The sequence below is a fragment of the Podarcis bocagei genome, assembly GCF_964188305.1.
Source record: "Podarcis bocagei genome assembly, chromosome: 7".
In the NCBI taxonomy this organism is placed as follows: Eukaryota; Metazoa; Chordata; class Lepidosauria; order Squamata; family Lacertidae; genus Podarcis; species Podarcis bocagei.
In genome coordinates, this window is record NC_138132.1 from 10,828,670 (window position 1) to 10,954,793 (window position 126,124).

Here is a 126,124-nt window from a genome sequence, read left to right on the forward strand (position 1 = left end):
GATTTGGAATCCTGTAAATCAGATACTATAACTCTCCTGACGATATTAGCACATAAAGGCCACAAAGTATCCCCAAAGAAGATACAATACTGCCAAAAGGAGGTAAAATATCTTGGCCACATCCTCGGACAAGGTACCCGTGCCCTCACCACCGATAGAATCGAGGCCATAACCAGACTACCCCTTCCAAAAACCAAGAGACAACTCAGGGGCTTCATTGGAATGAGTGGATTTTGCCGAGCATGGATCCCCCGTTATGGCGAGTTCACTCGGCCCCTCACTGCAATGACGCATGATAGCGCCCCAGACCAATTGCAGTGGACTGCAGAGGCACTCGAAGCCTTCGAATGCATCAAACGGGAATTAAGGTCATCGCCCGCTCTTGGACTCCCAGATTATAGACTGCCCTTCTCTCTATTTGTCCACGAAAACAAAGGGGTAGCCTCAGGCGTCCTTACACAACCGTTCCAGGGGAGGAACAGACCTGTGGCTTATTACAGCCTACAGCTCGACACTACGGTACTCGGAAATGTAGGATGTCTTAGAGCCGTAGCCGCTGCAGCCTTGCTTCTAGAAAAAGCCCAAGAAACGGTTTTGGGACATGAATTGACTGTAAACGTTCCCCATGCGGTGGCCACCCTTCTTAGCCTACAAGGCTGCCAACGCTTCACGATACAGAGACTGAATAGATATGAGGCTATCCTCCTAAGTCCATCAAACGTAACCATTAAAAGAGTAAATTCCCTCAATCCCGCAACCCTCCTACCCCTTCCAGACGACGGAACCCCACACCACGACTGCAGCCAAGTGGTACGACATGCCGAGAAACCACGGGGAGACCTTGACTATCTCCCTTTAGATAACCCCCACCTAGTACTGTACACTGACGGGAGCTCGAAAGTAGTGGGAGGAGAGCGGAAAAGCGGGTATGCGGTCGTTAGTGGCACTGATATCCTGGAAGCGCGCCCTGTCCATGCCAAGTATAGTGCACAGGCGGCCGAACTCATCGCTTTAATCCGGGCATGCGAGTTAGCAGCAGGAAAGAGGGTAACAATCTACACAGACTCCAAATATTGCTTCGGTTTAGTTCACGCTACCGGACAAATCTGGTTGCAGAGGGGCTTCCTAACGGCCGCAGGCACTAAGATCGCCCATGCGCCCCTAGTGCAGCGCCTTATGGATTCCATACACCTTCCCGAGGAAATAGCGGTAGTGCACTGCAAAGCTCACACCAAGGGAAAAGACCCAGTATCCACAGGGAATCGCTGCGCAGATCACACAGCACAAGAAGCAGCCCTTCAACCACTAACTTCAGATAATGAATTCCAGGGACCCCAAATTCCATCGGACATAGACTTTGACCTAATGTATAAAACCGCCACCCCGGAGGAAAGGCAAGGGTGGGAAGATCACGGAGCTATCCTTGAGAATGGCATCTGGTACCTTCCCGACAAGAGACTTATAATGCCTAGACTGTGGGTACCCAAGCATGTCAGAATTCTCCATCAGTGTACTCACTGGGGAAGAGACAAGCTTATAGACTCAGTTCAACGCTGCTGGTATGCCCCCGGACTGGCCCTTGCCGCTAAGACGGCAGTAAAGAACTGTCACACTTGTCAAACCTTTAATCCTAAGCATACTGCCAGAAGTCCACCTGGAGCCAGACCATGGGCTTTTGTCCCTTTTGAAAGTCTTCAAATTGATTTCATAGATTTGCCCCCTTGTCAAGGCTATAAACACGCCCTCGTCATCATTGACCAGTTGACTGGATGGGTAGAATGCCTCCCAGCCCGCCGAGCTACTGCCCAAATGGTTGCAAAAACTCTACTACACGAAATAATACCACGCTTCGGGGTACCCAGACATATAGATAGCGACAGAGGCTCCCACTTCACCTCAGAGATAGTTCAACAAGTCGCGACAGCTCTAGGGATCAAATGGAAACTGCACACCCCATACCATCCCCCATCCTCAGGCCAGGTTGAAAGAATGAATCAACAGCTAAAGTCACAACTAGGAAAGCTTTGTAAAGACTCTGGAATCAAGTGGATCAACGCTCTCCCCTTAGTTTTACATAATCTCAGAGCTTGTCCCCGAGGAAACTTAAACCTATCCCCCTATGAAATACTCTTTGGTAGACCCTCCCCGGTATATAATACCCAATTTCCAACATCCGAGTTGGAAGTAGGCGAGTCAGACTTGACACAATATGTGATACACCTACAGAAACAACTCATTCGCCTCCACAGATACGCGGCCTCAAACCAAAACATCCCCCTAGATGAAAACATCCACCCGTATCAACCAGGGGACTGGATATTAGTAAAAACATATCACAAGGTACCCCTACAGCCCACCTGGGAGGGCCCCTACCAAGTACTTTTAACCACTCCAACTTCTGTTAAGGTAGCGGAAAAGACAGCCTGGTTGCATCACACCCGCTGCAAGCCGGCTTTGCCACCTGAACCCACACCGGACGACTCGCCCTACCACGTCCCACGCCAACCAGCAGACGACGACAACTGCAACGAGCAGGACCAACAGACCGGACCAGATCGGGGCACGAATCGGGCCCAACAGACCGGACCAGATCGGGGCACGAATCGAGCCCAACAGACCGGACCAGATCGGGGCACGAATCGAGCCCAACAGACCGGACCAGATCGGGGTACGAATCGGGCCCAACAGACCGGACCTGACTCACCTCTCACATCAACACTTTGGTCTTCCGAACTCATCACTACACCTAGCCAGAAAGATAAACCCCCCATCCGCCTGAAACTCCGCAAGGTATCACCGCTCCCCATTTGACAGCTCTACAGTTTGACAGCTCCACCGCTCGCCGCTCCCCATTTGACAGCTCCGCAGTTTGACAGCTTCACCGCTCGCCGCTCCCCATTTGACAGCTCCGCAGTTTGACAGCTTCACCGCTCGCCGCTCCCCATTTGACAGCTCAGCAGTTTGACAGCTCCACCGCTCGCCGCCCCCCATTTGACAGCTCAGCAGTTTGACAGCTCCACCGCTCGCCGCTCCCCATTTGACAGCTCAGCAGTTTGACATCTTCACCGCCCGCCGCTCCTCATTTGACAGCTCTACTATGACAACCACCATACCCATCCTACTCCTCCTCCATTTCACCACCACCTTTTCCCAGAACTCCACGAACACACATACTTCTTGCCCTGGATTACAAACTGAATACAAATACCTGGACTTTGGCATCGTTGATATGGTAAAAAGAGGAACATTAGACCGCCTTGGGGATTTCGAATTCTGCTTGCCAGAGACCCGCGTTCTCCTTCGGCACTCTGTTTCACCGACCCTCTCCGCACACCAAACCTGGGAACTCTTTGTTCGCTCACCATCCTTCCGACCTCTGGGCAAATTCATACTCACCAGAGACGGACCTTGGAACCGTGCCCAATGCCTCAATGGCTCTTACGTACTTTTCTCCGATGGTACACCACAACGATCGCTCAACTGGACTGTCCTCGACAACGGTGGCGGAGAGTCAGTCTATACTGACCAGAACCACCCCACAGATCGTTTGATCCACGGATTTTACTGCCAAAGGGTAGATTCCACCCCCCGCCAAACCATTTTACAAGGCATCTGCCTCCGAAGGTACTGCTGCGTCTGGGATATTGGATTAGCCTCCAATTGGGACGGCAAAATGTACCTAGAAGGATGGCACTACCCCGTACCTCCAACAGCAGAATGGGATACCACCGGCCCCCAGAGATGTGGAGGCCTTGCCACAAACTTAACCTACTTGTTGCGCCAAGACCCCCTTCATCCGGCGGGCACTGCACCTCGACAAAGGGGGGAACTGTCAACGTCCCAAGACCCCAACAACAACGACCTCTTGTCCACCTGGCACTCCAACTCCTATCTGAAACTGATCTCCCAAATTGCAAAACAAACAACTGCCAACGAATGCTGGATCTGCGCCAACGCTCCTTCACACCTCCACAGTGGCATACCATTCCTTGGAGTACCCCTCACTTTAGAACAACACCTTTCCGCTGATGTACGCTCCTGGAACCTGACCGCCGTGAACTTAACCCACCAGTACATCTACCTGACGGGACCCACAACAGGCGACCTCTGCCGGAAATTCAGTGGCAACGACAAAGTTATCGGCGAGAGCACCTGTAAGTACACCCTTGATATTACCCTAAGCGGCAAGATTACCCTATGGCACCAAGGCAAACTTTCCACCCACCCTACCCTATTGTCCACATGGAAACGTGTAATGGCCTTGCCTGACCCCTGGGACCCTTCCCCGATCTCCCAGTGCTTTTTCCGCACCTTCCATACTGGGCGCATAGACTCGTGCTTGCAGGGGCTGTTCTGGATTTGCGGCCACCGCGGCTATACATGGGCCAGCCCCCACTCCCGTGGCACCTGCTACCTTGGACTAATTTTACCTGGGGTCCGTGTTACCCAAAAACTTCCCTCCGGAAAGAGGCGCAACAAGAGAGCGAAAGATTTGTCAGAACTCTCCGATGTAGCGGCCAACGGGGAAACTTACGGCCGGGCCCTCTTTCCCGCTTATGGGGCTGGCTCCAACCACGTCGATATCCTTAAACTGACCGACATACTGCTGAACTTTATGGAAGAATCCAATGCAGCTACCCAATCCATTTTAACTGAATTAACAGAGGTCAGGCAAAATTCGATCCAGAACCGCCTTGCTTTGGACTACGTACTCGCCTCGACTGGAGGGGTTTGTGCCCTCATAGGAACCGAATGCTGCACACACGTCACCGACCAGACCCTGAACATCACAGGACACCTTAATAACATCTACAAATTGACCGATAAACTTAGAGATATCCAACATGAGGGCCTGTCGGACACTCAACTCTGGAGCTGGCTACCGGGGTCGACTTGGATAAAACAACTTCTGGGGAACGGCCTCTTAATACTGATCACTGTTGCCATCTGCATTGCTTTCTTCTGCTGCATGATCCACTGCTTCCCGATGTGCTGTCAAACTTGTGGCTCTTGTCTTCCTATCCTTCGTCCGCGATCGACCACCATTTACAGACCACCGGCATCAGAAATCCAATCAACTCCCATCGAGATGGGAGCCTTGCACCACCTCCGGACTCTGGACTCTAGGTATGATGTGTCAAGCCTCTATTAATTATGCGGAGAAAAGGATTGCGCGGTTTCCCTACCCACGCAATCTTATCTCCGAAGGGGGGAACTGTCGCCGGAAACCCCCCCCCCCACACACACTGACACGTGTTACACAAGCACCACACACACACATGCACACGTCTTCCCCTTCCTGACCCTGGGGACGTCCCTTTAGAGGGGCATCCCTTGAAGCCTTCCGTAAATAAGGAAGCGCTAGCTTGACAGCTTTCCGCTATGGCACTCCGCGCAGTCCTATTCTTATTATAGGTAGACCGGCCGACCGAGTTCCGCTGTCAATCGGCGCCCGCCTCAGCCAATCAGCATTACCGAACAGCGCCCCTTGCGGCGGCCACGCAGGTACTGCAGGCTACTGCCGCTCTTTTCCCGACCCTTGACAGCTCTCAATACAAAGTTTCCGAGTTCAATTGACCGTGACTGATCTAATCAAAATGTAGCAAGCCGCTTCCTGAAGACGAAAGTGTTTTGAACTTCAAAGACAATATCCTTTATAAATTCACTAAAAATCAGCCGTATTTCGGATTTTCGCCGGACCACTTTTATTCTACTGTATATTGCAAGGACTATCAAAGGGGTGGCCTGATATCAAACGGCCATAATCCCTTCACCGAGCAGTCACGTACTCTGTGTTCCTTCCTGGTATACGTGACAACCTTGATAGCCATCGGTGATGGGCTCAGACAGAAGGCTATCAGGGACATAATGAACTGCATATCATAGTGTATTCCGCGCGGACTCTCACAAAGGACTGTGACCGGATTCCCCTCAGGGGGGCAGGAACTTTGCCCTTTTCTTTTGTCCTTGAATATGGCTCATGTAGGGAGGGGGAAGGAGACTCCGGCCAGGTGTCAGGACACTCAAGTTACCTGTGCAGCTCCTCCCCAACTCCTCCTATTTTTAATATAATCATGATGTAAATATGATGTAATTCTGAGGGTGTAGCTAAGGGGATTAGTAACTAATAAAAGCTAGGGTCTCCCTTTGTTCGGGGCTTCCATTTTGCTTCACCTTGTGGGCGGTGGGAGTCCTGTCGCGACAGTCTTTCTAAATAAAGACCGAGCCTACTGGCTGCTGTTTTGCTCTGACTTGCTCTGGTCGGTGTCTTCATTTGCCCAAGAGAGCCCTCAGATTTTTCCGTTAACAAAGCAAATCAGGACACAAGCTCAATGCTGAGGTTGCCCAGAGGAACCCCAGGAGGGAGAGGGGACGGGACATATTGTCCCTTTGAGGAAAAACGTTTCCTATGTTTAGCCCGGAGAAGCGACGGTTAGGAGGCACGATAGCTATCTCCAAATATCTGATGGGCTGTCAATTATATGATGGAGCAAATATTTTCCTGTTGCTTCAGAGCAATGGCTTCACATTACCAGAGTGTTTGAGGAAGGAGTGTTTGAGCAGGAACTGGTTCGAGACATTGTAGTGCCTGAGGCGAACCAAAAAATGGCGCCCCTCCCAGCCAGGGATGAAGGGGTGAGTGAAGATTTGCATCAGGAACAAGAGGGAATAGAGACTGAATTCGGAAACAAGGGTGAGAGGAGACCAGCAGCACCTCCTATTCGCCAAGAGGCTCCAAGGAGCATGAAGCAGCTATCGTTGCCATCATGGCAACATCAGCCGTGGGCCTTGCATTCCTTGGAAGCCAGTTATGCTGCCCTGTGAATGCTACCACCTGAGGCAGTCGCCTCACACTGCCCCATGTGTAGGCCGGCCCAGGACGTAGCGCAGGGGTAGGTAAACTAAGGCCCAGGGGCTGGATGCGGCCCAACTGCCTTCTCAGTCCAGGAATCAGCGTGTTTTTACATGAGTAGAATGTGCCCTTTTATTTAAAATGCATCTCTGGGTTATTTGTGGGGCATAGGAATTTATTCATCCCCCCCCCCAAAAAAAAATATAGTCTGGCCCACCACATGGTCTGAGGGACGGTGGACAATCCCACTGCTGAAAAAGGTTGCTGACCCCTGCCGTAGCGCAATGCTAGAGAATCTGCCACAGAAGATCCCTCACATCTCCTGGTAGGTAGTGTAGATAGTATTGAACTGTTGGGCCCGTTGCTGTTCAATGTCTTTGTAAATGACTCGGGTGAAGGAATTGAGGGGATGCTCATCAAATCCGCAGGTGACACCAAACTGGGAGGGGTAGCTAAGGTCGCAGAAGACAGAAGCAGAATTCAAAATGGCCTTAACGGATTGGAGAACTGGGCGCAAGCGAACAAAATGAATTTCAATAGGGACAAATGTAAGGTCTGCACTTAGGCAGGAAGAGCCAGCTGCACAAATATAGGATGGGGAACACCTGGCTTACTAGCAGTACATGCGAAAAGGATCTAGGAGTCTTGGTGGACCATAAGCTGAACACGAGTCAACAGGGTGATGCAGCAGCAAAAAAAGCTAACACTCTTCCAGGCCGGATCAACAGAAATATAGTGTCCAGAAATATAGGGAGGTCAGAGTACCACTCTATTCTGCCTTGGTCAGACCACACTTGGAATACTGTGTCTAATTCTGGGCACCACAATTTAAGAAGGATGTTGACAAGCTGGAAGGTGGGCAGAGGAGGGAAACCAAGATGGCCAAGGGTCTGGAAACCAAGCCTGATGAGGAACGGTTGAGGGAGTTGGATGCATTTAGCCTGGAGAAGAGGAGACTTGAGAAGAGATATGATAGCCATCTTCAAATATCTAAAGCGTCCTTTTGGAAGACAGAGCAAGCTTGTTTTCTCCTGCTCCGGAGGGCAGGACTCGAACCCATGGCTTCAAGTTAAAAAAAAGATTCTGACTAAACATCAGGAAGAACTTTCTGATGGTAAGAGCTGTTTGACAGTGGAACAGTCCCCCACTGGAGGTTGTGGACTCTCCTTCCTTGGAGGTTTTTAAGCAAAGGTTGGATGGCCATCTGTCATGGATGCTTTAGCTGAGATTCCTGCATTGCACAGGGTTGGACTAGATGACCCTTGGGTACCTTCCAACTATGATTCTATGGACTAGAACAGGGGTCTGCAACCTTTAAGACAAAAAGAGCCACTTGGACCCGTTTCCGAAGGAAAAAACAACTGGGAGCCGCAAAACTCGTCATTATAAAAATAATGTTTTTGTCACTTTTTTATTATTTCTTTGTTTGACCCCTCAGAATTACTCCTCCTCATAGAAATAAACGTTAAATTAACAAGTTACCTTTTTTGTGTGTGTGTTCTTCACTCCCCTTCAAAACAGTGACCAGCGTACATGCCCCCTTTCAATGCACTGACCAGCGTACATGCCCCTTACAATGTAGCGGGCGGGCGGGCGGGAAGGTGACGTCACAGCCAGTACAGCGCCCACCACAGTGGGGAGTGTCGGGGCGCACAATGCGCCTCCTCCCCTCACTAGTATCCGCCCTGGAGCCGCGGCAAAGGTATAAAAGAGCCACATGCGGCTCCGAAGCTACGGGTTGCAGACCCCTGGACTAGAAGGACCAGTGGACTGACTCAGTGGACTGACTCAGCGCCTCTCTGCAAACTTCCTGATGCTCCAGGTTGTTTAATAGTGGTAAAGTTGGCCTTGGAAGAGGGTGGACCCGCCTTCCACCTACGAGGGAGGCTGTAGCACCAGATTTTCTGCATTGAGAGTGGGTTGGATGCCTTGACCTTTGAGGTTCCTCTGAACTCTGTTCCTCCTTAAAGAGGAACAAGGCAGGAGATGTGAGGGTTGACCTGGCCTTGTGTGCGCTTTAATGCCAAGTTGTGGAAGCCGGCTTCAATGGCGAGGCCCAGACCCGGAACATCTGAAGAGAGGACCAAATCAGACATGGCGTTAAAGTGGTCTTATCCTCACATTTAAGGGATTGTTTCAGGCCCTCCAAGTGTGTCTATTTTCTAGGGACATCCTCAATTTACAGAAGCTGTCCCAGTTTCTGATTTGATCCTGGAATGTCGCCCCCTTTTTAATATAATTTTTATTATATATTTTACATTTCAAAATATTTAAAGAACCTTAAATCAATTACTTCCCTGCAAACCACTCAGTAAAACCATTCAGTAATCCATTGTTACATCCGTCAAAACTTATTTATGCTGCTGAATTCATCTTAATGCTACCAGCATTTTTAAATAAACACAATTTCTCCCCATATATTCAGTAAACATTTTCCAGTCTTCTTTAAACGTACATTCTTCTTGTTCTCTTATTCTATATGTTAAATCTGCAAGCTGCACGCATTTCATCAGTTGTCCAGCTTTTCCTTAGGATGCCCCTGTTTTTTTCGAAGAAATTCTGGAGGGTATGGACTTATCCGACCCCTGAGCCATCTGAACACAGCCCTGTATCGGGAAGGTTTTTTTTTGTTTTGTTTTACTGTTTACTGTTTTATTATGTTTTATATATGTTGGAAGCCAGTCAGATGGGTGGGGTATAAATAGTAAAGTTGTTGTTGAATAGGATGTCCCTATTTCCATCAGAGAAATGTTGGAGTGTATGTGTATTGTGCCACTTTAAACAGCCACAGCTTCACCCAAAGGATTCTGGGAGCGGAAGTTTGTTAAGGGTGCTGAACAGAGTATGCCCAGTCATTAGGTAAGGTGAAAGATCGCCTCAGGCGGTCAGTGTCATGCCTGCAGCTGCCCTGCCACCTCTTGCAGTAATGGAGAAGCACTGCTGCCGGTGGCACCAGTTTTGGGCAAGATCACATCCATTTGGAGCAAGATCTCACTGAAAACAGGAGCCATCTTGCCTGAAAAATTGGTGCCATCTCTGCTTGGGCACAGCGGCAATTCTTTCCCCGGCCCTGAGAGTTGTTAGGAGGCCTCTTATTCTCCCCCCAGAACTATAATTCCCAGAGCTTCGCAGGGAGGGAGATTGATAGCTGAACCACTCTGAATTGTAGCTGTTTGAGGGGGAATGGGGTCTCCTGACAACTCTCTGCACCCTTAGCAAACCCAAAACATCAGACGCGAGAAAGCTTGGGAAATCATATCTCGTTTGGCCCTGAGAATAAACAAGGATCTCTCTGAGCAAGTGCAAAGTTCAGTTCGGCCACCACTGCCTACGTGTATAACTTGGCATCTCTCTGCTTTGTTCTGGGTCAGGCGGCACAGGCGGCAAGGCACACAACCGCCACCCAAGGAACCCAGACTAACTAGCACAGAGACGCCTCTGCCAATGGATAACCTCTGGGTGACTCATTCACGCAAATTCCCAGCACCACAGTGCTGTTTGCAGCACTTTTTTTTTAAGTACGGGGCGGGGGAATCCCTCTTCCCAGGAAACTCTGAGAATTGTGGCTGTGGCAAGAGAATAGGGGCCTCCTGCAACTCTTAACTCCCAGAATTCTTAGCAACTCTCACCAACCACAGCTCCCAGAATTCTTTGGGGGGGGGGAGCCATGACTGTTTAAAGAAGATTCCCATCACAGAGCTAGAATTCCCAGAGTTCCCTGGGAAGAAAGATTGGTTGTTAAGCTACTCTATTATTGCAGGAATTTATGTATAGGTTGGGGGGGCGGTTGCCCCTCCAGCAGATATCATGCACATGCAGCCCACTACCAAAATCAGCACAATCGTTTTTGCGACTTTTGTGATTTGTCCCCACAAAACACTTCATCACAGTTTCTTCCCATCTATTCAAAGGGCCTTTGCTGCACGACACCAAAGGTAACAATTCACTGATAAATGTACTGGCTCACAGGGAAAACTTCAGAAATTCATATAGACAGGTGAGCTCAGCTACTCAGCAGCACCTCTGCCTGAGTGATAATCCCTGGCATCCTGATACCTGAGTGCCTGACAGGTAGCCAGTCCAGAAATAGCAAACCCAGATGAAGACAAAAGGGTGTGATTAACTTGGCTGGGAAATAGGGAAATGTAAAGATCTCTTTTGTTACACTTGATGGGTGTTTGGTGGAGGGCAAGGGGAACCATGGGGCAGGGTCCAGGATGCTCAGATTACTGCCACCAGACCTCCCCTTTCATGATGTAACCGTGATGTAGTTGGGTGTGTGTGTGTGTAACGTGGGGATTAGCAGCTAATAAAAGTTTGGGGGTTCTTTTGTTCGGGGCTTCCATTTTGTTCCACCTTGTGGCAGGTGGCAGTCCTGTCGTGACAGCCTTCAATAAAGACCAGGCCTACTGGCTGCTGTTTTGCTCTGGCATTCCTGGCTGGTGTCCTTGTCTTTTTGTCCAAGGGAGCCCTCAGATTTCTCTGTTAACACTATGAATTGTAGCTCCATGAGGGGAATTGTGGGATGTATCTCTCCCGTTTTCTCAACAAGCAAACTTTGTGCGGCAGGCAGAAATCCAACCGGTGCAGCTTGGGCTGGCGATGGAGATTCTGTGTGCAACAGATAATTACACCCTGCCTGTCTCGGAAGGCACCCCACTCCCTCCACCTCCCTGTACCCAAATGCCTGCAGCCAGCCCCACCTTTCCCATCTCTCTGTCACCCTGCCGTCTAACTAGTCAGGTCGGGTTAGGACTGGGAATGTGTGGGTGAGCAGCACAAGGGGAGAGGAAGGCAGGGAAGACGGAGGCAGAAAGATCCCTTCCACATCTTGTCTCCTCGTCCTCGGCGGAAGGTGAGAGAAAACCAGAATTCTCTTTGTTTTTCCACGTAAGTGGCCAGAAGGGGTGAATGGTTTGTGCAGCGCTGTTATAACCCGATCCCAGGCACTGCGCAACTCAGAAGGAAGCCCTGCTGAATCTGGAAGCCAGTAATTATATGTAGAGCCTGTGGCCCAATGGGTCAGTGTGTCTGGCTGTTAACCAGAAGGTTGGTGGTTCGAGTCCACCCAGGGATGGCTCTGGGCAGGATTCCTGTATCTGGGCCCTGTTTTTTTTTGGGGGGGGGGTCAAGGAAAGATGGTCGGGGGTGGGGGGGGAGCATATAAATCAATGTCAAGGCTAAAGCAAGGATTACCCAGATTTTTCAGAAGATGTCTGAAGGCAACCCTGTTTAGGGAAGTTTTTAATGTTTGATGTTTTATCGTGTTTTTAATATTCTGTTGGGTGCTGCCCAGAGTGGCTGGGGAAACCCAGCCAGATAGATGGGGTATTGATTAATAATAATAATAATAATTTCCTCAAACACCATCAGTTGGGAGTATTAATCTGCCCCATTCTACCCTTTCTTCTCCTCCTTTTGCAAAAAAATCAGACCCCCCCCCACTCTGCTTTAGAGGTTTAGAGTACTGCTGCCATTGTTGCATTTCTATCCCACCTTCCTCCCCAAGAGCTCAAACACACCTCCTTCTCCCTCGCTTTCTGTTCCATCTTCACAACAACCCTGTGAGGTATGTTTGGCTGGGAGGCAGTGAGAGGCCGAAGGTCACCCAGCGAGTTTGATGGTTCAGCTGTCGGATTTGAACCCCGGAGGCGGTACCTCCGGCCCTCGTTTGGTACCCTAACCGTTCTACTGCACTGCCACCTAACCATGGGGTGCTAGGATTCCTGGGAGGGGGGACCCTCTGAAGTCCAGTCCCAGAGAGGGGAGGCTTGTAGCTCACCCCACAACTTGCCCACGCCGGCCATGGCACAGAGCCAGCACACCTGGCCTGCTGGTTGGCTCAGTCGAAATTTTAATATCCCAGGACATTCTTGGCAGGCAGTGAGTCAGGCTTGAGCGCCTTTGACGCTGGCCTTGGGTGATGTTGTTGCTCCCGCCTCCCCACCCCCCATCCCACAGGCTCGCACCCCAAAGAGGCCAGGCGGGCACCAGGAGGAGGAGAAGGAGGAGGAGGAAGCAGTAACTGGCATAGGATTCTGCTGGGATCAGCATCCTCTTGCAAGAGCAACGCGGACAAATCACCCTGTGGAATGGAACAAGGAAGAAACCCGGGTGCCCATCTGATTGCCCAGTCTCGGTTTTAACCTCAGAAGTGTTCTTCTCGCTCGGAGGGGTCATTTGGCGAACTTCGGCCAACTTCCACCAAAGACCCGCCATGCAGGGTTTCAGCAGCCGGGTCCCCTTTCCTGGGGAATTCCTGCTAGCAGGTGAGTTGATGACCGAGGAGTAAGCAATGCGAACAAGCCTGCCAGCTGTTTGGGGGGGGCAGGGGATTGGTATGTAGGGTTGCCAACTGACCAGAAAAACACCTGGCCCAGCCTGCTCTTCTGCTTTTAAGGAATTTTTTTTGGAAACATATTAAAATGATCGGGGGGTGGTCACCTGCCAAGTGTTCCAGATCAAACTATTGTTCAAGGGAACATCTATGGCAACACTTTGAAAGGTTTCTTAAATTAATTCTATTTATTGTAACAAGCTGCTCCGGAGGGTAAGACTCGAACCAATGACTTCAAGGAGATTCTGACTAAACAGCAGGAAGAAGTTTCTGGGAGGAAGAGGCATTCAACAGTGGAACAGACTCCCTCGGGAGGTGGTGGACTCCCCTTCCTTGGAGATATTTTTAAACAGAGGTTGGACGGCCGTCTGTCATGGATGCTTTAGCTGAGATCCCTGCATTTCAGGGGGTCAGACTAGATGACCCTCGGGGTCCCTTCCAACTCTGCGGTTTTATGATTCTAACATAAAGACAATTTTTTAAGGATCCTGAAGCTGGCAGCTCTATTAACAAGTGGAACGTTGAGGGTGCTTCTGTTCCCTGGCTTGGAGGCGATACAAAAGGAGGGGACACTTTTGCCTGTTTTAAGTTCTGCATGCTAAGCTGCCATTAAAGACAGAAGAGCAGGGTCAGTTTAAAAAGTTGGCCATTCTGATTTATAGAGTTTGGGAGTGTCGCAGGGAATCGGTCAGTGCTGAACGGGGTGGAGTCCAGCAATGTACGGCTGGCCAATGAGTCCTCATCGCTGGCGCACGTGGATTCATGGGCGATAGTGCCATCTGGGCAGAATTTGGGGGCACACAGCAAAATTAGTGGGAGGGCCTCTCCAGATTCAACAAGGCTTACCACTTTTTGAAGTAAGTGAAAAATTCCATTATCCCTGGAATTACCTGTATTGCTGGGGGTTAGACTAAATGACTCTGGAGGTCCCTTCCAATTCTACGATTCTACCTAATTCAGACTTTGCCAACCTGGGGCTGATAGGAGCCACCCAAAACGCCTAAATGGTGCCCGATGGCGAAATCCTGACCTAATTTTACTGTGGTCAGTAGGCCAAACTTCTGGCTGAGAAGTTGGCAACTGCAGAATGTAGGAAGCTTTCTTATGCCACGCCAGACTAGTATTGCCTACACTGGCTGGCAGCAGCGCTCTAAGGGTTTCCACCTGAAGGCCCCTTTCATTGTCCCGGGGCCTTCTGCACTCAAAGCAGCTGCTCTGCCACTGAGCGACGCACCTCCCCCCTAGGGTCAGGGTTCTGCACATCTGCGAGTTCCTGCTGGACTGGGAACTGCTGGCAGCTGAACGGGTTCAGAGCTGGTTTGAATCTGTAGTGTGTAGACTAGGGTTGTAACTTTTTGACTCCCCCCCCCCCCAAGCCATTTCCTGTTGCAAAATGAACTTTTGCTTAGACACGCTGGAAAAGGGAAATGAAAAGTTGGAATCGCTGTAAAAGTTGGAATATTTCTCCTGTATTATAATACAGTCATACTTTGGGCTACAGATGCTTCAAGTTGTGTTTTTTTGGGTTGCGGACCACTGAAACCCGGAAGTACCGGAAGGGGTTACTTCCGGGTTTGGGCAGTTGTGCATGCGCAGAAGCACTAATTCACACTTTGCGCATGCGCAGAAGCGATGAACCGCAACCCGCGCATGTGCAGACGCACTGCTGCAGGTTGCGAACACTGTGGGTTGCAAATGTGCATCCCGCACGGATCACGTTCGCAACCCGAGCGTCCATTGTACATGCTATGCCTATTATACAGTTACTTACACAAAAACTGATTTATTGATTTTGGGGGCGGCCTTTCCTCAAAAGAAATGAACGTTCGTTCCTTTGCTTATAGGCAAAAGTTCATCTCACTAAGCCACAGGAGCATGAGGCTGTAAACAAAATTAGAACCTTAGTGTAGACCAGGCATGGCCAAACTAGGCCCTCCAGCTGTTTTGGGACTACAACTCCCATCATCCCTAGCTAGCAGGACCGGCGATCAGGGATGATGGGAATTGTAGTCCCAAAACAGCTGGAGGGCCAAGTTTGGCCATGTCTGGTGTAGACATCTGCTGAGCCAGGTGAGCGAGGGGGGGGGTCAACTTTCAGACCAGTAGGATGCAGGTGATGATGGAGGATGCTGCAAGTACCTGCGGCCACCTACCCTGACCCTCCCTCCCTCTTGTCTCACGCAGCCTGCCTCGTGGGCTTGTGGGCTCCCCTGAGCCAAGCTACCATTGGCAGCGTCTCGGTCGTGTCCATCCCAGAGACCCCCGTCGAGGGTCAGAACGTCACGTTCGCTGTGGTCAACGTGACGGGCACCATCCGCCAGATCGACTGGTACCGAGGTGTGGCGACGGACGGCTCGACCCGGCTCTTCAGTTACTTCCCTGGGAACAGCAACCCGCAGAGGAACGGGGTGCAACATACAGGGAGGGAATTCGGCTTCCCCAACGGGTCCCTCCTCATCACCAGGGTCAGGCCCAATGACAGCAAGGTCTACACCGTCATGCTTCTGATGCGGCCCAAAGGCTCTCTCAAAGGGTCCATCGAGCTTCAGCTGGCACGTGAGTGTTTGGGCTCTCTCCTGCCCCCAATCTCATCGCCTCCCCCTGTTTCCTGTCTTCGTGGCTCAGGGCTGCAGCACGGAAATGTCCATTCCGGCCGCCGTTGAGAGTTTGCCAATGCTTAGCTTCGGAGATCCTCTTTTTTTTTACCTCAACAGCTAAACAATTCTGCAACATTTCAAATTGAGCAACCAGTCTTTCCACCTACGACCCCCACCTCCCTCCGTGGTCCTCCTAAAATTTCTGTTTATACCTTCACCTTATCACAAAAGGAAAACAAAAAGTTCACCCCCCACTCAAATCCTATTTGCATTTTAATATAGCGTATTTTTCGCTCTATAAAACGCACCAGACTATAAGACGCACCTAGTTTTTGGAGGAGGAAAACAAGAAAAGAAATATTCTGAATCCCAGAAGCCAGAACAGCAAGAGGGATCGCTGTGCAGTGAAAGCAGCAATCCCTCTTGCTGTTCTGGCTTCTGGGATAGCTGCACAGCCTGCATTCACTCCATAAGACGCACACACATTTCCCCTTACTTTTTAGGAGAGAAAAAGTGAGTCTTATAAAGCAAAAAATACGGTATTTACACTTAGTTGTTGATATTTTTTCTTTTAAGTATTCTGCAAACAGAATACTCTTCTGGGGTCTTTAAAAATTGTGGACAGGAAGGAATTTTGACTTCTCTCTTCCGCAAAAAGAAGTTGTGTCATCCGGACGTTCCTTCCGAATCTCCTGTTTATTGTTTGCATGTATAACTTGGGAATGCTGGAGATGGCACGAGGAGATACTGGGCTGCTTGCTCCTGTTACATAACACAACTCAAAGCGCAATTAGCGTTATATAACCACCCACTTCTTCCTTGTACGCAACTGTCAAACAGGGGTGTCGAATGACTGTAGCTGAGTGGTAGGAACATCTTCAGTGTGCGCAGAAGGTCAATTCCCAATGGCATCTCCCGGAAGGGACGGGAGAGGTTTCCTTTCGGAAAACCCGGAAAGTTCAGTATTGCCACAATGCCAAACTGGTGCATCGATTAGATCAGGGTTTGCCAGACTTGGCTGTTTTGGGACTACAACTCCCATCATCCCAAGCTAGTAAATCGCTGTAAAAGTTGGAATCTATTTCTCCTGTATACATGCTATGCCTATTATACAGTTACTTATACAAAAACTGATTTATTGATTTTGGGGGTGGCCTTTTCTCAAAAGAAATGACCGTTCATTCCTTTGCTTCTAAGGCAAAAGTTCATCTCACTAAGCTACAGGAGCATGAGGCTGTAAAAAAAGTTAGAACCTTAGTGTAGACCAGGCATGGCCAAACTTGGCCCTCCAGCTGTTTTGGGACTACATCTCCCACCATCCTTAGCTAGCAGGACTGGTACTCAGGGATGATGGGAATTGTAGTCCAAAAAAGCAGCTGGAGGCCCACGTTTGGGAAATCCTGGGTTAGATCAATCAAAGCAAAGATATTTAATGGGCTAAAGAGGTACCCTGTATTGCCCTGTATTGGGTGTTGCCAAACTACAACTCCCATCAGTGCCAACAAGCACGGCCAATAGGCAGGAGAGATGGGAGTTGGAGTTCACACACCTGGTTTCAGTTGCCAGCAGAAGTGCACAGATTGAATAATAATTATAATTATAATAATTTATTATTTATACCCCGCCCATCTTGGCTGGGCCTCCCCAGCCTATCTGGGCGGCTTCCAAAACAATATTAAAATACAGTAATACATCAAACATTAAAAGCTTCCCTAAACAGGGCTGCCTTCAGATGTCTTCTAAAAGTCTGGTAGTTGTTGTTCTCTTTGACATCTGGTGGGAGGGCATTCCACAGGGCAGGTGCCACCACCGAAAAGGCCCTCTGCCTGGTTCCCTGTAACCTCACTTCTCACAATGAGGGAACCGCCAGAAGGCCCTCGGCGCTGGACCTCAGTGTCCGGGCAGAACGATGGGGGTGGAGACGCTCCTTCAGGTATACTGGGTCGAGGCTGTTTAGGGCTTTAAAGGTCAGCACCAACACTTTGAATTGTGCTCGGAAACGTACTGGGAGCCAAGGTAGGTCTTTCAATGTAGGTCTTGGCGGCTGCTCCCAGTCACCGGCCGCTCCCAGTCACTCATTTTATCAGTTGATGGGCTGAAATGCAGTTGAGGGTTCAACCAACAGGGAGACCCAATGCATGTCCACTCCAAGGGTAGCCCCATTGAGTTCAGTAGGATTTACTCCTAGGATAATGTGTATATGAGTGATGGGGAAATCTGGGCCTTCCAGATGGGCCATTGGCCATGTTTGCTGGGTCTGGTGGGAGTTCATGAGGCCGTCTTAATGGTGGGATTTTGCAGGCAGTTGCCTTACATCGAGTCAGACCATTGGTCCATCGAGCTCAGTATCGTCTACTAGGAATGGAGGAGAAACTGAAATCAGTCTGCATTAAAAGATGAACCTAGCAAATTATCGCTTTCTGGAAGAATACAGGCACACCGAGACACAGCCATCCTTTGCAATCCACCTTTATCTGAATTTTGCGAATGGAGGAACAAGACTAGGATAAAACGTGCGACAGAATACACACCTTGGTGAAAATAACGTACGAAAAGGCATTATTCTGTGTGAAACTGTTCTGCAAAATGCACATTAAGCAAAAATAACACACAAAAGTGTGTTTTGGGAGAAATTTGTGCTAAGAGCCTGACGAATTTTCGTGAAGGCCTTTTCCTTTTCTGAATGCAAACTGGTGAGGGCGTGTGGAGAACAGAATTTAAGACTTGCTGAGGGTGGGGAATGAGAAACTAAAACCAAAGGATTTGTCCATCCCTCTAGCCGACACTGAACAGCAGTTAGCTCTCCAGGGTTGTAGGAAGAGAATCTCTCCCAGCCATACCAGGAGATCCTGGGGTTAAAACCTGAGACCTTATGCATGGAAGCTGGATTGATTGATTGATTGATTGATTGATTGATTGACTGATTGATTGATTGATTTTATTTCCTTGCCGCTTTTTATTCAAACGAATCTCAACCAATAAATAACCATAATATAATAAAACATAATACCACATTGCAAATACAGCATATATCATAATTAACAAATTATCAACAAAACAGTTGCCATCTATTTAAAAAACCTTAACAAAACAGCCACTAAAAAATAAGCTGAACTTCACAATTATGAAAACTCATGTGATTAACAAATAATGCAGCGTTTAGAATCTATAAAACAATATTAAAAACATTAACAAAATAGCAATTAAAATATAAGCTGAGCACTAAACTCATTTTTAAATTTTTTTATTAGGAAATTTTATTTACAAACAAACACATAGACACAAAACAAAATTCATATTACACTAAGTTCGTTCGCACAATCTCTGCACCCCCATGCTTCTGCCACCGAGCTACAGCCCTTGTCTAAAGATCACCCTCTTCTATGCAGCTGTTAGATGTTCAGGAAGCCTGTTCCCTTTTGTGTCCTACCTACCTTGCAGGGTCGTTGTGGAGAGCTGTGAGGACAAAGCTATTTCCCGTCTCAAGCATTTGCTTGCTCCCTCGGTCGCTCGGTGGGACGCCTGCACCCGATTCTGGGTACTAACACCCACGTCCGTTCTCTTTCCTAGGCTCAACGACTACCACCCCACCCCCTACGACTCCCACCGCAGAGCCGCCTCCTGCGAAGGAGCTCACCAAACCTCCTTTGATGCTGGGCTGGATTGTTGCTGGAGTGGTGGTTGGCATCCTGCTTTCGGGGGCTGTCGGGGCTGTCCTGGTCTACCGCTTCGTCTTACAGAAGGCAGACCCAGGCACAGGGTAAGGGGGAATGAGGGTCATGAAGGCAGACCACTGAGTTGTAGAGTTTGGATGGGACCATGGAAGTCATGTAGTCCAAACTCCTGCAATGCAGAAATCTATCTATCTATATCTATCTATCTATCATCTATCTATCTATCATCTATCTATCTATCATCTATCTATCTATCTATCTATCTATCTATCTATCTATCTATCTATCTATCTATCTATCTATCTATATCATCTATCATCTATCATCTATCATCTATCATATCTATCTATCTATCTATCTATCTATCTATCTATCATCTATCATCTATCTATCTATCTATCTATCTATCATAATCTATCATCCCTCAATCAATCAATCAATCAATCATCATCTATCATCCATCTATCTATCTATCTATCTATCTATCTATCTATCTATCTATCTCTCTCTCTATCTATCTATCTATATCTATCTATCATCTATCTATCTATCTATCTATCTATCTATCTATCTATCTATCTATCATCTATCTATCTATCTATCATCTATCTCTATCTATCATCTATCATCTATCATCTATCATCTATCTCTATCTATCATCTATCATCTATTATCTATCTATCATCTATCTATCTATCTATCTATCTAAACTATCATCTATATCTATCTATCTATCTATCTATCTATCTATCTATCTATCTATCTATCTAACATCTATCTATCTATCCATCTCCATCTAACTAACTATATCTATCTATCTATCTATCTATCTATCATCATCATCATCATCATCATCATCATCATCTATCATCTATCATCTATCATCTATCTATCATCCATCTATCTCTATCTATCATATATCATCCATCTATCTCTATCATCTATCTATCATCTATCATCTATCATCTATCATCTATCATCTATCATCTATCATCTATCATCTATCATCTATCATCTATCATCTATCTGTCTGTCTGTCTGTCTGTCTGTCTGTCTGTCTGTCTATCTATCTGTCTGTCTATCTATCTATCATCTATCATATATCATCTCTCTCTCTCTTTCTCATCTATCTCTCTATCTAATTTAATTTTCTAAATTACATTTCAAAATATTCATTTAAACAACCTTAAATCAATGACTTCCCTTCTCTTTCGGTGGTTCATTTTGAATACCATACATCCGTGCATATTTTACATGAACTAAACCATTCAGTAATCTATTGCTACATCCATCAAAACTTATTTACGCTGTTGAAATTATCTTAATGCTACCAGCGTTTTTAAATAAACAAATCCCCCCCATATATTCAGTAAACATTTCCCAGTCTTCTTTAAACGTACATTCTTCTTGTTCTCTTATTCTATGTGTTAAGTCTGCAAGCTGCGCGTATTCCATCAGTCTAAGTTGCCATTCTTCTTCGGTTGGCACCTCGCTCGCTTTCCATTTTTGGGCTAACAAGACACGGGCTGCGGTTGTGGCGTACATAAATAGTCTTTTTTGACACCTGGGAATTTCCCTCTGAATTATCCCCAACGACAAAGACTCTGTTTTTGTTTGTTTTTTGAAAATGTACTTTTAATCATTTTTTTCCAATTCATTATCTATCATTTCCCAGTATTCTTTTACCTTTGTTAAAGGAGACATTGCTGGAATCTCAAGCATTTGTAACAGAGGGCCATCCAACCTCTGTTTTAAAAACTTCAAGGAAGGAGAGTCCACCAGCTTCTGAGGGAGACCATTCCACTGTCAAGCAGCTCTTACTGCCAGAAAGTTCTGCCTCAAATTTAGTCGAAATTTCCTTTCTTGTAACTTGAAGCCATGGGTTCGAGTCCTGCCCTCTTCCATGTGGCAGCCCTTGAGATATTTGAAGATGGCTTTTCTATCTCCTCTCAGTTCCCTCTTTCCCAGGATAAACAAACCTTGCTCCCTCAACCGTTCTTCATAAGCGAAATGTAGATACGCCAATGGGCAACCTCTCACCCATTCAAATTTGTTTCTAGGATGCCCGCAAGACTGGATCCAAGAGGGAAAAAGCCACCAGCACCCAAACATGGTGAGTGACTTCCTCTAGAATATTTGAGAGTCCGGGGATTCACTTTCCCCCCTGCAAACAGTGGCGCGTGCGCGTGCTTTGGAGTGGGATATCGCTTTGTTCTAGCAAAAGGCGTGTTAGCCCTGTGTACCTGAAGAAGCGTCTCCACCCCCACCGTTCCGCCAGGACACTGAGATCCAGTTCTGAGGGCCTTCTGGCGGTTCCCTCAATTCAAGAAGTGAGGTTACAGGGAATCAGGCAGAGGGCCTTCTTGGTAGTGGTGCCCGCCCTGTGGAACACCCTCCCATCAGATGTCAAAGAGATAAACAACTATCTGACTTTTAGAAAACATCTGAAGGCAGCCCTGTTTAGGGAAGTTTTTAATGTGTGACATTTTGATGTATTTTTAATCCTTGTTGGAAGCTGCCCAGAGTGGCTGGGGAAACCCCGTCAGATGGGCTGCATATAAATAATAGGATTATTATTATTAGCCTACTAGAATCTTGATAAGGGACGCAGGTGGCGTTGTGGGTTAAACCACAGAGCCTAGGACTTGCCAATCAGAAGGTCGGCGGTTCGAATCCCTGTGACGGGGTGAGCTCCCGTTGCTCGGTCCCTGCTCCTGCCAACCTGGCAGTTTGAAAGCACGTCAAAATGCAAGTAGATAAATAGGTACCGCTTCAGCGGGAAGGTAAACGGCGTTTCCGTGCGCTGCTCTGGTTCGCCAGAAGCGGCTTAGTCATGCTGGCCACATGACCCAGAAGCTGTACGCCGGCTCCCTCGGCCAATAAAGTGAGATGAGCGCCGCAACCCCAGAGTTGGTCACGACTGGACCTAATGGTTAGGGGTCCCTTTACCTTTACTTAGAATCTTGATAATAACGCAGCTCAGCAGCTGTTACGATATAGAAGCAATGCGGCCGCGAGCTGTTAGCTGGAAAGCAAAACATCAATGGGAATGTTGGGACTGTTCCGTGGGAAACAGAGGGACAGTCTATTCACAGTGCGAAGCACCGGAATTAGCTCAGAGTGTAATATGAGCTGTACAGGAAGTACAGGAGGAGTTTTGTCTCTCGGCTGTTGGAGTTTGGAGAGAGCAGACGTGTTTTCTGTAACGCTGCAAAGACAGAAATAAAGGCATGTAAATACGTTTCTGTCTATCTCTTTCCTCTGCCCGGGGGGGGGGGCAGGAAAGAGTGGTGTGCTCTTCTCACGCTGAGAAGGATCGCCTATCGCGACCTCTGCCTGGATCCTGCCGGGGAATGCAGACAGGGAGGTCAACCGGAGATCAAGCCGGGTGCCTGGAGAGTGGCCAGTTTCTCCTGATAAAGGCTTGATTCCCAACAGCAGCAGCCTAAGAACATAACAATAGCTCTATTGGATCAGACAGTGGCCTCTCAAGTCCAGCATCCCTTGCTCACAGGGACTAACCAGACACCCATGCATGGGTGTAGCCATGATTTTTGTTGTTGTGGGGGGGTAGGATCTCATATTTGTATATTGGTTTGATGGGCCACTGCTGCTCCCATTAGCTACGCTGGGGAGAGGCTGGGGAAATCCAGCCAGATGGGTGGGGTATGAATAATAAATTGTTATTATTAAATTACTATTTTGCCTTTGCAGTCCAGGCAGCTGGGGGGGGGGCAATGGCTCTCTCTCTTCGCCTGTAGTTTCCAGCAACAAGGTTGTTGTGAGAACGACATGCTATGCAGTTCTGAGGCATGTGCAGAATCGACAAACGTTACTGGTGATTTGTTCTAATCTCCGCATTCCAGGTGACAAGGAGCCCATTTATGAAACGATGGATTCGCCTGTGGAATCGCCCAGAGTAGAAGGGAAGGAGCCTCCGCCAATGTCTGGACCTCTCCCTGTAAGTCAAGGCATGGATGACCAGCCAAACGCCCTGGACTCAACCGCTCCTTGGTTAGGTTCTGCAAATGGGGTGTGATGGGACTGAGAAGATTAGGAGTGGCTGGGAGCGGGATTTCTAAGTCAATGAACTCCACCGTGCAACTCCCTTGGTCCTGATCCGGACTCTTGGAATTCCAAAGGTTCTGTATGAATTTGTTGGAACGGCCCTTTCTTCTGCACATTTGAGAGTCTGTGTGCCTAAGGGTGAATTTGTCAGGGACCGTGCTGAGGAGGGTGGGATCCTCCCCCTCCCCCTGCTCCTGATCCGGATCCTGAATCTTCCCAGGAGCAAGAGGACAGTATAGATTTGGAACAGCGGTTTGCAGAGGGACATAGTTCAGAAGACAGAAGCTGGGAAATACTGGATAGAGAACAGCTAGGAGAAGAAACTCTGGAAGAGAGAGGGTTAACAGATTCACAGTCCCTGGACAACATTCACCCCCCCCCTTCTCCAAAGTCACGGAGAGCTCAGAAAGTGGCAGAACAGAAAGCACAGAGGGCACAAGCTCAGATTACAAAACGTAGGAGTGACGTAGATTAATAGGGACAGAAGGGGGTGAAATCCTTAATTGGGAGCACCACCATTCTAGGAGATTGTTTCTTTGTTCTCTCGCTGTATAAAAGTTTCTAACTGGTAAGAAGACTCCTTTCCCTTTGCTCTGCTTATCTACTGCCACGGGGGAGGAAGCCTGACAGAATTTAAAGGACCCCCCCCCCGGCCAGTGGCATAGCTAGAGGGGCAAATGTTGTGGATTGCCCTGGGCGGCACTTACCTTTGGGGGTGGCATGCCGAAGCCCAAGGTGGTTTTCCAGCCCAGACGCCCTGAGGGCCCAGCATGCCACTCGCAAAAGCTGCTTGGGGCTGGGTTCATAGTGTGTGCCAGCTGTTGTGTGTCCCCCGGTGCCGCTCTGGTGGCCGAGAAGGATGCAACAGGCGCGCACCAGCCCCATGAGTGGTGCTGAGCTTGCAGGTTCCCCAAAACACCACGCCCCTCCCCGCCACCAAGGAGCAAAATCCCAGCAAAGGGAGGATCAAAATGAAGCCCACCCTTTCACGGTGATCCAATCTTTTTCACTGCCCACCATATTCTTTCTCTTCACAGCCTCTGCCGGGTCCTTGCCCCGGACTGGACACAAACTACATGGTAAGTTCTTAACCCTGTGGGAAGCTTAATCGGACTTTTCATTTCTTCCTATATCCATAGAAATGTAAGCCTGTCATCACGCTTTGCAGTTTGCAAGCCGGCCCGACCACTGGGACGACAAAGGGAAGCATCGCCTGACATCGCTATGAAGTCAGGTGATTGACAGGTGGGCATCTGTCACCTTTGGCTTGCCAGGAGCTTGGGAAATCAAGATCTGCCCTGCCAGCCAGGAAAGATCCCAGACCTTTCTGCCGCAAGGGATAGGGCAGGTGGGGTTGTTGTGATCTATAAGGGGAGGGAAGCAGGTGGCGGTGAGGTCTAAGGCTGGGTAGGCTGGGTTGGTGAGCAGGGGATCACCATCTGTGGGCAACCTTTGGAAGGTCATAGAGTAGAATCTTAGAGTTGGAAGGGATCTAAGGGTCATCTATCCCAACCCCCTGCAATGCAGGGATATGCAGCTGTCCTGTACGGGGACTGAACCTGCGACTTTGGCATTATCAGTACCAAGCTTTAATCAACAGCTTGGGACCAGATTACCTGTGAGATTGCCTTACCCAATTTATGCTCGCACGACATTTATCCCTGCATTGCGGGGGGCTGGACTAGATGACCTCAGGGTACCTTCCAACTCTACAATTCAATTCTATGGTGGCTCTAATCTGTGGAGCTGGTGCCAGATAATACTCATTCCACATGAGAACTCCTTGTCTATTGAGGCCAGGCAGGCACCTTCCTTGTACTCTTCTGCACACCTATTAGAAAGATTTTTGTTTAGGCAAGCCTATTTAAGTCACGTAGAACGCTGGCATGGACTTTCATCCGGTTTTTAGCTTAGCGTTGACTCTTAATTATTTTGTGCAGGTGTTAAACTGCTGCTTCTAGCTGGCTTTTACTGTTAATCTTATAGTTTTATTTGTTTGGTGAACCGATTTGAGGTTGTTGTTGTTTTGCAGTCGAGAGATAGATCAGCATTTGTGAAATTAATAAACAGGGTTCCTTTCCTCTTTAATTTTTAGGAGTTGCTTCGCAGAGCAGAATCCATTTACGCCGAGATCAAGAGGTGATTCCTTGCCTTGAAAGATGCTTCTCTGACTGCCCCCCTCCTGCCAGCCCCCCCCCCGCTCCCTGAGAAGTGACCCATTACAGTATTTTGGGATGCGAATTCTCCATCTCCCTTCATTTTGCTCTTTCTTGTCTGCTGCTGGCGGGATCTAGAATCCTTTCGCCTTATGACTGTGCATACAGCCAAGAATTTCAACCTACTGCCAAGTTCAAAGGCGATCGAGCCCAGGACTTTTCTCCTGATGGGACGGAGGAGCTTGCTGTTGCCTGGGCAATTTGATCTCATCTCTTCCTAAAAATGGACCACCACGCGTGGCTAAAGTCTTGCTCCTTTTCAAGGAATTCTGGCGGCGGGAGGAAATATTTCTGCTCGTGCTTGTGATTATTTTGATCTTCTGGGCTTTTTCGCTAATCCCGGGTTTTTTTGGTTTTTTTTAAACAAAAAGCAGCAATCTGCTTTGGTGCTCAGAACGTCTTTCTGTTTCCTGGAGGGCTGCTCTGCAAAGTGTTGGAGGGGTGCTCTGACTCCCACCACCCCCAAGAACCACTTTCTTTGCAAGGTGTAGATCAGGAAATGGGAGGCCACACACACACACACACACACACACACACACACACACACACACCCTTTGAGGTCATATTTGGCTGAGGAAACCCCCCTAAGATGCTCTTAGACAGCATCTTAAAAAGCAGAGACATCACCTTGCCGACAAAAATCCGTATAGTTCAAGCTATGGTTTTCCCAGTAGTGATCTATGGAAGTGAGAGCTGGACCATAAAGCAGGCTGATCGCCGAAGAATTGATGCTTTTGAATTATGGTGCTGGAGGAGACTCTTGAGAGTCCCATGGACGGCAAGAAGATCAAACGTATCCATTCTTAAGGAAATCAGCCCTGGGTGCTCACTGGAAGGACAGATCCTGAAGCTGAGGCTCCAAGACTTTGGCCACCTCATGAGAAGAGAAGACTTCCTGGAAAAGACCCTGATGTTGGGAAAGATGGAGGGCACAAGGAGAAGGGGACGACAGAGGACGAGATGGTTGGATAGTGTTCTCGAAGCTACCAGCATGAGTTTGGCCAAATTGTGGGAGGCAGTGGAAGACAGGAGTGCCTGGCGTGCTCTGGTCCATGGGGTCACGAAGAGTTGGACACGACTAAATGACTCAACAACAACAACAGGGCTTTTCCAGGACACCTCTAGTTTAAGCCTGAATTCAGTCCTGCCCTGGAAAATTCATAGAATCATAGAATCATAGAATCATAGAGTTGGAAGAGACCACAAGGGCCATCGAGTCCAACCCCCTGCCAAGCAGGAAATTCAGGTTGAGCAGTGATCGTTGATGGGGAGGTCTTGCTTAAAACCCTGCCTCCCCCAAAGATCTGACTTTTTGCAAGAAGGGAGCTGTGGGGGGTGATTCTTGCTATGACGCCACATCCTCTGACCTCCCTGCAAAACAGATCAGAACAGATGCTCTCTAAATCGCTAGTGTCTCTAATCTGTTTGGAAGTCCCCTAATTTAGGATCTTTCCTTCCTTCCTTTCCCACACATGTGAGGTTTGAAAAGTCTCTTCTCCTGCGTAGTCAGCACTTTAGACTAAAGCAAAGATACGTATTAGGTCGGAGGGGTGCGTGGATGTCAGCCTTGTCAGATTTTCGTTTTCCTTTTTTACATGAATCCCCAGAGCTACAAACCACTGCTGGTTATAAAAGATAGGCTGTAAAGGGTTTTTATTTTTAGTCAGATGCTGTCAGCCTGGGTAGCTCAGTTGGTTAGAGCATGGTGCTGATGATGCCAAGGTTGCAGGTTTGATTCCCGACAGCTGCATATTCCTTCATTGTAGTGGGTTGGATTAGATGATCCTTGGAGTATCTTTATGCTTCTGAATACTCCTTGCTAGGAATCGCAAGCAGGCTTTGGGTTGGCCATCAATGGGACAGGATCCTGGAATAGGCTATCCACTGGCCTGATTCAGCAGCTTATTCTTATTGCTACGCTCTTAATTTAAGAGCAGGATGCCCCCATTCTGAGCCTTGGGATGAGTTTTCAGTGCCACAGCTGAACTGAGTTTACAGTCCTTTTGCAAAAAACAAAACAAAAACCCACCTCCGCTCCCGGTGAGTTTTCTTCATTTCAAACAGTCTATCTGATATAGGGAATGTCGTGTTGTTATCACTGTCAAACAAACAGAGAGCCAGGGGACCCGGCTGCAAGTCGACCAGATGTCTATGCTTAGATATTGTTGTAGCAAAGAGGTATATGAATCGTTGAAATAAATAAACGAAGTAAGGTATCAGTCGACCCTGATGTACTAGGACTATGGGAAATGATGGCTCAATCGGGCAGACACACCCTATGAATTGAGCAACGTTGTGCCTCTGAGTATAGCCCTTGAATTGGGGATCCAGACCAGAACTAGGCCCCTAAGTCCACACACACACAAATCCACTCCTGGTTTTCCCACTTATCGAAGTGTTCTTTTTTCTTTTTTCTTTAGCGTGCTAATTTGGGCTTGTCTACACTTCTGGTTAGGGATGCGGGTGGCGCTGCATGTTAAACCACAGAGCCTAGGACTTGCTGATCAGAAGGATGGCGGTTTGAATCCCCGCGACGGGGTGAGCTCCCATTGCTCAGTCCCTGCTCCTGCCAACCTAGCAGTTCAAAAGCACGTCAAAGTGCAAGTAGATAAATAGTTACCGCTCCAGCGGGAAGGTAAACTGTGTTTCCGTGCGCCGCTCTGGTTCGCCAGAAGCGGCTTAGTCATGCTGGCCACATGACCCAGAAGCTGTACGCCGGCTCCCTCGGCCAGTAAAGCGAGATGAGCGCCGCAACCCCATAGTCAGCCACGACTAGACCTAATGGTCAGGGGTCCCTTTATCTTAACCTTTACACTTCTGGTTGGTCCCTGCCTAGCAAGCATGGGTCCGAGAGGTTTCCCCACACTTTCTAGGCACAGGTCTCAGCGGTTTCCTCATTCCTGGAAAACCTGGAAATCTGAACAAATGACAACCCTCAGAAGATGCAATTGCTGTTCCGACTCAGCTCTAAACCACAGGTTTTCCTGGGGGAAGGCGGCGAGGCAAATGGAGGTGTAAAAAAGCCCTTGGAAGGGCTGGGTGCACTTTTAGTTTAAATACCTGGGCATCAAAAACCCTGGCAAGTCACCCAGAGATCTATGTGCAGATCTTCCTGCCCACACCCGGCCTAACCCCTTTCATGCAGAGTGGGCAGGAGGAAGGACCAATAAGCTCTTTAGAAATCTGCCATGTGGCTACAGCCACCTCTTGTTTATCAGACATCTAAGGCTGTTGCCACATGTTCTGCTTGAACAGGATGGTCTGATCTGTAAAAGTTTCATTCTGATGTATTTATTATTTTCAACTAGCAACTTCATACCTGACAGTGCTTGGGAATTCTAAGGCTTATCCTCACTTCTGGGAAAATCTGTGATTCATTGCTGAATCTGAACAACCAGGAATCAGGTTTTCATTCCCCTTAACTGAGTTCTTCTTGCCCCTATCCCCGAGACATGAGAAATCCTCTTTCTGCTTAGAGTAACATCCAGCCTTTGCTGTGGATGCAACTCTGGCGACAGTCATTTTGTTTGGATTCCAACCCCTACACTGACCATGTTTCGAAAGGCTCAGCCTACCAGCTTGGTTCAAAATACCGTCCAATTTTGTGCCGTAATAAATGGAAATCTGCCCTTATTCCCTTATGGGGGACACAAGAGCCCTTATAGAGTCCTTTGCAGGTTCTCCATCGGTCGGAGAAAATAACAGAGGCCAACCAGAGAATATTGAGAAGCAAAGCAGCCAGTAAGCCTGATCTTTATTGAACTGTTGCAACAGGGTGCCCCCTTCACACGCAGAAGAAGGAGGAAGACCCAGAACGTAGGTGTGTCCGCCCTTATATAGGCATTTTAAATTGCCCGCTCTGGAGTCCAAGACCACCCCCAGACACATCATACCTACATTACAGAAAGGGCGGTCTACAGCAGAAATCTGAGTGCATTGTTTATCTAATGTCGTTGTTTATCTCCTGTCTGGCAGGTTACCTGTTAATACTTACTTGATTGGATACCCTGGGGAGCCTGGCCAGTGTTTTGTAATGATAAATACTTAGTTCCTGAGCCAGGTCACAGACTCACCCTATTCATACACAGATATACCCTTAAGACAGGTTTTGTGAATGAAAAGACAATGGGGAGGCTTTTCCTTTTTCCTCTGACCTTGCAGAGAAAACATTTGGTCAGTTTGGGAGCCAAAATGGCTCCAGGGCTGCCCTCCTGTGCTGCCTCAGACATGTGGCCCATACATTTATGTACGTGTTTGCTTGGTACCTTTATGAACATTTATTATATATATAAGACCTTAATATTTCTATTTCAATGTGAACACAGACAAAAAACTATTCCCTGATCTCGTGAACCGTCATGCAAAATTCGGCCAAGACATCCAAAGAGGTCCAAATTCACAGCGAACATACAGCTTTCCAAAGCAGGTATTAGACCCACCAATTTAATCTTTCCTAAGCGGACGCTGCTTATCTTGACTGCTGAAAGCATCCCTTGAGAGAAGACGCAAAGACGTTTCGGTGATAAGGGAGGCCTGTTATTATTTGTAATATGGGAGGCCTGTTATTATTTGTGACCTGCTACCCGAGAGTGTTTTGCTAGGAAATTCGCCCCAGTTGGTTTCAAGATGGGAAATGTTTAACAGAGTCACAAGATGTAACAAAGCAGGTTTCTGTTACGGGAGAAAGTTGCGTTTAGCCATTTAAGGAATGCAAATAGAGAGGAAATGTCCCCTGACACTGGGGAGAGGGGGGAGGAAAAGGGGCAGGTGTTTCTGTGGAAGATCCAAGTGAGGCGTCATCGCTCACTACCTTAATGCTTAAAGCCCACAGTTCACTAAGGCTGAGGGCCTGGGAAGAGGATGGCCCCAGCCTTAGCGGCCCCATAGAAACTGGGCTGCTTTAGTGTGTGAATGTTATTATTTATTTAGTTAATTTGTATACAGTGGTACCTTGGTTCTCGAACTTAATCCATTCCGGGAGTCCGTTCGATTCACGAAACAGTTCAAAAACCAAGGCACGGCTTCTGATTGGCTGCAGGAGCTTGTTGGACGTTCGGCTTCTGAAAAACATTCGCAAACCGGAACACTTTAACTTCCGGGTTTGTGGCGTTTGGGAGCCGATTTGTTCGGCAACTAAGCTGTTTGAGAACCAAGGTATGACTGTACAGTGGTACCTCTGGTTACGTACTTAATTCGTTCCAGAGGTCCGTTCTTAACCTGAAACTGTTCTTAACCTGAAGACCACTTTAGCTAATGGGGGCTCCTGCTGCTGCCGCTGCGCCGCCACCGCGTGATTTCTGTTCTCATCCTGAAGCAAAGTTCTTAACCCGAGGTACTATTTCTGGGTTAGCGGAGTCTGTAACCTGAAGTGTATGTAACCCGAGGTACCACTGTACTGGCCGTCATCTGCAGATTTCCGGGTGGTTCGCAGCATAAAAATACAATATAAAAACACCAAATACATGATAAAAACAAGAACAAAAATAATGATAACCAAATCAACAAGCCCCTCCCCAAATATACTCGATGCTGTTCAAGCTGCTCAGGAAGCAAAGGGGTTGGAATAAGAGGGAGCTCTGAACCCCAACAGCGATGTTTATGAGGAACTGCATGCTAAGATTTGTGTGAGTGCAGAATTACAAAAACATTGAGGAAGGAACACCCTAAAGAGCCAGGAGTGAACATGCTCGGAGCCAACAAAAGTGTTGTGGGGGCGTACCCTCCAACATTTCTCCGATGAAAATAGGGACGTCACATTCCATAATGATAATTTTACTGTTTATACCCCACACATCTTACTGAGTTGCCCCAGCCACTCTGGGCAGCGTCCAACATATATAAGAAACATAATAAAATGTTTAAAAAACCTTCCGTATACAGGATTGCCTTCAGACGGCTTGGGAGGGGGGGGGGTCGTATAACTCCATACCCTCCAGCATTTTTCCAATGAAAATAGGGACATCCTGAGGAAAAATGGGAAAAATCAGAAACCGGGATGGCTTCTCTAAATCAGGGATGTCCCTGGAAAATTGGGACAGTTGGAGGGTTTTGGGGGGGGGACAGAGATGGAAAACTGAGGGGGAAGCAAGAATGGAGTTGCATGTCCTGGGATAAGGGCATGGCTAGTTGAGTCGCTGGAACCCTGAGCAGGATATTCCACGCTGCAACATTTTGTTGCTGGCCCTGTTAGTTAATCTTTATCCCAGTTGGAACTTTTCCCTGGGATTCAACTTGCTTTGGTTAGTCAGCTGCACCCTGGAGAGGGTTTTTAATTCCCGTATTTGTTAACCGGTTAGCTAATGATCAATGCCAGGCTGCAATTAAGAAACCTCCAGAGATTCTTGAGCAAGGAGACGCCACCCCATTGCTCTTCCCGCCCGCTGCATAGGGCAGACACCCTGCCCCACTTCTCTAGGTGTCAGGAATTTGGAATGTGGGGCAGCCGCTTCCCAAGGTGCTCCTGCGCCTTCCAGGGCAGCCTGCCTTGCAGAAAAATTATGGGTGCTTCCAGACTGCCGAGGTTTTGCGGGAGGGATTCAGTCGCATACCGGAAGTTTAGGTTTGTGCAATTAACGTGATTTAAAGGGCTCCGTCGCCCTGTCACAACAAATCTGGTTTGGAAAGTGGCGGAGGGGAATGATTAATGGGAAGGCTTTTAATCAACACCCTGCAAGCAAATCGGGAGGAATGCTCACTAAAGGCCGGATATAATCTCATCTCCGCGTAAGGTTTGTGCAGGCAAACTAGGACAAAGGTGCCCAGGAATTAGGTCACCTGGAGGGGTTTGAATACAGGCAGAGTGTTTCTCTCGGGCAAGGAGATGGGGGGCGGCAGAAGCTTCACCCCATAGCGACTGAACGTGACTGTGTCAGCCAGCAATTAACGGTGCAGCAGAGAGTCCGTGAAACTAACAATGGCAACTCTGTCAAGGAAGTGGAACAAGGTCCTCTAGTTCCTGGCTCTCTCTGGAGAGGGCATTCCATATCCAGGGGGCCACCACTGAAAAGGCCACTCACTCCTATTGGACCTAGCTTGGTAGTGTTGCAGGAATTTATGTATAGGTTGGGGGGGGGGTTGCCCCTCCAGCAGATATCATGCACGTGCAGCCCACTACCAAAACCAGCACAATCGCTTTTGGGACTTTTGTGATTTGTCCCCACAAAACACTTCATCGCAGTTTCTTCCTATCTATTCAAAGGGCCTCTGCTGCACGATACCAAATGTAAGAATTCACTGATAAATGTTCCTATGTACTGGCTCACTGGGAAAACTTCAGAAATTCATATAGACATGTGAGCTCAGCTACTCAGCAGCCCCTCTGCCTGAGTGATAATTCCTGGCATCCTGATACCTGAGTCTCAGACAGGTAGCCATTCCAGAAATAAGAAACGCAGATGAAGACAAAAGGGTGTGATTAACTTGCCTGGGAAACAGGGAAAGATCTCTTTTGTTACACTTGATGGGTGTTTGGTGGAGGGCAAGGGGAACCATGGGGCAGGGTCCAGGATGCTCAGATTACTGCCACCAGACCTCCGCTTTCATGATGTAACCATGATGTAGTTTGGGGGGTGTAACATGGGGATTAGCAGCTAATAAAAGTTTGGGGGCTCTTTTGTTCAGGGCTTCCATCTTGTTCCACCTTGTGGCAGGTGGGAGTCCTGTCGCGACAGTCTTCAATAAAGACGAAGCCTACTGTAGGCTGCTGTTTTGCTCTGGTATTCCTGCCTGGTGTCCTTGTTTTTTGTCCAAGGGAGCCCTCAGATTTCTCCGGAGAAGATGTCTTGGACTGGCTGGATGCAGAGGAATGGTGGGAGAAGCCAGGTGGGGAACTCCCAAAGGAAGAAGGCTCAGAGCCCGGGGTGTGGTGGTGGGATGATGGTGAGCCATCAGCGGGAGAAGACTGGGAAGAGGTAGTCAGGAAGCTGGAGGGGTAACAGGGCTTAGTGAGCAGGGAGAGTCTGTGGCAGAAAGCAGTCCAGAATCAGAGGCAGAAGCTGAATCAGGAGAGGAAGGAGGCCAAAAGGCAGAGAGGAGTCAGGCTGGTGAAGAGTCAGGGGTGTCTTCCCCTCCTGCTGCGACAAGCTCCCCTCCCTCCTTGACTCACAGAACCCGCAGAGGTATGAAGAGGACGGAGCAAAGAGAGGCATGGCAACGAAGTCTCAGATTGCTGGGGAAGGATCCCAGGGAGAAGGATCCTGGAACAGCTGTGGTAAGGCTGGTTTCGTCTCCATAATAGACCTGCTGTGCTCATGAGGCCTGGCTCCCCTGAGCAGACCTTGTTCCTTCTAATAAAGAGTTGACTTCACCTACTCCGTGTGATTTATTGCTGGCTGGCTTCTGTTCCACTTTCTCTCTGCCATGCACAATTTTATAAACTTCCACCATGTCAATTCTTTTACCCCACTAATCCTTTTATTCACCACCACCCCTTGACCCCTTCCTGTGCTGCAGAGTCCATGCTGGGTGCAGAAGGCCCGGGAAAGTGTTATAAGAACAGCAGAGATTTGTTCCAGATGGGTAGCAAAGGGCCAAATCATGCAGCCTAAATGAAAATTTGCAGCTTTAAGGCAGAAAAAAGCAACACTTTATTTGAAAAAAGTATCAGGAAAAGCACCAACAGGCTTACAATAAGTTTGTTCAAAACTGGGTAACATCTGATAATTATGGGAAAACAAGCTACATAGGTTTGATATACTTTTCTGAGTTTCTATAAGTTGCACATCTTGTGCACTGTCTACATCAGAAGAGACCCAGTGAAATTAATGGGCCTAAGTTCATCATGTCTATTAATTCCAATGAGTGTACGCTGAGTTGATCGAATGCTGGATAGAAGTTTTAGAAACCTTTACATTATTATTTTTTTGTATTAACAGAAATGAAATAAAGTTTTTATATGTAATACTGCACAGGATCCAGGATATTTCTTCATCCATGGCTTGGCACTGCATAGAAAGAGGTAGAGAGACCTTCCTGGTTATCGGGAATCTGTTGCCCAGAGGGCGAGGCTGTGGAAAGATTTGGAGATTAGAATATTCATAGGGTATTAGTGATGTGGAGCTTGTACAGTATAAGCCGACAGAGAGAGAGTTCTTTGCCCCAAACAGCTTACAAAATAAAGTTTGCAAGAGGAGAAGGAAAATAGAGGCAAGATGAACACGTGACGAAATGATTTTGAGCTGAGTACTGTATTTTTCGCTCTATAAGACACACTTTCCCCCTCCTAAAATGTAAGTGGAAATGTGTGTGTGTCTTATGGAGCGAATGCAGGCTGCGCGGCTATCCCAGAAGCCAGAACAGGGAGAGGGATCGCTGCGCAGCGCTCCCTCTTGCTGTTCTAGCTTCTGGCTTAGCCGCGCGAAGCCTCTTCAGAGCACAGGGAGCCTTCATCCCGCTGCCCTGAGGAGGCTTCATGTGGCTATCCCAGAAGCCAGGACAAATAATTGTTCCCCCTTGCATTCCCTCTCTAAAAACTAGGTGCGTCTTATGATCAGGTGCGTCTTATGGAGCGAAAAATACGGTAGCTTGTTGTCGAGCATGAACAAAAAACTGGATGCAGCAGCAATAACTCACTATCAGTAGAAGTCACATTCAGAGATGCCAACTTTTCCTAGCAACCCCTGCTCCTGTGCCTTTTAAAGCAACTAGAGCTGTAGGCATTTGTAGGTAACAATGATCATGCCTGTGCGGGGTGAAACTTTCCCTGCTGGTTTCTGCAAATCACCAAGGCGTTGGGGGCTTTCGTGTGCGTGTTTGTTTGGCAATTTGTCTCGCAGGAAATGTTCAGCACCACTGAGAAAATCATTCCCTTTTTGTAAGCGGGAGGCTGCCGTTGTGGTTGGTGTCAAGCCTGGTGCCACCTGGTGGCTACTTCAAGCTTTGCCACCTGCTCCAGGGGGGAAATCCACCCAGCTTTTTCCAACGCCTCAATGGATTGCAGTGGCTCGTGCCTCTTACCAAGACCCTCCAAGTGCCCCTGTTTTCCAGGGACAGTCCCGGATTTACAGAAACCAACCCAGGTTCTGATTTGATCCCAGAATGTCTTGATTTCCCTTAGAACCAAATGCTTTGGAAAGGCAGGATGGACTTAGCCTGCTGCCTCTCATCCCAGGAGAGGGTGTTCCAAAGACGGAAGGTTCCAATGCCAGGACGGAAGAAGGACCACTTTAACAGAAGGTAAGACATAGGAACACAGGAGGCTGCCCTGAGTCCAGGGGTGATGCCAGGCCCAGGAGGCTCAGACGGACAAGGAGGGGGATGGGAGAGGAGGTCCAGAGGAAGCAGGAATTTGTCCCTCCCAAGATATGGTTGAAAGGGTGGCCATATGTCAATACTTTCCCAGATATAGCCGGAATATGACAGTCATAAGCAGTGTCCGGCTGGGAAAGCCACGCCGAAAGTTTAGATAAGGAGCTATTCTTTAAAATAGGTCAAAAACTTCAGTGGTTTTGTTTTTTGTGGTTTTTTGTGGTTTTTGCAAACAAACAAAAAAGCTCAGCAACTTTGGTCAAACAGCAACAGAAGAGTTTGGACTTGATATTCTGCCTTATCACTACCCAAAGGAGTCTCAAAGCAGCTAAGATCTTCCTTTCCCTTCCTCCCCCACAACAAACACACTGTGAGGTGAGTGGGGCTGAGCGACTTCAAAGAAGTGTGACTGGCCCAAGGTCACTCAGCAGCTGCATGTGGAGGAGCAGGGAAGCGAACCCGGTTCCCCAGATTACAAGTCTATCGCTCTTAACCACTACACCACACTGGCTCTCAGCAACTTTTGTGTCCGGATTTTCACTTTTTGAAATATGGCAACCCTAGCTCTGGATGGAAAGCAGGACTCTACCCTAGCCAACAGCCAGTGTTGCAGGAAGCGGCGCCAGGAGTGGGGCACGGCTTGGTCACCCAGGCCCTGATGGTGCCCCCATTTCTGGGAACAGACCCTCTTCCAACACAGTGACCGCCTTCACTCAGGAGTCTTGTGAGGCAGGAGAGTCCTGTGAGTAAGCAAGCCTTGCCCGTTGGGACAGCCCTATTGCTTCCGCCCAGTTCTGAACTGCTTGTCCAGATCTTGGACTCTCTGTAAACTGGAACCACTGCTTGCAGCCCAACTGGACTTGCCTTTCCTGTCGCTCAGGTGTGAGTCGCTGCCTGTTGCCAAGGCTTTTCATCTACTCTGCCTCAATGAAGGCCTCTTCCTCACTCTCAAGTCATCAGGGTCTGAGTGGGAATCAGGACAGAAGCTGCCTTGTAGCAAATCAGAACACCGGTCCATCTAGCTGTCAGGTGTGGGATCTCAACCAGCCCTACTTGGCGATGCCGGGATTTGAACCAGGGACCATCAGTGTGCAAGACGATTCTCCCCCATTGAGCTACAGTCATACCTCGGGTTACAGACGCTTCAGGTTGCGTTTTTTTGGGTTATGGACCCGTCGAAACCCGGAAGTACTGGAACAGGTTACTTCCAGGTTTCAGCGGTCATGCATGCGCAGAAGTGTCAAATCGCAACCCGCGCATGCACAGACGTGTCGCTGCGGGTTGCGAACGCTGCGGGTTGCGAACGTGCATCCCACACGGATCACGTTTGCAACCTGAGGGTCCACTGTATTTGGCTAAGCCCCAAACCTAGGATACCTGGAAAGCCTTTATTGATAGACAGGTCCACATGGGTTTTTGATGTCTTCATTGCTGTGCTTGAAAGAGCAGCTTGACTAGTTAATGTTTCATGCAGATCAAACTGCTGTTAAAGGCAAAGGAGCAGGCTAAGCAAGGTTCTTCTGATCAGTTTGGCTTTGGATTTCTGGATTTTCTTGGCGTCCTCGTTTTGGGCATGGGAGGAGAAGCACTGCACGACACTGGTTTCCTACGAGCTGAATTTGAGCCCAAACTGGGGAAGGAGCAAAAGCCCCAGAAGTTGTGGGTCCTGCGAGATCGAGCCCCCGCTGGCACTACCAACCCAACAAGCTGTCAACATACCTTGCAAAAGTTAGGGACTTTCCGCCAAACTCATCATTCATTCACGGGATGACTTTGCGCCTCAGTGAAGTGAGGGAGCCTAAAAGGGCGGAGGAAATGGGTTCATTAAGTATGTCCACATCCTGCCCTTCCTCCAGTGATAAAGAAACACAGAGATTGTCCTATTTTAGCCTCACAACAATTCTGCTAGGTAGGATAGGGCGAGTGGCTCAAGGCGGCCAAGGGAGCTTAGTGCTCCAGCGGAAATTCAAACCCTGGAACATTTATAGAACATTTCCCCTCCCACCCGATAAATCTTGGGAACTGTGGTTTGTTGTGCTGGGGGGTCCTGGTTCTGTAAATGGTACTGTTTTAAATGTGCATTTTACATTTGACTTCACTTAGCAATGATTTCTTTCGGAATGTTTAAGATTTTTTTTTTGTTAACTTTCTTTGTGTTAAATACGTATTCTGTAGTTGACCTCCTTTGTAATGTTTCATTTTGAAATCTTTAAGATAATATTTTAGTTTCCTGTTAATTACGTCGCTTTGACTGTATACTTTATATTTGACTTTCTTTGGAAATGTTTGATTCTGGATTGTTTAAATGTGCTGTAAAGCGCTTTGAGATTTTTCTTAAAAATATAAAGCGGTATTGAAATGAAATGAATAATAATAATAATACAGTTTCCCAGGCTTCTTTGGGGTGTACATGTTTGCTTTAAAGGTATGGTGCATTCCTGTCAACTGCTTTGGAAAAAACTGGGACGTCCCGTTTCTTCCTGAGAGAGAACAGTGGCCACTTTGGGAGCCTCGTGGTTGTGCAATTTCAGGCTGAAAACTCACCCCGAAAAAGTGCTTTACCCATCTCACACAGGCCATGTGACTTGTGCAGGATTTCAGACCCGAAAGATGGTGTCCCGGATTTGTGCCATGTCGGAAGGTATGATGGTGTGTGAGCCTGTCTGTGTGAGAGTGTGGGATGGCCAATGATGATTGTGGCATATGGGCCAAAACAAAACGCTTTGCCACTGGTCCTTATTCCCATCTCTAGGGACTTAAGAAGAACCCCACTGGGTCAGAGCAAAGGTCTGTTTGGTCCAGCACCCTTTCCTCACAGCAGCCCACCAGATGCCTCTGAGAAGCCTACAAGCTGGACTTTCATTCCCCAGTGGCTGGTTTTCAGAGACCTGATGCCACCATGACCGGCAGCCCTCGAGAAAGAGCCTTATCCTCATTTCTGAAGCTGCGTATCCTAGCGGTTTGTGTGCCACTCACAGAATAGCCCGGAGAAGACGGGCATCAGGGCGTCTGCCCAGGCGAGCGATCCAAGCAAGGTCCCAGCGACGACGGCTGCGCTGTAGGTCAAAGAGGCAGAGGCACGACCTTTTTGGGAGCCATGATCTTTTTGGGGGTCATGACCTGAAAGAGGGGAAAAAGGATTGGGAATGAAAGCATTGATCCAGAATCCGGCTCCAGACAGCTGCCCTGTTGCGATCCGGAGGTGCGTTCCAACACCCACGCAACGAGGTCTTTCCAACTGTTAAATAAACCTTAAATAAACAGCTTAGGTAGTGATTCAATCTGCGTAAATTAAATGTATCCAAAACTCCCCACCGCCTGGCCGTACAGGGTAAGCTGGCAACTTTATTTTGAAGAGGTCAAAGCATCCCTGAACAGGTGCGCATAGGATGGCACTGATTTGCACATGGCTGAAACAATAGTTTAAAGTCCCAAGATGGTGGAATGTTTTTTAGACCAGGCGTTCTCTCCAGTGTGAAAGAATGAGGCAGGGATCCCTCTCCCAACCTAGGGTTTGCAGTCCTCCCTAATAATAATAATAATAATAATAATAATAATAATAATAATAATAATTTATACCTCACCCATCTGGCAGGGTACTTTATAGTACTTAATCTAAGTACTTCTTAGATCAAGGCCCTGTCTGTACTATGCAGTGGTACCTTGGTTCTCGAACTTAATCCGTTTAAAGTGGGTGTCCGGTTTAAAGTGGGTGTCCGTTCGACTCCCAAAACCGTTCGAAAACCGAGGCGCGGCTTCCGATTGGCTGTAAGAGCTTCCTGCACTCAAGCACAAGCTGCGTTGGACATTCGGCTTCTGAAAGACGTTTGTGGACCGGAACACTTACTTCTCGGTTTGTGGCGTTTGGGAGCCGATTTGTTCGGCATCTAAGCCGTTCGGGAGCCAAGGTTTCACTGTATGTTGAAAGGAGTGCCATACCACTTTAAACAGCCATGACTTCCCTGCAAAGAATCCTGGGAAATGTAGTCTGCTGAAAAAGTTGCTGGGGGCTGTTAGGAAGCTCCAATTCCCCTCACAGAGCTAACAGTTCTCCACCCCCTTGCAATATTGTATATTTTTATGTGGTTGCCGCCTAGTGGCCAAAAGGCAAACTGCTCTTTTGAGAAACAGTTGGAGCTGAGTTCTTGGGAGCTGGTCCAAAATGGATGCTGGACTACAAACTGTGTAACAGAAACCAATAAATAAGACCACATATTGGGCACCCGCTGGTATAGTATACATATATTATACCTCTTCCCAGGGAATTCTGGGAATTGTGGTTCTGTGAGGGGAAGGGGGCAGGTGTCTCCTAACAACTCTTAGCCACCATAGCAAATTACACTTCCCAGAATCCTTTGGGGGGAAGCCATGACGGTTTAAAGTGGCATCAAAGTGCTTTAAATACGTGGTGTGGACAGGACCTAAAAGAGAGGAGGACTAGTTGACCAGTTTATGGTCAGGACCTGCCTTCTGCTACTCTTGCATGGCCTTCTCCAGAGACCAGACTCTCTGCATCTCCAGAGCACAGCAGCTCAGCACCTGCTCAAGATGCTCAGGACAGCAGCATGGTGTGAGCAACCCGCCAAGTTTGCGTTTCTTTCATTGGGATGCTGGATAGAAATTAAGACCTGCAACCAATCTCATTGCTTTCCACCACTCTTTGGAAAAGTGCAACAGTGGTGTCAGAAGTTAAACCGCAGCAGGAGAGAAAGCGCTAGAAGGGACTCCGCTTGGCCAAGGAAATGTTTTGCCCCTGGAATGCAAATGTTAAGTTTGGCGCCCCCCCCCCCCAGTGCTAGCAGTGGGGTTCCAATGTCTAATCGATGGAGTGGTTTGATGATACTAAAAACGCTTTTAAGGGGCCCCAAAGGGAAGAAGTCATTGTTTATTTAAGCAGGTGGCTGCCGTACGGTGTAGAGCTTTGGAGAGGAAGGATACTTGCCAGATTGTCGGAGGACGTCAAGATAGACCTGTCCCTTGTGCACCTGAACGTCTCCTATTTCAGGTTCCTGGTGCCCTGGTTGTTGTTGCTGGTCCCAAAGAGATTCGATCTTCACCGTGTAGTTGCCGGTGTCAGAAACATCAAGCTGCCTGATGTGCAAGGTGCAATCCTGCCTCAAAGTCGTTCTGTCTTGGGACAAGCTTTCCTGGTCTGTGTCCTCTGGGTCGTATTCGAGAACTTTTTCTTTCCCGCCCCTGGGGTGTATGACCCACTTGCAAAAGCTTAATTGCTTTGGGGCATTTTGTGGGGTCAGGGTGAGGTCCTGACCTTGAACAGGACGTTGTGGGTTGAGGTTTATGGACATGAGGCCTGTAAAAATAGAATTTGTGAGGATTTCAGATGGCTCAGGATGAGAGTTGAATATACCGTATTGGCCTGAATATACGCCTCACATTTCTCCCCAAATTCCAACTGTGAAAAGTTAAAGCATGGCTTAAATTTGAGACCTTACAAAAATGGGCTTTTACGATATCACTGTAGGATTTTCTTGTACATTTGCCATTTACCGGTGTGAGTGCCTGTGGAATTTTAAGGGAGCGGCTTATATTCGGGTATTGTCTCCCCCCCCCCTTTGAATTTTAAAGGTGCGGCTTATATTCCGGCCAATACGGTATATATATATTTGGAAAGCAGGTTGCCAACTTATTTCACAGCTTGCACTCCTGTGCACCAATCAGCGGCCGGACCCACAGACTTTGCCAAATGTTTATCACTGTGCTTCTGCAAACCAAGATTGTGCAGCCTATCTCCTTTCCTTTCCTTTCCGGTCAACTAGCAACTTTATGTGGAAGGGGCCAAACTACCCTTAAATAACTTTGCTCCTCCCCCCTGCTGGATTGCCACTTTTTTCATAGTCCCTGCTCCTACGCCTTTTGGACAGTAGCTTTGAAATGAGCGGCTGAAGCTTTTATCAGCATGGGCAAAAATCCAGACAGAGGTGTGTTTTTTCCTGACATTCAAATCTCAGATAGGTCTGGGAAACCCTGGACATATGGCAGCCCTAGGCAAGTACTGGGGAAAATCTTCCAACAACATTCTACCCCCCCCCCCGAAGGATACAGGAGTTGGTTTAAAAGGCAGAAAATTCCCACTTTCTTTTCTGACCCTACAATTTTAAATTTATTTAGAACCAAAACTTCCAGAAAAGGATGGTGAATTGATAGGAGTGTGCTGAGATCAAATTAGGGCTTGCCAGCTGACCAGAAAATCTGCCTGATGTTGTGCCATGGGCACACACACTTATTTATTGATACTCATCCATAGATATACAAAAATACATACACATTGTAAAGTAGCTTTTTTTAATAATATGCTAAGATAAAACAGCTACTTAGTCTAAAAAAGAACAAAGCCTGAAAGGAGAAAACACAAGACAAGGAGAGACCTACAGAAAGAGAAAGCGAGAGAGAAGAGAAAGAAAGAACAGAAAATAAAATAGAAGATAGTAAAATGACTTTTGGCTCTCTGTCCTGCAGCTACACATGACATTCGTTCCTTAAACCACAACCATTCTGTCTTCTATAAAGTAGTGTTTTTAAAATATCCAAATCCCGATAGTACACGTTCATTTCCTCTATCCTGCAAAAAGTCCATAAGAAATTTCCAATCCTTAACCAGTGCCAGCAATGTTTTTTCTCCAATTAAACATGTTGGCTTTGCCATCTCAGCCAGCTCCAGTAATTTTATCAGCCGTTCTTCTAGAGTGGGTCTCTTGTGCCCTTGATATATAGGAGGCCTGTCTGCAGAGACTGCCAAAGCCAAGCCTTTCATGGTGTGGAAATAATAATAATAATAATAATAATAATAATAATAATAATAATAATAATAATAATAATAATAATAATAATAATAATTATATCCCACCCATCTGGCTGGGTTTCCTCAGCCACTCTGGGCGGCTTCCAACAGAACACTAAAATACAATAACCTATTAAACATTAAAAGCTTCCCTAAACAAAGGGCCGTTGCAGTCGGCGGCAGCAAGAACATTTGCAGCAGCAAGCAGCAATCCAAGGAGTTGGGGGGAACCTCCGGCCCTCCACAACTCTCTCGATGGCCCCTGGAATCCTCCCCAGGCCAAGCCTTTCATGGCCACTTGTGCTCCAGACCCTCCCTGAGGGCATTTGCCTGGCGGGACTGGGCCCCCCCGAACTTCAACAATGCCTCTTGCTTGCCTGGCGCCAGGATAGGGAGTTGTTTGTGTGTGGAGACTAACCTCCTGTGCAAAGGAAATCTGAGCATTCTATATTAATGGCTAGAAATTGGAAGGGGGGGCAGGACACCAGCAAAGGAAGAATGGCAAGATAAATTGCATTTGGAATTAGCAAGAATGACAGTTAGGAACCAGCCAAACCAAAATGTCAAAAAAGAAAAAAAGTAAAAGTAAAAAGGAGTGGGAACGTGTAAAAGATTATCTAGGGAAACATTGTTCTCAGATAAAACCCTTGATATGTTCCGACTAAATTTTGCAACGTGAAGGTCAGATAGATGAGATATATTACCTATTAGAAAGGCAGTAAGGAAAAACAAGGGACGCGGGTGGCGCTGTGGGTTAAACCACAGAGCCTAGGGCTTGCCGATCAGAAGGTTGGCGGTTCGAATCTCCGCGACGGGGTGAGCTCCCGTTGCTCGGTCCCTGCTCCTGCCAACCTAGCAGTTCGAAAGCACGTCAAAGTGCAAGTAGATAAATAGGTACGGCTCCGGCGGGAAGGTAAACGGCGTTTCCGTGCGCCGCTCTGGTTTGCCAGAAGCGGCTTAGTCATGCTGGCCACATGACCTGGAAGCTGTACGCCAGCTCCGTCGGCCAATAAAGCGAGATGAGCGCCACAACCCCAGAGTCGGTCACAACTGGACCTAATGGTCAGGGGTCCCTTTACCCTTCACCTTAAGGAAAAACAGCACAGCTGAAAAGAGAACGAAGACAGAAAAAGCCGCACTGAGGTGGTGGGAAGAAATATTGTGTAGAAATGTTGTTATTGTTTGGTTTTTATATGTGTGCAATATATGTTAAAAAGTGAATGGAATATGTAGATGAATTACCAATTTAAAACTCAATAAAAAGCAATTTAAAAAGAAGAAGAAGGAAAAACTTAACGTTCTCCACCCTGCTCACTTTTGCCTCTGGTGCAACGCTAAGAAAAAAGGATGGCCCTTTCCCCATTACATTGTAGTTAAAGAAACAGGAGCCTTTCTTTGAAAAAGGTGGCGACCGAGCGGCTTGGTACTTACTTGAGATTTGCAAATAATAAGAGTCTGAGAGGTTTCTCCCTACAAATTGTTGCCCTTGGCCTGTTTGCTGGTCTGGGCCGAGCTGAATCACCACGGTGTAGTTCGCCGCATCGGACTGCGTCAACCTCGCGATATACAAGGAGCACCCGTCTCTCAACGTCTCCCGTCCGGTGTGTCCGGGGCCTTTTTCTGGCTGCCTCTGCCCAAATTGCGTGAAGATGTTCTCCGCTCTCCCTGAGTGGCTTTGCCGGAACCACTGGCACTGCGCAAACTGCCGGGGGGCGTTCCTCAGAGACAGCTTGACATCCTTGCCCAGAAAAGGCTCAATTGGCTCAGGGGTCAAAGACAACTGGGTTTGAAATTGTGCTGGCACCAGCTGCAACACGCAGCTTAGGAGGAAGCCTAAGAAAAGGGGATGAAAAATGGACTAAGACGACTTCTACAGAGCAGTGGTCTAACACACATAATAACATACCCTCCAACATTTCTCCGATGAAAATAGGGGCATCTTATTCCTTAACACTCCTGCCCACCTAGCAGTTCAAAAGCACATCAAAGTGCAAGTAGATAAATAGGTACCGCTCTGGCGGGAAGGTAGACGGCGTTTCCGTGCGCTGCTCTGGTTTCGCCAGAAGCGGCTTAGTCATGCTGGCCACATGACCTGGGAAAACCGTTTGTGGACAAACGCCAGCTCCCTCGGCCTGTAAAGCGAGACGAGTGCCGCAACCTCAGAGTCGGTCACGACTGGACCTAATGGTCAGGGGTCCCTTTACTTTTACCTTTATTCCTTAACAACAACAACAGTTTTATTATTCTTGCCCCTGCCCATCTGACCGGGTTGCCCCAGCCACTCTGGGTGGCTTCCAACGTATATAAAAACAACATGAAACATTTTTTTAAAAAACTTCCCTATACTGGTCTGCCTCCAGATGTTTTCTAAAGTTTGCATAGTTACTTATCTCCTTGGCTCGGGGGGGGGGGTCGGATAACTCCATACCCTCCAACATTTCTCTGATGGAAATAGGGATGCCCTACTGTACACTCCGATATTTATCAGGTGGAAATAGGGACATCCTAAGACTCTTGAGAGTCCCATGGACTGCAAGAAGATCAAACCTCTCCGTTCTTAAAGAAATCAGTCCTGAGTGTTCACTGGAAGGACAGATCCTGAAGCTGAGGCTCCAAGACTTTGGCCACCTCATGAGAAGAGAAGACTCCCTTAAAATGACCCTGATGCTGGGAAAGATGGAGGGCACAAGGAGAAGGGGACGACAGAGGACGAGATGGTTGGATAGTGTTCTCGAAGCTACCAGCATGAGTTTGACCAAACTGCAGGAGGCAGTGGAAGACAGGAGTGCCTGGAGTGCTCTGGTCCATGGTTTCACAAAGAGTCGGACATGATGAAACAACAGCAAAGGAAAAATGGGGCATTCCAGGATCAATTCAGAAACTGGGACAGCTTTGGTAAATCTGGGGCCGTCGCTGGAAAAGAGAGGCACTTGGAGAGTCTGCCATAAAGGACAAAGGAAGCTGGGTGTTTCTGTGCTTCAGGGTGTGGCAGAAAATGGTACCTTGAAGGGGAAAAGAGGAAGTTTGCTCTTCTGAACTGAAGATATTGGGCCAGCCTGCCCATGAGAAGGAGAAAGGCGGTCAGCTCAGGAGGCAGATTTGGGTCCAAGGAGCACACTGCCTACTGCCATGGCATGCCTCTGCCACACTAGGAGTGTGCCCTGCTGCTGAGGGCACCCCCTGCCACCTCCCCCATCATGGTGCAATCCCACCACTTGCCTCCCCCCGCCACCACAACCTCAGTGGGCGCACCCTAAAATCATAGATTTGGAAGGGATTCTGAGGGTCTCTATTTCAAGCCCCCGCAATGCAGTTTTCTCAGTAAAAACAAGCTGTTCTGCTGCGGCGGCTGCTTTGCTGCCACCTCCTCAGCTGCAGGTGTGCCTGCTCCAAGGAGGAGGCAGGTTGTGATCTGGGGGCAGCAGGTTCCCCTCCCCCAGTCTCAAGTGGCAAAATGTCCCCTCCTGGCCCCGCGCCTTGTGCAACCAGGCTGTCGATCCACCTAACTGGGGCGCCACAATTTAAGAAGGATATTGGCAAGCTGGAACATGTGCAGAGGAGAGTGACCGAGAAGATCAAGGGTCTGGAAACCAAAGCCTTATGAGGAACAGTCGAAGGAGCTGGGTTAAGAGGAGATATGAGAACCGTCTTCAAATATCTCAAGGGCTGCTGCCACGTTGGAAGATGGAGCGAGCTTGTTTTCTCCGGCTCTGGAGGGTAGGACTCGAACCCAGGGCTTCAAGTTACAAGAAAGGAGATTGCGACTAAACATCAGGAAGAACTTTCTGGCCGTAAGGGAGTTCCACCAACAGTGGAACAGACTCCCATTAGAGGTGGTGGACTCTCCTTCCTTGGAGGTTTTTAAACAGAGGTTGGGTGGCCATCTGCCAGGGAAACTTTTGCTGGGATTCCTGCATCGCAGGTGGTTGGACTAGATGACCACAGGGGTCCCTTCCAACTCTACAATTCTGTGATTCTGTGACTCTTTTGCCTGCACTGAACGGCAGCGGCTCTCCAGGGTTTCAAAGAATGGACAATCCTAGCCTGACCTGGAGAGCCAGGAATTGAACCTGCAGCCTTTTGAGTGCAAGAAAGACGCTCTGCTGCTGCCCTTTCCTCAGCTTACCTGCCAGAAACATGACCTTCCGTGCTCCCTGTCGGCTGTTGGGGAGACCCATCACCCTTTTCGCCTGCAAAACTTCAAACACTTCCAGGAATCAGGACGGACGGACGGACGGACAGGCAGAGCCTCTTCTCTGGACAAAGTCTGGGTCCCTCTGTTCCACGTCCCTCTGCCTGCGACACTCGCTTCCTCCCCTCTGCCTGTTTCTCCTTTTGTCCTGCAGAAAAAAAGGAAGGAAACGGGTACCGTAACACAAGGTCGACACATCCCTGCCTTCTTTGGTGCGTTTATTTTGCCGTTTCTGAGTTACACCATCTCAAGGTGACTAAGGCTGAGTCCTGGCAGTTTAGCCCTGTAGTGCAACTCCAGAGGTGTGGGGGAAAGAGGGTCACTGGGTTCTTGTGGGGCTGGCGGGGGAGATCAGCTGCTGCCCCTTCCATGCACAGAAGGGATTATTTATCAGTAGAGTGTCCTCAATGTACATTGTTAGCCAGGCAACACAGACAGGTCTCTGCTCTCAAAGCGCTTACAGTCTGCTATAGTGACGCAACAACACAGGGAGGGAAGGAGGGAGGGAGGGAGGGAGGGAGGGAAGGAGAACAGGCAACTACCATGCTTTAGTCTTGGCTGCAATCCTAACCGCACTTACCCAGGAGTAAGGCCCACTGAATTCAGTAGGACTTACTTCTGAGTAGGCACAGTTAGGAAACATGGCACAGTTCATAAGGATGGAAAGGCCTGTCAGTTTTAGGCCTCTCAGTGTCTCATGTTTCCACTCTTAAATTCAGTTCTTACATTCAGAGGGGGAGATTTTCAGCCCCGAGGGCCACATTATTTGCTTCGAAACCTTCTGGGGGCCACATGCCAGGGCAGGCAGGGCCAGAGGCAAACAATTCATACAAATATTACCTTTGCGCAGTAGGCTGCTTTGCGCCTCATCTTCAGGAGAAAAGGCTCAGGAGTGAAAGCTACGCAAATGTGGAGTGGAGTCTCTAAGACGGTTGGATGGCACCTTGTACGCCTCCTTCCGGCAGCTCCTGCTGCCAAGCTGGTGTCAAATGTATTGTTCTGTCTTCCTTTGGACCACATCAGTGAGGCTGAGAGGGGGGTCTTGTCCTCTGGACAGCTCAGGACCTCCCAACACACGGCTCACGCTCGCCCCCCAGGGAGTTCAGTCTAGTGCTGCAAATGCAGCCAAAATGACGCTGTATGCAGCAGTTATGAGTCTCCACAGCCACAGCAGGTGCTGTGATTCTCCAGCACTTTGATTTCACCTCCAGAAGTGCACTCCATTGTCTCTCGAGGCAGACGGATGCCCAAAGCCGCAAAACAGCAGGCTAATTCGATGCACGCCTTTCTTCAGCACCCAAACATTCAAGAGGCATTATCGGATTTCAAGGACGCATTCCCACTCAAGGGGTGTAAGGAGGGGTCTTGCGCGTGGAGCATCCCAGGGGCCAGGAATAAAGCCCCAAAGGGCTGCATTTGTCCCCGAGGCTGAAGTTCCTCAGTCTACCAGATGCCATGGCGGAATCTGGCTGGTGGAAGAGGCGCCTGGTAAGAAGACGGGGAGCAGGAATGGGCAGCTACCTTGAGGGCCAGCTTAAGTGTAGGACTAGGACCTGGCGGACCACAGTTCAAATCCCCACTCGGCCATCAATGAACTGTGACCTCGGGCCAGTCACTGTCCCTCTCAGCCTAATCTACCTCACGGGGTTGTTTGGGGGGATTTGTTGAGGAGCAGGAGAACCACGTGTGTCACCTTGGTAGGAAAGTGAGTATAAAAGCAAGAAGTTTGACATGATGCAAAATCGTCCAGGGCTTTGGCAACAGGGGTAAAGGGAAGGTAAACAGATGGAGGCCTCCTCCTTCAGCAGCCAAGCATCCTCAAAAGGGGTGGCAGATTGGCCAGATCGATTTGTATGCTGTTGGGAGGTTGTCGTCGTCTTGTTGAGCTGTATATGAAACAAAGGGGAGCCACAGTGGGGTGAAGGTGTCCTCTTTTGTTTGTTCCTGTGTTCATTTCAATTTTTATTTTATTTTTTGGTTAGCTTTTCTTGTAGGGTTGTTTCCCACACAGTTTGGTACCAGCGGTCCATGTTCACTCCTGACAGCTCCCTCCAGAGTCCAGCTGAAAAATACTCGGAGTCGAGAGTGGATTCAATGCTCTTTATTCAGCTCATAGTGGTGAGGAGGAATGAAAGTTCACCCAAAGTATATGCTTTAGATACATTATTTACACAATGGGCTGCACATGATTGGCTAATTCCGGGATTCTCCTGTAGGCCAATCAGGTTGTGGATTCACTTCCATCTGGAGCTGTATTGGCTGGCTCCTGTGGACCAATCAGACTGCTGCATTCTGAATCCTATTCTTCTAGGACCAATCAGACTGCTGCACTTTGGATCCTATTCAACTCCATACATAACACCAGTTTTGACACTCTTAAGCAAAACCCAATGTAGTCAACTAAATACAACCAACCAAGCTCTGGGCTCTCCAACCTCTCACCGCCAATGGAAACAAACAAACAAACAGACAGACAGACAGACAGACAGACAGACAGACAGATGAATGAAGAACCTGCCCTCACAACTCTGAAACCAAACTCTGCTATCTTCTTCTTCTTTGGTTGTTTATTTTTGTTTTTCATAATTGTGATTGATGTGATCAAAAGGGTGCATGTGAGGCTGAACATCTGGCTTACCATCATGTTGGGAGTGGTTTTTCAGGCTAGGAAAGCCTTACCTGGAGAGGCCAGGTATTGAAATTGGGACCTCCAGCATGCAGAGAAGGGGCTCTGCCACTGAACTATGGCCCTTCCCTGGCTCTCTATAGGTGTACAAGGTCCACCCCCTCCTTACCTGTCTCCCACCACCCTCTGCCACTAAGAAGTGCAACCTCTGTTTCCTGTCGCTTGCCTGCCCGTTGCAAAACAGCAGCATCGGTTCCATGATGCAACGCGTGGCTCTTGCTAGCTTCCTGGCAAGAATTAGGAAAGAAAGTTACGAAGTCCGTTTCCCTGCTGTCACCACCGCCTGACAGCAGCCGTTCAGACTGGAGCAATGCAGCAACCGAACTGACGAAAGTCACAAAAACAGACAAACTCCGATGGAGAGACGGGAGAAGTGAACGCTGCCAACTAGTGGCCATGCTGGGGTGTGCAGCTTGTTGTGGTATCCTTGCAAGTCTTCAAGCAGGTGGTTGAAACCTGTGGCCACTGGTCTGCTATTTGGATTCCAGTTCCCACCAGCCACAGCCAGCATGATGGGAATTGTGTGGTGAGTTCCCACGTCCCCCCAATGAAATAAAGACACAGGACACAAGAATTCAGGGTAATGGGTCAAATCAGGCCAAAACTTTATTGATTACAGGAATTGAGCGGTATTGGCTTAGGCATTGGTCCTAACAACTAACCGGCTTCAAGGCCGGTAAGGGTTAACCACCAGTGGGAGGAGTCCTGCTGAGGCACGTCAACTAGGACCTCCCCCCCCGGCGTCACCTCATGGGGGCGTGCCCTGGGCCCACACCTCCTTAGGCTTAGGACAAGGCCACCCCCCCCCCCGGAATCCTTTACTGGACTACCCTTTGTTTGGGGGAAGGTGATGGCGCTCCTTCCCCCCTTCATCTGCAAAACAATAAATCAGTACCCCCACCAATGCCTAACCACCAATACCGAGGAGTTGTGACGGTTTGCTACGAGGTAGGCGAAAACCAAATGGATGGTGCTAATCTGCCATTTGGGAAAATTCCTACCAGGCCCCTCAATGGCGACCAACCAAGGTCCATAGCAAGGTCAAAGAACCTACCTAAGGGTGGGAAGGGAGGGAAAACCGGGTCAGCTGCAGCGAGGGAAAGAGGAGGAGCGTCGGCTGCGGCAGACCTAAATAGCTGAGGCCACGCCCCTGGAGCCAACCGATTGGCTAGCCCGGGGTATGACGCAGCCGAGGATTCCCTCTGTTATCGCATGGGCTGGAGCCAGCCCCGCGAGTGTGGGGAAGGGGCGTGAAGCCCGCAACCCCACCTCCTCCTTATATCGGAAGTGGCTTTGTAGTCCAGCAATATCCAGAGGGCCACAGGCTCCCCATCTCTGCTTTGAACAATTGCATAGTTTATATCATTGTTAGGTGGTCACCTTTACAATGGCCCTGCTAATGGTTTTTAACAGAGCAGGAAATGATTTGGGAGAGGCAGCACTTCCCATGGTGTACAGACATATTTTATTTCACTCCCATTGTCTCCAGAAAAACAGGTGCTGCCAGGTTTTGTAGTACATGCAGGCCTCCCGCTGTCCAAATGCTCGTTAAACGAAAATTTGCTTGTTGAAATATGAGGCATTCGTATCTAAACTTTGCTATACACAGTGCAGATTCAGATATACCAACAGCCAGACCTGCATGTGTTACTGTAAACAAATAAGCAGCCTTCATCTGGAAATATAGAAGCATAGAATCGCAGAACTGCAAGGGACCCTGAGGATTATCTAGTTGAACCACCTGCAATGCGGGAATATGCAGCTGTCTCACCCTGGGATCGAACCTGAAACCTTGGTGTTATCAGCACAAATTGAGCTATCCAGTTGCCCAAGCACTACTGCTGGGAGGGAGGGGGAGTGATCAGACAAAGAACAGAGTATATTTCCCCTTCCTTGTTTGGCTTTTGCAAGGTTTCAGAGGGTTTTCCTGTCTGCCCCCTCCCCCCCCCACCATCATTTTTGGTTCAAAATTCTGTGGTTGGGAACACATCAGAAGTTTCTCCATAGGAATCAATAGAAATCATTGACTTGTTATGCAAACACTCACCTAAAAAAACGATTCCCTGACAATGCGTTGTGTTCAGGCAGCAGAACCTGCATGTAGCTCAAAATCCTATCTAACCTGTTTACCGGAGGCAGAGGTGGGATATGTGTTTGTGACCCAATTTAAAGAATTTTCAGGCATGTTCTTGGCCAGGGTGGGGGTGGGGATATCTATTGCCTTTCTGCAACCTTAAGTGTTCAGCATGCATTCCATACCCCTCTTCAACATCAGCTTCGTTGGACTGGTCATGTTGTGCGGATGCCTGATGATCGTCTTCCAAAGCAACTACTCTATTCCAAACTTAAAAATGGAAAGCATAATGCTGGTGGTCAACAAAAGAGGCTTAAAGACTGTCTCAAGGCATATATTTAAAAATGTAGTATAAACACTGACAACTGGGAAACACTGGCCTGCGAGCGCTCCAATTGGAGAACAGCGTTTACCAAAGGCGTCATGGGCTTTGAAGACACTCAAACTCAGGGTGCGAGGGAGAAATGTGTTAGGAGGAAGGCATGCTTGGCAAATGCACACTGTGATCAACTCCCACCCGGAAACCAATGTCCCCACTGTGGAAGGACGTGTGGATCCAGAATTGGTCTCCACAGTCACTTATGGACTCTGTTAAAACCATGTTTATGGAAGACAATCTTACTAGCCAAAGAAGAAGAAGAAATCTCATTCAGAGGAGGATGTATCTTAATCCAATGCAAACAAACAAGTTGTATAATCCAGAATTACGTAAGTTTATTACATTGCAAACACAATACAACGAGAAGAAGCCAGCTACCAAACACTTGGCCAGCTGCTTCAAGACAGTCTCAGTTCTCGGTCTCTGTGGCCTCTTTGTTCAGCCTCCTCTTCCACATCTTTTCTTATGTTCCCGTTTCGATGCACCATCTGCTTTGTTGCCCTTCTTTAGTCCTCAGTTCAGGTGCCAGCTGGCCAGAAGAAAAATGCAGGGAGGAAGGTCAAATTTGTTAACCTCAGCTTGAGCAGCAAAAAAGGCAGGGCGTGATGCTTCTTATCTTGTGCATGTAAGCATTACCACCTGCTAGCATTCGCAAAGGAAGGTGTGGTTGCGGGCACAGGAGTATGAGCTTGCCCCAAAGTTGTCTTTGGCGATCACTCGTAGCCAAGTAAGATTGTCTTCCATAAACACGGTTTTAACAGTGAGTCCGTAAGTGACTGTTGGAGGCCAATTCTGGATCCACACATCCTTCCACAGTGGGGACATTGGTTTCCGGGAGGGAGTTGATCACGGTGTGGATTTGCCAAGTGTGCCTTCCTCTTAGCACGTTTCTCCCTTGTGTCCTAAGTTCGAGTGTCTTCAAAGCCCATGACACCTTTGGTAAAGGCTGTTATCCAATTGGAGCGCTCACAGGCCAGTGTTTCCCAGTTGTCAGTGTTTATACTACATTTTTAAATATTTAACTTGAGACAGTCTTTAAACCTCTTTTGTTGACCACCAGCATTATGCTTTCCATTTTTAAGTTTGGAATAGAGTAGTTGCTTTGGAAGACGATCATCAGGCATCCACACAACATGACCAGTCCAACCAAGTTGATGTTGAAGAATCAATGCTTCGACACTGGTGATCTTTGCTTCTTCCAGTACACTGGTATTAGTTCGCCTGTCTTCCCAAGTGATGTGTAAAAATTTTCAGAGACACTGTTGATGGAATCTTTTGAGGAGTTGGAGATGGTGTTTATAAGTGGTCCATGTTTCACAAGCATACAGCAAGGTTGGTAGCACAATAGCTTTGTAAACAAGCATTTTGGTTTCCCTGCGAATGTCCTGGTCCTCAAACACACTGCACTTCAATCGGAAGAAAGCTGCACTCACAGAGCTCAGGCGATGCTGGATTTCGGCATCAGTGTCAGCCCTTGTGGAAAGATAACTGCCCAGGTAGGAGAAGCTTAAAGCCACAAAGTTGGCAACCCTGGTCTCTAAGCTCCTTGTCCCATAACTTCCTTAGTTTTTTCTCCCTGTCCTCCTTAGCCAGAGCTATGCCTGTCAGTATTTCACTTGGACTGTTATGGGTTCCCTGGTCCAAACGCAGCAAGGAAACAGCGCAATTCTCAGTGCTTTTTACCCAGAAGTAAATCCCATTGTATTCTGCAGGGCTCATTGCAGGGGCAGATCACCTATCTGAAAGCGCCAGGTGTCAGTTACCTGTAGGGATTGGGGGAGAAATCCGGGCCTTCTTCATTTGCACATTCTGAAACAATACAAGAACCCAGACTCAGCCATCCTATGAAATTTGCAGTTCCCTGAATTTTGCAATGCATTTCTTCAACATTATAATGTGTGCAAAAGTGCATTTGCTAGGATAACACCTGCACAAACATGTATTTATATATCAGCAAAAACAGCAAATGAGAACACATTATATAAGGGAACACTGTTTTGCAAAAATGTTATAAGGAAAAAAGCTATAAGGAACACCATTTCAGATAAAACCACAGCGGACCTTGCCACCAAACTCTGCCAATTTGTCCTTACCCACAACAACTTCAAATTCAGTGATGACCTGTTCCTTCAGATCAGCGGCACAGCAATGGGCACCCACATGGCCCCACAGTATGCCAACATCTTCATGGCAGATTTAGAACAACGTTTCCTAAACTCCTACCCACTCAAACCTCTCTTGTACCTGCGATGCATTGACGATATTTTTATCATCTGGACACATGGTCAACAGACCCTGGACACCTAGACCTAGCAAGGCAGCAGTTGAAGAAGGAGCAAAAAAGCTTTTCTTGTGTGTTTCTTTGTGGCTGATTAGCTGTGCAAAGGTCAGAGGGGGCAGGGTTTCTGTTGAGGCAGGGGATTAGCTGTGGGAGGAGCTTATCAGACCTAGCAGGGCAGCAGTTGAAGAAGGAGCAAAAAAGCTTTTCTTGTGTGTTTCTTTGTGGCTGATTAGCTGTGCAAAGGTCAGAGGGGGCAGGGTTTCTGTTGAGGCAGGGGATTAGCTGTGGGAGGAGCTTATCAGACCTAGCAGGGCAGCAGTTGAAGAAGGAGCAAAAAAGGTTTTCTTGTGTGGGGGTGTTTTAAACGGCGCGCACAGTTTAATCCATCTTTTAGATTTAGGGGAGCTAGTCTCAAATGTTTGTTGGGGGAGACCTAGGTTTTTTTTTCTTATGGGGGGAGTTATTTGTCCTGTCTTCACGCTTTTTATGATGGAGGACCGCTGTAGCCACCCCCAACGACACGTTCTCAGGATGGAGGGGGAGGGAACAGCTGCAGTCGCCTGTGGTTCCTGCGCAATGTTTGCCATCTTGCCAAAGGTTGCAGGCAGCTTTACCTGCAGCAATTGCATGTTGATTGCCCTCTTAAAAGACAAAGTCCAGCAACTGGAGGAACGTGTAGCTACGCTCCAAAGAATTAGAGAGCTGGAGCTCTTCTTGGAAGCAACAGAGCACACCGTCTCCACCAAGGAGGAGACAGGGGACTCCCCTGAGAAGGAGGCTAGTTCACCAACACAGGAGCCAGATATATGGAGAAACGTGACTCAAAGAAGTAGGAGGCCCAGGGTTCGCTCTGATTGTTTAGAAATACACAATCGCTTTGAGGTCCTCTCCCCTAGCATGGAAGACGAAGAGCAGACTCCATTTGAGGATCTCTCCCTCATTACAGTCGATCAGGTATATGAAGACGAGCAGCAAAGTCAGTCCTCAGGGAATGTGCAGGCGACCTTGGAACGGACAGCTCACGGAAGAACCCCGACCAAACCTAAGAGGAGGCGTGTAGTGGTGATAGGGGATTCCCTACTGAGGGGAACAGAAGCAGTGATCTGTGGGCCTGACAAGATGTCTCGGGAAGTGTGCTGTCTCCCCGGGGCTAAGATCCAAGATGTAACTGAACGACTGCAAGGAATCATAAAACCCACTGACGAATACCCCTTCCTCTTGGTTCATGTGGGAACCAATGACACTCCAAGCAATAGCCTCCAGAAGATCAAAAGAGACTATGAGGCTCTCGGCAGAAAATTGAAGCAACTAAATGCACAAATTGTCATCTCATCTGTCCTCTCAGTTGAACGACGTGGCCCAGGGAGAGAGGGAAAAATAGTGGAAGTGAACAGCTGGCTTCGTAAATGGTGTAAACAGGAACAGTTTGGATTCTTAGATCACGGACTGCAGTTTCTTGAAGATGGACCTGGCAAGCGATGGGCTGCACCTCACAACGGTTGGGAGAAATGTTTTTGCCAAAAATCTCAGAAACCTCATCAGGAGGGCTTTAAACTGACTAATGTGGGGGAGGGAGACAGTGCTCCTGAAGGTAGGAGTCTATCAATTGATGAAGATGATCATCCAAATGTCATAGACCAAATGGAGCAAACAGCACGCAGACCTAGTGGTGGGAGGAAAAAATCCTTAAATAAGAGACACGGGGGAATGATTAATGGACTTCATTGTCTGTACACTAATGCACAAAGCATGGGAAATAAACAAGATGAGCTTGAGCTCTTGGTACAGCAAACTAAATATGACATAATAGGCATCACTGAAACCTGGTGGGATAAGTCCCACAATTGGAATGTAATAATGGGGGGATACAATCTATTTCAGAGAAACAGACCAGACAAGAAAGGAGGAGGAGTGGCGTTATATGTCAGGGATGTGTATACCTGTGGAGAGATCCAAGATTTAGAACCTCAAAGCCAAAGTGAGAGCATTTGGGTCAAAATTAAGGGAGAGAAGAATAACAGAGATCTCATTGTGGGAGTTTACTATAGATCCCCAAGCCAAACGGAGGACATAGATGATGCCTTCCTGGAACAGATGGCCAAGCATGCAAAAGGAAGGGAGATAGTAGTAATGGGGGACTTCAATTACCCGGATATTTGTTGGATGTCAAACTCAGCCAAGAGCTTAAGGTCAAACAGATTCCTCACTGGCCTTGCAGACAACTTCATTGTCCAGAAAGTGGGAGAAGCAACAAGAGGAACATCCATTTTAGATCTGGTCCTAACCAATGTTGATGACCTGGTTAGTGGGGTAGAAGTGGAAGGATCATTAGGCACGAGTGATCATGCTCTTCTGAAGTTTACTATACAGTGGAAAGGAGCAGCCAAGCATACTAGGACTCAATTTCTTGACTTTAAGAAAGCCGACTTCATAAAACTTAGGGAAGTGCTGGGTGAGATCCCATGGACAGTAATACTAAAAGGAAAGGGAGTTCATGATAGCTGGGAGTTTGTTAAGAGGGAGATAGTAAAAGCACAATGTGAGGCAATACCAATGAGACGGAAACATGGAAGGTGCTTAAAGAAGCCAGGGTGGCTATCTAAAGAACTTTTAACTGAGTTAAGATTAAAAAAGGATGTGTACAAAAAATGGAAAAGGGGGGAAACCACCAAAGAGGAATTCAAACAAATAGCCAGCACGTGTAGACACAAAGTCAGAAAAGCTAAAGCACAGAATGAACTCAGGCTTGCTAGAGAGGTTAAAAGCAACAAAAAAGGCTTTTATGGATATGTTCGTAGCAAAAGGAAGAACAAAGAAACAGTGGGGTCACTCAGAGGAGAAGATGGTGAAATGCAAACAGGGGACACAGAAAGGGCTGAACTCCTCAATGCCTTCTTTGCCTCAGTCTTCTCCGATAAAGAAAACAATGCCCGACCTGAAGAATTTGGAGCAAATGATTCAGCAAAGGAAACACAGCCCAGAATAACTAAGGAGATAGTACAAGAATACTTGGCTAGTTTAGATGTATTCAAGTCTCCAGGGCCAGATGAACTGCATCCAAGAGTATTAAAAGAACTGGCAGATGTGATCTCAGAACCACTGGCAGTCATCTTTGAGAATTCCTGGAGAACAGGCGAAGTCCCGGCAGACTGGAGGAGGGCAAATGTTGTCCCTATTTTCAAAAAGGGGAAAAGAGAGGACCCAAATAATTATCGCCCAGTCAGTCTGACATCAATACCAGGGAAGATTCTGGAGCAGATCATTAAGCAAACAGTCTGTGAGCACCTAGAAAGGAATGCTGTGATCACCAATAGTCAGCAAGGATTTCTGAAAAATAAGTCATGTCAGACTAACCTGATCTCATTTTTTGACAGAATTACAAGCCTGGTAGATGAAGGGAACGCAGTGGATGTAGCCTACCTTGATTTCAGCAAGGCATTTGACAAGGTGCCCCATGATATTCTTGTAAAGAAGCTGGTAAAATGTGGTCTTGACTATGCTACCACTCAGTGGATTTGTAACTGGCTGACTGACCGAACCCAAAGGGTGCTCATCAATGGTTCCTCTTCATCCTGGAGAAGAGTGACTAGTGGGGTGCCACAGGGTTCTGTCTTGGGCCCGGTCTTATTCAACATCTTTATCAACGACTTGGATGATGGACTCAAGGGCATCCTGATCAAATTTGCAGATGACACCAAACTGGGAGGGGTGGCTAACACCCCAGAGGACAGGATCACACTTCAAAACGACCTTGACAAATTAGAGAACTGGGCAAAAACAAACAAGATGAATTTTAACAGGGAGAAATGTAAAGTATTATGTGGGAAAATGATTGCTTGTACATAAGAGCATGAGCAGAGTTCTTATTATTGCAGAGTGATTTTACAGCACGAGATATTGCTAAGAGCATGATGAGCACGTGAACACCTCATGCTAGACTAATGATTGGCTCACGTAGCATAACACTCTCTTTGTCTGTGGGCAAGGGCAAGGTTGCATTCCTTTGATTTGTTACTTTTGAGTACCAGGCAGAGCAAGCGCAGTGCTGGAGGAGAGAGGATGATTTATTTCTTACTGCACACAATAAACATGGCACGGCTGAAGCCAAAGCTTTTTCTTCAAGTCATCTTGGTGTGAGACTGATTTTCTTACTGATGTCGAGCTGGTTCTCGACATTTGGTGCCCCGTGTGACTACCTTCGGACTCCACGTTGTTTCTCATCGTTCAGCGCTCACCACACGTCTTTCATCCGCTATGGATCCCGGTGAGTGCTCCCTTGGTACCCCGTGTGTTTGATTCTGGACTTCGCGACGTTACGGACTTATCATAATAATAATAATAATAATAATTTATTATTTATACCCCGCCCATCTGGCTGGGCCTCCCCAGCCACTCTGGGCGGCTTCCATAAAAACCAAAAATACAATAAAATATCACACGTTAAAAACTTCCCTGAACAGGGCTGCCTTAAGATGTCTCCTGAATGTCAGATAGTTGTTTATCACTTTGACATCTGCTGGAAGGGCGTTCCACAGGGCGGGCGCCACTACCGAGAAGGCCCTCTGCCTGGTTCCCTGTAGCTTTGCTTCTCGCAATGAGGGAACCGCCAGAAGGCCCTCGGCGCTGGACCTCAGCGTCCGGGCAGAATGATGGGGGTGGAGACGCTCCTTCAGGTATACTGGACCGAGGCCGTTTAGGGCTTTAAAGGTCAGCACCAACACTTTGAATTGTGCTCGGAAACGTACTGGGAGCCAATGCAGGTCTTTCAAGACCGGTGTTATATGGTCTCGGCGGCCGCTCCCAGTCACCAGTCTAGCTGCCGCATTCTGGATTAGTTGTAGTTTCCGAGTCACCTTCAAAGGTAGCCCCACGTAGAGTGCATTGCAGTAGTCCAAGCGGGAGATAACCAGAGCATGCACCACTCTGGCGAGACAGTCCGCAGGCAGATAGGGTCTCAGCCTACGTACCAGATGGAGCTGGTAAACAGCTGCCCTGGACACAGATTTGACCTGCGCCTCCATGGACAGCTGTGAGTCCAAAATGACTCCCAGGCTGCGCACCTGGTCCTTCAGGGGCACAGTTACCCCATTCAGGACCAGGGAATCCTCCACACCTGCCCGCCTCCTGTCCCCCAAAAACAGTACTTCTGTCTTGTCAGGATTCAACCTCAATCTGTTAGCCGCCATCCATCCTCCAACCGCCTCCAGACACTCACACAGGACCTTCACCGCCTTCACTGGTTCTGATTTAAAAGAGAGGTAGAGCTGGGTATCATCCGCATACTGATGAACACCCAGCCCAAACCTCCTGATGATCTCTCCCAGCGGCCGCATGTAGATGTTAAAAAGCATGGGGGAGAGGACAGAACCCTGAGGCACCCCACAAGTGAGAGCCCAGGGGTCTGAACACTCATCCCCCACCACCACTTTCTGAACACGGCCCAGGAGGAAGGAGCGGAACCACTGTATGACAGTGCCCCCAGCTCCCAGCCCCTCAAGACGGTCCAGAAGGATGCTATGGTCGATGGTATCGAACGCCGCTGAGAGATCCAGCAGAACTAGGAAACAGCTCTCACCTTTGTCCCTAGCCCGCCGGAGATCATCAACCAGTGCGACCAAGGCAGTTTCAGTCCCATGATGAGGCCTGAATCCCGACTGGAAGGGATCCAAATGGTCCGCTTCTTCCAGGCGTGCCTGGAGTTGTTCGGCAACCGCTCGCTCAATCACCTTGCCCAGGAATGGAAGATTTGAGACTGGGCGATAGTTGGCCATCGTGGCCGCATCTAAAGATGGTTTTTTAAGAAGCGGTTTAATAACCGCCTCTTTCAGCGGGTCTGGGAAGGCTCCCTCACGGAGGGAAGCATTCACCACCCCACGAAGCCCATCGCCCAGTCCTTCCCGGCTAGCTTTTATAAGCCAGGATGGGCAAGGATCCAGGAGACAGGTGGTTGGTTTCACTCGTCCAAGCAGCCTGTCCACATCCTCGGAGGTAACAGATTGGAATTGATCCCACTCAACTTGACTAGACAGAACTCTAGCACTCTCCCGCCCCGGCCCTGCTCCCACGGTGGAGTCTACTTCTTCCCGAATTTGAGCGATTTTATCTGCAAAAAACTTTGCAAAATCATTGCAGGAGAACATGTGGCCCGTACTGGGCCCCGATGTTGCAGGTGGTTCCGCTAAATTGTGAACCACCTGAAAAAGTCTCCTGCTGCTGTTTTCTGCAGATGCAATAGAGGCGGTGAAGAAATTCTTCTTCGCCGTCGCTATCGCCACTTGGTAGGCTCGACGTTGAGCTCTAACCTGTGTCCGGTCAGATTCGGAATGAGTTATCCGCCACCGGCGCTCTAGCCGTCTCAACGATTGTTTCATTGCCCTCAGATCCGTGGAAAACCACGGGGCTGTCCGGGCTCCATGCAATCGGAGAGGGCGCTTCGGAGCCAAACAGTCAATAGCCCTGGTTAACTCCACATTCCAGCGGGCCACCAGGGAATCGGCTGAAAGGCCATCAACATGGGATAAAGTATCCCCTACCACTCTCTGGAAACCATTTGGATCCATTAAGTGGCGGGGGCGGACCATCCGAATTGGTCCCACCTCCCTGCAGAGGGGAAGGGTCGCGGAGAAGTCCAGTTGCACCAGGAAGTGATCTGACCATGGCACTTCTTTCGTTTCGCTTTTACTTAGTGTCAGATCACCAACATCCATAGAGGTAAACACCAGGTCCAAGGCATGTCCACGGCTGTGGGTTGGGCCAGACTTATTCAGGGACAGCCCCATGGAGGCCATGCTTTCCACGAAGTCCCGAGCGGCCCCTTGTAAGGTCGTGTCGGCATGGATGTTAAAATCCCCTAGGACAACCAAGCTAGGTGTCTCCAGGAGAACATCCGCCACGACCTGAAGCAGCTCGGGCAGGGAATCCTTGGTGCAGCGGGGAGGTCGGTACACCAAAAGGAATCCTGTACTGCCCCTATTGCCCAACTTCCAGAACATGCACTCAGAAAACTGGGTCTTCCCAATAGGACGCCTGGTGCAAACTAATGACTTCCTAAAAATCACTGCAACCCCCCCTCCCCGCCCATGTGACCTGGGTTGCTGTGCGTAAGAGAAACCTGGTGGACAAGCAGCGGCAAGGACAGGCCCATCTGCTTCATCCAACCAAGTCTCTGTTACACATGCCAGGTCAAGTCCTCCATCCACGATCAAGTCATGGATGGCAGTGGTCTTATGAATCATTGACCTGGCATTGCACAGCAGCACCTTCAGGTCATGTGGGTATCCCTTGCTGATTCTAGTATCCATCCGGTCAGGACCAGACCCGGAGGCAGGGATAGTCCTCAGACAACGACTAAACCTGCCTCCTCTGTAATGACATGGTCTGGTTTTAGCGTAACTCCTCCTCCTACCCGTGATCACTGAGATCGGTTGTCCCAGTGCATCCCCCCCTGTGGAACATGCCCCAGCCATTTTGTAGGCTGGGGCCCACTCCCCGGCAGCCCTGACCCCTCCCCCTAAAAACAAAATAACACCTTAAACAAACAAACAAAACCAATAAACCAATACAAACAAAAAAATGTAAAAATTACAAAAACATCAAATTAATAATAATAATAAAAATTCCCCAAGCCCAACCAAACATCAATCCCACCCCCACCCCCCACATACAAAAAATCCAGAGAAAATTTTTAAAAACATTTTAAAAACACTCTGTGCCTCTCCGGCAGTAACAACTGTCCTAGTGAGGCCTGTCAGGCCCCGCCCCGGGCCAGGTGGTAAGTGGCAGGGAGGAGCAGGGCCCTCAGGCACTCACTCAGGGAGTCCTCCTGGGCAGCAGGCCGCAAGCAGCACGCAGTCCTTATGAGGCCCCAGGCCCCGCCCCAAGCCAGATGGTAAGTGGCAAGAGCAGGGCCCACAAGCACTCACTCAGGGAGTCTTCCTGGGCAGCAGGCCGCAAGCAGCACGCAGTCCTTATGAGGCCCCAGGCCCCGCCCCAGGCCAGATGGTAAGTGGCAAGAGCAGGGCCCACAAGCACTCACTCAGGGAGTCCTCCTGGGCAGCAGGCCGCAAGCAGCACGCAGTCCTTATGAGGCCCCAGGCCCCGCCCCAAGCCAGATGGTAAGTGGCAAGAGCAGGGCCCACAAGCACTCACTCAGGGAGTCCTCCTGGGCAGCAGGCCGCAAGCAGCACGCAGTCCTTGTGAGGCCCCAGGCCCCGCCCCAGGCCAGATGGTAAGTGGCAAGAGCAGGGCCCACAAGCACTCACTCAGGGAGTCTTCCTGGGCAGCAGGCCGCAAGCAGCACGCAGTCCTTATGAGGCCCCAGGCCCCGCCCCAAGCCAGATGGTAAGTGGCAAGAGCAGGGCCCACAAGCACTCACTCAGGGAGTCTTCCTGGGCAGCAGGCAGCAAGCAGCACGCAGTCCTTGTGAGGCCCCAGGCCCCGCCCCAAGCCAGATGGTAAGTGGCAAAAGCAGGGCCCACAAGCACTCACTCAGGGAGTCTTCCTGGGCAGCAGGCCGCAAGCAGCACGCAGTCCTTATGAGGCCCCAGGCCCCGCCCCAGGCCAGATGGTAAGTGGCAAGAGCAGGGCCCACAAGCACTCACTCAGGGAGTCTTCCTGGGCAGCAGGCCGCAAGCAGCACGCAGTCCTTATGAGTGCTCCCTTATTTTATCAGCGCTCACCACGCCCGGCAAGGGTTTCAGACGCGTCCTTCATCCTTTTTTAGGATCCCGGTGAGTGCTCCCTTATTTTTGCCATTATGGGGCAGTCTCTCTCTCCACCACAGAAAAAGTTTTTTGAAGACCTTAAATTTCTCTTGGCCAGCAACAGCCTCATTGTCTCAGATGCTGATATCATGTCTCTTATAGAAGCATTGGATACCCACTGTCCCTGGTTTCCTCAGAATGGGAATTGGCATTTAAAAGACTGGGGAAAAATAGGACAATTTTTCCAAAACCATCCTCAGATTGATGTCAAAGTTTTGCATGCCTGCTGTAAGGTTTATAAGGCTATCTCAAGCCTAACTCCTACAAATCTCCTCCTGGCCGCTGCTTCCGCTCCTTTGCCCCCCCCTCCCAGTCCTCATGCTGCCTTCAGAAGCACCGTCTTATCAGCCTCCTAAACAGGCAGACATTTTTTCTCCTTCGGCTCCTGTCCTCCCTCCCCTGCATTCTCCGCATTCTTCACTTCCTGCGCCTCCCGTTACAACTCCTCTCCAAGAAGGGACTCTTTGTACTGCTGCTCCGTTGCTGCCTTTTGATTCTGATACTCCAAATCTCTTTCCTGTGATTGCTCCTGCACTCCCAGCCCCCGTCATGCTGACCCAAACCGATGTTCTCGATGGGCTGACGGGAGGAGGCAATTTTCTTCCTATTGCCCAACAGTTGGCCCTTGATCCTATGTATTGGGCAGCCACCACAGCCTCAGCCCAAGAGGCTCTGGCCTCTGTCCCTGATGACAGGAATGAGCACGGTGGCCTATTGGGAAGCGTCAGACAGGGCCCTGCAGAGCCCTATGGACAATTGGTTGATCGCTTGTACAATACCTTCAAGCGGCAAGTTCAGGACCTGGCAGAACAAGACCTGACTGTACGCCAGCTTGCGTTCACTAATGTAAATGAGAACCATAAGCAAGCACTGTGCCCTTTGATGACAACATCAAATATAGCCATTGCTGATATCCTTACAGCCTGCCAGTCAGTGGGCACTGAGATGCACAAAGCTCATCTTTTAGCCATGGCCTTGTCCTCCGCCGTGTCCCAAAATCCTGCAAAGGATAAAACCTGTTGGATTGACAGTGGCTAAGAAAAAAAAATCCAGCGGACTTTACCCATTACGTACCTGGGACACAAGCTGACAGCATCTGCAGCCATTCCAGTTACGCCTCAACTACAGTTTCCTGATCATCTTAAACTGGTGGATTTACAACAAATTCTTGGACAGCTGAATTGGATAAAGAGTTATTTGGACCTGCTCACCTCCACTTTGTCTCCACTATTTTCTGCCCTTAAAGGACATAAGGATCCAGCAGACAAGATCACAGTCACCTCTGCAATGGAAGAGGCTCTAACCACTGTGAACAACCATCTCCGCAGATGTATGGTGGACAGGATTCCTTCTCTTTCCATGGCACATTTATCACTTGCAGTATTTGCCAGCCCGCTCCTTCCAACAGCTATATTGTACACCACAGGCCAGAAGCCTGGGACTGTGTCTATTGTGGAGACCCTCGTTTGTCTTTCCTTACAGGGCTACGTTATGTCTTGCGAACTGCTTTGTCCCTCCTACCCTTACCCTCCGCCCTTACTGTGTTCACTGATGGTACCAAATCCAGAGGGGTGGTGGTGTGGGAAGAGGAGGGGGAATGGAAAAGTTTATATAGTACTGAGCAGTCCTCAACACAACGTGCTGAATTGGCAGCTGTAATTTTGGCATTTCAGCAGTTTGCTAATATCCCTTTCAATCTCATTGTGGATTCTCAGTATGTATATAATCTTTTGAATGTCTTACCATTGTCTTATATCACTCCTGCTATTGATCAAAATTTGTTTACATTGTTTTCCACTTTGCAGAACTTGGTACAAGCTAGAACCTGTCAGTTTTATGTTGCCCATCTCAGATCTCACACTGGCCACCCTGGGTATTTAGCAGAAAGTAATGCCCGGGCAGACCATGATTTGAAGAATGGTATTTTTTCATTGTTTTCAGACCCATTTGGAAGTCATTCTGTATTTCATCAAAATGCTAAAGTTCTGGCGAAATCTTTTTCGTTGCCCATTTCTCAAGCTCGAGACATTGGGCTTCTTCTGGATTGTGGTTTTTACATGCCAATAATCGAGCCATGAAATATCACACAGGTTGCTCGGAAGTGGCCATTGGAATAATTTACCATTCTCATCCTTATTGGCATCGCTTGGATTTTACCCCCCCCCAGATCTCTTCTTTTTTTCTCCTCCCTCAGGAGTCCTGCCCTATGATGTGTTCCCCTGAGCATGTACAGAGGGCTGTCTTGGAACTATTGTGGACTCTTGGCAGGTGAGGGGATGAGGGGATTTCAGTGTGTTCCAGTTGTTTCATTCTTGTGCTTTGGCCTGGTTCCCGGAGAGAAAGCAAGTTGCAATATGGTTCTTTAACAAGGTCTGCAAAGACAATGGGCTCTGTTCTCGACCTTGTTGCAATCTTTTTTAGTTACAGCAAGTGGAATATGCTTGAAGCAAAAAAAATATGCTTGGCTAGTGCCCTTTTAGCTGCTGAGAAAAATGATTAAAAAAAAGCTTCTCAAAGCTTTCAGCCTTTTTTGGTGGTGGTATTCTAGCATTCCAGTAAATGCTTCATTTAAGATTAGCAATAATATGAAGGACAATCGTATAAGTTTATCACCTGTGTTTTGTTGCTTGCAGAAATAGTGTCTTATTGTTTTCGTTTTAATCATAATAGCAAAAAAAATTTAGGTCATTATCCATATTGTAATTGGACCTATGAGTATTTTGATGGATTTTTTTGTTTTTTGTTTTTTTTAATGTTACCACTATGAGTGATAGGCCAAAAGTCTCAGTTAATAATGTCACAACTTACATGACTTATGAACAACAAGCTGCGTGTAGAGATTTTTATGTTTGGTTCAACTGGATGAGAAAGAGCAGTAAATCTACATGTTTGCTTCAATCTGATTTATGGTTATTCTGTGGCAAATTGGACCGAAGCTTTGTTTTTAATTCTATCATCTTTGTTTTAAAAATAATTAACAAAAAAAAAAAAAAGAGTCAGAAATGAGAGAAGTTGCTTTATAAACTTTCTATGCTTTAAATGTAATCTTTGCCTCTAAAGGTGGAATTTATGCCTTAATTCATTCTCATTATTGTATGTATATAACTGATCAATCAACCAATATCTCTGCTACTATTGATTATATGGAACAAATGATAACCCATAATCCTTTGAATCCACCTGAAGGTTTTGATCCATGGGATTGGTTATTTTCTTGGTTGCCTAATGGAGTATGGTTAAGAAATTTATTATTGATTGTAATTGCATGTATTGTTGGTTTTATTATTCAATGCTTGCTTGCTTTTTGATTTCCCAATGTATTGCATGGTGGTTTCGACCACGGCCCACCACAAGGGTTACAAGGGGAATTTATGTTGCAAAATATAAATGCTTAGGTAATGGGAATGCGATTCTGATTAAGATTCCCTCTTATAATATAAACAAGAAAAGAGGGCATGTGGGAAAATGATTGCTTGTACATAAGAGCATGAGCAGAGTTCTTATTATTGCAGAGTGATTTTACAGCACGAGATATTGCTAAGAGCATGATGAGCACGTGAACACCTCATGCTAGACTAATGATTGGCTCACGTAGCATAACACTCTCTTTGTCTGTGGGCAAGGGCAAGGTTGCATTCCTTTGATTTGTTACTTTTGAGTACCAGGCAGAGCAAGCGCAGTGCTGGAGGAGAGAGGATGATTTATTTCTTACTGCACACAATAAACATTGCACGGCAGAAGCCAAAGCTTTTTCTTCAAGTCATCTTGGTGTGAGACTGATTTTCTTACTGATGTCGAGCTGGTTCTCGACAGTATTACACTTGGGCAAAAAAAATGAGAGGCACAAATACAAGATGGGGGACACCTGGCTTGAGAGCAGTACACGTGAAAAGGATCTAGGAGTCTTGGTTAACCACAAACTTGACATGAGCCAACAGTGTGACGCGGCAGCTAAAAAAGCCAATGCAATTCTGGGCCTTATCAATAGGAGTATAGCATCTAGATCAAGGGAAGTAATAGTGCCACTGTATTCTGCTCTGGTCAGACCTCACCTGGAGTACTGTGTCCAGTTCTGGGCACCACAATTCAAGAAGGACACTGACAAACTGGAACGTGTCCAGAGGAGGGCAACCAAAATGGTCAAAGGCCTGGAAACGATGCCTTATGAGGAACGGCTAAGGGAGCTGGGCATGTTTAGCCTGGAGAAGAGGAGGTTAAGGGGTGATATGATAGCCATGTTCAAATATATAAAAGGATGTCACATAGAGGAGGGAGAAAGGTTGTTTTCTGCTGCTCCAGAGAAGCGGACACGGAGCAATGGATCCAAACTACAAGAAAGAAGATTCCACCTAAACATTAGGAAGAACTTCCTGACAGTAAGAGCTGTTTGACAGTGGAATTTGCTGCCAAGGAGTGTGGTGGAGTCTCCTACTTTGGAGGTCTTTAAGCAGAGGCTTGACAACCATATGTCAGGAGTGCTCTGATGGTGTTTCCTGCTTGGCAGGGGGTTGGACTCGATGGCCCTTGTGGTCTCTTCCAACTCTATGATTCTATGATTCTACCTTTCACCAGAAATTTAATGATTTTCACCCCACAATCAACCTTACAATGAATCAATCTATGCAAGAAATACATTTTTTGGACACTACTATAAAAATACAGGATGGGCGCATAGACACCACCTTATACCGTAAACCAACTGACTGACAAACATATCTACATGCCTCTAGCTACCATCCCAAACATACCAAACAGTCCATTGTATATAGCCAGGCACTACGTTACAGCCGCATCTGTTCCAATTCTACAGACAGAGACTCCCACCTAAGAGATCTACAGCAAACCTTTTCAGAACTAAAATACCCAGCAGATGAAGTTAGACAACAGATCAACAGAGCCAGACTGATACCCAGAGAGAACTTGCTGCAAGACAGACCCCAAAAAGAAAATAACAGAACACCACTAGTAATCACATACAGCTCCCAAGTTAAAACAGTACAACGCATCATCAGAGATCTACAACCTCTCCTGGACAATGACAGTTCTCTTTCTCAAGCTCTGGGAGGAAGACCTTTCATTGCCTACAGACAGCCACCCAATCTTAAACAACTCCTAACCCACAATAATACTACAACCAGACTTAACACGGACACTGGCACCAGAGCCTGCAACAAACCCAGATGCCAACTTTGCTGCCAAATCTGAAGCCTTATTTACTTGGGATCCATTTGCCCGCTTACCCAGGACGTGGAGGTGACAAAGAAGCACCAGGGATTCAGTTCCTTCGGAGAAAAGGGTTTATTGTGATCTGCGCAGAGGCAACCAGCGGAATTGTTTCCAAAGGCTGGTGGCCCCCAATACACGTAAGCCAGCAATATTTATACCCCTGCAGCACCTCCCGACCACCCCATCATATCATATTCCTTGATTTGCCTTATTGCCTCTTTGGGTGTTGCTAAAGCATTTTGGCAGTGCACTCCTTTCGCTTATCAACCAAGCCTGCGTATCTTGTTTGCTCCAGATGCATTTCTCCTCCTGCTCTCCGGGCGTTGCCTTCCAACTGTCAATGCACCCCCTGCCCACTCCCTTCACATACACCCGGACAACACCATTACTGGCCCCAACAACATCACACATACCATCTCGGGACTATTTAATTGCTCATCGTCTAACATTGTGTATGCCATCAAATGCCAACAGTGTCCTTCAGCTCTCTATATTGGACAAACAGGCCAAACCTTACGCCAAAGAATAAACGGGCATAAATCTGACATCAAGAATCATAAAACAGAGAAACCAGTAGGAGAACACTTCAATCTCCCAGGACATTCTATACAAGATCTCAAAGTAGCTGTTTTACTACAAAGGAATTTCAGAAATAGACTGGAAAGAGAAGCTGCTGAATTGCAACTCATTACCATACTTAAAACCATGGAGAGACCTGGTCTGAACAAAGACATTGGATTCTTATCTCATTATACATGACTAAGCCATTTCTCACCTTCTCACCCCTTGCCTTTTCCTGTAAGACCTATTACAGTCCATTAAGAGTCGTCAACAGGCTCATCTCAGCTATCTGCCTATCTCCCATTCCCACCACCCTTCTGAGTAATACCCCTCCCCACCTTCTCACTATATAGAAGGATCTGGCAACTTCTGTTTCAGTGTATCTGAAGAAGTGTGCATGCACACGAAAGCTCATACCAAGAACTAACTTAGTTGGTCTTTAAGGTGCTACTGGAAGGAATTTTTTTATTTTGCAAAAATGTTTCTGTTAGGGGAAACGGCACACGAGCACCTGCATATTGGGAGAACTTTGCACACAAATGCTGATGATTTTCATGACTCCCCCCAACCCCAAAGTTAATAAACAAATGAGGAAATGTGGAGATCTGCTGCCTCTCCTGCCCTTAGAGAGTGATAGCAATCTGATAATAATGCATGAAGAATTAGGGGCATTCTTATTATCAGCTACTTGAATGGACAGTTCAGCTAAGTGGCAAAGAGGAGCTGATGTGGTGTAGTGGTTAAGAGTGGTGGACTCGTAATCTGGTGAACCGGGTTCACGTCTCCGCTCCTCCACATGCAGCTGCTGGGTGACCTTGGGCTAGTCACACTTCTCTGAAGTCTCTCAGCCCCACTCACCTCACAGAGTGTTTGTTGTGGGGGAGGAAGGGAAAGGAGAATGTTAGCCGCTTTGAGACTCCTTCGGGTAGTGATAAAGCGGGATATCAAATCCAAACTCTTCTTCTTCTTCTTCTTCAGTGTGGGATAAATAGAATATGAGAAATAGTTCTCTCAGAGCATCTCACTCACCATAAGAGTGCGGTTTGTGGGCAATCTAAAAAGGGCCGGTTTGATGGGACTTGCTTTCTGTTCCTCAATTCTGTAAGCAAATCCACCAGCTCAGTGGATTTCTGTTCCTATATTATGTCATCATTTGGAAAGGGAACTTTCAGGTTGATTTGCAAACCTTAAGCCATCCCAAGAAGCAGGGCTGTGAAAAGACCCTTTGTTGGACTCTGGGCAGCACCATCAGGACAGCCCAAGCAGACACCACTACACTAGATGGACCAAATGGTCTGACCAAAAAACAGCTACACATATGTTCTGCCTGGTTTTGCTGGAGTCAGGAACACAGGCAGAGCCCAGGTGAAGAAACTTTGAACATTCCGTGACATCACCTCGCCTCACCCAATCAGCACCAGAGGCCTCACTGCTGCAGTTGCTATGCAGACACGTTTTCGTAGAGAAAAAACACACGCACACACACACACAAATATCAGCGTACACTTTCTCTGTGCTTAATTTCTTGAGAACAAACTTCATCTTGACGTTTGGCTCCTTATTTACAGAAGTGTGGAGCGGTACCTATTGTTCTTCCGCAGTGATGGTAACACACACACCACACCTGTTCAGAAATCTGCTTTGCAGTTCATAGGGTTGCCATATTTCAAAATATATTTTGCAGGAAAGTTGTTGCACTTCTTTTTTTCCTCATTTGCCAAAGTAGTTGTTGTGCTCTTTTTGCAAAAGAGGCATAGGTTGCCATGGGCCCTGGGTCTTCCTGGACATTTTAAACGATTCCACCCAGATGCTGTTTCCGACAGACAAATCCCGGACATGTCCAGGAAATTCTGGACTTATAGCAGCCCTAAATTACAACAAAGCCTTTGTGACGTTCCCTTGCATGTTCAAAATGGGTCTTGGGGGTCCAGGTGGAAAAATCAAAATTGGAAACAGAATTGTTAGATCCAAAAACCAAGAATTTGTTAAGAATGTATAACTTGCTGTTGAAATGGAACACTCAGGATGAAACGGTGAAATCAGCTATGATTAAATGGGCACAAGATGTTGGACATAACATAATGATGGCTGACTGGGAACGGTTATGGACCACAGGTATGAAATATACGGCATGTAATGCCCTAAGAGAAAATTTAATGAAAATGATTTATAGGTGGTACATGACACCAGTTAAGCTTGAAAAAATCTACCATTTGCCCGATAATAAATGTTGGAAATGTAAGGAGACTGAAGGTACATTCTTTCACCTTTGGTGGACGTGCCCAAGGATCAAGACATTCTGGGAGATGATTTATAATGAAATGAAAAAGGTATTTAAATATACCTTCCTTAAGAAACCAGAGGCCTTTCTCCTGGGCATGGTCGGCCAATTGGTGCTAAAGAAGGATAGAACTTTTTTATGTATGCAACAACAGCAGCAAGAATACTTATCGCGAAATATTGGAAGACACAAGATTCACCCACCAGGGAAGAATGGCAGATGAAGTTGATGGACTACATGGAATTGGCGGAAATGACTGGCAGAATCCGAGACCAGGGAGAAGAGTCGGTGGAAAACGACTGGAAAAAGTTTAAAGACTATTTACAGAAATACTGTAAAATTAATGAATGTTAGAAAAATGTTGGAATGAAGTTATATGGCTTTAGTAGAAATGTTATAAGGAATTAAGTATAAATAGATTAATAGAGTATTAAAGGGAAAAATAAGTTTGAATGTGTTAAGACAATTATAGGATAGAAAACAGAGGAAGATGGAAAGGAATTGCTGAAACAATTAATAGAAGTGGAATACAAAAAGGGAGGTGTGAGGAGGTCGTGGAAATAAGTGAAAGAAAGATAAGCTATTGAAATTGGTCTGTGTTTTAAATGGTTTTTGTTTTGTTTTGCTAGTTGTATGTGTTAGTGTTTTGTAGTGTTTTTTGTACTGTATTGTATTCTTCTATGTTTTTTCTCTTTTGGTTTTTTGTAGTGTTGTGTTTAATTTGTTGGAAAATTAATAAATATTATTTTAAAAACAAACAAACAAAATGGGTCTTGGGGGCTAGTGGCTGCCAGGCCTGCTCTCGAACGGAAACTTTGTCACCCGAGATACTTGATTCCTCCAGTATGCAAATAAGGCATGGTAAACAAATGCTTCACAGGAGCTCAGTTTTGTTGAGAGATGAACGAGACCCCTCTGACTTTTCCCTGCTGCCCGCATCCCTTGAAACAGTGTCCGATGGGGTGTGTCTTCAACCTTGCGCCACACAAGCCTTCGTTGGACAGAAGTCTTCATTGTTCCCTCTCTTTGCATAACAGGTATCGGCTGGGATTAACTTGTTTGTGACTCTGAATGGGTTGAGAGGGTGGAACCACAGCACATTTTATTCTGGCACCTCTGTCCTCCCAGACCCCCTCCCTCGTGGACACATCTCTCAGCAAAATAGGCAAAGCATAGGTGGGAGTTGGCAAAATAGACAATTGAAACCCCATTGCGTGCTAATGTCCCAGACAGGGATCTGATGCAACAGAAGCCATCCACACATTGGAGTCTTCTCTTGCTTGGGAGAAGAAGCAGGGAAAGAGGAGGATTTAGGGAGAGAAGTTTTTTGCAAGGGGTCAAAAAATAGGGTAAGGTTTGCAAATCAGCCTGAAAGTCCTCTTGACGTTGCACAAACGGTGCATTTGCTACAGCTCTGCACGTGTGAGGAAAGCCAATGGAACATCTATTTGCCAGCCCAAGGTCAAAGCTTTGGTTAATATTTCTTCTTGCAGGTAAGGAAGATCCAAACGGGCAAAGGAATTGGCCACAGTAATTCGGGTCAGAACCCTAGAACAGTGGTCAGAGGAGCTTGCAAAGATGAAATGAATGACTTTCCTTGCCTTTATGCAAATGTTGATGCTGAATTTCCACTTGATGTTGTGGATATTCACAACGTTCCCGAGATTCGTCAAGTATTTGTTGTTTTTGTGGTTTACCTGTAATGGTATGTAGGCTTTCGGTCTTTGCCAGAATATGGTTGTTGACATGCAGCGGTGTCTCTAATACCAACAGTATATCATAAATGAAGTGAAACGGTAAAAATACCAGGTGTTCTGGAAGTTTATATTTGACACCTGACAAAATCTAATCGAGAGACGACAACAAGTTGTGGGTGAAGTTTCACGTATAGAATTTTGAGCAGGGGAGTGGAATGCGACATTTTGGCATGTTTCAAATGGTGGGAAATGTTTAGTTCCAGTTTTATCAGATTGCACCCGGAAAGCCTTCAACAGCTGATGAGGAACAGAGTTACACCTTACGGGTGCATAGTTGCCCGGCTATTTCCTGTGTCTACAAGTGAAATGTCTTAGTGCAAAATTTGAGATCTGGGGTGCTAATGAAATAAGTTGCTGGACAAAGCACTTGCCATCTGCCTAACCCTTCAACAGCTATGGGGCAGGTAGAAATTCAACAGGTAGGGGCATTTCCCATTAGTGCATCACCTTCTTGGGAATCATCAGTTTAAATTTCTGCTTGTTATACTGCTGTTAAAAACACAGAAGCTTTGCAAGAAAGAAAAAAGAGGCAGCTTTATTAGGGATACTGTATGTTGTGCATGATTTGGAGTGGAAAGATGAGCTATCTGAGGAAAGAACTGGAAAAACTGCTGGTTCAAAAAGGGAAAGATCCATCAATATAAGATTTTGCATTTACTTTGATTTTATTCTTGCAGAATCAGTCATCCTGAGCTCCTTCCTCCCGATGGCCCTGGGAGAAACAGAGAGGGTGATTTCTGCCACGGACCAGAGTGGGATCTCCACCACAGAGGAAACATCACCAATCTCCCAGTTTTGTCAGTGATCACTGAGATCACAACCTCCACCCTTGTTTCCTTATCACTTAATTATTGGGTGGGGGGGTTAGATCCTCAGGAAAAAGGGTTGGGACTAGATTTTCTTTCCCCAGTGCCATTGCTTCAGCCAAAGTTTGAGTCCCACACAGCTTCTTTGAAGTGTGAAAAACAACAACAACAGGGGATCCCATTGTGAATCCTTCACATCGCATGGAGTTTGGTCCCTCATAACTAGGCCTCAAGCCTGTTTCTGGAATGTTCTGGAATGTGAATAGAATGTTCTAGAACGTTGAGAGAACATGATGTTGGGAACGAGGTTTTGAGTTCTGTGGTAGGGAAAAGGACATAAATGTTCTGTGGAGGGAGAAAAGTGGTTTATAAATAAAGACACACACCCCAAGCGCTGAAGCAGACCTTATTTTAGGGATTGCCCTTTCATCCTGACCTCACTGTTGATTTCTGTTCCTTTTTCTTTTCTTTTTTTAATGTAGACCGGCCAAAATCTGCCACAATAAGCCCCTCTGGAAACATCACCCAGCTCTTGGGTTCCAGTCTGACTCTCATCTGTCGTGCTGCAGATTCGAATCCTGATATACAGTATAGATGGTATTTCAACAACACCGATGCAAACGTGACAAGCAGCAATCTGACCATTGAATCAATCTCCTGGGAAAATGAGGGGACCTATGTCTGCTGCATATCCTACCATCAAACAAATGTCACAGCCTATGCGACTGTATCTCTGAGGATAAAAACAGACAATGGTGATTTTCTTGGCTGTTCTGTCTGCCGGAGAGCTGTGGGGAGTTCATTCCGAGTTCAGCCTAAACATGTTTTCTCAGAAGTAAATCCCACTAGATTGTGTCCAGTTAGGTTTCCCTCAGAGTAATCCCACTGAAGTAGGGCACAAAAGTTGTCGAGCTTTTTAAATCTCCAAGGAAATTTGAGGTTTTTGAGCTATTTCTAAGGAAATCTGCCCAAAAGTCAATACTTCTGGCATGGGGGGTTGCCCTACACCTGGGTATTCCCAGACATTTTTTTACAGACTTTCGGAAATTCAGCAATTTCCGATGGATGAATCCTGGATATGTCCGGATGTACGGCAGCCCTACACTGAAGTGACTGTGCCCAATTTAGGGTTCATCTTTGCCGTTCCCCCACAAGGAAAACCCACAGTTTATGGCTGAATTGGAACAAACAGAAACTGGGGTTTGGGGGGCACATATTGCCATTTGTTCTGAATTAGCTGTGGGTTTCCCCAGAGAAAGTCAAAAGAATTCTGGGAGTTGTAGATTTTTAAGGGTGATGAGGGCTGTTAGGAGACCCCCCCCAAAAAAAATTTCCCTCCCAGAGCTACAATTCCCAGAGCAGTTTAACAACCAATCCTTCTTAAATCCAACAGTTTTAACGTAGAGCAAATATAGTATTAATATATATAGTTAATATTTGGGCTTTCATTCTCACGTAATGAACTATTTTAAAAACATGTAAATAATTGCTTGTAGGCCAATATGATTTTGATAGTGCACTATAAAGCTAAAGATTTATTTTTACAAATTTTAGGGTTTCAGATGTTATATATTAAGCCTTTACAGGTTAACAGAGCTGATTGTACAGGAATGTAAAAGCTGCTGTTTTAAATTTATCTAGATTCTTGGAGCGACTTTCAGTATTAAATCAATTGCATGATTGTGATATTAAGCTAGGCAGTTTGGCTGTTAGTGTACTTTTGTCATTGTGATTTTAAGAAAAGGAAATTTAATGTACATTTGAATTTATTTGATGGTGAACAAGTCACCTCTCAAAACAATGAAAGGTGTAATTTTGATATTTTAAAATTATACATCTTTTCATTAGGAATTCCATACTGTCTCTTACACAAGGTTTAAAATAAATTTTTGTGGGACGGGGTGTGAGGAGGAAAGAGAAGGGGGTTCTGAGCTGTTTGACAGTGGAACAGTCTCCCCCAGGAGGTGGTGGACCCTTCTTCCTTGGGGTCTTCAAGCAGAGGTTGGGTGGCCATCTGTCATGGATGCCTTAGCTGAGATTCGGACATTGGCAGGTGTTTGGCCTAGATGACCCTTTCAGCTCTACGATTCTGCGATTTATATTGTTATTCTTCTGCATTAAAAAATAACTTCTTAGAAAAGAGAAGAAACTGCAACTCCCTCCATCACTGACCCTGCTTGCTGGGTCCAGCAACCTCTTGAGGGTTTCCTCACGCCAGACTGGCAGGGTGGTACTGCTGCAGCAGCAAAAAATATGCAGCCCACAGGATATGAAAACAGCTTTCCCTTTGTGACGACAAACACTGCATCCTGTGCTGGGTTGCAATATCTATTTCTGACACACGCGCCGGGATTGGGCAAAGAATGCACAATGAGACATCTTGCTTAGCTTCTCAAAGCAAGAACATAACAAACGTCTGGCCAAAGACCTAGAATCATAGAATCATAGAGTTGGAATAGACCACAAGGGCCATCGAGTCCAACCCCCTGCCAAGCAGGAAACACCATCAGAGCACTCCTGACATATGGTTGTCAAGCCTCTGCTTAAAGACCTCCAAAGTAGGAGACTCCACCACACTCCTTGGCAGCAAATTCCACTGTCGAACAGCTCTTACTGTCAGGAAGTTCTTTTTAATGTTTAGGTGGAATCTTCTTTCTTGTAGTTTGGATCCATTGCTCCGTGTCCGCTTCTCTGGAGCAGCAGAAAACAACATTTCTCCCTCCTCTATGTGACATCCTTTTATATATTTGAACATGGCTATCATATCACCCCTTAACCTCCTCTTCTCCAGGCTAAACATACCCAGCTCCCTTAGCCGTTCCTCATAAGGCATCGTTTCCAGGCCTTTGACCATTTTGGTTGCCCTCCTCTGGACACGTTCCAGTTTGTCAGTGTCCTTCTTGAACTGTGGTGCCCAGAACTGGACACAGTACTCCAGGTGAGGTCTGACCAGAGCAGAATACAGTGGCACTATTACTTCCCTTGATCTAGATGCTATACTCCTATTGATGCAGCCCAGAATTGCATTGGCTTTTTTAGCTGCCGCGTCACACTGTTGGCTTATGTCAAGTTTGTGGTCAAGACTCCTAGATCCTTTTCACATGTACTGCTCTCAAGCCAGGTGTCACCCATCTTGTATTTGTGCCTCTCAATTTTTTTTGCCCAAGTGCAATACTTTACATTTCTCCCTGTTAAAGTTCATCTTGTTTGTTTTGGCCCAGTTCTCTAATCTGTCAAGGTCGTTTTGAAGTGTGATCCTGTCCTCTGGGGTGTTAGCCACCCCTCCCAGTTTGGTTGGACCTAGCTAGTCCTGTGTTCTGTTCTCACAACAGCCACACAGATAATAAATAATAATAATAATAATAATAATAATAATAATAATAATAATAATAATAATGCGTCAGAGAACAAGAAGTAAAATCCTAGGGGTAAAAAAAGAGGGGGGAATGTTCACACCACTCTTGCTTTTCTGTTCCAGAAACTTCTTCAGCTCAACCACAGCTTCCTCTGCTGGTGTTTGTCGGCATCGTGTTTGGGTTGGCGGCTGGGATTACTTTGGTTGGCGCCTTGCTATGCTGTTTCTGTGAGTAAAGCCCTTGAACTGGGAAGATCGGACTCCTGGGTTCTGTTCCCAAGGGTTGAGTGTTAGGAATGTCAAAGGGGCTCTCGGCTTGCTCTGTATTTTAACACAAACCTACCTAATCTGCAGTCCGTGAAACTATCCTTCTAAATTAGCTTATCATCCTTGATACAATACTGTGCTGGTCCCGGGGGGAAGGTTACTGTTACCGTAGCCCAAGTTCAGTCCTAAGTCACTAGCCTGGAGATAGTCCACAAAGTGCGAGGTGAGGTCCAAAACAGGGAGCCGGGCGGGGACAGGAACACTCGAAGATCAGAAGCCGGAAGCCGGGCGGGGAACAGGAACACTGGAGGAACAGGACTGGATGCTGGCCGAAACAGCTCTTCAATGACGACGTTGCTCCCGCAACCTGGGACCGGGCTGACTGCACTTTATCTTCTCTAAGGCCAGGGGCGGTCCCGGCCCCCAGGAGCCCCGCCTCTCCTGGCCTTAAAGCGAGCACTCCTCCTGGGAGAAACCAGTTCCCTCCGCCTCTCTGCCCTAAGCCTCTGCAGTTCAGGAGAGGCCGAAGGGTTACTGGGCCCCGGGGAAGGCTCACCTGTAGACACTGAGTCCTCAAGCACCTCTGGGGCCAGAATGGTTTCACCTGGTGCCTGCTCCTGAGGATCTGGCACAGGTGCAGGCTCCTCAGAATCTAGGCCTTGCCCCAGTTCAGCCGGCCCTGGAGGCGGGGACTCCTGTGCCGGCTGGGATTCCTCCGGTTCACTCTCAGAATCGGAATCCCAGGCCATCACAAATACGATACGATAACCTTTATTGTCATTGTCCCATACAGAACAACGAAATTGAAAAAATCTACATTAGACATTCAAAATCAACAAGCCTGCTATCCCACCTATCCCAGCCTGGTTAGCCCCCTAAAAACTCATACCACTTAATTAAATACAATATGCTCCCATAGAGACTACCTTACACTGCGTTTAAAACCAAAATCACATTTGGATAGAAACTGTTTCTCGGGTGGCTAGTCCTAGTCTTTATAACCCTGTACCTTCTTCCAGAAGGCAGAAGCTGAAAGAGATCATTTCTGGGGTGCGCACTGTCCTGCACTATCTCTGCAGCTTTCTTATGGCACCTGGAAGCATAGATTGGTGAATCAACGAAAAATCTTCAAGCCCTGGTCTTTGTGAAATATTATTTATTTATTTGTAAAACTAGTTACAGGCCAATATTCTTCTTTGTGTCTCTCCTCCACGAGATGTCTAGAGGGTGGCAACACGAGAACAGGCCTTTTCTGCAGTGACTTCCTGCTTGTGGAGTGCTCTCCCCAGGGAGGCTCGCCTGTCCCCATCATTGCATTTCTTTAGACACCAAGGGAAAATGTTCCTCTTCAATGTTCCTTTGACTGATTGACATCCAATGCCCTTTTAAATCTATTGTGGGAGGAGGGGTTGGTTTTGTCCCGTTCTTAACTCTATCATGTATTTGGTGTTTTTATATTCCTATTTTATGTTGTGAACTACCCCGGATGAAGGGCGGTATACAAATTTAAATAAGAAGAATAAAAAATATTCATTTAAAAACCAGAGTGGTTTACAGCAATTGAACATGAAACCGTACAATAAAAACCATATTAAAAAGTTTAAAAATCTCTATAAACAGGGTAACCCAGAGTACTGAGCCAATGGCACAAAGATGGTTTCTTGTTGTCTATCAGACCTTTGCCAACTTGAGGAGAGATCAGTGACACTCCTGTAGATTGTCTCAGTAATCAAGCTGGGCTATAATTTATAAAAGAACCTTGAATCTGGCTCGGTAGACAGAAGAAGTGCTTTTCTCCATTCTTACCTTGTCTCCAGATGTCCACATTCGGAGGAAGAACCTGCAGCCGCCGCCGCCACCACCGATTTCGACAATCCCATCCTTACCTAAGGACTTCTCTCGATCCAAAATGCTTGGTAGCAGAGCCAGAGAAGTAAGTGATGATTGAGATACATTGCAGCTAGAACAACCACTTTCACCCTGGCACAGCAGAGGTTCAGTTGGTGCTGAACTTTGGCGCTCAAACCCAGGGCTGTGGGTTAAGCCACAGAGCCTAGGACTTGCTGATAAGAAGGTTGGCGGTTCAAATCCCCGCAACGGGGTAAGCTCCCGTTGCTCGGTCCCTGCTCCTGCCAACCTAGCAGTTCAAAAGTACGTCAAAGTGCAAGTAGATAAATAGGTAATCTTCCAGCAGGAAGGTAAACGGCGTTTCCGTGTGCTGCTCTGGTTCGCCAGAAGCGGCTTAGTCATGCTGGCCCCATGACCCGGAAGCTGTACGCCGGCCCCCTTTGGCCAATAAAGCAAGATGAGCACCGCAACCCCAGAGTCGGCCATGACTGGACCCAATGGTCAGGGGTCCCTTTACCTTTCAGCTACTGAAGGTTATGGGGCCCTTTATATAGCAGGCGGGGCCCATGAATTACATCATAGGAGCCTACACAACACAAAACACTGTCGCTGTATGTAGGTTTTATTTTATTTGTTTTTTATCTCATATTTTGGAAATGGACATCCAGTTCTTTTTTACTTTAATTTTTTTTCGGGCCCCCCCAAGAGAGTGGGGCCCTAAGCTATAGCTTGTTTAGCTTATACGTAACTCTGTCACCGCTCAAACACAGAGCTCAGCCACCCACTCCTGCCCCATGACTACCCGGGGAATGGCAGCTGTTAGGGGCAGTGGCAGTCTTGGCACTGAGAGACGAGAGAGGTTTTTGTTTCGTTTGATTGTAGCATAAACCAGACTCGTTTGCACTCCCTGAACTAATATCTGCACCCTGAATTATTCTGTGCAGTTCTTCAAGCAAAAACCCTGTGCGCCAAAGGGCATTTATTAGATAAAACATACACGCTATGTGTAAAAGTAAAGAGACCCCTGATCATTAGGTCCAGTCGTGACTGACTCTGGGGTTGCGGGGCTCATTTCGCTTTATTGGCCGAGGGAGCCGGCATACAGCTTCCGGGTCATGTGGCCAGCATGACCAAGCCGCTTCTGGCGAACCAGAGCAGTGCACGGAAACACCGTTTACCTTCCCGCCAGAGCGGTACCTATTTATCTACTTGCACTTTGACGTGCTTTCGAACTGCTAGGTTGGCAGGAGCAGGGACCAAGCAACAGGAGCTCAACCCGTCGCAGGGATTCAAACCTGCCGACCTTCTGATCGACAAGTCCTAGGCTTTGTGGTTTAACCCACAGCGCCACTTGCGTCCCACACACGCTATGTGTATGAAGACTTAATTCTGTGTTTTGGGGGGGGGAGGGGGAGGGGAATGCATTTATGTGTTAAAGTAAACCATCCACAAACCCGAAGTGAAGTTTTTTGTTTCTTCATACAAAAATCAGACTTAAAAAAAAAGAAAAGAGCAGGGACATGTCCAGCCCTCCACAGAATTGCTTCAGCAACCTAGAAAGCTTTCCTGTTTGTCTTTGTTCCAGACCAAGCCTGAGAACCCTGCTGAGCCCAGCACCATCTACCAGGTAAGTGTACAGCTTCCGTCATTGCAGGGGGTTGGACTGAATGACCTTCAGGGGTCCCTTCTGACAATTTATGATTCCATGATACCTCCAGAGTGAAGATTAGACTTAGGAAGGAAGAGACCAAGGGAAAGAGAATGAAATAGGGACTTCCGCTCTTTTTGGCAAGCCAGCCGCGAGTCCGTTCTGGACTGTCTAGTCTGCTAGACGTGACAGGAGACAAAAACCACCGCCACCCACTGCTGTCTGTGGCTTTTGGGGGCACAAAGGTTGTGCAGCCGCCCTACTGTGTAGGCAAAGAATTGCGATAGCGGTGGTTGTGTTGTTGTTTTTATGTTCCTTTGGCAAGGCTGACTCATACCACACTGTGACGTAGGGTTTGCTCATTGCATGACTCAGCGGATGGCTCAGAGCCTAACTGGCCGTTGTTCTGTGGGTGGGGGAAGGATCCTGCCCACGCCGACTGCCCCTTGCAGGATCCTGCCTCGTTTTGAGTCAGCATTGCCCACTCAAGTCTCGCCGCCACCCACCCAAATACCTGGTGCCCTGCGAATGTTCTTGGACCACAGCCCTAAATTGGACATCTCCGGCGCAATATGATCCTGGGCTGCCTTTGAAGACAGTTTGGAAACTGCAGGTGGTGCAGAATTGGGCGGACAGATTGGTGTCGGCCTTGCAGAGGTCAGCAGAAGGCTGGGGGAAAGGCTGCCTTGCTGCTGGTTTCTGATGCTCTGAAGGGTAGGGCCCAATAGTTTCAATTTACAAGGAATTACCAAAATGATTAAGGTTAATTTTAGGTTATATTTTAGTGATCAAGGTTTAATATATATTTTTAACTGCCACTATATCTGAATTGGGACGTGGGTGGCGCTGTGGGTTAAACCACAGAGCCTAGGACTTGCTGATCAGAAGCTCCCGCCAACCTAGCAGTTCGAAAGCACGTCAATAGTGCAAGTAGATAAATAGGTACCACTCCGGCGGGAAGGTAAACAGCGTTTCTGTGCGCTGCTCTGGTTCGCCAGAAGCGGCTTAGTCATGCTGGCCACATGACCCAGAAGCTGTACACCGGCTCCCTCGGCTAATAAAGCGAGATGAGCGCCGCAACCCCGGAGTTGGTCACGACTGGACCTAATGGTCAGGGGCCCCTTTACCTTTACCAAAATGATTAACGTTTTAAATGACAATTTTAGGTTATATTTTAGTGATCAAGATTTAATATATATTTTAAACTGCCGCTATATCTGAATGGTCTCTGTTATACCCAGTTGCAATTCAGTGTATTCCTGTTGTGTTTTATGAGTGAGCCGGAACTGGTCTGTGACCGTAATAATGAAATTCATTCATTCAATTTACAAGGAAGGGGATTCTGAGTGAAAAAAAACTCTCTGGCGGTAAGAGCTGTTCGACAGGGGAATGGTCTCTCTCAGGAGGATGTGAACTCTGCTTCACTAGAGTTTTTAAAGCTGAAGTTGGATGGTCAATCGTCAGGGATGCTCCAGCTGAAATGAACCTTGGGGTCCCTTCCAACTGTACAATTCTATGATTTCATGACTGTACTCCGACACACAGCAGCTCGCTCAGGCCCCAATTCTACGGCAGAACGGTCGGCTAGGCCTACTGTCTTAAGATCCCTTTAACAGGAGAGGGATGAACCTAGGTGTCAGGTGTGGATTGCAATGGTGGTCTATGGACACCCCCACCCCCAAATTAGCGTGCAAGGCAGGCAGATCAGACCCACAGCTGAACTCTTTCAACGTTTTGTCTTCAGGAGGTGCTATGTGACGACGGGGGTGTGTATCAGGAACTGGAGAGGTAAGCCCCCCCCCCCCGTTTCTGTGACTTCTCCTGGCTTTGGGAAGGAGGCGGGAGGACTTTAGGACCCTGCCAGAGCTCTCACATCTCCTCCCCAAAGCCCAGGGCCTCACTTACCCGGTTCTAAGATGGCACCCCCATGGCTCAGTGCCCAGTGTCCAGCCCTAAAGCTGCCCCTGCCACCTTTCCGTATACAGAAGGTGACTGGACCAGCAGTTGAAAATTTAACTTCTAGTGAACTTTAGTGAAGGCGCAATGCCTTCCCCCACCCCTTGGGGGCAACAGGCTAACTTAGGGGGCACTGAGCACACACAGTTCTGCCCTGCCCCACAGCAGCTCACTGCAGCTTATTGCCTGCCCCGCCCCACATTTCCTGCACGTGCATTTCCTCAAATCCCATCGCTGAGTTTTTGGCATTGGAAATAAATTCTGGGCCAGATCCTGCACCCTTGACACACATTCATTTTTTTTTCTCTCTCTCTGTTTATCCAGGTGATTTCTGAGTGTAGAATCTCCTGCGTAGCAATAAGGACTTACAATACCTTCTCCCAGCTGAACGTTTCTGCCTAGATGCCTGTCAGCTGCAAACTCCCAGCCAGACCGTCCTTGATATACCTGCCTTAAAAACCCAGACTTCTCTAAATATAGTGCTTTAAATACATGGCATGAATGTGGCCTTAATGTGCATCCCTGCAGATCATTCTGAGGTAGAACTCTGAATGGTTTAATCTTCAATGTGTTGTTGTTTTTACTTTAAAAGAAAAACGCATTAGACTCTTTGTGCTTGTTTGCTTAAATATCAAAACGGCTGGAGAAAATGCATTAAATAATTTCACTGTTTTCTTACTGTCTTACGTCTCTTTTTGACGGCAACCTGAAACGATCCAAACATTGGGTAGTTGGGTTAAATTACTGAGGATCGTTTGCCATAAACTTGAATTGATCTGTGAACCGAGTGTGAACCGAACTAGGCTGTTTTATACAGGATTGAGCATGAACTGAAGTTACCGTATTTTGCGCCCCATAGGACGCACCGGCCCATAGGACGCACCTAGTTTTTTGGGGGGGAAATAAAGAATTTTTTTTTAATTTCCCCCCCAGGTGCGGGGCTGGAAGAACCAGGTCGGGGAACAGCGGGAAGGCGCGCTCCGCCTCCCCGCTGTCCCCCGAGCTTGTGGGGCTGGCGATGGGGAGAAGTGCGTTGAGCCCGGGACTGCAGGCAGCTCTGCGCAGCCATCGGGAACCGGGCGGGACTTCGCGCCCTGCTCCCGATGGCCGCGCAGAGCTGCGCTGAGCCCGGGACTGCAGGCAGCTCTGCGCAACCCTCGGAGCCGGTCTCCCGAGGGTTGCGCAGAGCTTCCTGAAGCCTGGAGAGCGAGAGGGGTCGGTGCGCACCAACCCCTCTCGCTCTCCAGGCTTCAGCGAAAGCCTGCATTCGCCCCATAGGATGCACACACATTTCCCCTTCATTTTTGGAGGGGAAAATGTCCGTCCTATAGGGCGAAAAATATGGTAGTTCCTTTCTGGATGTGTCAAGTTGGAGCTAATTCCTTTTTTAAATGATCTTTCTGAGATCTGGACCCCACCTAGGACCCCTGGAGCTCGGCAGCTGCTGTTCACACTTCCTGTTTAAGCAAGTAAAGAATGTATTGGATTTGTATCCCGCCACCCCTCCAAGGAGCTCAAGATGGCAGCATACATGGTCCCTCCCCCCATTTTATCCTCACAACGACCCTGTGAGGTGGGTTAGGCAGAGGTCTCATCCAGGCTTCCCACCGCTTCCCCCTCTTTTGTGCTGAATCTGAGCAAATGTCAATCAGCTTTCCCAGGGACTAACATTTGTTCCGATACAGAGCTAAAGAGTGGGTTTTCCTGGGGCAAGCTGTGGGGCAAACAGAGGATCAATCGGACCCATGCTTCCTAGGCACACGACAAGGAGAAGCATGGGTGAGCCCTAAGAACCAGGCAGAGGGCCTTCTTGGTGGTGGCACCCGCCCTGTGGAACGCCCTCCTATCAAAGAAATAAACAACTTGTTGTTGTTTAGTCGTTTAGTCGTGTCCGACTCTTAGTGACCCCATGGACCAGAGCACGCCAGGCACTTCTGTCCTCCACTGCCTCCCGCAGTTTGATCAAACTCATGCTGGTAGCTTCAAGAACACCATCCAACCATCTCATTCTCTGTCGTCCCCTTCTCCTTGTGCCCTCCATCTTTCCCAACATCAGGGTCTTTTCCAGGGAGTCTTCTCTTCTCATGAGGTGGCCAAAGTATTGGAGCCTCAGCTTCACGATCTGTCCTTCCAGTGAGCGCTCAGGGCTGATTTCCTTCAGAATGGAGAGGTTTGATCTTCTTGCAGTCCATGGGACTCTCAAGAGTCTCCTCCAGCACCATAATTCAAAAGCATCAATTCTTCGGCGATCAGCCTTCTTTATGGTCCAGCTCTCACTTCCATACATCACTACTGGGAAAACCATGGCTTTTACTATACGGACCTTTGTTGGCAAGGTGATGTCTCTGCTTTTTAAGATGTTGTCTAGGTTTGCCGTCGCCTTTCTCCCAAGGAACAGGCGTCTTTAAATTTCGTGGCTGCTGTCACCATCTGCACTGATCATGGAGCCCAAGAAAGTAAAATCTCTCACTGCCTCCATTTCTTCCCCTTCTATTTGCCAGGAGGTGATGGGACCAGTGGCCATGATCTTCGTTTTTTTGATGTTGAGCTTCAGACCATATTTTGCGCAAAAATAAACAACTATAGGACATTTATAAGACACCTGAAGACAGCCCTGTTTAGGGAAGTTTTAATGACTGATGTTTTAATGTATTTTTAATCTTTGGTTGGAAGCCGCCCAGAGTGGCTGGGGAAACCCAGCCAGATGGACGGGGTAGAAATAAATTATTATTATTATTATTATTATTATTATTATTATTATTATTATTATTGACATTGACTGGTCCATGGTCACCCAATGAGCTTCATGACTGAGCGGGAATTTGAACCCTGGCCTCCCAAGCTCCTAGTCCAACGTTCTAACCACTGCACCACATTGCCAGGAGGTTGGCAAAAGAGCACCAAGCCTGTACTTGCTTAGGAAATAAACAACTATCCGACTTGCAGAAGACATCTGAAGGCGGCCCTGTTTAGGGAAGTTTTTTATGTCTGGTGTTTTATTCTATTTTTTTATATTTTGTTGGGAGCTGCCCAGAGTGGGTGGGGTATAAATATTATCATAGCCATCGGGGTATAAATAAAAATTATTACAGTGGTACCTTGGGATACATACGCTTCAGGTTACATATGCTTCAGGTTACAGACTCTGCTAACCCAGAAATAGTGCTTCAGGTTAAGAACTTTGCTTCAGGATGAGAACAGAAATTGTGCTCCGGCGGCGCGGCAGCAGCAGGAGGTCCCATTAGCTAAAGTGGTGCTTCAGGTTAAGAACAGTTTCAGGTTAAGTATGGACCTCCGGAACGAATTAAGTACTTAACCCGAGGTACCACTGTATTATTATTAATAATAATAATAATAATAATAATAATAATAATATTTATTATTATTACTATTACTACCATCTGGCTCTGGGCAGATTGGGCCCATGGAGAGAGAGAGGGGGAGAGAGAGAGAGAGAGAGAGAGAGAGAGAGAGAGAGAGAGCAGGTGAAGGAGCAACAACAAACCACAAAGGTGAGATGGGTCCAAGGATCCAGCTGAAGGCATCTTGTCGAAGGTTCTCCCTCCCCCAAAATCCCTGGAGCCAACACTGCCCATCGCAACACAATGGAACAAAGGAGTATGGGTGCCACTAAATGGGCACTGGAGGCTTTTATTTCACAGGTGTATATTTGATGTTATTTTCTACCTCTGGGGGGTCCGATTGGCCGTAAAGGTTGGTGCTCAAGAAGCTGCCAGACTGTCCTTGATTATTTCATTCACAGTTTCCAGGTAGATGGAGCTCCTCCTCTTGCGGTGGGGAGGGCAGTGACTCATACAGTCTGTGGGGTTGGCTGTTGCTGCTCCAAACGCCACTGCTGTACTGGAGAACGATGATCTCTTCTGCTTCCTCCCTCTCTAAAAGAGAGCTTGTCTAGAATCAGAGAAGGGAAATTAGAAGCATCCGTATCCTACTCCCTTTGGGACTAGAAGGGTAATTCCCAACCCACTAGGTGCCACATCCACCCAAGTTCAAGGCCAAGTCTAGCCCCAACCCCTCCTGCTGTACACACAGCTCCCTTAACTGAAGTCGCCATGCTCTCGTTGACATCTGGAGGTGGAAATGGACCCTCAGAAGGAAACCGTGACTACCAACCTCTGTGATTTAAGGCAGGGGTGCAGAATCTTTGGCCCTCCAGATGTTTCTGGACTCCTGGCTTTTGCTTCAGATCAGAATTGAATGGGCTTGTTCAGGATCAATTCTACGCAAGGAAAGAGGGAAAGGAACAACGATTGCTGGAGTGAGAAGCTGGTTCTAGTTCATATTTTTTGAAACATCCCTATGCCGCCTTTGAGAGGAAAGGCAGCTTGCCACGGAACACAGAAATACAATTTATTTATTATTGTTTTATTTTTAAAAATTTCTATACCGCTTTATATTTTAAAGAAAAATCCCAAAGCAGTTTACAGCATATTAAATCAATAAAACAATACAATGCAAGTACAATATCATGGATGCAAAAAATTACGGGGAAAATGAAATATTAGGAAAGGGCAACCAATAAGAGAGGAACAAGCCCTACACAGCAGGGTCCCGGCCTAAGATGGTTGGACAGCACATTGTATACACCTCCTTCACTTTTTGGTCAAAGAATATAAACAACACCCATCGTAATTGGGGACTATAGAGTTAAATATAGTTTCCGGTTGTTCTGGGTTGGGGCAAAGGCTCTACATTCAGCCTGTCTTCCTGGTTGCTTTCATTCTCCTGCGTGGTTCTGTATTGGCCTGCTCATCCGTAAAGCAGCCTATTGTTCCAGACCTGCCTTATATTATACTTACCGTATTTTTTGCCCTATAGGACGCACCCGACCATAGGATGCACCTTGTTTTAGAGGGGGAGAACAAGAAAAAAAAAGTCTCCCCCTCTCTGCTCAGTGCCCCTTCAGCGAAGCGGGAGGAGAAATGGAGCCCCTTCCATTTCTCCTCCCGCTTGGCTGAAGGGGCGCTGCGCAGCTCTCCCTCTCTGCTGAAGCCAGGAGAGTCTTGCTCTCTCTGCTGAAGCCGGGAGAGTCTTGCTCTCCCAGCTTCAGCAAAAGGAACCTGAAGCCTCCGGACCACAGCGGGACTTCTAGCTGTGCTCCGGAGGCTTCAGGCGGCTATCCCTGAAGCCTTCGGAGCGCAGCGCAAGTTCCTGCTGCACTCTGGAGGCTTTGGGTTCCTTTTGCTGAAGCCGGAAGAGCAAGACTCTCCTGGCTTCAGCGAAAGGAACCTGAAGCCTACGGAGCGCAGCGGGAACTCGTGCTGCACTCTGAAGGCTTCAGGCGGCTATCCCTGAAGCCTGGAGAGCGAGAGGGGTCAGTGCGCACCAACCCCTCTTGCTCTTCAGGCTTCAGAGAAAGCAACGCGTAGCCTCCGGAGCGCGGAGGGAGCACTCCCTCTGTGCTTTGGAGGCTTCGCGTTGCTTTTGCTGAAGCCAAGGAGCCTGCATTCGCTCCATAGGACGCACACACATTTCCCCTTAATTTTTGGAGGGGGAAAAGTGTGTCCTATAGAGCGAAAAATACGGTAACCAAAATGAAATCAAAAACAAGCTAGCGTTACCTTGCATAGTTGCTCAACGTGTAGTAGGAAGCGATGCCTACCAAGACCAGAGACAGCGAAATACATCCGACGACAAGCCCCGCCGTGACTTTGGCAGGTGGAATATGCACCTTCCTTTTTCTGCCCAGATCTCCACATGCAGACAGCAAGCAAAAAATATGCATATAATAGGAATAATAGTACAGCAGTACCTCGGAAGTCGAACGGAATCCGTTCCGGAAGCCCATTTGATTTCCAAAATGTTCAGAAACCAAGGCACGGCTTTCGATTGGCCGCAGAAGCTCCTGCAGCCAATCGGAAGCCGCAGAAGCCTTGTTGGACGTTCGAGTTCCAAAGAACGTTCGCAAACCGGAACATTCACTTCTGGGTTTGAGGCATTTGGGAGCCAAAAAATTTGACTTGCAAGGCATTACGGATCCAAGGAATGACTGTAATAGTAGTAGTAGTAATTTATTACTTATACTCTGTCCATCTGGCTGGGCCTCCTCAGCCACTCTGGGCAGCTCCCAACAGAATATTAAAAACGCGATAAAACATCAAACATTATAAACTTCCCTAAACATGGCTGCCTTCAGGTGTTTTCTAAAAGTCAGATAGTTGTTTATTTTCTTTAGCTCATCCTCAGGTAAGCTGAGCATCCCTGTGCTCTGCATCAGTTACAGGTAAGGGTGAGGGAGAAAATTGATTCGGTTCACAAGGAAAGGTGAACCCAGGTCTTTCACATTTTCCAAAATAATACAAGTACAGGGGTACCTCAGGTTACAGACACTTCAGATTACAGACGCTTCAGGTTACAGACTCTACTAAGCCAGAAATAGTACCTCGGGTTAAGAACTTTACCTCAGGATGAGAACAGAAATTGCACGGCGGCAGCGGGAGGCCCCATTAGCTAAAGTGGCACCTCAGGTTAAGAACAGTTTCAGGTTAAGAATGGACCTCCAGAACGAATTAAGTTCTTAACCTGAGGTACCACTGTATGAGGGCCGGACCATCCATGAAGGAAGGTGAGAAGACTGCCTTAGGCGGCAGGATCCATAGGGGTAGATCTTTAGTTTCCCCTTGTTCCTTCATGTTCACCCCTTCTTCCCTGGCAGGGAAAAGGGACGCCATTTTGTGGTTTGTCCCAGGTGCTAAAATGCCTTGGACCAGCCCTGGCAAGAACTGAAACACAGCTCTGCAAATGCGCTGCTCTGAATTTTGCACGGCAGTTCACTAGCCAAGGGTTTTGTACAGAAATACCTATTCAGTGGTAGCTTGGTTTGCTACAGCTTTGGATTACAACCATTTTGGATTACAACCACATCAAACCCGGAAGTGCGTGTCCCTTTTTTTGGATTACAACCAATTTTTTGGGGGGAGGCCCCATTGGCGAAAGCGCGCCTTGGGTTACAACCAGTTTTGGTTTACAACTGGACCTCTGGAACGGATTTTGATGGTTAACCAAGGTACCACTGTATTAGGTCAAAGTGTGCATAAAATCACATAAGTTGGTGAAAATATTTTGCAGAAGCGCACTATATTTAGGGAAATTGCCTTGCAAAAAATTGTCACAATTGCATACATACATGTACATATCTATGGAGAGTTTCCATTCAAATGATGATGAATTGTCATGATGACCTTTTTTAAAAATTAAATAAATTGCAAACTGGTGTAAAAATGTGAAGAACTGCACCTAAGACTGGAAAAATGAGAAACCGAGATATTTGTTTATCCTTAGTTCCAGGGACGAAATATACTCACCTCTGACCGCCAGGTATATCCTCCCCACTTCGGATGAGCTCAGCAGATCTTTTTTCTTTTGTATCATGTAGTAGCCGCTGTCCAGGAGGGTTAAATTAGTGATGTGTAGGGAGCAATGTGGATTGATGTCCACCCGCCCAGTGTAGGCCCAGCTGATATTGAATATGGAGACTGGCTGAGGTTGGTAGGTCACAATATTACTTGCCTCTGATATTTTCCCTCGGAACCAGCTGCAGAATAAGACCCTCTCCATGCTACTGACTGGGACTAGTGTTACGTCCTTTCCCAATGATGGACGCCACGGATGCAACACGATGGGAATTCTAATCTTCTCAGCTTGCACCAGTGCAAAGCACGAATTCAGAATGTGGGCTAGAAGAGCAGGGGTTGGGCGGAAGGGGAAAGAAGCAAAAGTTCAGTTCAAGGAAGAGGTCGGAGACATCGGCGCTTGCGATGTATTTATCAAATTCATTTATCAAATTCCTGCCCTGTGCAATTTCAAAACAAAAGCAAGCAGATTGCAACATTCTGGAAATTCGGAAGCAGCTGCAGTTTGAAATGTTCTGAAACCAATGACAACTAAAAACATGTTTCCGTTATAGAGCAAGAACCAAGAGGGTTTTCCAGTGTTATGTCTTGGAGAAAAAGGGAGAAAATTTGGGAGGCATGACTTATATTGAGGCTGCAGCAGAGCTCATAACAAGTGCCTTAAGAACAGACTCCCTGCCTAAGCCAGAATTTTAGACCCCAGCCCTGAATCCTGTTACCAACTGGGGAAGGGGTTTTCTGAAAATCCTATGCGCCATCTGCACTTAAAGCAGCACCATACCACTGCAAAGAATTCTGGGGACTGTAGTTTGTTGCTAGGAGACTTCTTTAAAAGTATATTATTATTATTATTATTATTATTATTATTATTATTATTATTATTATTATGCCACCCACCTTATTGGGTTATTGTTGGGCAGCTTCCAACAAATTAAAACACAGTGTTATTATGATGATGATTTATTAAATTTCTTATTCCCTTTATCTTGCCCAGTGCAGTGCCCAAAGTAACATATAACCAAAGTAACATACAAACCAAACTCCCCACATAGAGACATTAAAACCAAGTGGGGGGGGGGAAGAAATATATTTAAAACATCCCACCTACTTCGGTCCATAAATTACCGTACAGCATATATTCAACACACACAAAAACAGCGACAATTTGTTGTTGACAAAGGACAGCTGGACATTTAAAGGGCCCCATTACCTTCAGTAGCTCAGGGCCTCATCAAACCTAAATCCGGCTCTGTTTGTGAGGCACATGAAGGAGGACCGCAAAGGATGGTCAGTTCATATGGGGAGAGGCAGTTCTTGAGGTATTGAGGTCCTGAGCCTTTACATTTGAATTGGGCCTGGAAAGTACCGTATTTTTTGCTCCATAGGGCGCACTGGACCATAGGGCACACCTAGTTTTTAGGGGGGGAAATCAAGAAAAAAAAATCTTATTTTCCCCCCAGCCCCAAAGAGCAGCGTACAGGCTAAAGAAGCCATAGCCCCGTGCAGCTTCTCCCTGCCGGAGGGGTTGCGCGCAGCTATGGAACAAGCCAAGGTGGGATCCATCCCGCTGGCTGTTTTGGCTTCCTCTTTAGCCCCACGCAACCTCTCCCTGCCAGGAGATGCTGCGCGGGGGTAAAGAAGCCATAGCCACTTGCAGCCTCTCCCTGCCGGAGGGGCTGCACGGGGCTATCCCTGAAGCCTGGAGAGTGAGAGGGGTCGGTGTGCACCGGCGCCTCTTGCTCTCCAGGCTTCAGCGAAAGCAACGCGAAGCCTTTGGAGCACGGAGGGAGCGCTCCCTCTGCGCTTCAGAGGCTTAGCGTTGCTATCGCTGAAGCCAAGGACCCTGCATTTCCTCCATAGGACGCACACACATTTCCCCCAATTTTTGGAGGGGAAAAAGTGCATCCTATAGAGCGAAAAATACGGTAATTGGCAGTGCAGTCGGGTCAGGATTGGTGCAATATGCTCAAACCATCTTGCTCCGGTGAGCAACTTGGCCGCCAAATTTTGCACCATTCAAAGCTTCTGAACTGTCTTCAGAGGCAGCCCCACTGATGACGCATTTGCCACAGTCTCTCACCTGCTAGAAGCAGCATCGGCCAAGGTCTTCCACGGCCAGAGGGGCCCCCAGCTATTGGGTGGGCTCTCTGCATGGTGTTGGTGCCACTCTTGTAGGTGAGAGGGCTTGGGGCATCCTGGGAGGATGATTTTGTGCCCAGCCATAGACATGGGTTCCTCCCCTGTCCGTAACCACAGATGCCCAGGACCACCCAGCCTAGGCCACCTGTTCCCCACCCCTGCAAGATCTCCTCAGCTTTAGCCTAGGATACCTCACTACAGCCTCCCTCACCTGTTAGCTCCCAGGTAACCATAGGAGGTCATAAAGCTGGAGTGTGAGCCTTGGTGAGTTGGGTGGGGAAGACCCCATTTGGGGGGCCCATCCGAGAAAGGCGCATCAGTCCAGGGTTTAAACCACAGCGAGCTGGCAGGGTTTATAATGAGCACAAATAATGAATAGACTTTTTAAAAGTCATATTTCTTGGTTTCCAAAGATGTGTAGCAGGCTATAACTATGTGGCTAAATACACTGATCCTGGCCTGACTGCACTGGCTACCAATTAGTTCCCGGGCCCAATTCAAAGTGCTGGTTTTGACCTATAAAGCCTTAAACAACCCAGGACTGCAATACCTCAAGGACCGTCTCTTTCCATATGAACCTACCCAGACCCTGAGATCATCTCCCAAGACCCTCCTTTGTGTGCCTCCTCCTAGAGAGGTCCAAAGGGTGGCAACACGAGAACGGGGCCTTCTCTGCAGTGGCTCCCCGTCTGTGGAATGCTCTCCCCAGGGAAGTTCGCCTGGCGCCTTCATTATATACACCTTTAGGCTCCAGGCAAGAATGTTCCTTTTTAAGCAGGCCTTTGGTTGATCTTACTGACATCCAACACCCTTTTAGAATGTGGCTTGGGGGGGTGTTATTGGGTCACTGCTTTTGGTATGATTTTATATGTTGTGGTCTTCTTTGTGAACCGCCCTGAGACCTCTAGGTATAGGGAGGTGTATAAACTGAATAAATCACCACCACCACCATCATCAAACCCCTTTCGCCCTCACGTCAATCTCAGCAACAACCAGGTACATACCATACTTTTCCGTGTATAAGATAAGGTTTTATCCTGATAATATTATGTATTAAATTGGGGCTCGTCTTATACACGGATAGTGCAGAGTGGGGACGGGGGATTGGTTTTTGTCACGAGCTGATTGGTGGTTGTGGCAAGGGCTGCTGTCGATTGGCTGTTGTTGTGGCAATTGGGCGAGTGATTGATGGCTTCTGGTGGCGATCGGGCAGACGATTGGTGTCCTCTGTGCTGTATGCTAATGGCAGCGTTGTTGGGGTGGGTGAGCGATTTGTTGCAACCCACCTTCAAGAAAGCTCAAAAACTGTAGGAATAACGGAGACGACAGGAGGTTGGATGCAGGTGAGCTGTGCAGGAGCAAGCTGGCAAGCATGTTCCAAGCAAGCTGCCGGCTAGCTCTGCCGAGGATCCTTTTATTAGCAGAAGTCAACAATTAGAAACAGTAACAGCAGTAATTATATTATATGCAGTAACAGCAATTATATGCAGCAACAGCAGCTAGGATATTATTGGCCCAGAAATGGAAGCAAGAAGAATTGCCAATGATCGAAGAATGGAGGATGAAGCTGATGGACTACGCAGAATTAGACAAATTAACAGGAAGGATCTGAAACTGCTGGGACCAGAAATTTACCGAAGACTGGAGTAAATTTACGAATTATATGAAAAGTATTTGTGATGGTCAGACAACGTTTGTAGGTCTGTAAGAAGTTCTGTGAGGAGTATTGTGGGAAATATTGTAAAAATGTAAAAGGTGGGATGATAAGTTGAGAGGGTAAAGGCAATATAAAATTAAGTAATGCATAAAAAGAGGTTAAGATGGAAGATCATCGGAGATGCTGATGGAAGTCCAAAAAAAGTGTATTTGCAATAATCTGTGTGGTACATTTTAAAATTTGTATGTTAAAATCAATAAAAATATTTTTAAAAAAGAAAAGAAAGAAACAGTAGTGAAACCACCCTAAACTTAACGTATTTCATCTAAGCACATTTCCAGCATTAGCATATACATGTGTCAGCAGGTGTTTGCCTAAGATGTTCCCCTGATACTTGATTACGTCTGCGTTCCCGGTCATGCTCCAGCCAAGCGAAATGTCTAAGCAAACGAATTGTGAAAGGACGAAAGGTCAGGGGGAAAACCCTGTTTTCTAGCCAAGAAGGCAAAAGGTCAGGGAGAGCAGGCGCAATGCTCCTTGACACACTGTTGCACATCTGGTGCGAGGTTTGCTTTCGCAAAGTGGAGCATTACCTCCACAAACAACTCTGGGCAATCTCCCCCTATTTTCTTAATATTGCGTCTTATACATTGGGGCGTGTTATACAGGGAAAAATATGGTATTCATGTCTGTAGAATATTCGTTCCTCTTCCCTTTGACAGGATTATCCTGTGTTTTTCTGCCAGGGTGGTACAGGGAGCACCCAGCCTCACAAAGCGGCTCAGAGCTGGTGTTGATCCGGCAGTGAGGGCTTGTCTGCCACACAGCCCTCTGTACACACAGCCTGGGTACCATGAAACCATGCTCCTCCACTGCAATTGCTCTGTCTGCATGCCTGTTTTATAGTTTAATTTTTCATCTTTCCATTTTTGTCTGTTGCTATGTTCTCTCTGTTTTATATACATTATAAGATGAAATAATAATAATAAAGATCTTCCCCCCAAAAAAGGGGGTGGGGTGGGGTGCTCTGTCTTCGACCAATTGCCAGAGGGTTGCTTGCAACACAAGGATTGAGTGAGACATCTTACACCAAGGAGATGCCACAACAAAGGGGGGGTCACCAAACATTGTACAGTGGTACCTCGGGTTACATACGCTTCAGGTTACAGACTCCGCTAACCCAGAAATAGTACCTCGGGTTAAGAACTTGGCTTCAGGATGAGAACAGAAATCGTGCTCCAGCGGTACAGCAGCAGCAGGAGGCCCCATTAGCTAAAGTGGTGCTTCAGGTTAAGAACAGTTTCAGGTTAAGTATGGACCTCCGGAATGAATTAAGTACTTAACCCGAGGTACCACTGTATTGTAGTTATTTGTTGGGTCCAACGTGATGAATGGTTACTTCCATCTGTTAATGTAAGCACCCAGTTTGGTGCAGCCTTGCCAACAACTTTTAAACAAGAATGAAGAGAGAGGTTTCACATCTCAATTTCATTTTGCAAACTGACACTCTTCTTATGCTGTAGGATACAAAACTGGGGCCACATCCACACCGCAAATCTAAAGCACTACAATGCCACTTTAAACAACCACGGCTTCCCCCCAAAGAATTCTGGGAGATGTAGTTTGTTCATAGCTGTCAACGTTTCCCTTTTTTAAAGGGAAATTCCCTTATTCATAATAGGATTCCTCGCAAGAAAAGGGAAAAGTTGACAGCCATGAGTTTGTTAAAGGTGCTGAGAGTTGATAAGAACACCCCAAAGAGATGCAGTTTGTAGTTTGGTTTAACAGTCAGCCCTTCTTCCCAAGGAACTCTGGAATTTTGTAGCTCTACATGGGGGTGGGGGGGATAAGGATTTCCTAACAACCTGGATCCTTGGGTGACTTATCTTCCCTTCCAGCTAAATACCAATAGCCAGACAGAGTTGGGGAGGGACCAATGATCATGATAAAAAGCCAACGCATCAATTCCATTCTTAGATCATGATGAGTTTCCGGCGTCATTACCCCTCCTGTCCAGAAGGGGGAGCAGAGGTACTTGAAGGACCAGTGAGAACAGTGGAGGTTGAGCATTTATAAGCCTAGAATTCATAAACTGGTTTACTTCCTCCTTCAATGGTTCTCATCATTGATGTCCTACAGAACTATTCGTGGTGACTTACAATAATATTATATATTATAACACAATGCACGACTCTGGAATATGGCGAGTCCTGTCTCCACAATCTCTGGCACAAAGTACAAATATAGTCAAAACTAAGCATTGGAGGGTTTTCTTGTTTTGTTTTTAATTTCATCAGTGGACATGATGGTGTGCTTTCCCCCTGCCCTGTTGGGTTTGGGCTAGGTACAAAGGCTGATGCTTATCAAGGGGCTCTTGATTCTTCCATCATCATTTTCAAATAAATGGAGTTTCTCTTCTTGGGGAGATGGGGAACATAAAATCCGTGGAACTCAAGGAAGCTCTTCTGGGCTTGGCTCCGAAGAGTTTTCTGCACTATTGGCTATTTTTCTTACCTGGAAGAGAACCAATCATAGGCTGAAAACCAGAACCACCATTATTATTTCACCCTCACCACCCCACCCGTTCACCCTAAGGTTCCAGAACAGGTTACAACAATTAAAATACAACATTAGAGACAATGTACAATAAGAGAAATAAGATTGTAAATGTGCATCTCAGGCATCAAAAGGCATTTTCATCTTCTGCATTCACCAAAAACTGAAGGTGACAGACACGTCTCAATGGGGAGGAAGTTCCACGACTTAGGGGCTGCCACAGAGACTGCCCTTTCTTGGGCCAACCTTCCTGAGCTTCTGAGGGTGGTGGAGCAACCAGGAGGGCTCCCTCTGACAATTTTAACACCCAAGGGAATCTGTAGGGAAGGTGGAGGACTAAGCATTGGAGGCCTGTGTCGTTTAAGGCTTCAAACACTAAGGTGAGCACTTTGAGCTGAGCCCAGAAATGAACTGGCAGCCAATGTCAACATCTACTCTTGGATTTCTCAGAGGGAGAACTTCTGGATATACATGCTGGACCCCTGGACTTCACATGGCCTCCTCCCGGAGGATAGTCTCAGCATCACTTAAAGGTAAAGGGACCCCTGACCATTAGGTCCTGTCGTGGCCGACTCTGGGGTTGCGGCGCTTATCTCGCTTTATTGGCCAAGGGAGCCCGGCGTACAGCTTCCGGTTCATGTGGCCAGCATGACTAAGCCACTTCTGGCAAACCAGAGCAGCGCACAGAAATGCCATTTACCTTCCCGCCGGAGCCGTACCTACGTATCTACTTGCACTTTGACATGCTTTCGAACTGCTAGGTTGGCAGGAGCAGGGACCAAGCAACGGGAGCTCACCCCATTGCAGGGATTTGAACCGCCAACCTTCTGATCTGCAAGTCCTAGGCCCTGTGGTTTAACCCACAGTGCTTCAGCAAATGGGGGTCTTCTGAGCACCCCATCCCATACCCTCCAACATTTCTCCTATGAAAATAAGAACGCCCTATTCCATAACAACACAGCAACAACAGCAGCAACAATTTTACTATTTATACGCCACCCATCTGATTGGATTGCCCCAGCCAACTTCCAACATATTTAAAAACATAATAAAACAGTAAACTTTTTGTATTTATTTATTTTTGCTATGCAGGCCTGCCTTCAGATGTCTTCTAAAGGTTCTATGGTTACTTATCACCTAGGGCTGTCCTGAGGTAAAACGGGACATTCTGGGATCAAATCAGAAACCAGGATGGCTTCTGTAAATCCGGGACTGTCCCTGGAAAATAGGGACACTTGGAGGGTCTGCCAGTCTGCCATTCTCATAGCTTTATAGCCAGTGCTTTTTTCCTTTAAAAATGTTTAGGGGTCCTCTCATTTTGGCTCAAGAACATCACCATTTTATACTTCGAATCAGGAAAGATAAATACAGTAAACGGCCAAAAGGCCACCATCGGGGGTAAAAACCGAACTGACTATTCACCGTGCTAGAGAAGAAACTAATTTTTATTTAAATTTTTAGTTTCTTCTCCCATTAGTTTCACAAACTGTTTAGGGATTTGCATACCCCTGTGTACCCCCCAGGGGAAAAAAAGCACCGTTTATAGCTATCACCTTGGAAACAGTAACTTTTAAAAAGTCAGAGCAACCAACAAAGGTGATGTTGGTCACTGTAATAAATACATGGTTTAAGTGATTAACAGCATCCTCCCACTCAGGGCCGGCTCAAGAGATTTCGGCACCTGAGGCATGCCACAAAATGGTGCGCGCACCCTGCCAGGGAAGAAGGGGTGAGCGAAAATCTACAGTGGAAATGGGAGGTGGGATAAAGATTGACATGGGGAACTAGGGCGGGAGAAGACCGGAGGTGCCTCCAATTGGCCAAAAGGCTGTTGTAGAGGCAGCCTGAGGGGGGGGGGGCTGCTGCTGAGGCGCCAACAGATCCGGCCTCCAAGGAGCTCCCAGACCATGCATTCATTGGAAGCTGCATCTGCTGCCCCTTCAGATTTTGCCACCTGAGGCAGTTGCCTCGCCTTGCATCCTGTGTGAGCCGGCCCGGACCCTACCTGCATCCGAGACAAATTTGCCGGAAGTACTGTCTGATATTCTTTCTTTCTCTCTCTCTCTGTTTCTCCCTCCCCCTTTCTGTTAAATTATCTACATTACTGTACAAAACCTTGTGTGACTGTGTAGGAAATCAGGCCTACAAGAAAGACAGCCCCGACTATGCAAGCCACAAAAATCCCGGCGATGGCTCCTCCAGAGATGCTCGTCCCTTTTTTCGTGTCGGCTCGCTTTTCTGGAGAGACAGAGAAAGGTCAGGTGAGAAGTAGGAAGGAGAACCGTAATTCCTTGTCTCTTGTTTATCTCAGGTACCAAGGGCATTCCCCCCCCCATCCTCTCCATCGGTCCTGGAGACCAAACAGGGCCACTGAGGCAGCGCAAGATGGTTTCTGAGAAGATCGTTCCCTTCCCGTTTCCCCCATGCTTGCTGTGGCAACCCCCCCCCTCTTTTCTCACTACGTGGTACGGTCTCAAGGCTAAAAGTGTGAGCAGAGAAAGTTCCATGTCTAGGTTCGGGGGGTGAGCAGTTTGCGTCCCTCCAAGCTTCTCTTCCTGGTCCTCAGGCCACACCTCCTCTCTTGGCTGTAACCCTCACCAACCCACTTCTCCATCCTTGCCCTTTGAACCCTTGCTTCCCTGGATGAGGATGGAGACGTGCTCTTTGCCCTGGGCTAGATGAACAAGGATTGCCAGTTTCCTATGGTCCTACACAGATTCAGTTGCTAAAATTATATCTTGCTCCTGTTTACAGATCTCCGTATTCTTTTTGTTCGGCTGAACCCAAGCACATCATCCTCTCCAAGAAACAAAAGAGGCTGCTTTCTATTGAAATAGCTCAGTTGGCTAGAGTGTGGTACTGAGGAGACCAAGGTTGTGGGTTCGATCCCCATACAGGCCGCCTGCATTACAGGGGGTTGGAGAAGATGAACCCCGGGTCCCTTCTGACTCTGTCATTCTACGAGTCAGTCCAACTAGCTCAGCACTGACTCAACAAGATAGCTCAGTCGGTAGACTATGAGGTGCTTAATCTTAGGGTTGTGGATTCGAGCTCCATGTTGGGCAAAAAGATTCCTAGACTAGGTGACCCTCAGGATCTCTTCCACCTCTACAATTATATGATTCTATGAATTCTTCAGGGTTCCAGCCAGGTCTTCCCCAGCCCTACCTGGAGAAGCCAGGATTGAACCTGGGACCATCTGCATGCCAAGCAAATGCCCTACCCATTGAGCTAGGGCCTGTCCCCTAATAAATAGTAAACCTAATACAGTGGTGCCTCGCAAGACGAAATTAATCCGTTCTGCGAGTCTCTTCGTCTTGCGGTTTTTTCGTCTTGCGAAGCATGGCTATTAGCGGTTTAGCGGCTTAGCGGCTATTAACGGCTTAGCGGCTTAGCGGCTATTAACGGCTTAGCGGCTTTAAGAAAAAGGAAACAAACTCGCAAGAACTCGCAAGACGTTTCGTCTTGCGAAGCAAGCCCATAGGGAAATTTGTCTTGCGGAACGACTCAAAAAACGGAAAACTCTTTCGTCTTGCGAGGCATTCGTCTTGCGAGGTACCACTGTACATGCAGAACTTATTTATTTATTTATTTATTTATTTATTTATTTATTTATACCCTGCCCATCAAGCTGGGTTTCCCCAGCCACTCTGGGCAGCTCCCAACAGAATACTAAAAACACAATCAAACATCAAACATTAAAAACTTCTCTAAACAGGGCTGCCTTCAGATGTCTTCTAAAAGTCAGATAGTTGTTTATTTCCTTGACATCTGATGGAAGGGCGTTCCACAGGGTGGGTGCCACCACCGAGAAGGCCCTCTGCCTGGGTCCCTGTAACCTCACTTCTCACAGTGAGGGAACCACCAGAAGGCCCTCAGAGCTGGACCTCAGTGTTTGGGCTGAATGATGGGGGTGGAGACGCTCCTTCAGGTATACTGGGCCGAGGCCATTTAGGGCTTTAAAGGTCAGCACCAACACTTTGAATTGTGCTCAGAAACGTACTGGGAGCCAATGTAGGTCTTTCAAGACCGGTGTTATATGGTCTTGGTGGCCACTCCCAGTCACAAGTCTAGCTGCCGCATTCTGGATTAGTTGAAGGGTCTCAGCCTGTGTACCAGATAGATACACTGAGCTGCAGCGCAACTGCTAAATATACGAAACCAAAATACCTATTCAGATTCAAGACACAATAAACATCATTGACACACCAGATGATATCATCATGCGGTGCGTGTCTGTAGAGAGATATCAAGAGGGGAAGAAAGATTGTGTAGGTTAAGAAGGGGCATGTGAAACATTTACCTATGACCACTAAGAATATCTGCCCCACTTCTGACTCCTTAGTAGTGTTTCTTTGCATTATATAGTACGTGATATCTGAGACTGATATGTTCTTGATCTGCAAGGAGCAATCCGTGTTCACAGACTCCCGCCCAGTATACGAGGCTTTGTATTGAACATCTTTCACCGGAGGCGGTTGATAAACCAAGATCTGATTCTTCTCAGCCGTATCCCACCGGAACCAGCTGCAGGTGTCCACCTTCTCCTTGCTGTCTTCCGGAATCAGCAAGACCTCCCCTCCTACCTGGGGGAACCAGGGCTGGACGGTGATGAGGAGGGTGAAGTTCTGGTCCGCTTCCAGAAACACAAAGCAAGAAAACAAGATATGGGCTGAGGGAGGTGAGGGGGAGAGAAGAGGCAAGAGATTCAGGTAAAGGAACAAGCCGATAACACACAGTAACCCTTGCGGGTTTTCACCCCAATCAGAGACATTTGCAACTGTGCAATGTGGAGGTCGTGGGTGGTGCTGTGGGTTAAACCACAGAGCCTAGGACTTGCCGATTAGAAGGTTGGCAGTTCGAATCCCCGCAACGGGGTGAGCCCCCGTTGCTCGGTCCCTGCTCCTGCCCACCTAGCAGTTCAAAAGCACGTCAAAGTGCAAGTAAATAAATAGGTACCACTCTGGTGTGAAGGTAAACGATGTTTCCGTGCGCTGCTCTGGTTTGCCAGAAGTGGCTTAGTCATGCTGGCCACATGACCCGGAAGCTGTATGCCGGCTCCCTCGGCCAATAAAGTGAGATGAGCACCGCAACCCCAGAGTCATAGAATCATAGAGTTGGAATAGACCACAAGGGCCATCAAGTCCAACCCCCTGCCAAGCAGGAAACACCATCAGAGCACTCCTGACATATGGTTGTCAAGCCTCTGCTTAAAGACCTCCAAAGAAGGAGACTCCACCACATTCCTTGGCAGCAAATTCCACTGTCGAACAGCTCTCACTGTCAGGAAGTTCTTCCTAATGTTCTTCCTAATGAACTTCTTCCTAATGTCAGCCACGACTAGGCCTAATGGTCAGGGGTCCCTTTACCTTTACCTTAATGTGGAGGTCAAGATAGCCTTCTGTTTCCCAAACCACAATTTTAGAGCACAGCTGATCTGGGTCTCTCTCCTCCCCACACCATCACTATGCTAACCCCCACTGCCCCACAGGGAGCCCCCAATCTTTCACCTGCCAGAAGGAGCAGTGGAGATTTGAAGGTCTTTGGCATCATGGGAGATTCCCTTTATGCCCGGCTGGATGCCTGGGTTCCTTTTATCTTCTTTGCTCCCAATGCTGGGGGCATCAGCTGAACCCACCTGCTCACGACCCACCCTAGGCTTTCCCCTACTGGAGCTCAGGAGGCCTCACAGTCAGCAGCCCCCTTCCCCATTGCGATCTCCTAGGCAACCAGAGGAGGTCACAAAGCAGCCTGGACTGTGTTGAACTGGAAGTGGGAAGCCCTTTATGGGGTCCCACTCAGATAGCCGGACTACAAATTTATATATCTATCTGAGGCTGTGATTTGGCTGGAAAAGTGGCGTAGTGTAGGGGAGGCAGAGGGGTGATTGCCCTGGGTGTAAATTTTTGGGGGGCACAATTTCATCACCGGGTGCTGCCCCAATACAATTGTGCACTACTATCACTAGGCTCGATTCAAATGGCTTCTCCAGGCAAACCAGGAAGTGACCTCTCCTGGGTGGTCAGATACTGTTAGGCAGTTGAATGCGCATGCGTAATCTGGCTGTTTCCCACTCACTCCTCACAGCCCCGGGCATTGGCAACCCATGGTACGCCACTGGGGGAGGGACTGTATGGACTTGTCCCTTCCGGTCTATTGCAGGCACTTTCAAATTTCACATTCTACCAATTAGGTGATTGTATTTTCACATTTGTAGTCCAAGCTTTCTCCAAGGAGCTCAAGGTACGTGGTTCCTTGCTTGGAGGTCTCTAAGCAGAGGTTGGATGGCCGTCTGTCATGGATACTTTAGCTGAGATTCCTGCACTCTAGTGGGTTGGACTAGATGGCCCTTGGGGTCCCTTACATAACCATAAAAACCCATCAATTTAATTTTTTGATCATGGTGAGTTCCTGGTATCACTACCCCTCCTGACCAGAAGGGGGAGCAGAGGCACTAGAAGGATCAGTGTAAGCAATTGGTTTTATTGTTTACATTTTTCATTTTCAGGTTTTCTCATTTTATGAAACATATCAGAAAATCTTTTTATACATTTAAATATACTATGGTCTACCCTCCTCTCCTTTCTGTAGTTACATAAGTTGTATCTTCTTTTTTCTGCATCTGCAACATTAAAACCTAAATATAATGAATCACTTGTACTCGAAATTTTAATATCACCATCTGCACGTGTTTATATCAATCCTGCTAATGTTTTAAGTCATTTACAATCATTCTTTAGATATTCAACAAACAATCCCCACTCTTGCTTAAAGATTCTATCTTCTTAGCTCTTAATCTTCTAGTAGGTTTTGTCGTTTCTGCATACTCCAGGAACTTTTGCTGCCAGTTCTCTTTATTTGGGGCATATTCCACCTCTGGGCACATGCCATTTGGGCTGCTGAGGTCATATACATAAATACCCCCCCCCCCCCGTTCTTTAGGTATCTCAGATCCAATTATCCCTGAAAGAAGGGCTTCTGGTTTCTTGACAAATGTCACCTTAAACATTTTTAAAAATTCGTTATATATCATTTCCCAGAAGGCTTTTTGAGGATGCCCAGAGCTTACAGAGTTAACAGCTCAAGGGAAATGATATCCTGTCACTGGGGGTGTGTTCACATACGGGTTTCGTACTTTGTTATGTGAACGCTTTTATCATGTCTTCGCTCTCTCCTGGCTGAAATGTTTGTTTTGCTGCTATACAATAAAGCAGTGTTTCCCAACCGGTGTTCCGCGGCACACTAGTGTGCCGCGAGATGTTGCCTGGTGTGCCGCGAGATGTTGCCTGGAGGGAGGCGGGCGAGTCCAAAAAAGGTTGGGAAACACTGACTTAAGTTTCTCTTTCAAAAAGGAAACGTGGGTTAAAGCGGCGACGCCGCCCCCCACTCACTTTCCTGCTCTGGCTTCCCTAACAGTTTTCCGAGTTGCGTCACTGGATCCAGCCCCCTTTTCCACAGGTGACACGGGGCTGGAGGGAGGGAAAGAGGGCTTTACGTCACGCACAAAGGCAGCCTCCTAGAAGCGCTCTGGGCCGGGGCCGTTTCGCCGAAGGCGCCGGAGGACCCCCACCCTCAGCTCCTTCAGAAAGGAAGCCCCGCCCCTCGGCTCCCTACGAGGCCAGCCGCTGCACGCACGCGCCGGCTTGTCATCAGCTCCGTCTGTTTCCACCCCCCCTGCTCGCCTTCGCGCGAGCTCAGTCGGGTCCCTCAGCCGAAGAAGCGGAGCCTCTCTTTGCCGCCTCTTCCTTCTTCCCCGGGTCTCACTCCGGTTTGGGGCCTCCCCCGCCGCCGCCGGCCACCTCGGCCCCGCCGCCGCCCCCTCCTCCGCCCGCTATCGCCGCCACCACAACAGCCGCCGCCGCCTCAGCTGGGCCCATGCCTGCCGGGAGCGGCGGCGGCAGCAGCAGCAGCAGCGCCCCAGCGCCCTTCCCTCACGGCGGCGACCCGGCCCTGAACGAGCAGGAGAAGGAGCTCAAGCGGCGCCTCAAGCGGCTCTACCCGGCCATGGACGAGCAGGAGACGCCGCTGCCGCACTCCTGGAGCCCGAAGGACAAATTCAGCTACATCGGCCTCTCGCAGAACAACCTGCGCGTCCACTACAAAGGTAGAGGGACGGAGGGAGGGCGAGGCCGAGGCCACCGCCATCCCCAGGCCCCCTCCGCCTCTTCCTCCGAAAGGCAGGCTGAGAAACTCCCAGGGAAGCTCTGAACGTCTCCCCCGAAACCGTCGGGAGGCTTCGGTTGTTGCCTTTCTCCGCTGAGGTCGGTGGACCCCGAGCCTAGGCTTCCTTCCCGCACCCCGCTTTCCGAAGACCGCACACCAGTTGGGCCAGTACATATTCCCCTCCCGTGACTGGAGCGGAATAGCCCTTTCTCTTCTTCCCCAACCCTTGTCGTTGGAGGAGTCCCTCAGTCCCTCGCTTTGATGCCTCCTCCCCCCCCCACCCCCAAAGCTTGGAGGTTCCCCGGCAAGGGGGAGGGAAAAAATTGAAACTTTCACTTTCGTGCGTCCCTCCCGGCGTAACGCTGCGCGCTGACGTCACGGGGCTGTAATGGTGGTGTGCCTCGAGATTTTTTTCATCAAACAAGTGTGCCTTTGCCCAAAAAAGGTTGGGAAACACTGCAATAAAGCTTCGTAGAATAGAAGCAGCTGTTGTACGAGAGTTTTACTGCATGGCTGAGATTCCTTTCACACAGACACACCTCTGCTCAAGATACTCTGCTGTAGCCGGGAGAAGCAGATGGGCGCAGTGGAAGTGGACTGGACGTCACAACAGTGCCGCTGTTTGCAGCCTTGATGGATGCTCAATGGAACAGGCATTCTCCTTTTTACAGGCCCACCACCAGTGTGGACAATTGAAGCCGAGCATCTGTAAGCATGGAATGCATAGCCTGGTGTGCTTGTCTGCTTGCTCACTGAGGAATGAGACTTGGGCTGCAGCAGATCCATGCATTAGCCCTTGGAATACCAAGCAGGGACAGACCTTGGCACGTCAAATGTCAGTGGTGCCCTGTCCGATGCCAAAATTTGCTCCCCTGCCTCTTGCCTTCCATTGAAGTAATACTGGTGGCCCCTTCTCCAGCACCCCAGCTGCTCTGCGCCTGGTGCAACTGTACCAGTCACGCTCCCCTAGAGCCGTCTCTGTACCCAGTTACTGTCAGACTTGCATTCGACCGAGTGACACCTCTGGTCGAGTCCTCCGATGTGATTAACAACCTGAGCCTTTAATAAGGCTCCAGGCAAGCTCCCTCATTACGCAGAGTATCCAGCAGCAGGGAAGGATGAGAAATATGAGCTACATTGCAAAGAGGTTTATTTTCTAACTATGCAGACAGAAAAATACATCCTCTCTCTGTGAGAGCAGAGAGGCAACTGGAACAAAGCAACAGGAAACCAGTAATATCAACATCCGTCTCCTGTGAGACTTCCAACAGTCTGGAATCCCTGGAATGTAAACAGAGTCCTGTGACTCCAAGCACTGCACTAGTGGCACAAACAGAAACCTAACAGTTACCCTCAGCACTGCTAATGTGCTGGTCCCGGGGGGGGGTTACCTTGAGGCGTGGTCAGAGTCTGGTCCTGGGCTGAGTGTCTGGAGACTCTCCACCAAGGGTGAAGTGGGGTCCAAAACAAGAAGCCAGGCGTGGTCGGGAACTCCGGAGAAACAGGTCTGGGTGCTGGCAGAAACAGGTTTCCAACTTCGTTGCTCCCGCAACTTGGGACTGGGCTGACTGGCGTTTATCTCCTCTGAGGCCAGGGGAGGTCCCAGCCCACAGGTGACCTGCCTCTCATGGCCTTAAGGCGAGCACTCCTCCTGAGAGAACCCAGTTCCCTCCGCCTCTCTGCCCTGAGCCTCTGCAGCTCAGGAGAGGCTGGAGGGTTACTGGACCCAGGGGCAGCTTCACCTTCCCCTGACAGGGCTGGGAGAGGCGCACCTGCAGGCAATGGGTCCTCAATCACCTCCGGAGCCAGAGTGGATACATCTGGTGTCTGCTCCTGAGGATCCGGCACAGGTGCAGGCCCTTCAGATTCAAGCCCCTGCCCCGGCTCAGCCGGCCCTGGAGGCGGGGACTCCTCAGGTTCAGATTCTGAATCAGATTCCCAGGCCATCACAGCTAAGCAGGACATGAGCACTTATGTTCCATCTGCCCATCATGCGACTCTGGGAGCTTAGCCAAGGCCAGCCAAAATGCTCAAGGGGCTGGAGCAATTCCCTTATGAGGAAAGGCTGAAGCATTTGGTGCTTTTTAGTCTAGAGAAAAGGTTAAGTGAGAACAGGAAGAAGGGTCATTTTATCACATGTGGTGGCCCTGTGGAAATGGGTGGGGGAATGATACACAGTGGTGACTCGGTTTTTGAACGTCTCCATTGACAAACATTTCAGTTCTCGAATGCCATAAACCTGGAAGTAAATGTTTCGGTTTTCGAACACGCCTCAGAAATTGAACATGCCATGTGACTTCCCGAGTGCAAGATCCTGAGGCCTAGCTATCGGCTATTGAGTTTTTGGTTTTTGAATGTTTCGGAACTCGGACGGTCTTCCAGGACGGATAACGTTTGAAAACCAAGGTACCACTGTATAATGAATTGAAAAACGATGTTTAAATTTATAATCCCTATAATCACAAAAAAGCCCGAAGCCTTTTTACTAGAATAATGGGGACGGAGGTCCGAAGAAAGCAGACTAGTTTATTTATGCACATGACAACAGCAGTTAGAACTTTATATGCACCTTTTTTTGGACAAAGAAGTTTTAAAGATGTGCTGTTGTTGTTTTTAGAAAACACTTCTAATATGGGCTGCCATATGCCTGGCTTTTCCCAGACTTTTTTTTAGCAATTTCCGAAAATTCTGCCTGAACACAATTTTCGACAAATGAATTCCAGTTATGTCCTGAATTTTCTGGATGTATGGCAGCCCTGGTGGAAAGAGAATGGATTACCAACGGAGGAGAAACGGGTTATGAAACTGCTGGACTATGCTGAAATGGCAAGATTAACTGCCAAATTAAGAGGACATAATGACGAGGATCTTAGGGAGGAATGGAGACCACTGGTGGATGATCTACAAAGTTATCACTTATATATTAAGTCACGGGCAGGATTTGAAATATAAGCAGCGGATTACTGAAAGATTTAACCGGTAGCGGGGTTTAGATAATAAAAATATGTGTGTTATAAAACAGCTAATAAAAAGGAGTAAAAAACAATCAAACATCAGGAAAGGGTGGGAAGTGAAGAAGAAACTTTGGTTGTTAAAAAGCAATTGTATATGATGATAAATGCTTTGAAATGTTTTTGGAGGCTTCGTAAAAAATGATATGGGGGAAAAGAGAAAAGGTAAAGTAAGAAATGACGTGATAGAAGTTTATAAAATTATAAAAGTGGGTGGAGGAAAGTTTTTCCTCCCTCTCTCATAAAGTTAGAGCTTGTGAACATCTACTGGAGCAGAACGTTGGAGGATTCAGAACAGAAAAAAGAAAGTACAGTGGTACCTCGGGTTAAGAACTTAATTCGTTCTGGAGGTCCGTTCTTAACCTGAAGCACCACTTTAGCTCATGGGGCCTCCCGCTGCCACCACGCGATTTCTGTTCTCATCCTGAAGCAAAGTTCTTAACCCGAGGTACTATTTCTGGGTTAGCGGAGTCTGTAACCTGAAGCATCTGTAACCTGAAGCAACTGTAACCCAAGGTACCACTGCACCTCTATAAGCAGTGCATTGTTAAACTATGGAACTCCCTTCCACAGAAGGCAATGACCACCAAGTTGATGGTCTTCTTATTTTACAGCATGGAACCACTTCTGGAATTTCATTCCATTCACATGAGGACGAATCTGCCTAATTCACAGCTCCCAAAACAAAAGACAGACAGCCTTTGAAATTTGCACTTTCATGAATTTTGTGACGCAGTTCTCCGGCCAAGAGCTGTGTACAAAAATGCACATATTGAGACAAAGTGTGCATAAAAATGAACATGTTAGTGACAACAATGTGCAAAAAGGGCAGGCCTTGCTTTGCTAAAAAGGTGAGCACTGCATACATAAATGTGCATGTGAGGAGAAATTTGTGCTAAAACGCTGGTGGGTTTTCAGGAGGACATCTTAGAAACAACTCACAAAATGATGTGGAAATGTGGAGAAATGAACATAAGAATGGAAGAAACAGAGAAACACTGAAACCGATAGACTGCCCCGTTCCTCACAATCACTGAGTTTCACTTCCCGCCAGGACCCACCGCAGCCCCTACCCCAACCAATATTGTAATAATATAATATAATAATAATAATAATAATTTATTATTTATACCCCGCCCATCTGGCTGAGTTTCCCCAGCCACTCTGGGCAGCTCCCAATCAAGTGTTAAAAACAGTACAGCGTTAAATATTAAAAACTTTCCTGAACAGGGCTGCCTTCAGATGTCTTTTAAAGATAGGATAGCTACTTATTTCCTTCACATCTGAAGGGAGGGCGTTCCACAGGGTGGGCGCCACTACTGAGAAGGCCCTCTGTCTGGTTTCCTGTAACCTCACTTCTCGCAATGAGGGAACCGCCAGAAGGCCCTCGGCGTTGGATCTCAGTTGAACGATGGGGGTGGAGACGCTCCTTCAGGTATATTGCCATAATATTATGTGTTACAGTGGAATATGGAGAGAGCCGTCCCATCAGACCCTGGCAAAGGAATATGGGCACAGCAGAAGTGGGCATTGGAGGCTTTTATTGCCTCAGGGGACATAATGTTCTATCTGCCCCAGGGGCTGTGGGTGAATCACAAGGGCCTTAAATCATTTCATCGTGATTTTTCAAGTAGATTTCAAGTAGATATTTCAAGCGGAGTTTCTCTTCTTGGCAGAGTGGGGGAAATGGTCGATGCTGCTCCAGTCTGGAAGGCTGACAAAATTGTTGACCAGGACGATCTCTCTCTTACTCTTTTTGTTTTTACCTGGAAGAGAATCAGTCTAGAATCAGAGGATGGAGAGCAGAAATAAGGAAAGGTAAAGGACCTCTGGGTGGTTAAGTCCAATTGGATTCAACTATGGGGTGTGGCACTCAACTCCACTTTCAGGCCGAGGGAGCCGGCCTTTGTCTGCAGACAGCTTTCTGGGTCATGTTGCCAGCATGACTAAATCGCTTCTGGTACAACGCAACACCACGACAAGAATTAAATCATTATGCTGGATAGTAGGGTTTAGTGAAGTCAAGGCCGAGGCTGGGTTTGGCAAGAGAGGCTGTTTAACCATTTTGGAGATAATATCCAAGACCCTGGTCCAAAATATATAAACAATTTTTCATGAAAGCATGTTCCAAAGTTCCCACAGCCTCTCCAACAAAGTTGTGAGATAGGGGTTTGTTGATTTTGGCTAGATGAACCGGAGTCCTGAAAAAAACCTCTTAGGCAACCACCCAATCTGAAATCCTTAAGTCCTGCTGCCCACGAATGTAGACGCTACTGAGCTGGATAACAACAACAACAACAACAACAACAACAACAACAACAACAACTTATTATTTATACCCTGCCCATCTGGCTGGGTTTCTCCAGTCTCTCTGGGCGGCTTCCAACAAAAGATTAAAAGTAAATTAAAACATCAGTCATTGAAAATTTCCCTAAACAGGGCTGCTTTCAGATGTCTTCTAAACGTCAGTGTCTTGACTCTGCATAAGGCAGCTCCCTATGTTTTTGCGGATGAGCGGTGCAAAAGAGCGGGCGCCACATAGATCTACTGCTGTGGTCCTCCCATGTAGGGCTGGCAGGTACTTACTTCTTGGCTTTGGGTGCTCCTTTCTTTGGACCTTTTCCCTTCTCACTCCCCTTTTTCTTCTGAGCCTTCTGGCCTCCTTTATTCCTAAGGAAACAAAGAGACCCTTGCTGTTGTTCCCTGGCAACCAGCATTCAAGTGGCACATGGCCAGCATTTGCCCTCTCATCCTTACTGGTTCTTTCCCCAGCACCTTCCCACTGTCTGTCACGGCATCCATTGACTCATGGAGTACTGCAGTAGCATGGCCACTTGTTCATCAGAATAAGAGCCCTGGCGGGACTTCCGGGCAAGGAACGTGGCGGACTGAACATCTACTGTCGACAGCTAAGCCAACAGAGATAATTGCATGGGGATTAATTTACAGATAGGTAGCCGTGTTGGTCTGCCATAGTCAAAATAAAAAAAATTCCTTCCAGTAGCACCTTAAAGACCAACTAAGTTAGTTCTTGGTGTGAGATAAGAATCCAATGTCTCTGTTCAGACCAGGTCTCTCCATGGTTTTGAGTTTGGTAATGAGTTGCAATTGCAGAGACATTGGATTCTTATCTCATTATACATGACTAAGCCATGTTTCACCTTCTCACCCCTTGCCTTTTCCTTTAAGACCTATTGCAGTCGTTAAGAGTCGTCAACAGGCTCATCTCAGCTATCTGCCAATCTCCCATTCCCACCACCCTTCTGAGTAATACCCCTCCCCACCTTCTCACTATATAGAAGGATCTGGCAACTTCTGTTTCAGTGTATCTGAAGAAGTGTGCAGGCACACGAAAGCTCATACCAAGAACTAACTTAGTTGGTCTTTAAGGTGCTACTGGAAGGAATTTTTTTATGGGGATTAATGATAGCCAAGCCATAGATCTTGGTTATCGAATTCTCACTGGATAGAGTCAGGGCTTTTTCCCCCCTAGAAAAAGAGGTGTCTACAGGTTCTATGGGGGAAGCCATGACTGCATGAAGTGGCATCATAGTGCTTTAAATGCATGGTGGGCATGCATATACGTGGCTTGGGTTTGGTTTAAAGACACAGTAAGGGAGACGGGGGATATTGCATTTGCTCACCCACAGTTATGATCTGGACAGTATGCCTGGCCATGAAATTAGTATGGAGAAATGTACTGCATTGCAATTAAAATTATGGTAGCTCTCTTTAATGGTGCATCTATACATACAGTGCTACCTTGGTTCTCAAACAGCCTAGTTCACGAAAAACTTGGAACCCGAGTGTAGCAAACCCAGAAGTGAGCGTTCCGGTTCTCATTTTTTTGGGGGGGGGGAGTCGAATGTGCTTTGTTTTGAGTTGCACTGATTATTAGCGTCCTACCATTTTAATCAAAGAGTTCCGCTTCCGTTTTTAGTGTTGTGCTGCTAATTAGCATCCTACCTATCTACAGACCAGTGTGAGAGAGCACTGATTTGGGAGGTGGGGGAGAAATGTTCTTGCAGTGCTCTGCAGCCCAGCTGCTTTGACATGAGAGAGAGAGAGAGAGAGAGAGAGAGAGAGGGAGGGAGAGAGAGAGAGAGAGAGAGAGAGAGAGAGAGAGAGAGAGAGATCTCAATAGATCATGCTGATTAGGGCAGTGCAGAGAAGCGCCACGGCAGCTCTGAAGCCCAGAAAGAGGAAGAGATCTCAAAAGATAGCACTGATGGGGTGGAGGTGAGAAGCATTTTAGGGGTAGTTTTTCAACAGTCAGGAACGGATTCATAGTTTTTGCATTACTTTCTATGGGAAAGTGCGCCTTGAGTTTGGAGTGTTTTGGTTTTGGAACGGACTTCTGGAACGGATTAAGTTTGAGAACCAAGGTACCACTGTATAGCACAGCACGTGCCCATTCTATGCAAATCTTCATTCTCTTTGGTCCAGGGCCAGCCCAAGGCATTTTTCTGTCTGAGGAGGAGGAAGAGGTTATGCTCCCAACACCATTCCATGCACGGAAACCAACTGGAAAGGGAAGGTGAAACATTGGCTAATCAGTAGTGTCCTTCATGACACATGGTACCAGCAGGTTAGTTATGGGGGTTCAGGATAGGCTGCGTGACAGACACAGCTCTGTCCTCCAACAGAAGGCAAGTAAGAAGTGTGCCATGATAGAAGTTTATAAAAAATTATGCACGACCTGGGAGAAAGTGTATAGAGAAAACCTCCCCCTGCCAAAAAAACCCCTCTAGAATGTTAGAAGTTTCAGAACAGATAAGATAAATTCCTTCTTCAGGCAGCGCATCGTTGAACCATGGAACTCATACCTGCAGTAGGCAGGGATGACAATTGACTTAAAGGTAAAGGGACCCCTGACCATTAGGTCCAGTTGTGGCCGACTCTGGGGTTGCGGCGCTCATGTCACTTTACTGGCCAAGGGAGCCGGCGTACAGCTTCCGGGTTATGTGGCCAGCATGACTAAGCCGCTTCTGGCAAACCAGAGCAGCGCACGGAAACGCTGTTTACCTTCCCGCCGGAGCGGTACCTATTTATCTACTTGCACTTTGACTTGCTTTCAAACTGCTAGGTGGGCAGGAGCAGGGAACCGAGCAACGGGAGCTCACCCCATCGCGAGGATTCGAACCGCCGACCTTCTGATCGGCAAGTCCTAGGCTCTGTGGTTTAACCCACAGCGCCACCCACGTCCCATGACTATTGACTTAGGTGGCTTCAAAAGAGGATTGGACAAATTTATTGGGGGGAAGGCTACCATTGGCTATGTTCTGCCTCCACAGTAGGAGGCAACAATGCTTCTGAAGACCAGTTGCTGGAAACCACAGGAGTGGAGAAGTGCTCTTCTGCTCAAGTCCTGCCTGTGGTTTTCCCACTGTGACACGCATGAGCTGAAAATGGGAGGTTCAAGCTCCATTCACACCCCATCCTGACACCCTGGCACTTACGGTGGTTGGGACTGGCTGGGTACCGATGGTGGTGCCTCTGCAACTGGTGGCGCACTAAGGAAATAGGAAAAAAGAGAGCAAAGAGTTCAGAAGTGAGAAGCACGCTTTGGCCCCTTGCGACTACGCCAGAGATAGCAGCTTATTTACTTCCTCCCCAACTGTTGCGTGGCGAGTTCCTGCCCCCCCCCAGTGGAAAAAAAAAGACTCATAACACAGTTTTTAAGGTTAATGGGCAAAATAAGGCCACAACATTATTGGTTTCAGGTGGTGAGCGGTATTGGCTTAGGCATTGGTCCTAACCAACTATATCCGGCTTCAGCAAGTCTGGAAAGGGTTAGCCAGCAGTAGGGGGAGTCCTGCTGATGCACATCAACTAGGAACTCCCCTGGGGTCACCGCTCGGGGGCGTGCCTTAGGCCCTCACCTCCATAGGCTTCGGACAGGGCCACACCCCCCGGAATCCTTTATTGGGCTACCCTTCAATATGTGGGTCAGGTGATGGCGCTTCCTCCCCTCTTCCATCTACATAGCAATACCAATACCAATGCCTAACCGCCAATACCGAGAAGGTTGTGGCGATTTGCTACGAGGTCGGCGAAAACCAAGTGGCTGGTGGAAAAATTCCTACCAGGCCCCTCAACGGCGACCAACCGAGGTCCATAGCAAGGTCAAGGAACGAAAACCTTAAAGGGCGAGAGGGTGGGGAAAGTAGGAACTGCTGGCAGGCGGCAAAGAGGGAGATCCCCGGCTGTGCCCCCTTTAAATAGGTCAGGCCACGCCCCCAGAGCCAGCCGATTGGCTAGCCAGGGGGTGACGCGGCCAGGGATTCCCCTCTTTTGCCGCCTCCAGCTGCTCCTGTTTCCCACCCTCCCGCCCTTTAAGGTTGGCTCCAGCCACCGCACGTGTGGTGGGAGCGTGAAGCCCGCAACCCCACCTCCTCTGGAGGGCGGAAGTGGCTTTCCCAGTCAACAGAGATCCTTACAGATCCAAACCTAGACCAAGGAGTATAAAATGACAGCTAAATAAAATCATAGCTAGTTGCTCTCCTCTGCCCCTCACGCTTGCTATCTTATAGTTCAATCCTACACCTGACGGTTCAGAGGTGCTTCCAAGCACTGGTGGAGAAAGGGGTGTGCGGTGGGTGCTGCCAACCCCGGGGGGGTGTCATCCCTGAGGTGGGTGACACCGCTGCGGGTGGTGCCCCCTGGGATGCTCGCAGACGCACCCCCCGGGCAGCTAGCCCCTTCCCCAGTGCACAGCATGGAGCTGTGCTTCCAAGTCCCTTTCTCACAAGTAGCTGAAGACAGGTACAAATTGCTCGTACCCAGGAACACCCCCCCCTAAGTGCACTGCTCAGCTGCTGGGTCACCAACTACATAGACTGTAAACTCATTGAATGCTACCTGTGCATACCTGAATACAACTATTTGTGCCCCAGGTCCACAGACTGTACACTCCTGTGCACTCAACTCCTTTTGTTACTCTCCCCATTCAGTTTGATCAAAGATTAAAGCAAAATGCCTTATAAAGAAGTAAATAAACTAAACAACAAATGATAAATATAATTACGCTTTGCTCCTTTTGACTTGGTAAGTTATCAGGCCTCCAGCTAAGATGATCCCCAAAAAACTTCCAATAGCCATCACTGCGATGATCCCCAGAGGAAGGCCTTTGCCTTTTACCGCTTCGTCTCCGTCCTCTCCTGAAGGTTTAGTCTCTAAAAAACCCCCAAAAGACATGTGAGAACTAGGAAAATGGCTCCCAATGCCTACTGGCTCCAGCTTGTACCAAGTAGTGGCCTTCCTTATCCTTGCCACCATTGGAAGGTAGGGATGGGAGAGTTGTTGGCTGGCATCCCTCTGTCTCGAGAGACAATGGAGTGTGCCTCCTTGGGTGAAGCCAAACCGCTGCAGTAGCAGCGCCAAAGTGACTTCCTGGGCAGCGTGTATGGAGGTTCTGGGCTGCCCGGGCGACAGGACTCCTGATGTGGCCTTGCTGATGTGGTCTAAGGAGATAGATCAGAGGGGCTTGGAAATTACCCATCAACACAGTGAGCTCCTAGACAGCAGAATGAGAAGAAGAAGAAGAAGAAGAAGAAGAAGAAGAAGAAGAAGAAGAAGAAGAAGAAGAAGAAGAAGAAGAAGAGGCAGAGGCGGAGGAGAAGAGTTTGGATTTGATATCCCGCTTTATCACTACCCGAAGGAGTCTCAAAGTGGCTAACATTCTCCTTTCCCTTCCTCCCCCACAACAAACACTCTGTGAGGCACTTCCGGGGTGGCGCCATCGGCAATGGCGGACTCACTCTGAACCGGAGGGACCAGCTCCGCGCGAAATGGGTCTTTTACGCTGCGGCGAAGCGGGGACTCTTTCAGAAATCACAGGTGGATGAAGCCTGTGACTGTGGGACTCGGCGGGCACCTTTAGCGCCCCCCAACCCGCAAAGGAACCCACTAACGGGCTCCGAAGCGAAGAGGGGAAAGTGGCGCGGTGCTGTGAGTCAACTGCCATTTCCGTGGAGCGAAGCTGCACAGCCGTTGCCAGAGAGCGCTGCCTTTTTCCTGGGACAATTTGGCATCTAAAGTAATCACCCGTGAGTACTCAAATATTGAACAATTGGACTTCAAATAAGAACTGGCGATTAGAAAGGAATTGGACTTAAAAATTTACCTTAATTTGGCACTGAAACGAGAAGGTCTAAACAGGAAGTCAGCCTTCCGTTTCCTTGTAGTCAGAAGAAAGCAAAGACAACGTAAACTAGAGCTTAGAAAAATACTTTCAAAGGATTGGTTTTCACCATTTAAAACCGTTGAACCCCCCTTCGGTAGCAGGAGAAGAAGGGGGATTTTTTTTGGACTGTTTAAACCTGCAGAAGTGAGTTTAAAGTAAAGTAACTTTCCACCGTCCTGACCCTGGAGCGGGGTGTCAGAATTGACGTTTTGAAGCTCATTGACCAGAGACAAATGCTTTTGACAGATAGTTAAAAGAAGAGTAACATTGTGATCCCACTGTTTCCTTTCGCATTTTAAAGGAACTAATATTGACAAAGTATCTTAAAAAAAGAAAAACTTTGTTGCTATTGTCCTTAAAAGAAAGAACAACCAGAGGTTCCCCCTCTAGAGGGGGACTGTGAAATTGTAACCAATTCTAGGGAGCTTGCAGCTGCCACAGATTACAACTGTGGGAAAGGAATTGTGACCTTGCAGGACAATATTATCAGAAGCACTGTTGGGTGCTTTCTGTAAAATAAATGCCCTAATTGGATCAGAAGACGGATTTGATGACTAATGCGGCCAGAACATTTGAACAGGTAGTGGGAAATTATATGGAGCCCACCCAGGAACTTAAACAGGAGTGTGTCCTTACAGAGCAGATGATAGAAGAGGATGTTGCAGAATCTTGGGCGCCAGAGATGGAGGGACTTTTGGCCCAGCAGGAAAATGAGCCTTTGGATTTGACAAATGAACTTGGAAAAAACCAGATTTGGAAAGACAAAGTTTGGATTGATTTGGAAATGGGGGGTTGGACTGACCCCCCTATGCAGGGATGTTTGGACTTTCCGAGTCTGGCAATGGGCCGTCAGAGGTTTGGAGCTGTTGGGACTTCCAACTTTGGAGGGAATTTGAATCATGTCTTAAAATACCACATGGAGTCTAGTCTGGACTGTGAGAAAGGGGCTGATTTGTTGAAAAGGGTCAAAAACACTACCAAGCTGGAGTTCCCACGAGTGAAAGGAAAATATGAAGAAGAGCTGCAGAAGGGACATGGAAGAGATTTGAAGGCCTCGGATATAAGATCACCAGGTTAATGTGCCAGACTAATGGGATAAAAAGGACTGATAATCCCGGGACCGGGGGGAGGGGACGCTGGAAGAAGATTGGATTGTTTTTATTCTCTTTTTTATCATCAGAAATGTTTTATGAACGTTGGAAAAATGTTGAAATGAAATTACTTGGCTCTTGTAAAAATGTTTAAAGAATTAGGTAAAAAGGTAATGGTTATGAGAAGCTGGTAAAAATAAGATTTAAGTCTTAAGTTTTAAGGTTTTTTATAAGATAAGATGAAAATAGAGTAAGGTAATGTAATGACAAATTATGAATTATGGAAAGGATTTGCTGTGACAATTATTAATCAAGATACAAGAGATGGGAGGAGGAGGAGGTCATGGAAAGAAGGTAATGAAAGTGGAGAATGTGAAAATGATGGTTTTATTTTTTCTTTTTATTTTTCTGTTTTTGTCTTTTTTCTTTGTAATTTTGTCTGTTTTCTTTGTAATTTTTTAAAAAATTCTTTTTTTCAATAAATATCATTATAAACAAAAAACAAAAAAACAAACACTCTGTGAGGTGTGTGGGGCTGAGAGACTTCAGAGAAGTGTGACTGGCCCAAGGTCACCCAACAGCTGCATGTGGAGGAGCGGGGAAGCTCTTTTTTTGAAAGTGGGAAGTGGGTGTTGTAACAAAGCCGCTGATCGTTTGCACACTGGCTCTCACGCAGGGTCACTATGGTGAGGGGTAGCGTAGAATTGTAGAGTTGGAAGGGTCATCTAATCCAACCCCCTGCAATGCAGGAATCTCAAGTGTATTACTATTTATCTGTACCAGTGAAGTACCGTATTTTTCACTCCATAAGATGCACTTCTTTCTTCCTAAAAGGGAAGGGGAAATGTCTGTGCGTCTTATGGAGCGAATGTGCGGTCCCTGGAGCCGAATTGCCCAGGGGCAAAAAGCAGATCATGCTCTCTTTTTTTGAAAGTGGGAAATGGGTGTTGTAACAAAGCCGCTGATCGTTTGCTGATCGGGGAGAGAGATAAGGGATGCTAGAGATAAAGAAGGCTCCCTGTGAGCAGGGAAGGTAAAGACAGCAAACTTGCAAAGGGGGGAAACAGGAAAACTAAAGCAATAAGGAGAGAAATTAGAAGAAAAGGAGGAGCAAAAAACTGCTCCAGCTAATGAAAAGACACTAAGGCAAACAAGAGGGAAGGGAGTGTTGAAAGGAAGCAGCTGATTGGCGCTAGAGATAAAGGAGGCTGCCTGGGAGGGGGGAGGTAAAAGCCCATGGATCCTCAGGATTTTTGCATTGGGCCACCCCAAATTCACCATCAGATCACACATCTGTGGCCACAGCATGAACCACAAAAATCATACATCCACTGTTTCGTTCAGAATATTTTCTTTCCTTGTTTTCCTCTAAAAACTAGGTGTGTCTTATGGTCAGGTGCGTCTTATGGAGAGAAAAATATGACACACACACACACACACACACACACACACACACACACGTCTCTCTTGTATCCTCCTTTTCAGGCTGCAATTCCTCTTTACTGGCAAAGCCTCGGTGGCCACTGTCCTACTAAGCTCTCTAGTGGATGCTTGGCTCTGCATGAAGGCCAGTCCTCCCGTTTGGCCGTGAGGCAGATACCTCAGGCAGCAGATTCTAGGGGTCACAGAAGGGCATCAAGTTGGTATTTAATTTGCTAACGTATTTCCTTATCACAGTTATTTAGTTTAACACCATCCATGCTTGGGAGAAGGAGAGGCGTTTGTGGGATTTCCTGCCTCAGGTGCTAAAACAATTTGCTGTGCATCTTGATTTGGAGGGGTGATGGTGGAACAGACACTTGTCTTGCTGACTCAGGCAACAACATGCCTGGGGACACCCCTGTCTCGCATCTCAATGGTAGGTTGGTGTGCCAGAAAGGGGCTGCAGCTCAGCAGAAGAGCACCGGCAAAACCAAAACTGGTGCCAATTTGAACCAAAATAAAACAATTAGTGGTTTGATTCCCTGCCCCCCAGACCTAGGCTAAGGTTCTATAGGATGTAAAATGTTTACCTTTGAACACCACAGATTTTTCTCCCTCTTTCATTTCTTTACCATCAACTCCTTCCACCTGCAGCAGATATAAGGTGGCATCTTCAGGAGTTAGCTTCATTATGTGGAGGGCACATTCTGCATTTACAGATTCCCTGCCAGTATAGGCAAAATGGTACTCCAGTGAGGAATTGGGTGGTGGTATGTAGGTCAAGATTTGATTAGACTTTGCCTTACTCCCCCGAAACCAAGTGCAGGAGGCGTAGCTGCCTATCCCTTTTGGGATTAGGGTGACATCCTTTCCTATCTCTGGAGTAACGGGTTCCAAATCGATAGTAATTTCACCACCAGGACTCTCGGGTTCATCAGGCCCCCCAGGAAAATCAGGACCTTCAGTTTCCATAGTTTGCATGGTTCCCGAACCAGTAACTGTGGCACCCATAGTTTGTGACCCAGGAGGAATGGTAGGAACCTTTGTTGTTGCTGCAGGAGGAAGAGGAGGAGGAGGTGGTGGTGGAGGAGGTGGAGGTGGTGGTGGTGGTGGAGGAGGAGGAGGAGGAGGAGGAGGTGCAACAGTAGCCTTAGGCGTCACTGGAGGAGGTGGAGGAGGTGGTGGAGGTGGAGGTGGTGGAAGAGTAGCCTTAGAGGTCACTGCAGGAGGAGCCCCAGTTGTTGCAGGTGGAGCAGCAGCCGTTGTAGGTGGAGCACCAGCTGTCGTTGCAGGAGCCCCAACTGTGGTGGCAGGAGGAGCGACAGCCACGGTTGTTGTTGCTGCCGTCATCACAGGAGCAAACAGGAAGCAAGAGCTCAAGATGTAGGCTGTGGAGTGAGGAAGAGAGACAGTCATTCAGTTCAAGAGGCCAATAGCAGTCAGGAATAACAGAGATAGCAACCCTCTTGATTTTATTTCTAGATCACCAAGCCAGACTGAAGGCCTGGATGATGCCTTCCTAGAACAGATTACCAAACATATTTTTTTAAAAAAGGAAAGATATAGTAGTCATGGGAGACGCCAACTACCCCAATATCTGTTGGAACACAGACTTCCCAGGAGGTGGAAGAAGCAACAAGGGGATCTTCTATATTGGACCTGGTCCTCACCAACAGGGAATAACTAATTGACAAAGTGGAAGTACTTGGAAAGTTTGGAGGAAGATGAATGTAGTTGGACATGAACTCTGGATTTTAAGGAGGCCAATTTCAAAAAGCTCAAGGAGCTAGTGGATGAGATCCCATGGTCAGAAGTATTAAAAGAGAAGGGAGTCCAAGGTGGATGGGAGCTTCTTAAAGGTGAAATATTGAAGTCCCTAAAGCAGACATTTTCAACAGGAAAGAAAAGTAGGAGGCATATAAAGAAACAGATGTATCTGCATAAGGAGCTTACAGGTGAGCTGGGATTCAAGAAAGGCACATTTTTTAAAAAATGGAAGAAATGGGAAATCACAAAGGATGAACCAACACACGAGTAGCCAACAGTTGCAGAGTGAAGGTCAGGCTGGCTAAAGCTCAGAATGAGCTCAGACTTGCAAGAGAGGTTAAAAATAGTAATAAATGGATTTCTGGCTTTGTCATGAGTCATTGGTGGTCGCTCCTCACCGCCCTCTGCGAGAAGCAAGGAGGTTGAGGTGGGGGAAAGCCAGGATTTATGAGGCAAAAATAATATGCAGTTGAAAGGGTTGACCATAGGACCCATGAAGGGGAGGATAGGAAGTTCAGAGATTCGGAGGAATCTTTAAATACGGACATGTATGATTGTACAGTGGTACCTGGGGTTACATATGCTTCAGGTTACAGATGCTTCAGGTTACAGACTCCACTAACCCAAAAATAGTACCTCGGGTTAAGAACTTTGCTTCAGGATGAGAACAGAAATCATGCTCCAGCGGCGTGGTGGCAGCAGCAGGATGCCCCATTAGCTAAAGTGGTGCTTCAGGTTAAGAACAGTTTCAGGTTAAGTACGGACCTCCGAAATGAATTAAGTACATAACTCGAGGTACCACTGTATTGTCATATTCTTATACTTGTAAAATCAAATAAAAATTATTTCTAAAAAGGAAGAAGAAGAAGCTAATGCTGTTCTATGCAGCCTTGACAGAAGCATAAGGTCCAAGGGAAGTCATAGCCTTGGTCAGACCCCCAACTGGAGTCATGTGTTCTAGGTGCCACAGTTTAAGAAATATATTGAGAGGTTTGGAACGCTGATTCTTCTCCCCAGGCCCTCCCCAGGCCAGAACCTCTGTTCCCCAGAGATACCCCCCATGTCTTACCTGCTAGAAGTAGAACCAGGCAGGACCTTGCAAACCCAGAAGGTCCGCAAGCTGTTGGGCGGCGTCTGCATGTTGATCGAGTTGGTCTTGCAGGTGGGAGGGTGTGGGGCATCCTGGGAGGTTCTCTTTGTGCCCAGGTTGGTGCCTGGGTTCCCCCCGTGTTCTTTGATGCCAGTGATTGGGATCCCCAGCTGAGCCCAGACACCCATCCTAGGTTCTCTTCTCCCACCCTAGGCCCAGGGTGCTTCAGTGCCAAGAGCCTGCTCAACCCCAGTGTAAACTCCCGGGTAACAAGAGAAAGAGGTCATAAAGCGGTGATTGCCCTGGGTGTAAATTTATTTGGGGCACAATTTCATCACCAGGTGCTGCCCCAATACAATTGTGCACTACCATCACTAGGCTCAATTCAAATGGCTTCTCCAGGCAAACCAGGAAGTGACCTCTCCAGATCTCCTGGGTGGTCAGATACTGTTAGGCAGTTGAATGCGCATGCATAATCTGGCTGTTTCCCACTCACTCTTCACAGCCCCGGGCATTGGCAACCCATGGTACGCCACTGGGGGAGGGACTGTATGGACTTGTCCCTTCAGGTCTATTACAGGCACTTTCAAATTTCACATTCTACCAATTAGGTGATTGTATTTTCACATTTGTAGTCCAAGCTTTCTCCAAGGAGTTCAAGGCACGTGGTTCCTTGCTTGGAGGTTTCTAAGCAGAGGTTGGATGGCCGTCATGGATACTTTAGCTGAGATTCCTGCACTCTAGTGGGTTGGACTAGATGGCCCTTGGGGTCCCTTACATAACCATAAAAACCCATCAATTTCATTTTTTGATTATGGTGAGTTCCTGGTATCACTACCCCTCCTGACCAGAAGGGGGAGCAGAGGCACTAGAAGGATCAGTGTAAGCAATTGGTTTTATTGTTTACATTTTTCATTTTCAGGTTTTCTCATTTTACAAAACATATCAGAAAATCTTTTTATACATTTAAATATACTATGGTCTACCCTCCTCTCCTTTCTGTAGTTACATAAGTTGTATCTTCTTTTTTCTGCATCTGCAACATTAAAACCTAAATATAATTAATCACTTGTACTCAAAATTTTAATATCACCATCTGCACGTGTTTATATCAATCCTGCTGATGTTTTAAGTCATTTACAATAATTCTTTAGATATTCAACAAACAATCCCCACTCTTGCTTAAAGATTCTATCTTCTTAGCTCTTAATCTTCTAGTAAGTTTTGTCGTTTCTGCATACTCCAGTAACTTTTGCTGCCAGTTCTCTTTATTTGGGGCATATTCGTCTTTCCATCTCTGGGCACATGCCATTTGGGCTGCTGAGGTCATACACATAATTATCCCCCCCCCCCCCGTTCTTTAGGTATCTCAGATCCAATTATCCCTGAAAGAAAGGCTTCTGGTTTCTTGACAAATGTCACCTTAAACATTTTTAAAAATTCGTTATATATCATTTCCCAGAAGGCTTTCTGAGGATGCCCAGAGCTTACAGAGTTAACAGCTCAAGGGAAGCAGCTGTTGTACGAGAGTTTTACTGCATGGCTGAGATTCCTTTCACACAGACACACCTCTGCTCAAGATACTCTGCTGTAGCCGGGAGAAGCAGATGGGCGCAGTGGAAGTGGACTGGACGTCACAACAGTGCCGCTGTTTGCAGCCTTAATGGATGCTCAATGGAACAGGCATTCTCCTTTTTACAGGCCCACCACCAGTGTGGACAATTGAAGCCGAGCATCTGTAAGCATGGAATGCATAGCCTGGTGTGCTTGTCTGCTTGCTCATTGAGGAATGAGACTTGGGCTGCAGCAGATCCATGCATCATCCCTTGGAATACCAAGCAGGGACAGACCTTGGCATCTCAAATGTCAGTGGTGCCCTGTCCGATGCCAAAATTTGCTCCCCTGCCTCTTGCCTTCCATTGAAGTAATACTGGTGGCCCCTTCTCCAGCACCCCAGCTGCTCTGCGCCTGGTGCAACTGTACCAGTCACGCTCCCCTAGAGCCGTCTCTGTACCCAGTTACTGTCAGACTTGCATTCGACCGAGTGACACCTCTGGTCGAGTCCTACGATGTGATTAACAACCTGAGCCTTTGATAAGGCTCCAGGCAAGCTCCCTCATTACGCAGAGTATCCAGCAGCAGGGAAGGATGAGAAATATGAGCTACATTGCAAAGAGGTTTATTTTCTAACTATGCAGACAGAAAAATACATCCTCTCTCTGTGAGAGCAGAGAGGCAACTGGAACAAAGCAACAGGAAACCAGTAATATCAACATCCGTCTCCTGTGAGACTTCCAACAGTCTGGAATCCCTGGAATGTAAACAGAGTCCTGTGACTCCAAGCACTGCACTAGTGGCACAAACAGAAACCTAACAGTTACCCTCAGCACTGCTAATGTGCTGGTCCCGGGGGGGGGGGTTACCTTGAGGCGTGGTCAGAGTCTGGTCCTGGGCTGAGTGTCTGGAGACTGTCCACCAAGGGTGAAGTGGGGTCCAAAACAAGAAGCCAGGCGTGGTCGGGAACTCTGGAGAAACAGGTCTGGGTGCTGGCAGAAACAGGTTTCCAACTTCGTTGCTCCTGCAACTTGGGACTGGGCTGACTGGCCTTTATCTCCTCTGAGGCCAGGGGAGGTCCCAGCCCACAGGTGACCTGCCTCTCCTGGCCTTAAGGCGAGCACTCCTCCTTAGAGAACCCAGTTCCCTCCGCCTCTCTGCCCTGAGCCTCTGGAGCTCAGGAGAGGCTGGAGGGTTACTGGACCCAGGGGCAGCTTCACCTTCCCCTGACAGGGCTGGGAGAGGCGCACCTGCAGGCAATGGGTCCTCAATCACCTCCGGAGCCAGAGTGGATACATCTGGTGTCTGCTCCTGAGGATCCGGCACAGGTGCAGGCCCTTCAGATTCAAGCCGCTGCCCCGGCTCAGCCAGCCCTGGAGGCGGGGACTCATGTGCAGGCTGGGAATCCTCCGGTTCAGCCTCTGAATCAGATTCCCAGGCCATCACAGCTAAGCAGGACATGAGCACTTATGTCCCTCAGGGAGGCCTCGGGTGTGTGTGGTGGGGTGGGTGTTCAGTTGGGTGGGGGAATTTGTTTAATTTAATTATGTTGTGTTTGTAACTTTGTTTTTTGTTTTTATAGTTTTATTGTTCTGTTAGTTTGTTTTTTGTATAGGCTTTAATTTGATTTTAAGGGGAGGAGTCAGGGCTGCCTGGGAGTGGGTCCCAGCAAACAAAATCGCTGGGGCAGGTTCCACAGGGGGGGATGCACTCGGACAACCGATCTCAGTGATCATGGGTAGGAGGAGGAGTTACGCTAAGACCAGACCATGTCATTACCGAGGAAGCAGGCTTAGTCGTTGTCTGAGGACTATCCCTGCCTCCAGGTCTGGTCCTGACCGGAAGGATACTGGAATCAACAAGGGAAACCCACATGACCTGAAAGTGTTGCTGTGCAATGCCAGGTCAATGATGAACTGGTAGCGGGGTTTAGATAATAAAAATGTGTGTGTTATAAAACAGCTAATAAAAAGGAGTAAAAAACAATCAAACATCAGGAAAGGGTGGGAAGTGAAGAAGAAACTTTGGTTGTTAAAAAGCAATTGTATATGATGATAAATGCTTTGAAATGTTTTTGGAGGCTTCGTAAAAAATGATATGGGGGAAAAGAGAAAAGGTAGAAGAAGAAGAAGAGTTTGGATTTGATATCCCGCCTTTCACTCCCTTTAAGGAGTCTCAAAGCGGCTCATATTCTCCTTTCCCTTCCTCCCCCACAACAAACACTCTGTGAGGTGAGTGGGGCTGAGAGACTTCAGAGAAGTGTGACTAGCCCAAGGTCACCCAGCAGCTGCATGTGGAGGAGCGGAGACGTGAACCCGGTTCCCCAGATTACGAGACTACCGCTCTTAACCACTACACCACACTGGTAAAGTAAGAAATGATGTGTTAGAAGTTTATAAAATTATAAAAGTGGATGGAGGAAAGTTTTTCCTCCCTCTCTCATAAAGTTAGAGCTTGTGAACATCTACTGGAGCAGAACGTTGGAGGATTCAGAACAGAAAAAAGAAAGTACAGTGGTACCTCGGGTTAAGAACTTAATTCGTTCCGGAGGTCCGTTCTTAACCTGAAACTGTTCTTAACCTAAGGTACCACTTTAGCTAATGGGGCCTCCCGCTGCCACCACGCGATTTCTGTTCTCATCCTGAAGCAAAGTTCTTAACCCGAGGTACTATTTCTGGGTTAGTGGAGTCTGTAATCTGAAGCGTCTGTAACCTGAAGCAACTGTAACCCAAGGTACCACTGCACCTCTATAAGCAGTGCATTGTTAAACTATGGAACTCTCTCCCACAGAAGGCAATGACCACCAAGTTGATGGTCTTCTTATTTTACAGCATGGAACCACTTCTGGAATTTCATTCCATTCACATGAGGACGAATCTGCCTAATTCACAGCTCCCAAAACAAAAGACAGACAGCCTTTGAAATTTGCACTTTCATGAATTTTGTGACGCAGTTCTCCGGCCAAGAGCTGTGTACAAAAATGCACATATTGAGACAAAGTGTGCATAAAAATGAACATGTTAGTGACAACAATGTGCAAAAAGGGCAGGCCTTGCTTTGCTAAAAAGGTGAGCACTGCATACATAAATGTGCATGTGAAGAGAAATTTGTGCTAAAACGCTGGTGGGTTTTCAGGAGGACATCTTAGAAACAACTCACAAAATGATGTGGAAATGTGGAGAAATGAACATAAGAATGGAAGAATGGAAGAAACAGAGAAACACTGAAACTGATAGACTGCCCCGTTC

General features: G+C 47.6%; 6 protein-coding genes across 16 annotated transcripts; 2 read left to right on the forward strand and 4 right to left on the reverse strand.

The window, feature by feature from the left end:
• The first annotated feature begins 11,556 nt into the window (after positions 1 to 11,556).
• CEACAM19 (CEA cell adhesion molecule 19) lies at positions 11,557 to 26,125 on the forward strand. 4 transcript variants are annotated; one of them, XM_081200614.1, is made up of 8 exons: positions 11,557 to 11,708; positions 12,815 to 13,122; positions 15,375 to 15,746; positions 19,358 to 19,547; positions 21,522 to 21,574; positions 23,328 to 23,422; positions 24,567 to 24,608; positions 25,625 to 26,125. In XM_081200614.1, the coding sequence occupies exons 2-8, from the start codon at positions 13,071 to 13,073 to the stop codon at positions 25,670 to 25,672; spliced, it is 852 nt and encodes a 283-aa protein (XP_081056740.1). In that variant the 5' UTR covers positions 11,557 to 11,708; positions 12,815 to 13,070; the 3' UTR covers positions 25,673 to 26,125. The 4 variants fall into 4 exon arrangements, with proteins under 4 accessions (XP_081056740.1, XP_081056743.1, XP_081056741.1 ...); XM_081200617.1 differs by lacking the exon at positions 24,567 to 24,608 and adding an exon at positions 24,669 to 24,774; XM_081200615.1 differs by having other exon boundaries at positions 11,595 to 11,743.
• A 5,640-nt stretch (positions 26,126 to 31,765) lies between these two features.
• Positions 31,766 to 83,515, forward strand: LOC308590542 (uncharacterized protein). 3 transcript variants are annotated; one of them, XM_081200683.1, is made up of 9 exons: positions 31,766 to 32,304; positions 35,800 to 35,918; positions 73,666 to 73,785; positions 74,277 to 74,549; positions 77,273 to 77,377; positions 79,234 to 79,349; positions 80,850 to 80,891; positions 82,657 to 82,700; positions 83,193 to 83,515. In XM_081200683.1, exons 3-9 carry the CDS (start codon positions 73,695 to 73,697, stop codon positions 83,194 to 83,196), a joined length of 675 nt encoding a protein of 224 aa, XP_081056809.1. In that variant the 5' UTR covers positions 31,766 to 32,304; positions 35,800 to 35,918; positions 73,666 to 73,694; the 3' UTR covers positions 83,197 to 83,515. The 3 variants fall into 3 exon arrangements, with proteins under 3 accessions (XP_081056809.1, XP_081056808.1, XP_081056810.1); XM_081200682.1 differs by lacking the exons at positions 31,766 to 32,304; positions 35,800 to 35,918 and adding an exon at positions 72,795 to 73,407; XM_081200684.1 differs by lacking the exons at positions 31,766 to 32,304; positions 35,800 to 35,918; positions 82,657 to 82,700; positions 83,193 to 83,515 and having other exon boundaries at positions 73,420 to 73,785; positions 80,757 to 80,852.
• Positions 34,316 to 47,471, reverse strand: LOC308590486 (pregnancy-specific beta-1-glycoprotein 8-like). The gene is made up of 6 exons (XM_081200579.1): positions 46,916 to 47,471; positions 44,221 to 44,622; positions 40,933 to 41,301; positions 38,967 to 39,110; positions 37,710 to 37,788; positions 34,316 to 34,750 (listed from the first exon to the last, which is right to left on the reverse strand). Exons 1-5 carry the CDS (start codon positions 46,965 to 46,967, stop codon positions 37,751 to 37,753), a joined length of 1,005 nt encoding a protein of 334 aa, XP_081056705.1. The 5' UTR covers positions 46,968 to 47,471; the 3' UTR covers positions 34,316 to 34,750; positions 37,710 to 37,750.
• A 2,978-nt stretch (positions 83,516 to 86,493) lies between the features above and the next one.
• Positions 86,494 to 92,569, reverse strand: LOC308591217 (cell adhesion molecule CEACAM21-like). 4 transcript variants are annotated; one of them, XR_014010067.1, is made up of 5 exons: positions 92,322 to 92,569; positions 90,194 to 90,565; positions 88,451 to 88,580; positions 87,003 to 87,108; positions 86,494 to 86,762 (listed from the first exon to the last, which is right to left on the reverse strand). XR_014010067.1 is itself a non-coding variant. In XM_081201780.1 (4 exons), the coding sequence occupies exons 1-4, from the start codon at positions 92,392 to 92,394 to the stop codon at positions 87,072 to 87,074; spliced, it is 612 nt and encodes a 203-aa protein (XP_081057906.1). In that variant the 5' UTR covers positions 92,395 to 92,569; the 3' UTR covers positions 86,494 to 87,071. The 4 variants fall into 4 exon arrangements, 1 of the variants encoding a protein (XP_081057906.1); XR_014010068.1 differs by having other exon boundaries at positions 86,494 to 86,780; XR_014010069.1 differs by having other exon boundaries at positions 86,494 to 86,752; positions 86,990 to 87,108.
• A 3,728-nt stretch (positions 92,570 to 96,297) lies between these two features.
• On the reverse strand, positions 96,298 to 102,289 carry LOC308590576 (cell adhesion molecule CEACAM18-like). Of its 3 annotated transcripts, none has more exons than XM_081200745.1 (4): positions 102,104 to 102,289; positions 100,897 to 101,265; positions 98,740 to 98,831; positions 96,298 to 96,551 (listed from the first exon to the last, which is right to left on the reverse strand). In XM_081200745.1, the coding sequence occupies exons 1-4, from the start codon at positions 102,144 to 102,146 to the stop codon at positions 96,489 to 96,491; spliced, it is 567 nt and encodes a 188-aa protein (XP_081056871.1). In that variant the 5' UTR covers positions 102,147 to 102,289; the 3' UTR covers positions 96,298 to 96,488. The 3 variants fall into 3 exon arrangements, with proteins under 3 accessions (XP_081056871.1, XP_081056872.1, XP_081056873.1); XM_081200746.1 differs by having other exon boundaries at positions 98,709 to 98,831; positions 102,104 to 102,288; XM_081200747.1 differs by having other exon boundaries at positions 96,298 to 96,546; positions 98,694 to 98,831; positions 102,104 to 102,288.
• A 7,002-nt stretch (positions 102,290 to 109,291) lies between these two features.
• LOC308590458 (uncharacterized protein) lies at positions 109,292 to 121,575 on the reverse strand. The gene is made up of 6 exons (XM_081200526.1): positions 121,302 to 121,575; positions 119,056 to 119,853; positions 114,795 to 114,942; positions 113,227 to 113,280; positions 110,354 to 110,437; positions 109,292 to 109,533 (listed from the first exon to the last, which is right to left on the reverse strand). The coding sequence occupies exons 1-6, from the start codon at positions 121,411 to 121,413 to the stop codon at positions 109,530 to 109,532; spliced, it is 1,200 nt and encodes a 399-aa protein (XP_081056652.1). The 5' UTR covers positions 121,414 to 121,575; the 3' UTR covers positions 109,292 to 109,529.
• Between the last annotated feature and the right edge of the window lie 4,549 nt (positions 121,576 to 126,124).

Bases quoted from the DNA above. Each gene is read 5' to 3' on its own strand.
- CEACAM19 (XM_081200614.1), top strand. From the start codon at position 13,071: ATGCAGGGTTTCAGCAGCCGGGTCCCCTTTCCTGGGGAATTCCTGCTA. The intron at 13,123-15,374 runs GTGAGTTGATGA...TGTCTCACGCAG, and splicing joins TGGGGAATTCCTGCTAGCAG to CCTGCCTCGTGGGCTTGTGG. The intron at 15,747-19,357 runs GTGAGTGTTTGG...TCTCTTTCCTAG, and splicing joins CATCGAGCTTCAGCTGGCAC to GCTCAACGACTACCACCCCA.
- LOC308590486 (XM_081200579.1), bottom strand. From the start codon at position 46,967: ATGGGTCTCCCCAACAGCCGACAGGGAGCACGGAAGGTCATGTTTCTG. The intron at 44,623-46,915 runs GTAAGCTGAGGA...CCCTTTTCTTAG, and splicing joins GAAGGTCATGTTTCTGGCAG to GCTTCCTCCTAAGCTGCGTG. The intron at 41,302-44,220 runs GTAAGTACCAAG...CTATTTTTACAG, and splicing joins TTATTATTTGCAAATCTCAA to GCCTCATGTCCATAAACCTC.
- LOC308590542 (XM_081200683.1), top strand. From the start codon at position 73,695: ATGGCCCTGGGAGAAACAGAGAGGGTGATTTCTGCCACGGACCAGAGT. The intron at 73,786-74,276 runs GTCAGTGATCAC...TTTTTAATGTAG, and splicing joins ATCACCAATCTCCCAGTTTT to ACCGGCCAAAATCTGCCACA. The intron at 74,550-77,272 runs GTGATTTTCTTG...TTTCTGTTCCAG, and splicing joins GAGGATAAAAACAGACAATG to AAACTTCTTCAGCTCAACCA.
- LOC308591217 (XM_081201780.1), bottom strand. From the start codon at position 92,394: ATGCAGAGAGCCCACCCAATAGCTGGGGGCCCCTCTGGCCGTGGAAGA. The intron at 90,566-92,321 runs GTGAGAGACTGT...CTGCTCTTCTAG, and splicing joins GCCGATGCTGCTTCTAGCAG to CCCACATTCTGAATTCGTGC. The intron at 88,581-90,193 runs GTGAGTATATTT...CTGCATGTGGAG, and splicing joins GATATACCTGGCGGTCAGAG to ATCTGGGCAGAAAAAGGAAG.
- LOC308590576 (XM_081200745.1), bottom strand. From the start codon at position 102,146: ATGATGCCAAAGACCTTCAAATCTCCACTGCTCCTTCTGGCAG. The intron at 98,832-100,896 runs GTAAATGTTTCA...CTGTCTCTCCAG, and splicing joins GATATTCTTAGTGGTCATAG to AAAAGCGAGCCGACACGAAA. The intron at 96,552-98,739 runs GTAGGCCTGATT...GTTCTCTTCCAG, and splicing joins TAGTCGGGGCTGTCTTTCTT to GTAAGAAAAATAGCCAATAG.
- LOC308590458 (XM_081200526.1), bottom strand. From the start codon at position 121,413: ATGCCCCACACCCTCCCACCTGCAAGACCAACTCGATCAACATGCAGA. The intron at 114,943-119,055 runs GTAAACATTTTA...GGGGTTTTTTAG, and splicing joins AAAATCTGTGGTGTTCAAAG to AGACTAAACCTTCAGGAGAG. The intron at 110,438-113,226 runs GTAAGTGCCAGG...TTGTTTCCTTAG, and splicing joins CCCAGCCAGTCCCAACCACC to GAATAAAGGAGGCCAGAAGG.